Source organism: Tenrec ecaudatus, chromosome 16, assembly GCF_050624435.1.
Source record: "Tenrec ecaudatus isolate mTenEca1 chromosome 16, mTenEca1.hap1, whole genome shotgun sequence".
Classification (NCBI taxonomy): domain Eukaryota; kingdom Metazoa; phylum Chordata; class Mammalia; order Afrosoricida; family Tenrecidae; genus Tenrec; species Tenrec ecaudatus.
The window spans coordinates 103,866,394-104,009,643 of NC_134545.1; the positions used below are offsets into that span (position 1 = coordinate 103,866,394).

At 49.5% G+C, this 143,250-nt stretch overlaps 1 protein-coding gene across 2 annotated transcripts; it reads left to right on the top strand.

The window, feature by feature from the left end:
• Positions 1 to 22,844: 22,844 nt before the first annotated feature.
• On the top strand, positions 22,845 to 72,221 carry WDR11 (WD repeat domain 11). Of its 2 annotated transcripts, none has more exons than XM_075534932.1 (29): positions 22,845 to 23,026; positions 31,357 to 31,468; positions 34,909 to 35,062; positions 35,994 to 36,167; positions 39,042 to 39,228; positions 39,557 to 39,722; positions 40,063 to 40,177; positions 41,313 to 41,508; positions 41,722 to 41,825; positions 45,074 to 45,250; positions 47,480 to 47,564; positions 48,817 to 48,923; positions 50,473 to 50,548; positions 53,122 to 53,230; positions 55,109 to 55,233; positions 55,898 to 56,045; positions 57,386 to 57,492; positions 57,842 to 57,956; positions 58,231 to 58,402; positions 60,334 to 60,442; positions 61,760 to 61,822; positions 62,725 to 62,790; positions 65,935 to 66,091; positions 66,746 to 66,841; positions 67,357 to 67,522; positions 67,867 to 67,964; positions 69,037 to 69,182; positions 69,785 to 69,863; positions 71,310 to 72,221. In XM_075534932.1, the coding sequence occupies exons 1-29, from the start codon at positions 22,941 to 22,943 to the stop codon at positions 71,466 to 71,468; spliced, it is 3,654 nt and encodes a 1,217-aa protein (XP_075391047.1). In that variant the 5' UTR covers positions 22,845 to 22,940; the 3' UTR covers positions 71,469 to 72,221. The 2 variants fall into 2 exon arrangements, with proteins under 2 accessions (XP_075391047.1, XP_075391048.1); XM_075534933.1 differs by having other exon boundaries at positions 41,725 to 41,825.
• The last annotated feature ends 71,029 nt before the right edge of the window (positions 72,222 to 143,250 follow it).

The window sequence follows — 143,250 nt, forward strand, 5'->3', positions numbered from 1 at the left end:
AAAGCCTGGGGGGCAGGGAAGTGACAGGAGAGCATGGAGAGGGGCAGGATCCTGGCATTGACCTAGTGGCTCAATCTCTCAATACATTGTCTGGTCTATGGTACCCTTGTAGCCTGAGTACCACCCAAAAAGGAGGGAAGAGAACTCACCCATGAACAACACTGACTTTCTCACCACCGTGGTTGCAGGAGCTCTGAGAGGATACAATTTAATTAAGAAAAATAAAACCATGGTGGAAATTCTTACGTGCAGAGGGGTGAGCAGTCCTGATATCCACTACACATTCATTGATTCGACCAAGATTTGCCTCTCCTACGCTCAGAAGGTGAGCTCCAACAGGTTAACATGCCCTGGTCCAGCCGACCACTCAGCTTCCCTTCCTCCTAAGGGCCAGGCTTCCCATAACTCCCCACAGAACTCAATGCAGTAGAAGTCTGCAGTACGACAGCTGGAACTTGGGGTGTGGGGTGGTGTGGTGTGAGGTAATGAAAAAGAGGCCAATGGAGCCCAGAAGGGAAAGAGAGAGGAGGACGAACAACGATTGACAAAGCATCCCTCTGGAGTCCTCCAGGCCTCTCTAGCATGCTGGGAGGACCCCTGAACTCCATGGTCTGTGTTTCTGCCCCAGTGATTTGTGACTTCTCCCAAGTCACAGACCTGGACACCTATAGATTGGGTTACAACCCACAGCTTACTCCACTGTCAGATGTGCCAGCTGCAAACAGAACGGGGAGAGAGAGCCTGGGATGTGTGGCAAGGAAAAATGGAAGGCAGCGGAGGGGAAACTCCATTACCCACTCTCAGAGGACCCAGCCCATCCATCTTCCTCTCCTGGCTGCCAGGGCTCCTGCCAGGGCTCCTCTGGGCTGCAGCTGCCACCATCCTGCACCCAAGGAAGGTTCCAGGAGGGCGTGGGGATGGGGGTGGGGTGTCACACACAGGCCTCCTTCCCACTTTTAACGGCATTGTTAGAACGTTGGTGATAATACCCTTCATCAACTTCACACCAATTGCTTTATATTATTAGTATCATGCCCTCTAGACTCAAACAAACAAACTAAAAAACCCTCATGTACTTGCCTACTTTGCACACATTACCAGGCGAGACCAGTCCCTGTACAAGGACATCATGCAAGGAGGGACAGCAAAAAGATGAAGGCTATGGGCAAGATGGATTGACACACCACCCGTAGCAATCAGCTCAAACCTAAGAACAATTGTGAGGACAGCACAGAGTCAGGCAGTGTTCTGTTCAGCCACAGGGTCACTCTGAGTCAGAACCAACTCAACAGCACCTAACAAAAGCCACCTCCAGACCAGCGGGACCATGGGAGCCCACTACTTTTCCCACCGCTTCACCCAGTTGTATGCTCCTTGTCTTTCCTGAGTCCATCTTCCCATGAAGAACCCCTGGCAGTCCTGAGGTTAAGCATGCTGCTACTGCTAATCTCAAGGTCAGCTATTCGAACCCACCAGCATCTCCACAGGAGAAATGTATGCCACTCTTTCTGCTTCCATCAAGATTACAGTGTTGGAAACCCTGTGGGCAGGTATAGGCTTATATAGGACCATCAGGATTCCATGATGACTCTCAACACAGCCACACACTTTCAAGCTCTCTGATGCTCTGGTGGTTTCCTGGAAGAGTTCTCACCTTCCAGGTGGGAATCCCAGGCTCCGTGTCCAGCCAGGGTAGCTCCTACATAGCTTGCAGAGTTGGCCGCCATCCGTCTGTCAGTGGAGGCTTGCATGTTGCTGCGATGCTGAAAAGGCTTCAGGGGAGCTTCCACATTAAGAGGGTCTAGGAAGAAAAGCCTGGCTGTCTACTTTTGACAATGAGCCAATGAAACGCTGCCGATCATGACCATCTGTGCCCCAACCTGTCATGGGGATGGCTTAGGACCCATGAGTGTGTCATTCCATTGAGCAAGGGCTCTCCATGGATCCAGTTTCCCATTGAGGGCAGCTAACCACCCCCCTAACACCGCCCCCCCCCCAAGAACCAGCCATTTTAACTGGAGGGTTTGGCTCTGAGTTTGAAACCACCCCAGTGGCCTATGGAGGGTCTCAGAAGATGGTGAGGTGGGTCACAGGCAATTACCACTACTAATTAAAGTCTCTGAATAAATCTCTTTTCTAATAGAGCATGTTCAAGGTTATCCTTAAAACAAAATTGCTTTCACTCATTTAAATTCGACATACTCCCTGGAGTGACTTGGAAAGGGGGTGGCGTGTAGCTAGCACATCCACCATGATCCCTGAGCCCTGTACTCGTCCCGGGCTCAGGACTCAGCTCTTCCAGTGCCCAGTTCACCATGACAGTGGTGAGGCATGGCTGTGTTCTCCCAGAGTCACGTGATGGCAAGTCAGGCAGGAGTGGGAAAGAGGGGTCCGGGAGGCCCTGAAAGGTACTAGGTTTATTCTATTCCCAACGCCCAGAGGCGGCACACCGTGACACAGGGCCACACAGGGGTGACACGGGGCACAAGGTAACAGGCTGGGACTGCAGGCGAGCGTCTCTGGGAGGTTGTACTAGCTTTCTAGGGACCGAATCCTTCGAATAGTTCGGCAGGCTGGAGGGGCCTAGGTCTGGTTGTCGGGCCCCTGTCCCTCAAGAAAATATGGCTGTGTAATGGCCCGGGAGACTTTGATGAGGGGCATGAATGGACGGTGGACTTAACCAGCTGCTAAAGCATCTCAAGAAACCCTGGTGGTGTAGTGGTTGCACATTGGATCACAAACCCCAAGGTCAGCAGTTTGAAACCACCAGCTGCTCCTCAGGAGAGAGATTAGGCTTTCTAGTCCCATCAAGAGTTACAGTCTCAGAAACTGACTGGGCCAGTTCAACCCAGTCCTATAGGGTTGCTATGAGTCAGCGTTGACTCGGTGGCAGTGAGTTTGGTGTTTTGGTAAAGAGTCTCAAAACTGTGCCCAGCATTTGAGAACCATTATGTTTCGAGTTGCAACCAAAATATCTATCAGGCTTCCCTTGAAATCCGGTATGTTTGGCGTGTGACACCGTGTGCGACACAGGGCAACGTGTCCTGTGACAGAGTCACAGAAACCAGAAACCCAGATTTCTGCCCTACCAACGCCCCTCTGCTGCCCGGAGGCAGCAGCTTCTTGGTGGGTCATTGGCCACAGCTGCAAAATGACTCTTACCCATGGCCTCACTCAGGACGTTGGCAGAGATAAGACAAAGCGTAGAGGAGCCTGTGCTTGCTGAAGTTCAAATTGTGGACTTTGAACAATGGGAACCAACTGTCGGCAGAGAAGAAAGAAAAAGTTTCAGTTCTACTGGATACCAACAGAGGGCACTCTCTGTCATTGTGCAGAGAACAGAGCCCCTCCACCCGCCTCATCCCCAAATCCCCCTGTAGGCATGTACCTGGTTTATTTTCCCAGGATGCTTTCTGTCAGGTACCCCCCCCCCCTGCCTTGCAAAACTAGAAAGTATTGTTCTTTATTTTCTTATTTTACACAACGTGTTTAATCATTGCCACCAACAGCCGTCATCCCTAAAAAATGAATTCTGTGCAGACACTGCCGCCTGCCACGCCTCCAAGTCCCAAGTCTGTTCTTTGTGATCGAGGACATGACGACATCAGAGGGGGCCTGCTCACATCCAACTGAGGCGTCTTCCAAGAGGCAGTCCAGAAGATCCAGCGAGAACCGGCTGAACGTGGAGCGACCTTCTCGCTGCAATGCGAGGTTGTTGTGAGGTGCCGTCGGGTTGGTTCCGACTCACAGCATGGACGACAGAAGGACACACTGCCCGGTGCTGTGCCATCCTCACAATTATGTTGGAGCCTGTCATCGCAGCGCCCGTGTCAATCTTACTGAATGCTGGACCCCGTCACCGGCAACACATACTAGAGTCATCCGCTTCACAGTTTGAGAAGCAGCATCGTAACATCAGACTTCCGGACCATGCAGCACTCCTGACCCCACCATAGAGAGGAGAAGAGTGGGCAGGGCTCACGGATTAGGCAAAGGTACGAAACAAGCAAGGAGACTGGACCACAGGCTGCCCAGTGCACCTTGCAGTATCTCCAAAGGGGCAAAGGGGCGTGTCTTCCTCCTTGGAGGTGGGAGACACTCTCTCTCTCTAGACTCACTCCCTGGGAGACATTGCAGCTGACAAGACACATGGAGCTACGCTGGTGCCCTGAGCTGGAGGAGCCACATGGAGCACCCCTGTCAGCACTGAGATGCTTATACCACTACCGGATCCACACAACTTCCCACCTACTGGTCTATGATCTTCCTGCATTCGGCATCATTGCATGTGTTTTGTGAGTCTGAAAAGAACTTTATAGATTGGTATCGGACCTATGGGCTAAAATTGGATTTATAGACTTGATCTGGACTGGGCTGGGATGTTTTCTCAATATTCAATTACTCTTGTGTATAAACCTCTTTCTTTATACACACATGAGTCTCCGTGAATTTGTTTCTCTATCCCACCTGGACTAACACGGGGGGGGGGGGTACAGACAATCTGTGATGGGCGCTTCCAGCCATCGACTTGCTTTTGCGTTTCTCAGCCCACACTGTCCACTGTCTGCCTCCAGCAACCTCTCTATCCATTCTCGAATGCCCCTCTTGGAGTAACTACTTACTCAGGGGCGAATGGACAGATAAGGTTTCTGTCTCAAGTTGGCTTGAACAGAAAGTGAGTCTGTCCACTCACCCAGCATGCCATGCAATCTCAGATAGATCATTAGTTCATGCACCACTAAGGGGAAATGTTGCTAATTAAATCTGTCGAGCTGTAGATTATATGCTACACTCCATGTGGTTTCGGACTGCTGACTTTGCAGCCAGCATGCCAACATGTAATCACTACACCGTCAGAGCTCCTGATGTCTGTACTCAAGAGCAATGAAAATATACGCGCACACAAAAGCTTACTCAAGTATGCTTATACTGTTTGTGGTGATGAGTGTACAGCTCTTCTCGATGTGAACGGACTGTTGGCTTGTATGCCATGTGAATCAGATGCCAATAAAACTGTCGAAGGTTTTTAAAATTAAAAACAAAGCTTGCGTAATGCATTAAAACAAATTTTAAAAATGAAAAAATAAAGCGTCTTTAATTGACTATTTCTATATAAAAATGTTTATAGCAGCCTTACTCCTAGTAGTCAAAAAGGAACCCCTCAGATGTCCACCAACTCATGGTACACAAATGTGCTATGTCAACAGAACATGGTCTGAACGGGGAGAGAGATGAAGAGTCTTGAGCAGCATAAACGAGGCCTGGAGACACTGCAGTAAATGAAACACAATCATGAAACTGTAGGTGAACTTGGAGGGCACCGTGCTCAGCAAGTTTGTCAGTCTCATAAAGGCAAATACTATGTGACGCCATTATTACAAATAAAAAAAAACCTAATACAATGGCTTTCACACCAAAAGAAGCAGACTTTAAAGCAGCGGTTCTCAACCTGTGGGTCGTGACCCCTTTGGGGATTGAAGACCCTTTCACAGGGGTCACCCAATTCAAAACAGTAGCAAAATGACAGTGACAAAGTAGCAACGAAAATAATGTTATGGTCGGGGGTCACCACACATGAGGAACTGTATTAGAGGGTGGCGGCATGAGGAAGATTGAGAACCGCTGTTTTAAAGGCTATGTAAGGCAGGGGAAGGGGCCAGTGGGAGGGAGGTTAAACAAGAAGACAGGATGGGTGGGGGCACTGGGATCCTAGCACTGGTCCATGCCACTGTGTGTTGTGTTGTTGTCCCTGTGTCCTCTACAGGCACATAGAAACACAGAAGGGGTATCACAGCCTTGGAGGCCCTCCAGGTTACCTCCTCGTCAGATGTAAACACTGGTGTGAGTGGTCACAAAAGCAGGAAGGGAAAAAAACCAACACTGAAACTGACTTCAATGGTTTCGTAGCACATGTTAGTTTCAAACAATTTTAAATGGACGGATGGATGGATGGATGGATGGAGTTAGATGCAAAAGGCCACACGGTGTGACTCCATTTCCATGAGATATTCAAAGCACAGAAGCACCCCATGTAGAGTAATGGTTGCAATGGGCTGATAGGAAATGCAAATGAGAGAGCTGTGGTAGTTACATAATCTCATGTCAACTTGAGGGTATTAAGAGTGAAGGGATGGAGTCTAGACTATCAATCAGGTCACAGCCTGGTGATGCCTCCTTGTGGGCGTGACCTTCTCATGAGGATTCTAAAATTCTCTCTTTTGCTCCCTCCCTTCATCTTCCTATGGACAAGTCATGTGGAGCTCTGCTGAGACCTGAGAGAGCCATGTGGCTGAGACCTGCAGAGACAGCCCTGTGATGTTTCCACTGCCATTGGATCCACATGAGTTTTCACCACAGGCCTGTGATCTTCCTGCATTGACATCATTGCATATCACACGTGAGTCTGAAAAGGAATTTATAGATTAGTATTGGACATAGGGGTTAATACTGGCTTGTGGACTTGATCTGGACTGGACTGGACTAGACTGGGGTGTTTTCTCAGTATACAATTGCTCTTTGATCTAAAGCTCTCTATTACACACATATGAGCATCTCTGGATTTGTTTCTCTTGTCCACCTAGGCTAACACAAGAGCCTTCTAATGGGTATGAGTTTTCTGGTTTGTTTGTTTAGGGGGGTGGGCATGAATTAATGGCACTGTCCTGACACTAGGAAATAGTGTGGTTGGACAAAGGAGCCCTGTGCTGACAACCAGAAGGTCAGTACTTCACACTCACTAGACTAGCTGCTCCCCAGGAAAACGACAAGGCCTCCAGCTTCCATAATTACAGTCGTAGAAACCCAATGGGGGCAATGCAGTCCTGTCCTATAGAGTTGCTATAAGTTGGAATCAACTCAATGCTGACATGTTTTGGCTTTGGGCTGGTTGCACAAAGGGCCCCTGGTGGTGTAGTGGATCAGCAAGCACGTTGCTGCTTACTGACTGAAAGATGGGTGGTTTGATCCCACTAGCCATTCAATGGGGTAAGATGTTCGCCTGCTTTCCTAACACTTGGACACTGTTTTAGATTAGGTTCTCTAAAGAAGCAAAATCAGGAAAGCTGATTTATGTTTATGTAGAGGGATTTATCTCAAGGCAGTTGTTCCCCCAGCTGTGGAAGCTGGCAAGTACCAAGTCTGTGGGTCGGATAGCAGGCTCCTCCCGTCTGCTGTAGCTTCAGGGGTGGACAAACCCAAGACCGGCAGGTCAGACTGCCTGTGGAGGCTGGAGGAGTTAAGCTCAGCAGGCAAAGGCAGGCCTCTGGCTCAAGTGCAAAGCACCAGTGGTCAGTAGACAAGCCAGATGCAGAGAGAGCAAGCAGCCAGAAAGTCTGCATACAGATTCCCTGCCATCCAGTCAATCCTGCCTCCGAGCGATGCCACAGGACGGACGAGAACTGCTCCTGTGGGTGTCTGAGACTCTGGCTCTTCATGGGAGTTGAAAGCCTCATCTTTAGCCCACAGACCGACTGGTGGCCTCAACGTCTTCTGATCCTTTGGTGGGGAAACCACTTTTCTGTGTTTTCCCTTATGACGATGATGTCATTGAAGATGACTTTGTGACTAACTGTACTACACATACTATTCGCCAGTTTTGTCCATGTCGTGTGGTGGCTGACAGAGTTGTTTTTTAATTGATGTATAATATTCCACTCTATGGATGTACCAGAGTTTGTTTATCCATTCCTCTCTAATGGAGTTTTTTTGTTTCCATCTTTTTTGCTATTATGGAAATTCCTGCAAAAACATAGGTGTGAATATGTCTGTTTATGTTGATCTCTTTATTTCTTTAGGGTAAAGCCCAGTAGAGGGCTGGCAGGTTCATAAAGTAATCGTATTTGCATCCGTTTAAGGACACGCCACATTGATTTCCATTGTGGAAGTACAATTCTACAGCCCTACCTATGATGTATGAGCTTTCCAATCTCTCTGAGTCCTTTCCAGCATTTATACTTTTCTGTTTTGCTTGTTGTTCTTAAGAGTATCAGTGTGAGGTAATATCTCATTGTTGTTTTAATTTGTTTTTCTCTTATTGCTAATGAACATTAACATTTCTTCATGTAGTTGTTGGCTGCCCAGATGTCATCTTTAGTAAACTGTATATTCAGATGTTGTGCCCAGTTTTGATTGGGTTGTTTTTATTAAGGTGTTGTAGGTTTAATAAGGTGTTTTCTTTGCTGGGTGCTTGTACTAGAGAAGAGTGAGCAGGGCTTTGGGTCTGAACATATCGCCTTGCTGATTGCTATAAATAAATGGCCCCATTAAACCCAGGCAAAGTTTTCTGCTCCCCTAGACAACCAACTGCAAACATAGAAGCTGAATTTCACACCTGTAGCCCAAATCCACCCTTATAGTACCATTCCTCCCAACACTTCCAATGGTTTTGCAGAACAAGTAGCTACGATGTGAGGATAAGATACCTTTGCCCTGAGGGAGGGGCAGTAGGGATGAGGGATTTCACTGGCTTTGTCAGTGTGACCACAGGGTGGCTTATGAATGAGACTGGCATCTCTGGAGCCTACAAAGGCAACAAATGCATATTTTGATATAATTTGGAAGACATAGACAGCCAGGATAACTCATTGCTTTAATACTGATGTGTTTGCCATTCAATGACAGAAATCTGAAATAAGGAAAGAAAAGAAAGCCTAGGCCAACCTGCTATTAAGAGGGAAAAATATTCATCCTGACCTTCTGAACCACAGTCCCAGCAATGTCAGGGGGTCAAAGGGAAGGAGAAAGTGCTTCTCAGCAGATGCTGGGGGTCAAGCAGATGTTGGGGGTCACGGATGCTGGTGGGCTGTAGTTACTCGTGCAGCCAAAGTGGAGGCCCAGGTGTGCACCCTCTGCCTGGGCCCAAGTCTGTGGGAAAGGGAAGCGGGAAAGGAAATGGGGACCCGGGAACCAGTTGCTGTGATGTCGATTTCCAGTCCTGGGTGGGACAGAGTCCAGCCAGCTCTCCCAGGGCCTTCCTCTTTTCCGCTGCCCCTCGACTTTACTAAGCATGCCGTCTTTGCCCGAAGTAGGTGAGACCAGGTCTTGCCGTCCTGGTCTCTAAGGCACATGCTGGCTGTCCTTCCCAGAAAGACTTGTGGGTTCACTAGGCAGTCCTTGTGCTTGGCGAATGTCATGGCTGCGACGAGGGGCTCAGACATAGGAACAACTGTGAGCATGGTGTAGGGCTGGGGCGTTTCATTCGGTTGTACAAGAGGTCGCTGTGAGTTAGAAATGATCGGACGGCACTTGACGGCAACAACAATATGTCAGAGTAGGACTGGGTTCCTTCAGGTGGTCTTATGTTTTTATTCCCCCAGAGCAGCAAGTTTTTCATTGTAAATAGTTTTATTGGCCTATAAGTAACATATCATACAATTTAATTTAAAAAACCCTGCCATCGAGTTGATGCCTATTCAGAGTGATCCTGTAGGATGGAGTCGAACTGTCTCTCTGGGTTTATGAGCAGTCGACTGCCACTCTTGATGGGCATAGTAAACCTGCCTTTCTCTCAGACAGTCTAGGAGTTGAGTCACATGACGAAGAGCTGTGCACTCATTACCACCAATTTAAGAACATAGTCTTCTTTCTTGTCCTCATTATTGTCAGCTCCCGTTTCCCCACAACCTCCCCTGCCAGGCTCCTGGATAATGATTCATCAAGCTACCAGCTCTATAGAGTTTCTGGTCCCAGTGTGGAGCTGTCATGAGGGGGCTCTGATCCACTAGGTGGGCAGTTGGAAACTGCCAGAAGCTCCACAGGGTGCTCCACTCCCGTGAACAGTCACAGTCTTGGAAATGCACAGGACAGTTCCACCCTGTCCCACACGGCGGTCACTGTGGGTCGGCCTCAACTCGATGGCAGTGAGTGTTTGAGTTGGATTTCATATATAGAAAACTCACACCAAGCAGAAACAAGAAACAAGCAACCACCACAGAACAGAGAAAAACCTCACTCAGTAGATGGACACTGGGCCTCTACTCAAGTTCTTAATGCAAGTACACTTTGTTCTATTAAAGTGGCATTCCATGATACTCACCTTCCAGACACGATCACTGAAGACAAAGTGGGTGCATAAGCAAATGTGAAGAAAGCTGATGGTGCCTGGTTATCAAAAGACATAGCATCTAGGGTCTTAGAGGCTTGAAAATAAACAAGTGGCCATCTAGCTGAGAAGCAACAAAGTTCACATGGAAGAAGCACACCAGCCTGTGTGATCATGAGGTGTTGAAGGAATCACATATCAGCCATAAAAGAACAAAAAAAATTATATCATCGTGAATGAGGGGGAGTACGGAGTGGAGACCCAAAACCCATCTGTAGGCAACTGGACATCCCCCTACAGAAGGATCACGGGGAGGAGATGAGCCAGTCAGGGTGCAATATAGCACTGACTAAACATACAATTTTCCTCTAGTTCTTTAATGGTTCCTGCCCCCCATTATCATGATCCCAATTATACTTACAAATCAGGCTAGACCAGAGGATGTACACTGGTACAGATATGAACAGGAAATACAGGGAATCCAGGACAGATAAACTTCTCAGGACCAACAATGAGAGTGGCAATACCATGAGGATAAGGGGAAAGTAGGGGAGAAAGGGAGAACTGATCACAAGGATCTACATATCACCCCCTCCCTGGGGGACAGACAACAGAAAAGTGGGTGAAGGGGGACATCAGACAGTGTAAGACATGACAAAATAATAATAATTTATAAATTATCAAGGGTTCATGAGGAAAGGAGGGTGGGGGAGGGAGGGGGAAAATGAGCTGATACCAAGGGCTCAAGTAGCAAGAAAATGTTTTGAAAATGACTATGGCAACAAATGTACAAATGTGCTTGACACAATGGATATATGTATGGATTGTGATAAGAGTTGTATGAACCCCCAATAAAATAAAAAAAGATAAAGCAGAAACTTGAAACTGGGTCAAAGAGAGATGGAAGGCTAAGGTGTTTCATTTTCACCTAACCACCTCTGCCATAATCAGTGTTGCCATGCTCCCTGCCTTCCACAGGGGTTTTAATGACTGAATATTTGGAAGTCTGTGAACCAAAGAAGGGGCCCTGGTGGCTTAGTGGTTACTCATTGGACCACCGTTCAAACCACCAGCTGTTCCTAAAGGGGCTTTCTACTGCTCCCACAAAGAGTTACAGTCTCAGAAACTCAGAGGACAGTCCCACCTTGTCCTATAGGGCTACTAGGAGTTGCCATTAACTCTGGGGCAGTGAGTTTGTTGAGTTTCTCCCTCTGGGTAAACTTGAACTTCTGGCCTCCCATTAGCAGACAAGTGTTAACCACACGCACCCCAAGGCTTCTGAAGGAGGTTGGGAAGCTGTTGTCCATCGATCAGTGCACCCCAGGGGCAAATTTAGAACTGTGGTAGGCAGGGGCAGCAGAAAGGATCCACTGGAGGTCCTGCTGGTTCTCAACCAATGCCCATCTCACCACTCCTCAGTCACACACAATACACACACACACCTTGGAGAAGGTCTCAACCCTGCCTCCTGCCAGCAAAACCTTACACAAATTGCTTGGCTTGACTGAGCCTCGGTTTCCTCTGTAAAAGAAGCCTCTGGGTCCCTAGTCTGTTGTGAGGATGCAATAAGGTGGCCCCAGTGACAGACTGCACAAGCACGGTCCCCTACCTCCTCCTCTTCACTGGGGTAGAAACTTCACACTCCCAGGGGGAAGCAATGTGCCTCCATGAGGGCTGGGACACTGTGTCCATGCCGCCCCAGCAGTGACCGGAGACCCTCACTCGGGCTTTGCGGTGGTCAGCTGTTGCTTTGAAGGCTGCAGCCAAAACAGAGCTGGTGGGACTTTGGGGGAGCAGAGGGCACCCTTTTCCTGAGCCAGGTGGACAGTCATGTGGGCAGAAGAAAAAGGCAACAGGGACTTTCAGTTCTGACATCTGCATTTGGACAAGACTGTGCAGGGTTACCGAAGTAACTTGAAGCACCCAATCCCACGTGTTGCTCAAAACAAGAAGAGTCTTATTTCCCAGGCAACAGATTCCTGAAGTGTGTCTTCTGGCTGGCTCCCCACAAATTCATCGTGGATGTAGATGAAAGCACTAAGCACTTCTCCAGGTAAGCAGCTGCTGCCCAGCCCTTGCCTAGAGGAGACAGCAGCACCGAACTGCAGAGTGGAAGGAAATAGGAGCAACTCAATAGAGCAACTCTAGGCTAAATGCCCAGATACTACCCGGATGGTTGTGGTGCTGCCCAAGAGGCTCCGCCAAGTTCAAAAGCAGCGGGAGGCTGTGCTACCCGCTGGAGCCTAGCGCAGAACTAAAACCAAATTCACTACCACTGAGCCGATGCCATCCACTGATAAAAAGATAAATAGCTCAATTAAAATCGGACAAAGGTTTGGAATAGCCAGCTCTCCCAGGAAAATACACACATGGTCAACAGGCACATCAAGAGAGGGATCACATCATGAATTGTTCCCACTAGTCAAAGCCGACTCACAGTGACCCCATAGAACAGGGTGGGACTGCCACCTCATGGGGGATCGAAGTTCGTTTCTGAGACCATCTAATCTTCCCAGGAGTTGAAAGCCCCATCTTCTCCCGAGGAGAGGATGGCGGTTTCAAACTTCCCAACAGGAAGTCTAGGCAGTGCGACATGCTTTCCGTGTCAAAGCATCTCCATTTGGCTGCATGTAAGTGAGAAACCACCCAAGCTGGTGTGAAGCATGCAGGGAGGCCCTGCTCACAGAAGGGCAAGGCCAACGAGAGGCAGGGCTTTGGGTTGGTGGAGTCATCCAAACAGGTTCCAAGGAGGCACTTCTGACTCAAGGTGACTCTGTGGTGTCAGGCTAGAGCGGTGCTCTGAGCTGTCGAGGACCAATCTTGCGGAAGGAGAATGCCAGACCTTTCTCCCGAAGTGCCCGGGGGGAGATGAGAACCCCCAACTCAGCTCAGTTAGCAGTTGAGCGTATGGAGTGAGACGTGCTCCTTCAATTCTTTCTTTCCTAGTTAGTTGCTTTTTGAGATTTGGAAAAAACACACTTTTTGAGGGGTGATAGTATTATTATTTTTTTCTTTTTTGTTGCTTTTTTTTTTTCAGAGTAGCTGTCCATTTCATTTAGCCTTTTCAGTTTATGATATCCAAGCGTGTGTGGGCCTCTGCTGCATTTGTTTCCATTATTCTAATTCCTTCTCCTTTTAATTTTGTGTTTTGCTTTCCTCCCACCCGATGTGCCAAAGGCTGATTCCCATACTATTGCTGTTTCCTTCTTCCAAAAACGGAGTTACTTGATTTAGTAATTGCATTCTTTCCCCCGTCAAATCCATTCATCTTCGCCTTTATTATTTTCCTCCCCAGGGCAGGCGGGTGGGGAGAGTGGGAGTGAACATTTATGTTTTCTTTCTTAAATGAGTCCTGGGGGCATAAGGGCACAAGGCCAGCAGTTCAAACACACCAGCTTCTTTGGGACAAAAATTGGGTTTTCTTACTCCCGTCAAAGTTACAGCCTTGGAAACCCACAGGGCAGTTGTTCCCTGTCCTGTAGGGTCGCTGGGAGTCACAATCCACTCGATGGAAGCGAGTGAGTCTGCAGGTCTAAGTAAGAAGCCCACGTGGCCTGTTTTCCTTTCTCTTTTGCAACAATAGAAAGATTTCAAAGAACTCATTGGATCCAGTTCAACAGCACATATTGATGGCCTACTATGTGACAGGGATAGAGCCAGGCAAGTCGGAGAACAAGATGAATGAGCCAGGAAGATGTATCTATCTGTAAGAGTTCTCTTGGCAGGGACAGATATATTAAAAGATAACTTTTAAAATAGGGTAAATATAATAGCTCTCTTTAGTTTGAGACTAAAAATGATTTTTTCTTTTTAATACGTTTCCTGAAATTAAACATTTTTGAATTGGGTAGGGGTTATGCATTTCAAATAATCGACTTTGTGTACACTAGTTTACACTAACCAAGTTTACCACTCGTTTACACTGCTCCCCTCGGTCTAAATTTCTCTTCTCCTTCTGGATTACTGCCTTCCCCTTTCCCGAAGTATATATCCATCACCCCTCTAGCCTATTGCCTCCTCATCACCTGCCTTGTCCTCCCTCCTTGGGAAAATTTCCAAAGTCTTTGTCTTGGTTTCTGTTTTATTTTTTCTTCTTTAAACAGTGGCCTCATTCAATGTCTCCTTTTGTGAACAGCCCAGTTTGCTCAGCATAATGTTCTTCAGGTCCATCTGTGTCATGAAGAGCTTCATGGCTTCTTTGTTGTATCGTGTTTCACTGCATATATGTAACAAAGTCTCTTCATCCATGGCCATTTTGACATTGACCTCTGCTCCAACAATACATTTAAAATTGTTGACTGACTTCATTCATGAACACATGCTTCTTAGATAATCTGAGGACTCAGAGGAAAGAGCAAAGTCAGAAGCGGTGGTCTGTAGGCTTGCATCTGGGGATTCTAAGAATCGGCCCAAGGAAAATGACCACAGATCAGTTTTAGTGGGCCAGGAGAAGCCGGTCAAAAACAAGTGACGTGGGATGTCAAGGTAGAGGAGGTGTAGGGCCAGATGCAGCAGTGAGGAGTGAGGCAGGTCTCACAAGCCTGGCTCCAGGTTTGCTGGCGTCCCTGCTGTGCCCCCTGATCCCAAAGGTGATGGTGGCGGGCCTACAGCTGGTCTGCAGCTAGATTCATCTTGAACTCCTTCCTGGATCCTTGTGGACAAGGAAGGGTGGACAAGGCAGAGGCAGGAGGAGGAGGGCAGTGTGCAGCAGAGTGGAGAGGACATGGCCCCTGAGTCAAGATTCAATTCAGGCAGTCACTGGGAGTTCCTAGTCAGAGAAAGAGTGAGAGTGAGAGAGAGAGGAAGAATAATAATAAGAAGAATAAGGAGGAGGAGGAGGAGAGGAGAGGAGTTCGTTTGACTGTCCCTAGGACTCTGTTGTAGAAGGGGTGGGCAGTTTCTCCACAGTGTAATAATCAGGTACATTGTGACCACCTTGTGAATCACTGAACTTCCTAGGAAGGCACCCCCTGCCTCCAGGTTCAGATTCACCGGCCCTCCTGGTACTGATCCTGCAGAACCAATCAAAGCTCCGAGGTGCAGGTGTCAGCAAGTCAGGACTGTACTTCGGGGCCAAACAGAGCAGGGAAGCAGGTGATTCCCCACGCAGAGATTCAAGAATTGCTTCAGGTCTTGGTTGCACCATGGACTCGATCTGTTCTGCTTCCCAGCAGGGAGTCAGCTTCCCCACCCCAAAGCCCCCAGAAGGCAGGCAATAAAAGGCAAAAGTTTTAATGTCACTGCCGTTTAATTGGATGGCAAGCTATGATAGGAACTATCACAGTTCACATACACATACTCATATATGGATGGGATCCCTGGTGGTACTGTGGGTTAAGTGTTGGGCTGCTAACAGAAAGGTCAGCAGCTCAAGTTCACTAGCAGCTCTGTGGTAGAAAGATGAGACAGTGTGCTCTCCATAAAGATTTATATGTGTGTGCATGCATACATACACACACATATATACAACCCTTTCTATGAAGTTTACATATATGTATATATGCATATAAACGCATGTATTCATGGTTAGGCACCATCAAGTCGGTTCCAACTCTTAATGACCCAAAGATAACAGAATGAAATGCTGCCCAGTCTTATGTCATCCTCACGATTGTCCTTATGTTTGAGCCCATTGTTGCAGTCCCTGTGTCGATCCCTCTTCTCAAGAACCCTCCTCTTTTACGCTGTCCCTCACTTTACTAACCATGATGTCCTTCTCTGGGAACTTGTCTCTACTGATAACTTGTCCAAAGCACATGAGTCAAGAGCCTCGCCGCCTTTGCCTCTAAGGAGCTTTCTGCTGTACTTTTTCCAAGACAGATTTGTTTGTTCTTTTGCCCGATATATACCCTCTATATAAATGTAGATGGAGGTCTATGCCTATACCTACATGAATATATAGTTCCTTCCATCTCTCTCTCTCTCTCTCTCTCTCTCTCTCTCTCTCTCTCTCTCTCTCTCTCTCTCTCTCTCTCTCACACACACACACACACACACAGATGGAAATTTCCATTGTCACACTGCCTCTCAATAATCAGCATTGAGCTCATGGGGTTTTATGAAATGTCACTTTCTATGACTATGCAGGAAACCTAGTGGTTTGCCTTTTAAAAATACTTTAAGTGAAATCAAGCCTGATTCCAACTGAGAATTAATTTTATAACCACTCCATTCTGCCATGAGGAAAATTAACTGCTGATTTCTCTTTCTTCTTTCCACTGACACCCTCTGTGCAAAGAGCCAAGTGCGGGAAAACTGGGCAGGGAGCAACGTCAGGTGCTGGGGACCCCTGGTCTTCCCAATTCCCCTCAAAAGAGCATCCTTCAGTGGCAGGTGCCCAGCTCACTCAGTCTGCGGCTTGTTTGCTGATCTCTCCACTGGGCCTGTTGTGAGGTGGGTGAGTGGGTTTGCAGGTGTCTCTGCTGCCTGTCCCAGTCTCCCAGATGTTGAGTTAAATGAGTCTTAAGGTACCCAGAGCCCTGGTGATGCAGTGGTGGCACAGTGCTTAAGCACTCAACTGCTAACCAAAAGGTCAGCAGTTCAAACCCACATGTCAAAGAGGTGGCAGTCTGCTGCTGTAAAGAGGGCAGCCTTGGAAACCAAGTGGCTTAGTGTTTATGTCACCATCCATAGGCAGGGAGACTGTTGGGGTTTCATGTTTTGTTTTTTGAAAATCATAAAATCACACCTGGATTTGGGTTCTTAGGATTTCTCCTTGCTTGGATTCACAATCAGCACTCATGGAAGCAGCAGCCAAGAGATCAAGTGAGCATTGCCTTGGGTATATGTGCTGCACAAGACGTCTTGAATGTGTTGCAAAGTACAGAGTTTAGTTTGAGGACTAAGGTACCCCTGACTCAAGCCACAGTATTTTCAATCGCCTCATGTGCATGTGAAATATGGACACTGGATAAAGTAGATGAAATCAATGCATTTGAGTTACAGTGCTGGTGAGGAACATTGAAATCACAGTGAATTTCAAAAATGACCAACAAATCTGTATTGGAAGAAGTACAGCCAGAAGGCTCCTCAGAGGCAAGAATGGCATAACTTCATCTCATGTAATTTGGATACACTATCAGGAGAAGGACATCATGCTTGGGAAAGTAGAGGGGCAATGTTCATGCACCCATAGGTGGGTTGCGAAGATTGGATGAGATGGTGCATGTAAAAAACCAAGCTCTTGACTCCATCGTCTTCAATCTCAGCATCTCTATGTAGGCTCACATCCATGTGCCCATTAACTAGTGGCACTGGAAAGATTCTTTACACATTCACGTGAGTTACTCGGTCATCTGTACGTATTTCCTCTGTCCTATCCCTGAATTTGGCCTTCCTTCTTTCCCCAAACCATCAGAACAGGAACCAGAAATGCCACATTCTCTTCTCTCTACCAACTTTAAAAGAAGGGAGAAAAAGTGTGTCCTTATATCGGGATGCAAATGATGCTGCCGTGGCAGATGCTCCGAGCCCACACCGCCAGGCTGGTTGCAGGTGATGTCCTCAGGCCTGGGGTGAAATAGAAATGTTTCCAGGCATAAAGAGCATGAGTTCTCTCCTCTTGGAGAGGCATTTGTATGCCTAATACGCCGCCTCCCATACTGGCCAAGACAGATGCTTCAGAGAAGTCCATAAAACCCATTAACATACTTAATTGCACACTCTTGCACCATGGGAGACATATTATTGTCCCAATCCCAGCTGGCTTATCCCTTCTTGCCCCGAATATTCAACATTCTGGTCCCTGAAGAATTAAACTAATTAATCCTCCTCCGTTAAGAGGCTGTTTCTTACCCCAGGGGGGAGGGTGGGGGGAGGAGGCCTGCTTACCTGCTGTTCGCCTTCATCTGTAAGCACTTGCATTGAATCCTTGTTGTCACCTTGTTCCTGGTTGGCCTGATGTTTAATTTATAGTTCCTGCACTCCTGTACCATCAATCATTTCTTGAACACCAACATCATGCCAAGAAGGGTGCTAAACAAAAAGACTAGAATTTGGTTCCTTTCTGTGAAGAGTTCTAAGTCTACTAAGCATAAAACTCACTGTCGGTGAAGGAATTCTGACCCACCACGACCCTGCAGTACAGAGTAGAACTGCCCCACAGCATCCTGCCCTCCTGCAGAAGCTGGTGGTTTCCAATGGTGAACTGTCCTGTGAGCAGCCCAGTGCTTTAACCAGTATGACCCCAGGACTTCTACATCTATTACCATTGTCATCATCGAGTTGACTCAACTCATAGCAACCCTATGTACAACAGAATGAAAATGCCCTGGCCCTGCACCGTCCTCACAACTGTTCTTATGCCTGAGCCCATTATGGCAGCCACTGGGCCCATCCATCTTGTCAAGGGCCTTCCTCTTTTCCCTGGCCCCTCTACTTTACCAAGCGTGATGTCCTTTTCTAGCCATAGTCTCTCCTGGCAATATGTTCGAAGTACGTGAGATCAAGTCCCATTATCCTTACCTCTAAGGAGCATTCTTACTGTACTTCTTCCAAGACAGATGCATTTGTCCTTTTGGCAGTCCAGGGTACTTTTCAATATTCTTCCCCAACACCATAATGCAAATGCACTGATTTGGTCTTCTTTATTCAATGTCCAACATTCACACGCATATGAGGCAATTAGAAATCCCATAGCGCTCATATCTTAGTCAGGTCAGGCATGCGTTTGTCCTCAAACTAACATCCTTGCTTTTCAACACTCTAAAGAGGTCTTGTGTGGCAGATTTACTCAACGTGATGTCTTTTGATCTTTTGACTGCTGCTTCCATGTGCACCAGTGGTGGAGGTAAGCAAGCCACAATCCTTGGCCACTTTATTCTTTTCTCTGTTTATCAGGATGCTGACCTGTTGGTCCAGTCGGGAGGATTGTGGTTTTTTTACACTGAGTGGACATCCATACTGAAGGCTGCAATCCTTGATCTTCATAAGCAAGTGTGTCAAGCCCTGTCAGTTTCATCAAGCAAGGTTATATCATCTGCATGTCAGCACGGGTGGTTAATAAGCCTTCCTCTAATCCCTTTGCCACATTCTTCTTCAAAAGGACCCAGTCTCCCCGGTTATTTGCTCAGAACACAGATTGAATAAGTCTGATGAGAGGATGGAACCTTGATGCACACCTTTCCTGATTTTAAACTACGCAGCATGTCCTTGTTCTGTCTGTACAACTATCTCTTGATTCAAGTTCAGGTTCTGCATGAGCACAACTAGGTTTTCTGGAACTCCCATTCTTCTCAAGGTTATCCATAGTTTGTTATGAGCCAGACAGTTTACAAGGGGGTATTTATTGCCCTACATTATGGTTCCCCTCTATACTTATCTATCTGTAGAAAACCAGAAGGTCTGGGGTAAATATTGAAAAGCCCAGTAAAGAGGAAAGACGTTCCAGAGGTCAAAACACACGAACATCCATTGGTATTGCATTGGCCAGAATGTAGTCTCATGGGTGGACCTAGTTTTAAGGGAAGTTGGGCAATGTAGGTTTATAATTGAGCAAACAATGTTTCTATGTGGAACTAGGGAGAAATTACTACAAATTTACAACAGTGAAGAAAATCAATATTATTTTGCATAGAGAAGGAGAGGTGGGAATTGTACCCACACACTGTCAAAGCTTTGTCTGTCGGAGTTCAAAGAGCAATATAAAACCAATGGGGTATATACAAAATTCAGTGGGGCTTTGATGCCTTCCATGGATAAGCTAATTGCTAATAATTACTTTTTTTTAACAATTTATTGGGGCTCATACAATTCTTTTCACAGTTCATACATATACATACATCAATTGTATAAAGCACCTCTGTACAGTCTTTGCCCTAATCATTTTTTTCTCTTTTCTTCTTTTACATTTTATTAGGGACTCATATAACTCTTACCACAATCCATACATATACATACATCAATTGTCTAAGGCACATCCATACATTCCCTGCCCCAATCATTCTCAAGGCACTTGCTCTCCACTTAAGCCCCTTGCATCAGGTCCTCTTTTTTTTTCCCCCTCCCTCCCTATTCCCCCCTCCCTCCCTATTCCCCCCTCCCTCGTATGCCCTTGGTAATTTATACATCGTTGTTTTGTCATATCTTGCCCTATCCGGAGTCTCCCTTCCCCCCTTCTCTGCTGTCCCTCTCCCAGGGAAGAGGTCACATGTGGATCCTTGTAATCAGTTCCCCCTTTCCAACCCACTCACCCTCCACTCTCCCAGCATCGTCCCTCACACCCTTGGTCCTGAAGGTATCATCCACCCTGGATTCCCTGTACCTCCAACCCTCATATGCATCAGTGTACAGCCTCTGTCCTATCCAGGCCTGCAAGGTAGAATTCGGATTATGGTAGTTGGGGGGAGGAAGCATCCAGGATCTGGGGGAAAGCTGTGTTCTTCATCGATACTACCTCACACCCTAATTAACCCATCTCCTCTCCTAAACCCCTCTATGAGGGGATCTCCATTGGTCGACACTTGGGCCTTGGGTCTCCACTCTGCACTTCCCCCTTCATTTAATATGATATATATATACATACATATACATACATATATACATATACACATATATACACATACATACACACACTTATATCTTTTTTTTTTGCATGATGCCTTATACCTGGTCCCTTGGGCACCTCGTGATCGCACTGGCCGGTGTGCTTCTTCCATGTGGGCTTATTTGCTTCTGAGCTAGATGGCCGCTTGTTCACCTTCAAGCCTTTAAGACCCCAGACACTATCTCTTTTGATAGCCGGGCACCATCAGCTTTCTTCACCACATTTGCTTATGCACCCATTTGTCTTCAGCGATCCTATCATGGAGGTGTGCAGTCAATGATATGATTTTTTGTTCTTAGATGTCTGGTAACTGATCCCTTTGGGACCACTCGATCACACAGGCTGGTGTGTTCTTCCATGTGGACTTGGTTGCTTCCGAGCTAGATGGCCGCGCTAATAATTACTTTTATAGACACTACTGATACAAGGTTTATGATAACGACAGTCAATAGGCTTTAAAAAAATTATTGGTTCAATAGGTAGGAATTGGGAGGACAAAAAAAGAAAGAAAGAAAACTGCTCCGTCTAGTTAGGAGGAAGATGTCCAGAGGCCAAGCTCCCTAAGTCTTGTGTATGTCTGTTCTAAATGACCTGTTTGTCTTTCCCACAGGCAAACCACCTCTTCTGCCTTCCCACGTTTAGCTGGGGGATTCACCAGGGCTATTCTGCTTCTCCCGGTCTCTTCAGTAGTTGTTTTGGTTCTCTTTGCAGCTCAGTGGTCAGAAATATGTGTGTAAAATACTCAAGATGGCTTTTGGACTGTCTCAAAGCATAAGATGGAACTGGGGTTCTGTGTGCAGGCGCCAGACCTCTGAGGTACAAATGCCTTCTGGTTGTAGGCACTAACACACAATGATACTATTCCTATGAAATAATGTACAGAGAATAAATGTTAGGAGACTATTATTGATGTCTATCTGGGAAGCATTCAAGGTTTTTAATTAACTCAAAATGCATTTCTGTCTAATCAATTCCAACTCAGCCCAATCTTGTGGGCCAGAAAAGAGTAGGGCTGTAACTTAACCCAGGAGACTGTCTCATCTTTCTCCCACTCAGCAGCTGGTGGTTTCAAACAGAGGACCTCTAGTCAGCCATCATTTGCCTAACCACTGTGCCACCAGGACAACAGGGGAATGATATACTTAGATTGTGGCTATGGGCATGTCTGATGAAACCTAAGGCATCATTAGGAAAGGGCACGGGTAAGAAGTAGGACCAGAGGGTGAGCTGCAAGAGGACGTGAGCCAAAATGGGTTCATTAATTAGACAGCTAGGAGAATGTTGAAGGTGATCTTTGAGAAAGCTGTTTTTCGAAAGTTATTGATGAAATTACCAACATCTTGTTCCTTTTGTGGATCAAGGAGCTAATAGTCTGTACAGGAGAGAAAGAACCAAACTCAATGCCATCCAGTGGATTCTGATTCACAGGGACCCTATAGAACAAAGAACTGCCCCCTGTGGATTTCCTGGACTACAACTCTTTATGGAAGTAGAAATCCCTCTCTTTCTCCCAGAGAAGCTGGTGGTTTGGAACTGCTGGCCCTATAGTTAGCAGCCCAATACACAACTCCTAGCCACCAGGGATCCTAAGAGACCTGCAAAAATCATAGCAATGTTTAAATGAACTACTGAGGAGGGTGAGATTAATCTGATTTGAAGAAGATGTGAAAGAGGAGAAAGTGAAAGCCACTTCAACAAAAGGGGGGTTGCCTGGTGGCCTCTGGGTTCAAGCTGTTTTCATAAAATCCTAGGGAGTGTTTCCAAGACCTCAGGCCTCCACTTTAAAAATTATTTACCTTCAGATCATTCATTTAATTCGCCCTCTCCATTTCATCCAGTGAATTCCCATTTCTTGATTATTTTGTAAACTCCATGGAAAAGAGGTCTTGTTCTAAACCCTTTTTGCCCACAACGGTGCCTGGCAATGATGGGTAGGTGTCTATCATTGGGTAGGTTAACTGATCAGGGGCAGAAGTATCAGGGCGTTTGCTGCCTTCGCTTGACCATTTCCAGCAGAGTACAGAGGCCCAGGCAGTCCAATCTGATGAGGAGAGCCGCGTCTGGAGGCCGAACCTCTTTACCCCCCAGTAACTGCCCAGATTCGCGCGCTGTGGCGCAATCCCTGCACTGTAAAACCCAGGCGGCACCCCAAGGGGTCGCAGCGGAACCTGAAACGGGGGGAGTGGAATCCGGCGCCGGAAACGGAAGCGACGGAGGCTGTGGGGGACGGATCGTTACTTCCGGCGGAACCTGTCAGCGGGGCGCGCCGTGCCACCCGGACGCAGCTGTGGGCGGAAACGCGGAGTCCGCTGCTTCCTAGTTGCCAGCTGGCGCCAAGGGCCAGGCTCAGCTCCCGCGATGCTGCCCTACACCGTGAATTTCAAGGTGTCGGCCCGCACCCTCACCGGGGCCCTCAACGCCCACAACAAGGCGGCGGTGGACTGGTGAGGGCGACTGGCCCCAGGCCGCCCAGGCTCGGCCAGAAGTTGGGGAGGGGAGCGGAGGGGAGGGAGTGTGGCCCGGCCAAGGCAGGATGCCGCCCCCACTCCGTGCAGATTTCAGTGCTGCAGCTGTTGTGCTCAAAGTAATCCATGCCCCCGCGTGGAACGTTTCCTTGTGCAGATCTGGCCCCTTTGGCCCACCTCTCTCTCTGGGAGTCCTGGAGGCGTCGTGGTTACGCTTTCGGCTGCTAACTGCAAGGTCAGCGGTTCGAAACCACCAGCCTTTCCCAGGGAGCATGACGGGGCTTTCCATTCCCTCAAAGTTACCAGTAGCGGAAACTCGCAGGGGTAGGTTTACCTTGCCCTATAAGGTCGTGATGAGTAGGCTTTGTTGCTCTCGGCAGTTCTCGTGACCCCTCCTTGCCACCCATCCCGCCTCCTCTCTAAACCTGCAACCAGTAGGCTTCTCTCCACCCGCCACCCCGAGCCTCACAGCCTCCCCCATTCTGTCTCACCCTTTCTCACTCTGACTCGGATGTGCCAGGTCCTGTGCCCACCTGCCACTCACCTTCCTTTCACCGATGTCTTCCTGCCCTCTCTGATCCCCCCTGGGATGTGCCCACCCTCAGCAGTTCGTGTCTGTTAAGTTTTATCTTTTCACTGTAAAAATCACATTACAACTCTGACATTTTAATAATTAAAAAAAAACAAACCACTGCCATCGAATCGATGCTGACTCATCGTGACCCTACAGGACAGGGTAGAAGTACCTCTGAGTTTCTGAGTCTGTTAACTCTTTACAGGAGAGAAAGTCCTGTCTTTCTCCTGAGGAGCAGCTGGTGTCTCCGACCTTGTGGGTCACAGCCCAACACACCACCTGGGTGCCTTACAGTAGCCCTATAGGACAGAGTAAGACTTGACTTTCTGAGACTGTGACTCTTTACAGGAGTAGAAGGCCTGGCCTTTCGTCCTGGGAAGCGGCTGGTGCTTTGAAACGGGCTGACCTTGTAGTTCACAGCTCAGTGCATAAGCACCCTGCCTCCAGGGCTCCTGTTTTAATAGACACAATAATATTGTGGCATTTGATAATATTGCCAAGAGGATTGAAACCCCTTTGGGTGTGGTCCCATACTTGTCTTTTTGATCTAGTGGAAACGTTTGCAAATGGCAACAGGTACTTTACCCAATGTTTTATCAGATACTTTGTGTATGTTTCAGGGGTCAGAGGAGTCCTGATGGTGCAGTGGGTTAAGTACTGGCTGGCTCACTGAAATTATGGTCATTAGAACACAGCAGCTGCTTCACTGGAAGGAAATGAGAGAGTGATGAGGCGGTCAGCTTCCCCATTTGTAGTCTCAGAAACCCAATGCAGCAGTTCTGCTCTGTCCTCTAGGGTCCCTATGAATCAGAATCCGCTAGGTGATTGTGGGTTTGGCTTGGTAAGGCATCACAGTTGAATAAGTCGATGCCCGTACCCTCAAAGGCAAGTACACAGTTCCGTTCTTTGTTTGTAGTTGGCTCGTGGCTAGATACGTACATTTCTTAAAACCCTTCTAATGGAATGAAAAATGAATGTCAATAAAAGGTTATGAGTGTAGACCTTTTTATTTATATGAGGTTGTGGAAAATGCTGCTGGGCTTAAGATAATTTTATGAATGGTAGGTTTTAATCTGATTTCTCGGTTATCTAGGATGCCTATTTAAGAGAAGTTAGGGGTTGCTTTTCTGAGATGGGGATGGGGATATTTGAGATAGTTTATTGTGCCAGCCTGGCTGATAAACAAGTGGGATTAATTGAAGGGCGGAGAGTTAAATGGCTTGGCGAGCCTCACCTTGTCTCTTGCTCTTTAATCATCGGACCAGTGTGCGGCTGCCTTGCTTGTTCTGTGCCTCAGTTTGCAAGCTAAACTACCTGTGGGACACCTAACCTGTGGACCGTGTCGCTGTAATTTGAGGTCCCTTTAAGACCTGCCTCGCCACACAATTGGAATTTACATCTCTTGAGCTGGGGACTATTGGTGACCTGGCTGACTGTTGGTGACCTGCCTTGCTGTTTGCTGCCTGTGCTGGGATAGCCTGAATCTCTCTACAGAGGACTACCTGGCGGCCCTTAAGACTTGAAGGACTGCTAGTGTCTCACAACTCTCTTATGGGAGTGAGTTTTACTGAGCCATTTGTACTGCTTTATAATTTTAACTGTTCATTTCTTGTTTTATATATCTATCTTATATAATTTAACTGTTCATTTCTTGTGATGTGTATATATATATATGTATGTATATATGTATGTATATATATAATTGCTAGCAATCAGGTTTTATCTCTCTAGAGAACCCTGTCTAACACATTTTGGTGCCAGGGGTGCTTCTAGAGAAACAAAATCATAAATATAGGTTTCTTAAATTGGCTCTCCAGCCTGATTAGTCTTAACACTAGTAATGCTACTTCAACACCCCAAAGCATGGATAAGTCTGCTACTCTTACTAATCCCTGGTGAGAAATAGCAAAGATAATACCTACAGAACCACCACCGATAGATGAGGTGCTGGTTAAAGGGGAGGCTCTGAGTCATCATATGTTTGATATTTTCCAGGAGTTTTGTAAGGATGACAAGTATAGGGAACTGATTGGCTGGTCCTCCTTACAATGGAAAGTGTGATTAAAGAGAGGGATGGTCTCAGAGCCTCGGAAGTGCGCCTCAGGGGCAGACTAACGGATTTTAAAACTTCCATCTGTGCTACAAAGGAGAGCCTTCTCCTCTAGTAAGAGCTGACGTTGCTGAGAATCAGGTCCAGAGTCTCATTATGCGAGTGGCTGAATTACAACGGCAGCTGAATTGCATATCTAGACAGTGTCTGAAACCAAAGTAAGGGCATTGATTTGGAAAAGTTGGGACCCTGAAACATGGGATGGGAACATATGGGCTGATGATCTAGAAGAGGAGGATATTGAGCCCTTAGAAACAATTGACTCACCCCAGTCAATAGATCCACCCATCCCAGCTGAAAGTATTAATTCACAATCCACACCTGAGCAGATTAGTCAAACTATTCAAGTTGGTATGCCAGGTGGGGCTGCATCAGCAGCATTGCCTGAGGGAGATGCGTTATAAGATATTGCTGAGAGCACCCAGGAAACACCCTCACCACCCACTGTTTCAGCTAGACCTGTCACTAAAGTTAAGTCTCAAAAAGCTGAGGCTGAGATGATTACCCAAGAAGAAATGCGCTATACTCAAAGATCTGCTCGAGTTTTCAAATATCCCTGGGAATGGTTACTAAGGGTGTGGGATACTGGTGCGCACAATGTAATATTAGACCAGTCTGAGTTTCTGGATATGGGACCCCTAAGCACAGACTCTTCTTTCAGTATCTCTGTGAGAGAGGCTAAGAGAGGATCTAATTCTTTATTTGGTTGGTTCAGTGAAGCATGGACTGCCAGATGGCCTAGATTAGACTAACCTGAAGTACTGACCTACCTTGGTACACTATAGAAGAAGGCATCCAAAAGCTTAGAGAAATTGGTATGTTAGAATGGATCTATCAAGATATTCCCATAGACCCAAAAAGGGGGTGTCCTGAGGACATACTCTTTACCACAACCATAAGGAACAAGTTTGTGAAGTGGGCCCCAGCATCTCTTAAGACTCCTGTAATTGCTATTTTATGTGCACCAGGATTAACAGTGGGCACTGACCTAAGCAAACTCCGACATTTGCCCACAATGGGGCTGATTGGTCCCCGTGATGGTAGAGGGCAGGTGTCAGCACTGAATCAACAGAGACAGGGTGGGCGTGGTTATAATAGACAACAAGGTTTCAGTAGTAATCAAAGCAACCTGTCTCGTGTGGAATTATGGCGTTGGCTACTTAGCCACAGTATCCCTAGGAATGAAATGGATGGGAAACCTACTGAATATTTACATGATCTATACAGGCAGAAGAATGGTAGATCAGGTGAACAGCAGAATAGACAGTCACGATCGCTCAATCAATTCCCAGACCTGAGCCAGTTTACAGACTCACAACCTCTTGAATGAGGGGGAGGCTGGGTCCCTTTGAAGGAGGACCCTGCTACATCACTGAAGGTCTATACTGTTAGTCTTTCTTCTACCCTTCCCCAAAGGGAACTGTGGCCTTTCACAGGAGTGACTGTTCATTGGGGGAAAGGAAATAATCAAATTTTGGGGGGATTACTGGACACTGGCTTGGAACTGACACTAATTGCAAGAGACCCAAGGTGTTTTGAAGACCCACAAATCAGAGTGGGGGCTTATGGAGGTCAAGTTATCAATGGAGTTTTAGCTCAGGTACACCTCACTATGGGTCCAGTGGACCCTGGACCCATCCTGTGGTTATTTCCCCAGTTCCAGAATGCATCATTGGAATAGACATACTTAGTAACTGGAAGAACCCCCATATTGGATCCCTGAAATGTGGAATAAGGTCTATCATGGTAGGAAAGGCCAAGTGGACACCATTAGAACTGCCATTACCTAGGAAAATAGTAAACCAAAAGCAGTACCGCATTCCTGGAGGGATTGCAGAGATCAGTGCCACCATCAAAGACGAAAGATGCAGGGGTGGTGATTCCTGCTACATTCCCATTTAACTCACCTATTTGACCTGTAAAGAAGACAGATGGATCCTGGAGAATGACAGTGGATTATTGTAAACTTACCCAGGTGGTGACTCCAATTGCAGCTGCTGTCCCAGATGTGATTTCATTGCTTGAGCAAATTAATACTTCTCTTGGTACTTGGTGTGCAGCTATTGATCTGGCTAATGCTTTCTTCTCAATACCAGTCTCGAAGGACCACTAAAAGCAGTTTGCCTTCACCTGGCAGGTCCAACAATATACTTTCACAACTCTCCCCCAGGGGTACATCAACTCTTCTGCCCTGTGCCATAATTTAGTCCGAAGGGACCTTGACCACCTGTCTATTCCACAAAATGTCACACTGGTCCATTATATTGATGACATTATGCTGATTGGACCCACTAAGGAAGATCTATCAAAGACTCTAGATTCATTGGTACCATATCTGCGTAAAAGAGGTTGGGAAATTAACCCATCGAAGATTCAGGCACCCTCCACATCAGTAAAATTTCTAGGGGTCCATGTTGAGATATTCCTACCAAAGTGAAGGATAAACTATTGCATTTGGCGCTCCCAATGACTGAAAAAGAGGCACAATGTCTAGTGGGCCTCTTCGGATTTTGGAGCCACCATATCCCTCACTTGGGTGTTCTTCGACCTATTTATCAAGTGACATGAAAAGCCTCCATTTCTGAGTGGGGCCCAGAACAAGAAAAGGCTTTTCAACAGGTTCAGGCTGCTGTGCAAGCTGCTTTGCCACTGGGACCATATGATCCACCTGACCCAATGGTGCTAGAGGTGTCAGTTGTAGATAAAGATGCAGTGTGGAGTCTTTGGCAGGCCCCTGTTGGTGAATCACAGCGTAGACCCTTGAGATATTGGAGTAAAGTCCTGCCATTCTCTGCAGACAACTACTTCCCTTTTGAAAAACAGCTGTTGGCCTGTTACTGGGGCTTGGGGCTTGGTGGAGACTGAACGCCTCACCATGGGCCACCAAGTCACCATGAGGCCTGAATTACCTATCATGACCTGGGTACTATCTGGCCCATGAATCATAAAGTTGGACGTGCGCAGAAATACTCCATTGTTAAATGGAAGTGGTATACACAAGACTGGGCCAAAGCAGGACCTAAAGGGACAAGTAAGCTGCATGAAGAAGTGGCCCAAATGCCCACAGTCTCCACTCCTGTCACATTACCTTCTTTCTCCCAGTCTGCACCTATGGCCTCTTGGGGAGTTCCTTACCATATTTTAACTGAAGACCAAAAAAGTCATGCTTGGCTTACGGATGGCTCTGCACGACATGCAGGTGCCACTCGTAAGTGGACAGCAGCAGCACTACAGCCCCTTTCTGGGATCTCCCTAAAGGTCAGTGGTGAAGGGAAATCTTCCCAATGGGCAGAACTTTGAGCAGTGCACCTGGCTGTTCAGTTTGCATATAAGGAAAAATGGCCAGATGTGAGACTATATTCTGATTCATGGGCTGTGGCTGATGGCTTGGCTGGATGGTCAGGGAATTGGAAGGACCATGATTGGAAAATTGGTGACAAGGAGGTGTGGGGAAGAGGTATGTGGATGGACCTCTCTGAATGAGCCAAGAAAGTAAAGGTAATTGTATCTCACGTGAACGCTCACCACCAAAGGATTACCTCTGAAGAGGAGGACTTTAATAATCAAGTGGATAAGATGACACGCGATGTGGAGACTGGTCCTCCTCTTTCCTCTGCCACCCCTGTTATCGCCCAATGGGCACATGAACAAAGTGGACATGGTGGCAGGGATGGAGGTTACACCTGGGCACAGCAACATGGACTTCCGCTCACCAAGGCTGACTTGGCCACTGCCACTGCTGAGTGCCCCATTTGGCAGCAGCAGAAACCAACATTCAGTCCAAGATATGGGACAATTCCTCGGGGAGATCAACTAGCAACTTGGTGGCAGGTTGATTACATAGGACCACTTCCATCATGGAGGGGACAGTGTTTTATTCTTACTGGAATAGACACCTACTCTGGATATGGATTTGCCTTCCCTGCACGCGATGCTTCTGCCAAAACTATTTGTGGGCTTACAGAATGCCTCTTCTACCGGCATGGCATCCCACATAGCTTTGTTTCAGATCAAGGAATTCACTTCACAGCAAATGCAGTGCGGCAATGGGCCCATTCCCATGGAATCCACTGGTCGTATCATGTTCCTCATCATCCTGAAGCTGCTGACTTGATAGAACGGTGGAATGGGCTTCTTAAGACACAATTACGGCTCCTACTAGGTGGCAACAACTTGTGGGGCTGGGGCAATGTTCTCCAGGAAGCTGTATACACTCTAAACCAGCGGCCAGTATGTGGTGCTGTGTCTCCAATAGCCAGAATCCATGGGTACAGAAACCAAGGGTGTAAGCTGGAGTGGCACCACTCACTATTACTCCTAGTGATCCACTTGCAGCATTTTTGCTTCCTGTCCCAGCAACCCTGTGTTCCTCAGGCCTGGCGGTCCTGGTCCTGAAGGAAGGAACTCTCCCACCTGGAAACACAGCACGGATTCCACTAAACTGGCAGCTGAGAATGCCCCCTGGGCACTTTGGACTTCTCATGCGTTTGGATCAACAGGTCAGGAAGGGTGTCACTGTACTAAGTGGTTGATTGATCCTGATTACCAAGGAGAAATTGGATTGGTGTTACATAATGGAGGTGAAAAAGAATTTGTCTGGAATCCAGGAGATCCCATAGGCCGACTCTTAGTGTTACCATGCCCTGTTATTAAAGTACATGGTAAGTTGCAGCAACCCAATCCTAACAGGACTTATAATGACCCAGACCCCTCAGGAATGAAGGTCTGGGTCACCCCGCCAGGCCAAAAACCACAGCCAGCTGAGGTGCTTGCTGAGGGCAAAGGTAATACAGAATGGGTAGTAGAAGAAGGTAGTTTATGACCACGTGATCAATTGCAAAAGCGAGGTTTGTAATTGTCAATGTATTTTCTTTTTATGTGCTTATTTCATACTTTCCTTTGTTCAGGTATGATATATCAGATATAATTGGACTCAGTGTGTTTTCATTTATATGTATGATAGATGATTGATGATAAGTGTAAGTGTGATTTCATCAATGTCCGGAAATTGTATAAGTATATATGGCTAAAGAATTGTGTACAGGTGCAAGGTTGGCAAGGGGTGGATTGACATAGTTTATTGTGCTAGCCTGGTCAATAAACACATGTGATTAATTGAAGGATGGAGAGATAAATGGCTTGGTGAGCCTTGCCTTTCTTGTCTCTCATTCTTTGTTCATCGGAATAGTGTGTGGCTGCCTTGTTCTGTGCCTCAGTTTGCAAGCTAAACTACCTGTGGGACACCTAACCTGTGGACTGTGTCGCTGTAATTTGAGGTCCCTTTAAGACCTGCCTCGCCACACAATTGGAATTTACATCTCTTGAGCTGGGGACTATTGGTGACCTGGCTGACTGTTGGTGACCTGCCTTGCTGTTTGCTGCCTGTGCCGGCATAGCCTGAATCTCTACAGAGGACAATCTGGCGGCCCTTAAGACTTGAAGGACTGCTAGTGTCTCACAACTCTCTTATGGGAGTGAGTTTTACTGAGCCATTTGTACTGCTTTATAATTTTAACCGTTCATTTCTTGTGTTATATATCTGTGTTTGTATATATATAATTGTTAGCAATCTGGTTTTATCTCTCTAGAGAACCCTGTGTTAACTCAGTATTCCTCTTTTGTTAGGGGCTGGCAAGGTTTAATTGCTTATGGATGTCATTCGCTTGTAGTCGTGATTGATTCAAATACTGCCCAGACTCTTCAAGTCTTGGAGAAGCATAAAGCTGATGTTGTCAAGGTAAGTGAAAACCCACTTACAGTCTTAGTACTGGAGCCTTTTTATTCTCCAGTTTTAAATACCACTTGAGTTTCATTAAGTTGCGTGTATATAAAATACAGGAAAGCTGTCAGACATGGTCATCTTGGGGCAGGCTAGCATTTCCTGGACACAGTGTGAATCAGGGCTGACTATAAAATGGTACTTCTTGGGCCATTTTTTAAGCTGAGAAACCCAAACTAAACCCATTGCCCTTGAGTCAATTTCAACTCCTCGCAACCCAACAGAGGACAGAGTAGAACTGCTCCGTAGGGTTTCTGAGGTGGTGAATCTTTGAGGGCAGATAGCTTCATGTTCCTCCTAGAGAGGGGCCGATAGGTTTGAACTACAAACCCTGTGTCTAGCAGCCCAGTGCTTAGCCTGAAGTGCTGCGCCAGAAAGGATTAATCGTCCATTGACTGTGCCACACTCGGTCATCCACTGGGTTGAGTACACAGAAGAAAAGCCTCATGTGACTTGTGTGGTGAGCAAGCCCACCAAGCAAACGCGCCAGTGCATGCAGATAGCGAGACGTGGGAAAGCAGGCACAACTTGACACCTGCTGCGGGCCTTGGGTCACACAAGGACTCAAGGAGAGTGATCGCACCATTGACGGCCCAGACTGATGAGACGCCGGGACAGAACTGGGATACTGGTGCAAGATGATATGGGAACTGGCCTGTGGGGCGAGAGAGCCAGTAATCTCGGGGCAGGAGGGTCGCTGGCAGAGCAAGATTCCTCTGGGTATTGTGGGGAGGCGAACGAGCTTTGTAACACTTGTGTGAGGAGTGCAGTGGCCAGGCTGGCCCGAGGGTCAGAAGTCAAGGAACTTGGAGTACGAAGCTGAAAGACAAGGGGTGCTGGAAGCAGAGCTGCAGGGCCAGGCTGTTGGATGGGAAGGGCCTCAGACTTCACAGTCAGCTTCATCACCTCTGAAGAAAATTAAAAAGCTTATGAGAGCCAGAATACAACCTTGATATATACCACCTGAATTTCGAGAACAGTCCAAGAATAGATTTGACTCATGAACATTAATGACCCATGGGATGGGATCCAGAATATCATACATGAAGAAAGCAAAACAGGAAAGAAAAGATTCAAGTTGATGTCAAAGGAGACTCTGAGACTTGCTCTTAATCAGAGAGTAGCTAAGGCAAGTGGAAGAAATGATGAAATAAAAGAGCCGAATAGAAGATTTCAAAGAGCAGCTCAAGAAGACAAAATAGGGGTATTCTAATGCAATAGATGAACACACAGCATATCTTAAACTAAAACTAAAGAGGAAATTCATGCCTTGAGCTGCAGGGTCAAAGGATTCTGTTTGCAAAATATGGAATGATGCAGGAAGCATCAAAAGCAGGTGGGAAGACTATAGAGTCCCCTGTACCAAAAATGAGCCTACATTTCAAGAGGGAACATATGATCGAGAATCAGTGGTACTGAAGGAAAATGGTCAAGCTGCACTGAAGGCGTTCATCTAAAGGCACCAGGAATTGGTGGAATACAAATCGAAATGCTTCAGCAAGCTGATGAAGCACTGGAATCAAGTACTTGTAAGACAAGTACCTGAACAACCTATTGGAAAAGATCCTCATCTCCACCCACTCCAAAGAAAGGTGATCCAACAGATACTGTTGACAAATTATCAACAGTATCAATAAAATATGCAAGGAAAATGTTTATGAAAGTCATTCAGCAATGGTTTCAAGAGAACATTGCCCAGGAGCCGCCAGGGAGTCAAGAGACTTCCAAGGACATGGTAGCTAACAAAGGATGTCATTGCTGATGCCAGACGGCTCGTGGCTGCTGACAGAGTACCAGACAAATGTTTGCTTATGGTTTTTCACTGTTCAGAGACATTTGCTAGGATGTAAATCATGCTGTGGATAGCGTTGAGAAGAATGGAAATCCATTATGTTTGATTGTGCTCATGTAGAACCTATCCGTAGGCCAAGAGGCCGATCAAGGGACTAAATGGCAGGTGGTTTTACAGAACAAGGGGGTACAGCATGGCTTAACATCAGGGAAGGTGCGTTCTCTCACCGTCCTCATTCATCTCGCGTGCCGAGCAACTCAGCAGAAGCTGGGCTATGTTAAGAAGAGCGCGGCGTCAGGATCGGAGGAAGACTTGTCAACAACCTGCAAAGTGCACACGAAAAACCTTGCTGAAAGTGAAGAGGACTTGGGCACTTGCAGAGAACTGAAGCATTTGCCAATCAAGATCAAAGATTGCAGCCTTCAGTGTGGATAACAGCTGAACGTAAACCGAAACGCTCACCACGGGACCAACAGGTAACATGATAAACAGAGACAAGCTCGAAGTTGTCAAGGATTTCATTTTCTTTTATGCACAATCAATGCTCATGGAAGCAGCAGTAGGAGATGAAAGGTTAAATTACATTGGGTAAATCTGTGCAAAACCTCTTTAAAGTACCGAAGAGCAAAGGGGTTAATTTGAGTAATGGGGCCTAGCCAAAGCCATGGTATTTTCAATTTCTTGGAATTCTGGTGAAAATTGGACATTAAGGAAGATCTGAGAAGAATGGATGCATTTAAATCATGATGCTGGTAAAGAATATTGAAAATACCATGGGCTGCCAAAAGAACAAACACATCTGTCCCGGAAGAAGTACAGCCAGAATGCTCCTTAGAAGCCAGGATGGGGAGACTTCACCTCCCATACTTTGGACATGTTGTCAGGAGAGAGCAGTCCTGGAGAAGGACGTCCTGCTTGGTCAAGTGGAGCCGCGGCGTGGCCGCAGCAATGGGCTCAAACATAACTGAGGATGGGGCAGGACCTGGCAGTATTTCGTTCGATTGTACATTGGTTCACTAGTAGTCAGAACTGACTTGAGGCCACCTAGCAACAACCAGGGTGTAATGGAAGCCCTGGCAGAGCGATAGGTGACTCATTGGGTTGCCAACCACAAGGTCACTAGTTTGAACTCACCAACGATCCTAGAAGGAGATGAGACTTTCTGCTCCTAGGAAGCGTTTCAGCCTCAGAAACCCCAAAGTAAGGATTTACAGCCCAGCTAAGCTGTGGAGCAGTTCTGCTTATTACTAGGGTTGATAGAAGCTTTCATTTGACTCCATAGCAGTGGGCTTGCTTTGGATATAATAAATACATTATAGGAAAAGAATTTCCATAGAGTTGTGTGATTTTAACTTGCATTTCTTAAATTATTGAAGTTAGCTACCACTCTCATTGATGTTTTAAAACATTTCAACCCTTACTTTAATTATATACCATAAATAATAAAAATGTCTGACTTTTTCCAATGGGAAACCATTTTCTGTTCATTCTTATTAATTCTCTTATAATGCAAATGTAGTTCTTATGGTCTCATTGTTTTGTGAAAATTATGTTTACTTTTATCTGGTGCAAGTATTTACTTGACCCAATTCCTTCTTGCTGCCAGGTGAAGTGGGCCAGGGAGAATTACCACCATAACATTGGCTCACCCTATTCCTTGCGCTTAGCTTCCGCTGATGTCAACGGGAAGATCATCGTGTGGGATGTGGCGTCGGGAGTGGCTCAGTGTGAGATCCAAGAGCACGTGAAGCCTGTCCAGGGTGAGGGAAGTCTGCTCTGCCCGGCACTTTTGCTGGGCCTCTGACCCTGGGAGCCTCTCACCTTTCCCCCACTTAGCTTCCTGACAGTTGTTGGTGATGGTGTTGGGCCCGTTCTCCTGACCCGAGTCTCTCCGCTTTTTTCTCTTGCCCAGCACATGCGTGGTCCGAGTCCCTCAGCTCTCCGTTCATGGACCCTTTGACAGTGTGCACTGATACAGCCACAGCTGTGGTGACTTGTGTCATGAGTAGAATGAAGCCCAGCTGTAGTCACTACAGCTGGCCGAGCTGCTCATTTGAATGGACCCTGGGTGCTTACTCCCACTGCTATGAGCGGGATTGTGTTCTCGTTTTTATAGAGATGTTATAGAGATTGAGTGTTTGCCTGCTTGTTTGTATATGGTGCCCCCCCTAAAACCAGTACCATCTTTTTTCCCCCAAAAAAAGTTTTATTGGCATGCAGTTCACATAACTTACAATTCAGCAGTTCAGTCACATCAAGAAGAGTTGTCCAATCATTACCACAATCAGTTTCCGTATTTTTCGACTCAAGGGTTTGACCAAGTGCCTTTTCCTCGGTCATGGAGAAAATCTTTTTTGAGTACTTAATGAGCACTGGGTACTAAACTAGCCCTCTGTCGTGCACTCCAGAAAGCTCATGAAATAGCTGTAAAGTCCCGGTCACTAGTGCACGGAAGCATTGCTTAACTGAAGGCAAAGTGCTTTTAAAATGTTATTTAAAGTCATGTTTCGGATTGCCAGAGCATTGAGTTTATTCTTCTGTATTGCAGTCGACACATAGCACACACTCACTGCATTTGGGGAGAGGAAGATGTGGAGGCTCTTCCTTAAAGACCTGGCCATGAAGGCTGAGTTAGGCTGGCGCTCTTGGCCGTCACTTCTGAGCGTTACCTGCATCACTTGGTCTTTGCAGACCTGCAGTGGCTGTGGAATCAAGATGCCTCCCGGGATTTACTGCTCGCCATCCACCCGCCAAACTACATGGTGCTCTGGAACGCAGCCACGGCCACCAAGCTGTGGAAGAAGAGCTATGCAGACAGCATCCTCTCATTTTCCTTTGACCCCTTTGACCCCTCACACCTAACACGTGAGTAGTACCTGCTGGTGTGGAATAAGAGGGGCGGTTAGAATATCCTTACTGGGGCGCACTGAAGGTAGATGTAGATGCGCGTTACGTACCTGTCGCATTAGAGTGACTGAGAAAAGTGGAGAAGTCCCTCAGGCCTGTAGATCTTAGCTCCTGATAAGCGAAAAACTAAACTGTGCATTGAGTCGATGCTGACTCCATTGGAAACCCACTGGCCACGCCGAGGGAGCAGAGTGAGGCTTTCCACTCTTGTGAAGACGTACGGACTCGGAAACCCGCACAGGCAGTTCCGCTATGTCCTCTGATGTCACCCTGAGTTGCTCATGATAGATACTGACTCAGAGACTCATGCCATCTGTCTTGTGGTAGCTAGACTTTCAGTCAGCAAGCCTCTCCGTCACGCGGGTGAACTTGTCAGTAGGCTTTGACTTGTCCCCCTTGGAGCCCGTAACGAACTTGAGTCAGGCGTTTTATTGAGTTAGGTCCAAGGGAAGGTCTCCCTTTGTAGAAAGTTAATCTCATGTACCCCGTGCACTAAGGGCAACATCTGATGCATGTGGGGAGCAGAGCAAGACGAAGGAGTTTTTCTTGAGGTGGTTTTTCGTCTTTTATGAGCTCCTGATTAACAAGTTAGAGTTGTTTTAGAAAGTTATTTTGTGGCAAAATTGTGTGGAAGCTACTCAGTCCTCCAGCAGCGAGTTCTCGCGCCCTTACCAGGCACCAGGCCTTGCTCACGGCCCTGGCACCTATGAGTGCTCCAAGATGGGGGTCCCTGCCTCTGTGGGGTTTGTGTGACAAAGGGGTGGCACGCGGAGCTGTCTGGGGGGTGGCGCTGCCTCCCTGCATATTTTGGTTACGAGAGGTTATATTTTGGTTAGAACTCAACAAGTATTGCTACACAGTCATAGAAACCCGTCCTAGATAAACAAAAATGTCTAAAGGTGAAGCTCTTGTTTGTGACATGTCCTCCGCCTCGGTCTCCACTTGTGAGGACGATGCGTTCGTCCCCAAAGAACTCTGGGTGCTTCCCTTGCCGTCACGTCATGAGCATCACCGTTGGCATCCTTGAGGGCCTGCAGTCTGTTCCTTGCCAATGTTCTGTGAATTTCGGGGACAGACCGGATCCAGAAGGGGCGAGGGCAGGGCTCTAGGGTGCGTGGGGCAAGATTTCCCAGGCAGCGTCTTGTAGGAGAGCCCTTGCTCCCTCAGAGAATGAGCCGGGCTGCGCTGTCAGGAGAGGAAATTCCAGTGCACCTTGGCTGGCCTTGTGCTCAGCTGTGCAGTTTTCCATTCCCTTTTTTTGTCTTTTTCCCTGATAAGCTCCCGTGAGCATCCAGTGTCTGAGGCAATCTTTCCAAGATGACCTCTTCAAAATCTCTCAAAAACAGTTGCCATCATCCCCTGAGCCAACCTCTCTGCCCCGAACCTTACTGACCCAGCCGGTCCCCTCTGCTTGGACCTTGTTCTCAGGCTTATACTGGTAAACCCATTCATCCCCGGCTGCAGTTCATCCCACACTTCATACCCATTAGCTTCTGTCTTGCTTCAAAGGCTAGTGGGAAGGTCAGCTGTTTGCGCTAGCTGAACTTAGCCTTGACCCCTGTGAGCTGCAAGCTTGCCAAGGCCAAGGTGTTCCCCAAACGGACATGTGAAGCCATCTGAGGGCCCGACTCCAGGAGCTAGCCTATCAGTGGTAATTGTAAGGTCTTCGCCCACCAGTCTCTGGACTTCAGCCAAAACACCTGCGTTCATCGAGGTTGACAGTCTTCCCTTCCTCGACTTACCTTTGTAGTCTTCCCAACTCACCCTAAACGCTTGCTCCAACTGAAGACTCCTGTGAGGTGTGGCCAGCACGCCAGCAGACTTGTTGCGAAGCTCAGTGACTTGGGACAACGCCCACTTAGGCTTTGTAACACTGACATGAGGGCAGTTCGTTTGCCTCGGCCCAGAAAGTGTCGTTGCTTTGTTCTAAGTGCCCTGCCGTGTCTGAGACACGTGTATTGCTGGGAGACCTTCCACGGGTGACGAGAGACATGATGAGCGTGTTTTCTGTGGATGAGACACGTGACGGAAGGAATTGGAACCATCGCAGCGATTCCTTGGGACTTGTCCTCACAGTCACTCAGCCAGTATTGCCCGTCAGCGCACCCACTGATTAGGAATGGAGAAGCTTACTCTTGACACACTGTAGGATTTAATGATGTGAAGAAGGGACGGGAAATGTCTGTAGACTTAGGAGCTCATAATAATTATAGAAAATGAGGCTCATACGTCAACTATTTGAACTCTGCTAACCTGTATGCTGAGCCTTTTCTCTCTAGGCCTTTTTTTATTGTGAAAAGTCATTGAGATGGGAAGTTACAGATGCAACAAGAAGAGGTTTTTAATGAAAGTTTGTGCCTGGAATTTATGTGGAAGAACAAACATTGTTCATTCTGTTAGGAACATTCAGGTACAGCGGTTCTCAACCTGTCTGTTGCAACCCCTTTGGGGGTCAAACGACCCTTTCACATGGGTTGCCCGTTTCCTAACAGTAGCAAAATTGCAGTTAGGAAGTAACAAAAATAATTTCATGGGTGGGGGTCCCCACCGCATGAGGAACTGTATGAAAGGGTCGCAGCGTGAGGAAGGCTGGGAACCACTGTTCTGGTGTCTTCTTAATGAAAACAGTCCCTGGCAATGGCTAGCTTGGAGCCCTTGGACGAGTTGTCGGGAACCGCCTGCGTCTGTCTGTCTAGCCCAGAGTGCATTCCTCCAGGCTTGGGCAGTACCACGCTGCCCGTTCCACTACCTTGCTCTCTCAGTCGTGTTGGAGTACAAGTTGTTGCTAAACTTGGTTAAGCTTTAACCCGAGCCTCGTTTCCTTCAAGCCAGTGCTTACCAGCGAGGGGATTATATTCATTTCCGACTTCTCTCCATCCAAGCCGCCCTCCGGGCCTGGGAAGAAAGTGTACATATCCAGCCCGCATTCGAGCCCGGCACATGCCAAGCTGGCCGCAGCCACCGGTGCCAAGAAGGCACTGAACAAAGTGAAAATTTTAATCACTCAAGAGAAGCCCAGGTATGTTAGTTCTTAGTGCGATGCACATGCTCACGCTTGCTACTTAGCATTTCACACCACAGACAGACTCCTTACTTGCTCTCCTGGGAACTGTTCAGAAATGGAGAACACTGAAGTGGGTACTCCAGACAGGCAGTGGTTTGCCATCATTGGGATTTAGGCAGGGCGATGCTAGCCCGCACTGGCCATTTCAGAAAGAAGTTGTACCTTCTCGCCGACAGTTTGTTTCTGTGGAAGGTACAAAACCACATGCTTGGTTAGGCCTTTCTCGGGGGCCACTGCCCTGGGCTCAATTCACGAGGCCTCCGTGCGTGTCTGCTTTCTCCAGTCCTGAGTTCGTCGCCCTCAACGATTGCCTCCAGCTGGCCTACCTGCCGTCCAAGAGGAACCACATGTTGTTACTCTACCCCCGAGAGGTTTTAATCCTGGACCTGGAGGTCAATCAGACGGTGGGCGTCATCGCCATTGAACGGACAGGAGTTCCATTTCTTCAGGTACCTACGCGGATAGGGGTCAGTCCCAGGCGCTGGGCATTAAAGATAAAACCAGAGTCTTTCAGAATCCCCCAGCTCTGTGCTCTGCTCTACATCTGCTTTTCAGTCCTCATTTTTCTGTGCTTATCACTTTGACGTGCCCGGAAGTTTTTTCTGACCCACCTGGAGCTGCTTCAGTGACGTCAATAAAGACAGCATTTGGGGGAATCACACAGATTTTTAAAGAAATGTTTGTGTATCGTTTTCCCCAGTGTTGCCCCGTGATGCGTCTGCTATTGGAGCGTGTGCAGTGCATCAAGGTAACATGTTTGTGGAAGTAAGCCTGTCGTCTGTCTTGCAGGTGATGCCCTGCTTTCAGCGTGACGGCGTGTTTTGCCTGCATGAAAACGGCTGCGTCACCTTACGTGTTCGCCGATCCCATAACAGCATTCACAGCACGTCCAGTGAGGGGCCGGGTGAGACACAGCGCTCCCCATTCCACCTGCTGGCTGCATGTGGTGGACACATGCCAGTCCATCCGCAGGTTAAAGGGTTACCCTTGCCTCGAGAAAGTGCGAGCAATGTTTCGGTAAAGACATGAAAGATGTATAAGGCCAGGTCCTGATTTCTCGGTCTTTTAACAACGCCACTCCCCTATATAACAAGGAGCACTGGGGGTGGGGGGTGGGGGCGGGGTAATGGCCTCCATGCTTGAGTTGCTAAACCTCAAGGTGGGGAATGTGAAACCACCAGCCGCTGCGAGGAAGAACAGTGAGGCTTTCTGTTCCTGTAAAGATGGGTGTCCTCAGAAACCCACAGTTCTACCCAATCCTCTGTGTGTGGCCACTGAATCGGAATTGACCCAGTGACGTCATGGCCGTGAATTTGGTCTGCAGAACAAAAACACCTGTGGGGTTCCGAGCCTGTCCACCTTTATGGGAATAGAAGATTGCATGGCTGCCCTTTGGGTTACCCACCGGGTAAATAACGCACTGTGTCACCAGGGCTTCACCTGTATTGCAAAGAATGCAGTATTTGTCAGCTGCTTGAGTGCGGGGCGGGCAGCAGATGACTCCAGCACGAGACCAACCTAGTCTATATTGAAATGCCACCTGAGCTTTAGAGGCTTCTGCTCGGAGTGACGGCTGAGGGAGCCCCCGGGGCCTCTCTCGGGAGCACAGGAATGCTGTCTGTGATGGCGTTCTCTTTAAGGGCAGAGTGGCTCCCTCGCCTTCGGTGAGGGCTGGTCCTGTGTTGGGGTCCACGGACCGCTCGGGGGCTGGCAGCCTTGTCCTGCTGCTCCTCACGTCACCGTCTGCCACCTGGGTCCTTTCTCTGCCCCGATCTTCACTTGAGAAGCAGCTAAGCAAGCTCCTGATCAGAGCTGTTCCCTGGGATCTTGAAGGTGGGGTGCACAGTCAACCGGTGAACTCTCTTGGCCCTGAGAGTCTGAAGAGTTTAGTAATCGTCGTACAAAGTCCAGCCTCGCCTGACAGATGGTGCTGTCATGGAAGTGACACAGTGATTCTTGTTTTTATAAGCCGTGGGTCTCTTAAAATGGCAGCAGAAAGGTGTGTGGTGTTGATATTAAAAGAAACCACTTACATTAAGATCCAGATCCCGTCCAGGAGCTGACCTATGACCTCCGTAGCCAGTGTGATGCCATCAGGGTGACCAAAGCCGTCCGCCCGTTCAGCATGGTGTGCTGTCCGGTCAACGAGAACGCGGCCGCCCTCGTCGTGAGCGACGGCAGGGTCATGATCTGGGAGCTGAAGTCGGCCGTTTGTAGCCGGGGCCTCCGCAGCGGGTGAGTGAGCCTTTCGTAGCCCAGGGACTCGTTCCCGTAAAAGTATTGTCCTTCCCGTCGTGACTACGGCTTTCGGTGATTGGAGAATTGACTGGAAGCTATTCTCCCTTGGGGTGAGGTTCACCGGGACTGTCTGGGTAGATAGGCTGCCAAACTCGGGGTCTGCCTTGACTGCAGCGTGCGAGTCTGTACACCCTTCATTTGTCTCTGCAGCAGCTCTGGCGTGTCCCCCCTGTACTCCCCCGTGTCTTTCTGTGGGATTCCTGTAGGCGCGCAGCAGAACAAACTCCCAGACCTTTCCCTGGAGGACATGATTGGTAAGCACGCTTTCTTTTTCCTCTGGCTCTCACGTCGGATCTGCTCCGTGTGGCTAGCAGCCCCGCAGAGGACCCGCTCCGCCTCTGGGGCTCCTTGGCTGTGCTGTTGGAAGGGGAGGAATGAGGGGGGAGCACAGACTTCCTGTTAGAAGAAAACCAGAGAGTGCAAACCCGCAGCTGTGGAGCCCGATGCTCACTCACAGCGCCCCTCTGTGTTCCAATGCTGTCAGTCTGCAGGGAAGCCGACGCCTGTCTCCCCCCCCTCCCCCGGGAGCAGCTGGTGGGTGGGTGTGTGCTGCTGTTCTGGTGTTTCACCTACTGCGCCCCAGCGCACCTCATGTTTACAGAGTATTCAGAGGAAAGTGAAATGTGGAATCATTCTCGGAAGCAAATCGGAGGAGTATCAACTAGCTGAAAGTGCCTGGGGCAGCGTGGACTGGTGTTGTAGTTGTTGGAGGGGCACAATGTCCAGGGATGAGCGTGGCGGCAGGACATAACAAAAGAGCAGAAGTTGGGCTTCAGGGACCTGGCACTGCATCCTTCTGAGTGCAGCACGCCACCCCTGGGCCCCGACTCCTGCTGCCCCTCAGCCCAGAATTCAGTGCCCTGGGCTTCTCTCCTCCCCTCCTTCCCTCTGCTGCCGTAATTCAGAATGCAGCTCCCATGGTCCTCTGGTCTCCTAAGCCCGACTGAGCTTCCTCCTTGGTCTCTAATAGTTACCAGCTGTTTTGTAACCGAGGGGCCCTGGTGGTGTAGTGGTTTACATGTTGGGCTGCTAACTGCAAGGTTGGCAGTTGGAAACCGCCACCTGCTCCACACGAGGCCGGTGAGGCTTCCTGCTCCGGCAAAGAGTTACGGTCTCACACATGCACACAGGCAGTTTCCCTGTCCTGAAGGGCCGCCACAAGTTAGCAGTGACTCATGGGCACTGTGCAGTCCTTGTGCACACAGGCAGGGTTGGTGTTGTATTCAACTTTGGGCCCCTCAGCACGAAGCACTAGTTCTGGCACAGTGTCGCTGCTCAATATTTGTGAAAGGGAGAAAGTAACTGAGCAATATGAAAAAAGCAATTTTGACCCTTTTGCATATACATTCCTTATTGTCCTATTTCAGTCAATGTTTATTTGCTAGTATTGTGTCAAAGTCATTTTATTACGATGGCCAGAATAAGGATGTGTGATTTCAAATGTTATACAAGTTGAAATTAGTCAATATGCTGAGTAATTTTCCTGCGTAATGCTCTCTTCAAATTGTAAGTTACTGTTAAAACCATGGTTTGTAAGAGGTGTAATTGACAGTGGATACTCTTCTGAAGACTTTGTTCTATAGACACATACCAGAAAGGACATGGCTCTACTTACTGTCTACATCCACGTTGACATTTGTTGAGTGTTTCCTAGTGTAAGTACTAGTCAAGCCTCACCACAGTCCAGCAAGGCAGGTGATATTATTGTCTCCATTTTATAATGTGGAAACTGAGGTCCAGAGATTAAATAACTTTCACCTGATCACACAGCCCATCCGTGGAAGAGCCAAACTGGGAAGTCCGCCACCCTGCCTGGAGCCTGGGCTCTTTAACCGGGTTGTGACTGCCGGTCCAGCTGGTCCACTGCTGTCCTGGGAAAGACTGGCCTCCCCAGCCTCAGTTTACTTATGATTCCTGCCTGCTCTGGAACCCTTTTACTCTGTGAGGTGTACTCGTAACTTAGAATTTGCTTGCATCTCACCACCCTCCAGATGGAAATTCACCCTAGGAAGCGTAGACTCAGCCTTGTTTTGCATAATTTATTCTGTCGATAACCCAATTTTCTGAGTTAATTGACCTTGTCTATGCTGAATATAGAAGACTAAAGTGAAAAGAATTATAAAGGCACATGCAGAACTAATCAGTAATAGGAAGCCTGTAAGAAGTGGTTTGGGTGTCTAAGTGACATAAATGGCATTCTTAGGAGACAAAGAGGCATAGACTGGGTAGCAGTTCTTGACAAGGTAGTCCATTTAAAAGTATTAAATAAATAGAGCGTTGTTACATGCCAACACTTTAATTGAACTTTCAATTTGAAATTCATTCTGTGGGTAGTGATAATTGAAAGCCAAGTGGTTAAATTGAGAGCCCCAGGTTTTGTTCATGGGGTACAGGCTACCGCATAGTAATGCCTCCGGGCCCCCCTCTGTGAGTTGTCTCCTCTGGAAGATGCTCAAAGAACAATATGACCCTCTCCAGAAGTCGCCTCCAAGCCAATGGCACTGATACACACGTACTTACCTAAGCTAACATCCTGCTCTTGGTATTAAAGTCAAGCTGAAAGATTGATGTCAACTATATGACTCTCAACTCAATTGCCATTGAGTTTATTCCAACTCATCACGATCCTCGGGTCACTATGACCTCATGGACTACGTTGTCTCATCCAATCAGCTGCCCTTTAGAATTTTCATCTGACTCTTCATAGCATAGATGTTATGTGTGTGTATGTTTAAGGAGCTTCAAAAGTTCTTGGAATTAAAATTACCTTCTAATTTCATTTTTCATGAAGCTTCGAAGCTCTCTCTTTTATACATGCTCACACATGTTGTCGTGGGATTTTGAAAAATTCACCGCAGTGATCAATTATGGTTTGTCGGAAGACAGTTGGCATGCTTTTTTGGTTAACAAGTCCTAAGCTTGCTGTGCTCTGTTTTCATATTGTGTTACGGTGCTTTTTACTGCATGGTTTTAGACTGGGGCCTGATGACCAGTGTATTTGAAACTCACGCCGCTGATTGATCTGTGGTGACAGTACGTTTCCCGTTTTATATATAAAGTATTTACTTACAAGGCTTAAATGTTGCCACGTTAGCAAGATCCTTTCACAGCCCCTCAGCTAGCACAGTGTCCCCTTGGAAAGGCACTAAGACAGGAGGGCAGGGCAGCCTCCGCTCCACAGAAACGTCTCTTGTCCCAGCCCTCTTGCTTGGTTTGAAGCCTGTGCGGTGTCCTGCCACCAGGAGCTGTGGTTGAACTACTCTTACCTGGAAGCCAGAATAGGCCCTGAAGCCCAGAGAGCCCCTCTCTGGGTGAGCCATCTGCAGGGTGTTGAGGATGTGGCTGCAGTCCCATTGCCAGGCCCAGAGCCAACGCGACGCTAGCAGCTGTAGCCCTCACCCATCAGTGCGGCGCCCGAGGAGCATCTCCCCGGAACGCTCTTTCAAGGTTTAGGGTCAGCGCGGGCTGTCACTGCTATACTGTGTTTGTTCTTGCAAACCAGGACAGAGCGCCATTGCGGGAGAAGACCCTCCCAAAGGCTCCGCCCCCCAGGAAGTGCACCTCCGATTCCTGCTCACAGGCCTGCTGTCTGCGCTACCTTCCCCACCGCTTGCTGTCCGTATGTGCCCGCCTCTGACCACGAAGAATATCAAGATGTACCAGCCCCTGCTCGCCGTGGGTGAGTGTCCCACCTGCCCTCGTCTCCATCCTGCAGGTCACGAGTTGTTAGGCTGCCTGCTTCCTAGGACATTGGGCAGTCCCAGGGAAGAGAGGTCGGCAGTGTGTTTGTTTCCTTAAGGAAAACCGCACGGCACGCGTTTCCTTGCTGTCACTTAGGCTGGTGCTGGTGTGACTCAGAATCAACCCCGTGGGCATGGTTGGGTTTGTGTGTGTTTATTTTAGAGTTCCTGGAAAATCTTTTATTCCCTTTGAGAATACTTGAAGAGGAGAAGGGTTACGTCTAAAGTACTATTCTTTAAATAGCGTGTGTGTGTGTGTGTGTGTGTGTGTCCCCGTGTGTCCCCGTGTGTCCCCTGTCCTCTAAATCCAGCTCCTTACTGGTTACTCTCAATCAGGATGATCACTTGTCCACGTGAGGCTGGAGGAAGGTGTCCCAGACACCATCTCTGTGTCTGCAGTGTCAGCAGGATGGCCCTGTAGGTGGCTGAGCCCTAGACCTGGCCTTGGCCGGGACCACCCAGCCACTCCTGTGCCCGTCAGTGGGCACAGGGTCTCTGAACAAATGATGTCCTCACAGTTAAGGACCCTGCAGGAGCACTGTTCTTCCTCCTGGAAGAATTGTGTCTTCAACATGGTTCCAAGTGGCGATAGTCTCTGTAAGCTAAGACACTGGTTTATTTGTCATACTGTAGATAGAAAAATTAGTCTCGATTTCAACTTGCTACCACATTAATTTCATAGTGAAGTCAAAGCGCAGATTAAAACACATTCTCCAGCATTCTGAAGAACAGTCTATTTCCTATGACTTAGGTCTTTTCTCTCTGGCTCACTCTCGCTCCCTCTCTGGAGGAAAAATGGAAGGCCAGCCACGTTTATTTCGTGGCGACCTAGCTCTGTTGGTGTGCTGGCTGCCCACTGAGCACTGTGGGCTCCTTGGGGGTTAGGAGGCTCTGCTCTTTGTTCCCCTGCCGCCCCCTTTTGGAAACGATCTGCATTTCAAGGCTCAGTGGCTCCCGGGCCCACGTTCATGCAATACATCTGCAGGTTCTTCTTGAGCCACGGTGGCCTCAGGTTGAACTTCTTAGGTTATCAGTTAAGATTTATCAACAGCCGTTTTCTTGGGGAAGCGAGTGAGTGTTGTCAGGTTCGCAGATGCCACTGTGGAATCAGCCCTCTGTTGTTGCTCCATGTCCTCAGTTTGAGTTGGACTCGGCAGCACCATGGACAGCAGAACTGCCCCCAGGGCATGCTCAGCTAGCGCCTTTCTGGGAACCGGTCACCAGGCCTTCCTCCCGGGAGCCCCTGAGTCAGTTTGAACCACCAACCTTCCTGTTAGCAGCCAAGGGTTTAACCACGGCATCACAGGACATGCGGTAGCTGGGGAACATCCTGCTGCGTCTTGAAGTTAGAGAGTTGCACCCGCGGTGAGTGGTGGGTGGGAGACAGGCTTTGCGCGTACGCTTGCAGAGGCATTAGGGGAGAGCAGCAGAGTCCAGCTCGGACATCACATGTCCGTGGTGTGACCCTTGGGGATTTGGGCCTGGTCTCACCGTCACAAAGTCGTTCGCAGTGCACCATCCGGCTGCTGGATTGTGAGACGAAATTCAGCCATGGTGGGGACGCCTCCAGGAGTGTGCTCAGAGAGAGATTTGCCTGGGACTTGCTTCCAGTCTACCATGCTGCCCGAGTCCATTCATCATTTTCCATACGTGCAATGAGGAAGTACCGCACAAAAGCGTTTCACTTAACTCTCTCCACTTCTAAGGACACCTCGAAGGATTGAGGCGTTATCTTTTCAAGTATGCCCGTGGCCCTTTTAATTAAAGGTTAGGCAGGTGGCCCAAGACCCTTAGCCGTGAGAATGCCTGTTGGAAGCCTGCACCTGCATTTTGGGCGCTGCCCTGAGAGCAACATCATTGTCTTGCAATTTACCCTCGAGAACAGGGCCAAGCCAGGGCTGGACGCAGGCTTCTCCACTCTGAAATCTACAATCCTACCCTACTCTCCTTCATCCTCGTGGTTTGCTCAGTGCCTAAGAGAGAGCCAGACTCGTGGCCTCTGTAGAGAAAAGGGGGCCATCTGGAGAGCTGCTCCATTACCACGGCCTCAGATTAGGCCTTTGATAAAGGATACATGTAGCTGGCAGCTCAGATCTGGCGGGGCGGCAGTGGTGGAAAGCTCTTGACCCGCCGCCGGCTGATGCTCTCCCGTTGCATTGTCTCTGCAGGCACTGGCAACGGCTCTGTGCTGGTGTACCACCTGACCAGCGGACTGCTGCACAAGGAGCTCAGTGTCCACTCGTGTGAAGTCCGGTGAGTGCCTTCTCTTGCCTTCAGCTGAGAGGGCAGACGCAGCAAGTGCCGACTCGCTCCCATGCCACGCAGTTTGTCACAGTGCATCACTGGAATTCACAATGTTTTGTCTAGTACAAGCCGGCGAGCAGAGGGTTGGACTTGCCGCCCAGCCTGCCCCTGTTATCCTGTGAACAAAGCACCCTCCTCATGGTTTTGATGTGTTCACAGTGGTGTCCCCTGTGGTGATCCACTTTCTGCTTTCTATTTTCTGCAAGCTGTGCTGGGACGGGCTCTCCAGGTTGGTTGGTGGGGAGAGGTGGAGCCCCTAAAGGGACAGTCTCTCACTGCCATCGAGTCCACGCTGACTTGAATGACCCTGCAGGACAGGGTAGGACTGCCCCTGGGGGCTTGTAAGGCTTGCGGTCACTCAGGAACAGACAGCTTCGCCTGTCTTTGCCGAAGGGCTGGTGGTTTCCGGCTTCTAACCGTTTGGCTAGCCGTCCAACAGTAATCACTGTCGCCAGGGCTCCTTTCCCCAAGGTCAGCCCCACAGACCGAAGACTCCCTGGGCGTCGGGGTGAAGATTGCTGCCTGTCATGTGTGTCTGTCTTAAGTGTTTCATTTGTGTGTTTCTCCCGTTGAAAGACCAGTGATGATGTCATCTTATTTCCAAATCTAACAGCACACACTCTTGATTTCTGCTTTCTAATCAATCAAGTAGAAAGTTTTTGAAAATGCACCCAGCTTTAAGCAGCTTTCTCAGAATAGTTCTACATGACTTGGTTTTGTGAAGTGGTCACAATTCTTGGAAAATACCACACCCCTCTCCCTGGGCAGAATATACTAGTTATTGTAATGCTGTCGTGAACCCTGAGAGCGAGACTCCTGTTCCTATGTTTGGAGGTAAGCATGCTCATTGAAGTAACTGCACATCGGTAGGGTCTTGACCCTGCTGTGGCCCCTGGTGTTGCAGTGTGCACAGCGGCTAACTGACAGCCATCCGACCCCGCAGGAGAAAGGACCTGGCGGTCTGCTCCTGCCCAGGTGTCCGCCTGGGAATCCGAGAGATGGGGCAGCTCTGGTCTGTCCTCCAGGCTGCAGGGCGCCGACTCCAAGCGACAGCCAGCACCTTAGTGAGAGAGCACGCCAATGTTACTTCTTCATTGCCTTTCTGTCATTGAAATGTAGGTCTTAGAAAACAAATGGTTTTACAAGTAGCATTTCAGACGGAAGTAGATGAGAGTAATCCTTTTTAAATTTCTTGCTACAGAGGAATCGAATGGACAAGCTTGACTGGCTTTCTTTCTTTTGCTACCTCAACACCGAACAACCTGGGGCTCGTGAGAAATGAACTTCAGCTGGTTGATCTCCCAACAGGTCTGTATTCTTCGCCTGTGCAAAGATTGATTAGTTAGTTTCTCTGATTGATGGAGTCCTGCTGGTGCAGTGGGTGCATGTTGGGCTGCTAACTGCAAGGTCAGTAGTTCGAAAGCAGCAGCCGCTCTCTGGGAGAAAGGCGGGGCTTTCTACTGGTGTAAGGAGGTACTGTCTGGGAAACCCACAGGGACAGTTCTACTCTGTCTGTAGGTTGGCCTGGAGTCAGCATGCCTCGAGCGCACTAAGTTTGGTTTTTTGGTTTCTGCTTTGTCTTACTGATCAGAGATGCTGCTACTCTTTATAAAACATGTCCTGAAGCACTTTCTTCCATTGTGAGTTTGGTTTTTGGCTTTTATACCTACTATATTCATCTTATTCTCTAATATTTGTCCTAATAAAAAGTATTGTCCCTGTTTGTGTGGAACCTTTGTTCACACAAGTACATGACAAAATGAAATAATAGCCTTCGCCTAAGCGAAGTGACCTGCCTGGTGACACTGACTTGCAGCCCCCTGGCTTGCTACAAGCTGGCACTGGCTCACTCTCTGGTGACGTAGTGCTCCAGGGATGTGGTGCCATTCTGTCAGGTGTCATCCACTAACAACAGGAACCAAAGGCCTGCGTGTTTTTCCCGGTCAGCTTATATCTGGGGATGCTAGACCAGTTAACGCCTGTCTCTAGCAGCTTGCTCTTTGTAGGACAGAGTTCTCGATCTGTCACTGACTTCTCTCCAAGGAGCATTTGAGTCTGTGGGCACAGACACATGGCCTTGCTTTCCGAGGCAGGAAGCTGACGCGGCGTTGGGAAGGGCTAGCAGCTGCTGGTAGGAAGGACTGGGGGCGTGGCAGGCCGCAGCCTCGGGGCCAGGGAGCAGGGAGCCTTCAAGCCCGAGTCATGTTTGAAGACAGTGTATTCTCTCTAAAGGGCCTAAAGGAACACAGTCTGGTAATGGTTCAGAAATAAGGCAGATCTTCCCTTTTGCTTTTTAAATTTACAGAAAACCATTTTGATGTGTTCGTAACAAACTCAAGTTCTTTTACAGCCTTCTTGAGCACTGTGGTCACAGTCTCCAGTTTTAAGTCATAAATACTTTTTTGAAGGATAGTTTCCCTCACTGGTTAGTATTTGTAAGCATGGGAATGTTCTTATTACTTTAAAACAAGGGGTTTTACAAGAGACAGTTGCTTTCCCATGGTTTACAGTGCTCTACTTGATACTCGTGGGCTGCAGCTGAATTATGTGAGAGAAACCACAGAATGAATACCGGAAACTCTTGATAGATAAAAATGCCCTTTTAAAAATACGTAAGTAAGCCCCAGATAAAATGATTTCAAAAGTACTCAAGTATAAGTATATTGTTTGCTGGTCACTAACTTGTAATACTTTTTGGAGCACTCTTGAATTGTTATCCCTAGAAACCGCTAAGAAGCAAAGAGCGAGCAAATGGGAGACGAGAGGGCTCAGCTGTTGGTCAAGTTACAGTGGTGTCACTTCTTGTTTTCTAAATATCTGATGTGCATTTCCCCTTCCTTGATGTTTACGATTAAAGGTCGGAGCACTGCGTTTCGCGGTGACCGAGGAAACGATGAGCCACCCATCGAAATGATTAAAGTGTCTCATTTGAAGTAAGTGTCGGCCTGAAAGACTCTCTCGGGTTCATTACCTCAAAGTGGGATGTGCTGTGATGCCTGCGAGTCTCTCATCCAAGCGGGTGGGAGCCATGTCAAAGGAACTGTTTGACCCAAAGCTAAGTTGCTCCCACTTCCAGTGCTGCGCTACTGAAGAAACGGCGCAACTTTTGCATGAATGAACCGGAGCATCTCCTGTTTTTAAAAATAATTTTATTGGGAGTTGTTAGAGATATTACAACAGCTAGATCAGGCGTAATTGTACGATGGCCACATCATCAGTTTAACCCAGTGACCCAGTTTGACCCCCTAGGGCTGAGCTAGCATAAAAGCTTATCACCCCAATGAAAGTATCATTTACCATCTGACGAAACAGCAGGGGTTTATCGAAAGAACTAATTTTCTTAAATTATAATTTAGAATAATTTACTTCTAGTAATGTTTCTAGCGTTTGTGGTCCAATGGAAAATACATGGAAAGCAGAATTACTAAGAATAAAAACTAAATGTAAGTCACTACCTCCCAAAAGTTTTCAAAGTTGTTTTGGTTTCTCTAGGCTCTTTGCCCCCCCCCCTCCCCCCATATAAATGTTAGAATTGGTTCGTTTTCATCTGAAACAAGCTTCCTGTGAGGGCATTGACCCCATAGATGACTGGAGAAAGAATTAATTCATAAGCAATATTGAGCCTTGCCGTTCATGAACATGGGTACATCTCTTCGCTTCATTGGATCTTCAGTGTCTAAGCAGTACGTCATCATTTTCAGTGTTTGAGTCGTAGGCATCTTTTGTCTTCACATTTTACTTTCCAGCTATTTGTTTCTTAGCTGTTGAAATACAATTGTTTTTAAATATTGATTTGTATCTTGTGACCTTTGGTCCTTACAGCTTTTGTATTTATTTTTTATTCTTTGGTGTTGGGATTTTCTATGTTGATGACCACGTTGTCTGCAAATAAGGGGCATTTTCCCAATGGGTATGCTTGTGTTCTTCCCTTGCTACATACACTGCCAGGCCCTCCAGGATGGAGTGGGCTTGGTGAGAGCTGGCGTCTATCCTTGCATCTTAGGGAGAAAACCCTCCGTCCTTCAGTGATGTCAGCTGTAGGTTTTTATTGATGCCTTTTATGAGATCAAGGACATTGTCTTCTATCGACAGCGTACTGAGAATTTGTCTCACGAGTAGGCATTAACCTTTGTCAGATGGTTTTCCTGTGATTATAGAAATATGTTTGGGTTTTTTTCCTTTCTGTTCTGAAGTTTGATAATATGGTACATCTCATAGATTTTTAAATATTGGAAATCAACTTTACATTTCTAGAAGAAACTGGCTTGATCGAGTTATATTGTTCTTTTGATGTTTCGCTGGATTTGATTTGCCAATATTTTATTAAGGGTTTCTGCGTCTCTACATAAGAGAGATAAGTGTTGAACTACTTCCCGTGTCCTTGCCAGGTCTGCGTCTAGTGTTGAGTAACGCTGCTCGTGCAGGATGCAGGATGCCCTCTTCTCTTGGTCCATCTGCGTAGAATTGATCTTACTTCTCTGTGTGAAGAATTGACCAACAAAACCATCTGGGCGTAGAATTAGTAGACAGTTTTAACATGGAATCGTCTTTCGTGTGTGAGACTCTTCAGGATTGTCTGTGCTTTGGGTTGGTTTGCTTTGTGTTTTGCTGTGAGCTTTAGTGGTTATCTTTCAAGGAGCTTGTCCACTGTATTAAAATTGTTAGATCCATTGGTGTAAGTTCATATTTTCTCTTACTACCATTCTAATGCCTGTATAATCTCTAGTGATGTCTCTTTGATTCCTGATATCAATCAATCCTGCTGGTCAATTTTATTAATCTTTTGAAAGAGACTGCTTATTTATTTATTTTAGAGGTTTTCTGTTTTCTAATTCACTAACAGCTATTTTTTTTCCCTTCTGCTCCCTTTTATTTATTTTGTTTAATGAACTCTGTTCTAGTTCCTTAAAGTTGACACTTACAAATATATTTTGATAATGTGTTTTCACTTTAATTCAACTTCATTTTGTAGTTAACTATTCCCTGGGATATTTGTAGGTTTAATTTCAAAATATCTGAGAGATTTTGGTAAATCTTTTTTGAAGATGCTCCTGTTCTGTCATACGTCTTTCCTGCCAGGAATATTTATGGAGGATTTCTGCGTTTTCCACAGTGGTTGTGTGTAACGTAGGTCCAGTTGAGGGTTGTTGAATTGTATTCCCAGACTCCTCCCCTCAGGAGTTCCTGCTGGCGTGACAGGGCGTGCACACAGTGATTTGATTCTGCCACGAGCTTCATCTCAGCTCGCTGAAATAAGTGGTGTCCCTCTCGTGTCACATGAGAGAGGACTGTGGTGCCAGCATTTGAGCGTAGGCCCATCCTGCCCTTCTGATGGGGCGCCCCTGCTCACGTCCGGTGTGCGTGCCCTGTGGCCGCCACTCTTGGCTTTGGGAGCGCGCTGGTAGCCCACGTGGCTTTCGGTGAGAGTGCATGGCAGGTTCGCAGAGATGTTGCCCGGGCGGAAGTTTGCAGGATGGCCTCAGTTTCCTTCTTTTGTTCACTGTAGGCAGTATTTGGCAGTTGTCTTCAAAGATAAACCCCTGGAGCTATGGGATGTTCGCACGTGTACCCTCCTCAGAGAAATGTCCAAAAACTTCCCTGCAATAACCGCGCTGGTAAGTTCCTATTTAAGAGCCCGCTTTGGTGTGTCTGAGGGTCGTGTGAGTTCACAGAGAAATTCCCTGAGACACCGTGGCCTTCCTCCTCATCTGTGGTACATGCTTTTCTTGGGTTTGACTTGAAAGCATTACTGCCGTGTGTTTTCCTGGTAAATTATGTAGATACATGCTGCTCTGTCTTTTTCCCTCGGGTGAGCTGACCTAAGATTTAATCTGTGCACCCACCACCCGGATTTCATTTGTCTTCCCCTGCTGTTCATGTCATTGGGATGTTTCGTTGACTGTGAAAAATGTTCACTGAGTAGCTTTGTCAGCCTTTAAGGGGGAGAAATAGAAGCGGGGGGGCTGAGGTCCACCCTACCAGATAATAGTACGTATCACAGAAGCAGAGTTACAAAGTCAGTGTTGGATTGCCATGCAGGCTTAGCTGGGCGAACACGATAAAGAGCTCAGACCCTGCCCCATGAGTACCTGGGAGCTTCCCAGCTGACAACGTGATACTCAGCTCACCGGGGAGGACAGAGTGCTGCCCAGACATTTCTGGAAAACAGTGCAGTGGTTACTGGTTGGGCTTCCATCCGAAAGGCCAGTAGTTAGAAACCAGCCCCTCTGAGGGAAAGTTGGGACTCTGTACTCTTGTAAAGTTACAGTCTCTCAGACACTCGCAGCGGCAGTTCCACCCTGTCGTCCAGGGGTCTCCATAGAGCAGCGTCGACCGGATGCCCGTGAGATCGGGAGAAAGTGCTGGCTTCCTCTTTAATACCTGTGCACAGAGGTTACCTCCAAGGTTACCCACCTGCATGGGAGAATGTGAAACCGCACAATTATCAGGATAAAATAGGGAGAATGTTTTGTGACCTGGCAGGACATCAGCAATCCAAATCAAAAGGGAGTTGGGGGGAATTTGATCACCTCCCAATGAATGCTTTCAACTGTCTAAGTGCCTAGAAGACTTTGTTCTTACACCAGCAGCCAAGCTGAGGGGATCTGTATGAAGGGAACGCCTACAAACCAGTCATGAAGAGATGGGGACCCAGAAGGGAAACCGCAAGGGCAGTGAGCACTTGAGAGCGGTTTGGACTCTTGGTTTTAGGTGTGTGCCAGGGGCAATGTGCAGGAGACACCTGTGAGGCGGACACTGGAAAGCCCACCGGTGCTGATGGCAGGTTGGCAGAATCCTGGTGCGCTGCTGGAAAGCATGCCAGCCAGTGCAGACCTACTGGGAGCAAACAGCCGTGCGTGGGCAGACACAGGCTTACTCTGTGCCCCAGTCGTTCAGCTCCTGCTCCTCAGGGACACTGACAAGGACATCGTCAGTGGCATTACCTTGTCAAAAGGGAACTAAAAGCCAGAAAGCCACGGCCATCGAGTGCAGTAATTTCACATGAAAAAAGAACATGTATATATGAGAAGATACTGGATTAAATGTGTTACAATTAATAGTAGTGTAAGGGAGTCGGTAATGCTAGAGGGGTTATTTTGTGGACCCCAGTGCATGATAATGAACCCAATTTGGAGCGCATGATTGTCTAACCCTGAATCCCAAGGGGAGGCAGAGATGTGGGGAGGCTTACCCAGAGGGGACCCAATCGGACATAGTATAATTAAGTTTATGAATTTCATTTTGTGCATAAGCATCAAAAGGCTAGACGTTTCCCAAGTTTGCCATTCACCTTGTATAGGATTAAACTCTGCTGCCTGGAGCTCTGAGGTGGAGTAGTTGAGCCCACCTGTAAGTAGAGCTGTTCTGAAGGAGACACTGGCCTCCTGCGTGGTGGTGGCGGCGAGCACCACCAGGCAGCGTGAGCAGGTGCAGTCTCTCTGGAGGGAGGCTGGGGAGATCTCGCTGCTGCCTCGACCTTGTCTTCCACACAGGAGTGGTCACCGTCTCACAACCTGAAGAGCCTGAGAAAGAAGCAGCTGGCCACCCGAGAGGCCATGGCCCGCCAGACCGTGGTCACGGATGCCGAGCTGAGCATCGTGGAGTTGTCTGTGATCAGGTCTGGCATGCTGTCCCCACCCTGGCGTTTGTTACTGTTGGCGGCTTGACAGGTGCCATCCGCTGGCGTCAGCTTTTGAACTTCCTGTGCTGTGTGGTTGGGTATCTATCCAGATGACCCAGAAGCTGCTTCTCTTGCTGGGTGGCGGACAAGATGCCCAGGGGAGCGTGTGCAGGCCTGTCCGCGTTGTCAGCACTCGGTAGGTAGGAGGACACCTGTCCGTGGCGAAGCATCAGCCTCTTCACTGCACACAAAGGGAATGGAAACACATGGACCATCGGACCCTTTGTTGGCACCAAAGAAAATGGACAACTGAAGCCCCATCCCCACCAGTTAGTTCTCCAAGGGACAAGCATCTAAGAGGAAGGTGGGGAGGTGCCAGGCGGGTCTGCCACAGGGCCTCTCCCTGGAGTTCACTATACCCCTCAACCTGGGTTAGGTGTATCATCCTATAGCCTCTGACTGTTTGGGGAAGGATTTGTGTTTTCCCACTACTGGACATAGATCCAGTTCAGCCGATTAATTTATTTATTTGTGTATTTATTTATTTATTTATATTTATGTTAATGGTCTAGGGCCACCTATGAATTGATTGTGTCAATTCAATGTAGGTGTCATTTCAAAGACGAGAAGTGCCTGTACCTTTCTCTTCCCTGTCCCAAAGCTTGTTGCAGGAAGCGGAGAGCAAGGCCGAGCTCAGTCAGCACATCTCAGCCCGGGAGCATTTTGTGTTCACGGACAGCGACGGGCAGGTCTACCACCTCACCGTGGAGGGCAACTTGGTGAAGGACAGCGCCCGGATCCCACCAGATGTGAGTGCAGCCCTCCATACCCAGGGAGCCGGAGTGTGGGTTGGGAAGCTCTTTTGGAAAACCTCAGTGTCAGTAAGCTGCCCTCCTTGGGAGAGGTCACTTCCAAAGATTATGCATAGACCACAGGGACCAAGAACAGCTGTCTCACGGCTTTTTTAGTTTGCTCTTCATTTTCATCCCCACAGCCAGCCCTCAGGGATGGTCTCTGTTCCCCCCCCCCCCGCACCCCCCACCCTAAACTGAAGGTCCCCTGGTCCGGTCACATGGTAGAACCCTTTCTGTCTGGCTGCATCTGAAGCGTGTGACTTACCATCTAGTATTTTGGGTCACAGTGGTCAAGTCTGTAAGTGCAGTGGTGTCCATGTCTACCAGCGTCTCGTCTGTTTCTCATGGCCCAGGGAGTCCTTGAGCTCGGGGTCTTGAGTTGTTTGTGTCAGCAGGCAGCTCCCATGCGGTTTTGATGAACAGCTTTTATTGACGAAGTGCAAACTGGCTGAATGTCAGCTTGAGGTGATGGAATTAAGTTATACATTAATGACATAATCTTAATTTAAAGTTGTCTACAGACGGCTGCTCCCAGGGGAGTGGCAGCTGCTTATTTTATGAGGTCCCAGTCATCACGCCAGCAGGCTGCAGGTACTTGCAGTTAAGCGGGCCAGAAGGATCCCCTTCCGAGGTGGCTCCTGCACACGGTTGGTAGATGAATGGCACTGCCACACTGGGGCCTTTCCGTCCAGGGCCCGTGTCCCAGTGGGAGCGGGAAGGAAGCAGCAGGGTCTGCAGGCCGGGCCTGCACAGCGCCCTCCTCACTGTGGTGGCAGCTGATGGCTGGGCAAGTGCCCCGAATGGCAGACCCCATGGGGCCGCATCTGGTTCTGCTCATGCACAGCCGTGGAACTGATGGCACACCCCCCAGACACCCTGCAATGTCCGTTTTAGACTTTCTTCCCATTGCCTGAGGCAAGTGATAGGAGGGGACTTGAGAAAGGGGCACCACCTGCAAACGGTGGGTGCTCTGCTTTTGCTCCCCTCGCGTGGGAGACGGGGATGTTGGAATAGCTCATCAGTCTGCCTTCTCATTTTTGAGGCCCCAGTGTTTGAAAAGGCAGCCAAGTTAAAAGTGTGTGCACTGTAGCAGCCTCTGACGTCCCGGCTCTAGCTGGTCAGGATACGTCCATCTCGGTGTGGCCTGCCGGGACAGAAACAAGGCCACCACTGTTGTGTCGGTGCGGCTCCTTGAGCCCTGACCTGAGAGAGTGGAGCCGCCACACTGGGCGGCCGGTTCCCCGGTCAGTGCGGCTCACAGGAGTGACGCATGTGTGTGCTGTGTCGTTTTCCAGGGCAGCATGGGCAGCATCACCTGCATCGCTTGGAAAGGGGACACGTTAGTGCTTGGCGACATGGATGGAAATTTAAATTTCTGGGATTTAAAAGGCAGAGTATCCAGGTACGAGCCACGGTGGCACTTTGTTATGGGCTTAGAAGGAGAAGGAGGAAAGCAAACACTCTGTCTGTGACTGACTGGCCCAGTCAATCGGGTGTCCAAGTATAGCTGGGCCTCTCGGGCCCCTTGTCGCCTGGCCTTGCGAGGAAGGGCCTTGAGCCAAGCCCCGGGCAGTCTTAAGAGACGGAGCTGCAGGCACCCCAGAGCTGGGACAGAATGAAGAACTGACCGGGACTGCTGAAGGACAGCGCTTTCTATCGGATGCTCCTGCCCCAGAATGTGCTGTGGTTCCCGAGTCAGGCCTGCAAAGAGCAGAGGTGAGGGCTCCATCTGCCTTCTGCTCTCTCCTCAGAGGGATCCCCACCCACCGGAGCTGGGTGAGGAAGATCCGCTTCGCCCCAGGGAAAGGAAACCAGAAGCTAATCACCATGTACAATGATGGCGTGGAAGTGTGGGACACTCAGGAGGTAGGCTCCGAGAGTGAGGTGGCTGGGGCACTGCCCACCTGGGCTGCAGCTACCAAGTCCTCCTGGCTCAGAAGTGAAGACTCTCGTGGGTTTGCTAAGTCTCTGATGACAAGTTTTTGTTCCCGTGGTGTTCCCGTAGTACAGGGCACCTAGCACCCAGCTTGTTTCTCTGGGCTTCCTATCGTGGGGACCTTTGATTCAGGTGGCCTTGTGTTCAGAGTGACAACCAATGTCCTCTTCTCGGCGACTCTGACCTCGAGATCAACTCTTGCAGGTCCAGATGGTGAGCAGCTTACGAAGTGGCAGGAATGTGACCTTCCGGATCCTGGACGTGGATTGGTGCACGTCGGACAAAGTGATCCTGGCATCGGACGATGGGTGCGTCCGAGTCCTGGAGATGTCCCTCAAGCCCACAAGCTACCGGATGGACGAGCAGGACTGGATCGGTAGGGAGCCCCAGCTTCCCTTTCCCGTCAGCCGCGGCTGCTGACCCTTGAGTTCAAGAAACTTGCGTCTCCTGAGGTGGGAGTGTTGTTCTCACTGACACCCACGACCCTGTCCTAGTGGTGACTGGGGGTGCCAGGCATTCTCCGGCTTGCTAAGCGCCCCTGTCCTGGTGGTGGACCGCTCACAATGCTTGGCTGCTAACCAGAAGGTGCCCAGCTGGACCTCCCAGCTGTTCCCCAGAAGAAAGATGGGGCAGTCTGCTTCTGTAGATCCAGCCTGCTCCGTCGTGCGGGGGCGCTGTCAGTCCGTGAAGTCTTTGACCCTCCCCTGGGAGGGTTGTCAGTGTGCGGGGCAGTGTGGGGAAGGGGGACAGCGCGCTCACTGGAGGCCGTGGTGCTGGGCCGGGAGAGCTGCTGGTCTTCGATGGTGCTCTGCGCGTCTTTCCCACCATCGATCCTTTGAAGTCACCCCAGGCCATGTCCCGAGTGTGAGAGTTGTGCAGCCGATCTTCCGGCTCGTGCGTGGCCAGTGTACACAGCTCCCAGTGGCTCCAATGTCTTGGGTCTTGGGACTGTGACACCCACCCTCCCCAGGGCCTAGTGCTCATTGGCTCTCACTCTTTCCACATGTGCTTCCCCAGTAGCCTGAGTGTGAGGACTACAAATCCCACTGGGTTGTTAGAGCTAAATTACTAAGATAAAGTCCAGAGAAAATGCTTTCCACAGCAAAATGCATCACCAGCAACGTCATATACAAGTGGTAAACTGGGCATCTCTAGGGAAAATGCACAGTCACCCTTCAATGTCATCTGACAAGGTGCTTAGCTTTATTTGTGGTTAGGAAAATAAAAAATTCAGTTGTGTCGGCAGCTGAGAGGAAATGGACTGCCCTCCTTTGCTCTGGGGACAGCCTGGAAGAAGGCATTTACTACATTGACCCAAACTGCAGAGCACTTTGTTTTGAACCCAACGGGCTCACCTGGGATTCCTCATTCCTGTGACCAGCATGTGCTCAAGATGTCAGCACCAGCCAGCGGCGATGGTTCAGCACATGCATGGTGCGGATGAGGAGGAGAGAGCGCCCTGTGCAGTCCTAAGTGGAACATGTTCAGTAGTCCTCGTGCATCAGCGTGTGGTAGGAAGACACACTAACACGTCAGCCATGTGAAAATGTGTGTGTTTATTTTACCAAAACAACACACCAGAATAGTCCAGAAACTAGTCAGTTGTTATTTATAGGAAATGGATAGGAAGGAACTTCTCTGAGCTTGGTATTTTTAATTATAAGTATTCAAAAATATAAATACAAGGAACAATGCAATCTAATTGTATAACAAATTTGTAGCACAGCCCCCACACACAGGTCATTCAAGCTCACGCCAAGCTCACTGCCATTGAGTCGACATTTCAGGGCAGAGGCGAACTGCTCCTGGGCCCTCGAGATCTTAGTGGGAGCAGAAAGCCGCCGCCTTGTCAGCGTGACTGGTGGTTTTGAACTGCTGACCTTGTTCAAGCCCAATCAAGCTCACTGGGCCACTAGGGCCCCGGATACAGAAGTGATTCAAGTTAACTCTTAAATATAGAACCCTGAGTCTTCTGAGGCTAATGTTCTGAGGACAAAAGAGTCTTGACGTTTCTCTGTGAGTAGTTGACAGTGCTACCAGGAATCCTGGGGTCATTAATAAATAGATCCCAGTTGGGGGCACTGGGGGTCCCCTCCAGGAGAGAGCAGTACAGAAAGGGAGGGGTTGCAGAAGAACTCTCAAGCTCAGGTGGGAAGCAGAGGGGGAGGCCCTGTCAGGTGGAACGCTGTGGGGACCTGGGGGCTCTCCGCAGCCTGATCCCTCGTGCAGTGTCTGCACTGTCCCCTGCCGGCTCGTCCGGGATCGGCCCGAGGCCTTGTTTAGGGAGGTCAACCCTTTGTCTCGTAGAGCCCGTGTGGTGCCCGTATCTCCTGGTCCCCAGGGCCTCCCTGGCCTTGAAAACCTTCTTACTGCACCAGCCTTGGAATGGACAGTGTTCTCTGGACATTTTTCAAGTGTAAGTAGTTTCTACCCATTCTTCTTTTTTGTTCACAATCTCGTGGGGGGTTGAAAGACATTGCGAAAGTCAGTGGTGACCTTGGCCCCAACATCATGCTGACTGGTAAGGCCGGGCCTCCTGTAGGCCTCTCCATTCCATCTCTTGGTGGCGTGGGTGTGAAGAAGTGGTGGTGGGCGGCGTCTGCTGCTCTTGGTGGCTGTGTCTGTCCCATGGTCTTGAGTGGGAGCTTGTCGACGCTAGGAGAAGGATGAGTGGGCAGGGCAGATGGAGGCCCAGTGCTGCATGGGCACCACCCCTGGCTCTGCATGAAGTGGCTTCAGAGGGCCTGCCTTAGATCTGACTTGGCGCCTGTGCTCACAGAAGTCACCCTTTTCATGGGCCCCCACCGTCCAGTGGATTCCGACTCGCAGTGACCCTACAGGGCTGTCAGTGCCCATGGGAGCAGAAAGCAGCCTCTTTCTGCCGTGGAACAATGCTAAACTTCCAGATGTGGACCAAGCTGGCCCCAGTGTTGTGCATGGCAGACATGGGCCAGGCAGAGCGGCGAGTGCAGGGGGCGTGGATTCCACAGAAGAGGGGTAGAGTCGTCCATTGTGGCTCAGCTCCTCCTCTGTTGTTTGGGGTCCAGTTCATAGCAGCCCCTGGTGACAGGAGAACTGGATGTCAGTCTTGACAGGAGCATGTGGTCAGGGCTTTCTCCCCTGGAGCCCTCGGAGGGGTTCCGATCGGACAGCCAGCCCTTAGCCCTTACATCACCAGGGTGCCTGCACCCCTACTTGGACCAAACCCACACCAGGCTCATGCCATCGAGTAGATTCTGACTAACACTCACAGTGACCCTATAGAACAGAGCAGGGTTGCTGTAGTCGGTTTCTGAGACTGTAACTCTTTAAGGTGGTAGAAAGCCTCATTTTTCTCCCAAGGGGTACCTAGCTGGTGGCTTTGAACAGCTGCCCTTGGGGTTAGTAGCCCACACGCATAACCCACTATGCCACCAGTGCTTCAGGCCCTAATTTAAATGAACATCGATCCTGTAGTTTTCCAAGCCTGCTAATCCGTTCTCCCGTGTCTTGAAGAGCAGGGACTTTCTTTACCCGTTGTGTTGTCTTGACTTGGTGAGGTAAGAGCAGGCCTTCAGACTGATTAGCAGGTTCCTTAGTAGAATGTTACTATTTTGATCAAAAGCCTGGTGTTTAGCCAGGGACTCTGGACAGACTGCTTCTGGGTTAACATGACCCATGACTGTTTCTGGAGGTGGAATAAATGGTTTTCAATAAAGAGTTCATGAACTCACTCAAATTTTTCTGTCTGCAGTGATTACCCTGAAAACGAAGAAATAAAGACTCTCATTCAAGAGCAGTTGAATTCACTGTCCAAGTAAGCGCTCAGTCTGCTTTCTTTGAAGATGGAGGCCTGAGAGAGGAAAGTGCCTTCGCAGAGCTGTTTTATGGTTAAGATGAGTTGCATTGGGGAAATCGTGGCAGCCGCCAAGAGCACGTTCTGTTCAGAGCGGCTAATTTCCATCTACTAGATTTTCTGGACAGTGCATCTGTGGGTAATAGCAGAGCAAGGGCTGTCATTGTCCCGGGAGCTGTGTGTGTGACCCCTCCCTGCCTCTGATCGATACCTCTGTCGGGTCTGGCGTGAGCAGTGTGCACAGAAATGAGTGTGTGCCCTGGAGCCTGGAACAGGAGTGAGACTGCAGCCCCACTGGAAAAACCTGGGTCTGAGGGAGCTTGGTGAACACAGCCAACGGCCACCATCTAGATAGTCTCTCACATGTGGTGCTGATAGCGAATGAATTAACCGCAAGGCAATGTTTTATTGGTCACTGAGTCAAAAGAATTAAAAAACAACATGAGCCTTTGAGTTGTTTCAGAAAGAAATTTGCAATCCCACCTTCTCTGATGTATGCCCTGTTCCTGATGGCTTAGCGAACAATTGTCCATAATGGCGCCCTTGTTCCTCCCAGGGGTTTGCTTCACAAGTTCATGGGAAGCTTCTGTCCTCAATGCCATTTCCCATGAGCTCTTTGAGGGCCCGTGCATGCCTAGGGGGCACACCAACAGTCTGTCTAGGTAACAGGACTGAACTGTACAGGGACATCAGCCCAGCCCAGCACCAGGCCCCTCAGGTAGAGATTAGCGACACTCCTTCCCCAGTTCTGAGGTTCAGGCTTAATCTCAGGGTCACGGCAAGTAGCTATCCTTTTATTTGAGTGGAATCTTCCCATTCCAAAGTGCATTCGTTGACCTTGCATTCTTGATCCCTTCCTGCAGTGACATCAAGAAGCTCTTGCTGGACCCAGGATTCACCCTCGTGCAGAGGTGCCTGCTCGTCTCAAGGTAACCTTCGGGAGGCGTCCTTACCAGACACAGACTTCCTAGTTTGCTCACACCTCTTAGGGGCTGTAGTTGAGGCCCAACTATGAGGTTTCAGAAAAAGCTATCCCTTTTTACTTAGTTAATTTTGTATATAGGGCAGAGTGAGTTACAAGTTGGGCTGCTAACCTCAAGGTCAGCAGTTCGAAGCCACCAGCTGCTCTGTGAAAGAAAGAGGAGGCTTTCTACTCGAACAGACTGACAGCCCTAGAAAGCCTCAGGGCCAGCTGTCCTTTGTACTGTGGAGTCGCTGTGGGTCAGAATCAGCATGAGGCAGGGAGGTTGAGTTTATGCAAACAGGAGAAAAAAATACAGATGGTGGATGTGAGATCCAAGCCTGAAGCCAATCTTTAATGAAGGGGCACCCTCCCACCCGCTTTCTGAAATTGGCATTTTAACCAGCAGCAGGAAAGGCCCTGGGTTCACTTGGACCCGAGCTCCGCTGCAGAGCAGGAGCCCCTGCAGCCCAGACCCGCCACACACTGACGCCCGAGAGAAGCCCTTCCTGCTGCTGCTCCCCAGGGAGCAGGTCTCCGTCTGCTGTCAGATGGCAGGTCAGGTCGAGCATCGCCCAGATACAGATGGGCTAGTCTTACCGTTTTTTCAACCCAATTGTATGTCACAAAAGAATCCGAGTCTGTTTCAATTTCCTTGTACATCCAGTGTTTGCATCGATGGGTCAGGAATCTAGAGGGTCTTTAAGGCGCGCTTTCAAGTTAACTTTTTGTATTTATGTGCTTTTATTTACATATGTGTTTGCACCCTTTTGTTTGTGGAATATGATACAAAGAAAACATGTTCTATGTAGTTGTATAGCCCTCTCATCAAATCAGTGACAGTATCCCATTAACCCCCTTCACAATGTGGTACCCCATTCTTTCTCCCCCTCGTGGTAGTCTTTAAAGTCTTATCCTTTAGAATGAAAACAAATTTATTTTTGTCTCCCTTTATAATGTGCCACAGAATATTTATCTCTGGGAGCTTGACTAATTTTGCTGAGCATAGGGTTCTCTGATTTTGTTCTGTGCCTTAAGGCCTTTGACACACTCATCCCTGTTGTGCAAGGATGCGTCCATTCCATTGTGTGATGTGCCGAAGTTTGTTTGACCAGCCCTCTGTAGTCAGGGCTTTTGCTACAGTAAACAGAGGTGTGCAGGTGTCTGTTTGTGCTTTGTGCTTTATTTCTTGAGTAGGCAAGCAGAGAGGTGCAGGATCATGAGGTATAGGAAGTGCAATGCTGATATCCACGGTGGTTGTACAATATTACAATATCACCAGCAAAGGTTGAGCGTTTTCATCCAATCGTTCCACATCCTCTTCAGCATTTATTATTGTATTTTTTTTTAAATTTTGCTGAGTGTCAGTGTGAGGTGGTACCTCCTTGTTTTAATGTACGTTTCTTCTATGGTGAAGGAACGTGAACATTTCATGATTATTAGCTGCCTGAATATCATCTTTAGTAAATTATCTGTCCATGTCTTGTGCCCATTTTTTGATTGGGTTATTTTTATTGTATACGGTGTTATACTTTTCTGTAGATTCTTAAAATTAGCCCTTTGTCCGATACATCATTCTAAATATTTTTCCTCCGTCTGTTCTTTGTGACTGTTGAAGAAGTCTTTGGTGTGCTAAACAGATATTTAGAAGGCCCCGGTCCTTACTTTGTCTATTCTGTAGCGTGTTTATTTTTTACTATATTTGGCATTGTCTTTATGCTTTGGATTAGGGCCCTTATGTTTGTGGTCTTTAGGTTTTTGTGTTACGGTCTTTGTGGTTCTTGTGCTAACATTTAGGTCTTTGGTCATCTTGAGTTTGTTTCGCGCGTGGTGTGTGGGAGCTGTTTCATTCTTCCGCACATTGAAAAGCCCGTCTCTTCCCTGTGTAGTGGGTTTCTAGTCCTTTAGCCAAGGTCAGGTGTCTCGAGGGACTTGGTTCCAGTGCTGAGTTAGTTCTCTGTTGTAACCACTGATCTTCCAGGGCTAGATCTTAACACCTGGGAGCGAGAGATCTCTTACTTGCTTTTGTTTGTTAACAGTGGGTTGTTTAGTGTGGGTCTCTTCCCTTTCCTTATAAAGGTGGTGATTAGTTTGTCCATTTATCTGAAGAATTGGGCTGGGATCGAGATCAGCGGTGCATTGAATACGGTGTGTTTGGTAATGTTGACGTTTACTCTACTTATCCAGGAGCGTGTTGGAGCATTCTCCCATTTGTCTAATTCTTTGTTTCTTGTAGAAGTATCTTATAGTTTCCTTTGTTTCTCTGGTAAGCTGTATTCTTAGATAGTTTAACGTTTGAATAGTTACTGTAAGTGGTATTCTCTTAACTTCCTTTTCGGAGTTATCTTTAATGGATGAGATAATCCAACTGATTTCTGTATGTTGATTTTATAGCCTACTACATTGCCAGATTTTTTAATTAATTGTAGCAATTTTTAATTGAGTCTTTGGGCTTTTCTGTATATAAGCTTGTATCCTCTGCAAATAGTCGGGTTCTTCTGGGCCAGTGGGGATACCTGTAATATCCTTTTGGTGGCTTGGAGCTCTGGCCCTGACTTCCAGGACTGTAAAATCAGAGTGGAGCCAACCCTGTTGAAGGAGGAATGTGTTCAACTTCTCTTCCTGAAGTGGGTGCTTGCTGCTGGTTTTGCATCTATGACCTTTATTACGTTGAGGAATCTTCCTTCACTTTATAATTTGTTGAGTGTTTTTATCAAGAACGGATGTTGAATTTTATCAAATGCATCTTCTGCATCAATTGACATCGTTGTATGGTGCTTTACAATGCCTGGTGTTTGTTGGATTCTGTTGGCTAGAATTCTGTTGAAAATTTGGGCACCTTATAGAAATGAGTCAGTTTTCACACAAACCGTGTAAGACTCGTTGTCCTGAGACGGCAGTGTTGAACTGAACCAGGGCAGGGAGCTTTGAAGCCTGGGACACTGGGCAGCCAGGCCTGGTGCTCTTGGAAACCTGGGGACAGGGCTGCCAGCCTGCCTGCTCACAGCCGGGCCCTGAGCCAGGACCCAGGTGGTCTCTGGCCACAGGCTCTCCTGGGAAGCCTGTCCAGGCCCTGTGCTGTGGGAGCCTGTCCTGAGAGCCCTCTTTCCAGGCTTTATGGTGACGAGTCGGAGCTGCACTTCTGGACGGTGGCCGCCCACTACCTGCACAGCTTCTCGCAGGACCAGCAAGAGGCTGCTCCTCGGGACAAAGTCAACAATCCCCTGGATATCTGCTACGACGTCCTCTGTGAAAGCGCCTATTTTCAGGTAGAGCAGCTTCTGGGTGCAGGGCTCGCAGAGCGCCAGCTGTGTCTCCTCAACGAATCTGGGGAACTTTCTGACTAAGCTGAGGGCCCTGCGGTGGAAATTAGCCCCTTGGCACAAAGACCTGACTTGAACGTTCATCAGCGAGAGTTGGTTCTGTGCATTTGAATTTGCCATTGTGGATTTATGAAGGGAACCTCATGCGTGCTGTGATCTCAGAGCCCTGGCGGCCTGGTGGCTCAGCACTGGGCAGCTGCTGAAATGTCAGCGGGTCACACCCATCCGCAGTGCCGAGGGAGGAAGAAGAGGCTGTCGGCCCGCATCGCGCTCACAGCCTTGAGACCCTGCGAGGCGGTTCTGCTCGGGCCTGCAGGGCCTCTCTGTGTTGGAGTCAATCAGCAGGGATAAGTTGGGTGACTGCTCGAGAACTTCACTACACTTAGGATTTGTTTGGGGCTTTTCTTCTGATCCAGCTCTCCTGAGGGACCAGTTTCCAGAAGCAGGCAAACACGGCTCTTATTAACTTTTTTAATTGTATTCAGCTGTTGGATTTCTATTGTCTTGGTTCTTTGGCAAGTTCAAGTAAAATGTTTTTATAAGTCATTCAGAATCTTATAGTCCAGCTGTCTTCTTTTGTTTTTCTTTCTTCCTTTCTAGAAATTCCAGCTGGAGAGGGTGAACCTCCAGGAAGTCAAACGGTCAACCTACGACCACACCAGGAAGTGCACAGACCAGCTCCTCCTCCTGGGCCAGGTGCGTCTCCCGGAGCGGGGCTGCAGGCAGGCCCACATGACTCCTTCCCTGGAAGTGCAAAGGTAGCCCTTCTCCCTGGGCCTATAAGAAAGCAAAGGCAGAGGCCACGGGGAATCTGCTGGTCTCGCTGGCCCTCCCATGTACTTGATTGCGGTTTGTGTGTCTCACTGTCCCCCTACCCTCCTGGAATTGCTACTCTCATTATTGGTCCTGAGGGTTTTATCTTCCCTGGATTCTGTGTGTTGAGAGCTCTTACTTGTATCAGTATACATGTTCTGGTCTAACCAGATCTGTACGATAGAACTGGGGTCTTGATAGTGATTAACGAACTAGAGGAATGTGATGTGTTTCATCGGTGCTATACTCCACCCTGTCTGCCTCGTTCCTTCCTTGTCGAGGGTCCTTCTTGAGAATAGACTTTTCCATGAACTGTAGGCTCCAGCCTTCTCTGCTGGGGGCTAGAACGGTGGCGCTGAGGGTGTCCTTGACTCTAGAGAAAGCTTCTCCCTCCTCAGACAGACCGGGCGGTGCAGCTGCTGCTGGAGACCAGCTCTGACAACCTGCACTACTACTGCGACTCCCTGAAAGCCTGTCTGGTCACCACCGTCACCTCCTCGGGGCCCTCACAGAGCACCATCAAGCTGGTGGCAACCAACATGATCGCCAACGGCAAGCTGGCAGGTGAGGCCTGTCCCTCGGTGGGGGTGTCCACAGAACCCGGGAAGCAGACCCATCCCCAGGGCCTTGAGGGCAATTTTCTTCTCTGTTTACACGTGCAGAGGAAAATCAAAATGTTCTTGTTAGCTCTTTGCCAGGCCACTTTCTCACCCCTGCTTCTTTACGAGTGAACGGGCCAGTCGGTCACACCACCCTGGGAAAAGCTGGGTGCCCGGCCCAGAGCTGCGGCTGTGCTCGCTGGGCCCTGTTGACATGGTGATGGCAGAGAGCTCCATTTGACCTGTGGGCCAGAGCAGCTCTAGTTTGACTTCTCGGTGACGTCACCCCACTGCTGTCTTCTCTCCCAGAGGGTGTGCAGCTGCTCTGCTTGATCGACAAGGCTGCAGACGCCTGCCGCTACCTGCAGACCTACGGCGAGTGGAACCGGGCAGCCTGGCTCGCAAAAGTAGGTCCTTTGCACCGGCGGGTAGAAACGTTCAGCTGGACTAGGCTCGAGTGGAAGTGGCATTTGGCCTGTAACTGTCACCCACTCCTGTTCTTCATGAGTGACAGTTACATTTCTGTGTGTGTGTGTGTGTGTGTGTGTGTAGTGAATTGAGGAAGGATAAGGAGCCCTGGTGGCATAGTGGTTACATATTAGGCTAATAACTTCAAGTCCAGCAGTTTGAAACCATCAGACGCTCCTTGGAAGAAAGATGAGGTTTTCTACACCCGTCACAGATTACAGTCTTGGAAACTCACAGGGCCAGTTCTACCCTGACCTGTAGGGCCACTTGAATTGGCATCGACTCAATGGTAGTGGGGTTTTGTGTTTGTGGTTGTTGGAAGGATCCCTGGTGGCACAGTGGGGATGCACTGGGCTGCTAACGACGTCAGAAGTTCAAACCCAGCAGCTGCTCTGCAGAGAAACAATGTTGTCTGCTCCAGTAAAGATTTGTAACTTTGGAAACCCGGGGTGGGGGTGTGGTGGGCAGTGCTCTCCTGTCCCATGGGACAGTGATTTTGCTGTTATTCTTTTGGACTCTGGGCGGCGTAGCCGAGCAGGTCTGTCTCCTATTGCTCAGTTTCTCCGTACTTTGTTTCCATCCTGGATTGCACTTCATTCCTTCTCAGCTTCCTCCCTGTGTTTCCCGTTTCTGTTCCTTCTTAACAATTGTGTCCTTGCTTGGGCAAATTCTCAGCCTAAGGTAGGCACACCTCCCTAGGTCACTGTTCTCCTTCGACACCCTACTTTTGGGCTAAAAATGGAGCCGCGGGGGCGAGTTCAGACCGAGACAAGGGCCTGCAATGGTAGGGGTGAAGTGAGAACAGATCCTCCTCTCTGCGCAGTGGGACAAGCCCCGTAGCATCTGAGGCGCCTGGGAGCCCCTGGTCCAGAGTCCCGGGCCAGTGTTACCACCATGAGCAGCAGCTGAGCTGCATGGCAGGACCCAGCATCCCTTGCCGCCGAGTCAATACCATTGGGTTTGAATGGGCTTTTTCTTCACGTTGTGGGGATGTCTTCCTTACCATCTCAGGTCCGTTTGAACTCTGAAGAGTGTGCCGATGTCCTGAAGCGCTGGACTGACCACCTCTGCTCGCCACAAGTCAACCAGAAGTCAAAGGCCCTCCTGGTCCTGCTCTCCCTGGGCTGCTTCTCCAGCGTGGCCGAGACGCTCCACAGGTATTTGCCGAGGGCCCCGTGGCTGCGCAGACAAGCTGAGCTGACGCCAGGCTCTGCCAGTGACTGGCTGTGGTCTGTGGCCCGAGGAAGTGAGCCCCATGCTGTTCCTTCCTCGTGGTCTAGGAGCGGCAGTATTTCCCACCAATGTGCTCATTAAACCTAACCACCTATTAGACCTAACCACCTATTACAAAAGAATTGTCTTTAAGGTCGCCAGGGCATTGAGGCGATTCAGCTTCTAGTAGAGGAACCAGGATGGGTGGCAGAGAGCAGCGTGTGGCAGGGTGGGGATAAGCCCATCCTTGCTGGATGGGACCTTTGAGTTGCTGAAAACGAATCGAGGGAGGCCAGGCAAGGGTGGAACATTATGAAGTATTAAGCGTTTGAAATATGTAGGTTTTTGTGTGCCCTGCTCCCTGAGTATCAGCAAAGCCAGGGGAAGAGTGGTCTTGGCGCTGGGAGGGAGACCGATGGGCGCAGGCACTCCCAGTTTCCTTGCCGTGGGTGCAGAGGTGCAGGTTCCGGGGAGGAGTGCCCAAGTCTCCCTGTAGAAGTGGGCTGTCAGTCAGGAAGGCTGATCCCCACTTGGCTTTGCTTGGCAGCATGAGGTACTTTGACAGAGCGGCCTTGTTCGTGGAAGCTTGTCTGCAGTACGGTACCCTGGACGTCAATGAGGAGACCCATATCCTTCGCAGGGGCGAGTCCTCCCAGGAAGAAGGCCCCCAGCGGGGGTGAGGTTCCCTCTTCCTTGCTCGGCAAAGGCAGGGGCCACACTGTGCTGAGGCAGGCCCCTAGGGTGACTCCCCACAGCCAGGAGGGAGGAAAGGGAGACTGAGGGGGAGGCCGCTGGAGCCTCACTGGCGTCTGAAGGAAGGAAGGGTGCAGGTGAGCTCCCCGCTGTCTGTCGTGTGGGCTGGAGCACTGATAATGACAGAGGGCTTCGTTAGGAGCCCTGGGGGCGCTGGGCTGCTTACCACAAGGTCCGCAGTTCAAAATTCCCAGCCACTCCTCAGGAGAAAGATGAGACTTTCTCCTCCCATGAAGGGTCACGGTCTCCGGAGCCCACATGGTTATGTTCTGTGCAGTGGCCCAAGGCCCAGCTTTTCCTGGAAAGGTGTGATCGTGCGGCCCCTGGCTGCTCCGGTTGGCCTTGCCCATATCTTCCCGATGCCCACCCCCTGGCATTGCCCCCTTGTAGGGGAGCCCGCTGACCAAGGGTTATGCACTGGCCTGCCCGCAGGGAACAGTGTGAAACCTCTAGCTGCCAGATGAGCCTTCCTGCTCTGCTGAAGATGGGAGGTCACACAAACGCCCTGCGGCAGTTCTGCCCTGTCCTGGGTACATCGCTAGGAGATGGTCTCAGCAGGCCACAGGGCCTTGGTTCCACCGTGGCCTCATTTGTGCACATTCAGGCATTTGGTCTATTTACAGAAGAATGAATTCAAAACTCAAATGTGCCCAAGGTCTGGATTCCGACCCCCAGGGCCCTTGGCCGTAAGTCATCCCGGGAGCAGGAAGCCTCGTCTTCCTCTGGAAGTTCCAGCTCATCCCTGCCAGTCAGGACACAAAGGGGCGGGCTGTGGGACAGCTCAGCACCCCGCTGGGCCGTCCTGGCTGTGTCAGGAATGGGTCCAAGCACGGGCAGAGGAAGGCCGTGGGGAGGCTGACCTCTGACGGGCAGATGCTGTGCCGGGCTTTGCACCCTGACACCCTGCACCTGACGTCTTTCAGCAGGCTCCCCGGCACCTTGTGCATTGCGGGCACAGGATCTCTAGGAATCGGCTGGAATCTTGTGAGAAGGTGGGGGACAGGCAGATTCTTAGCAGGGGTGGCATACCACCACCCCATGGAAACCCTCTGTTAGAGCCTCGCTCCCCTAAAGAGCACTTGTCAGGACAGCCTCCCCGGGCCCCTCCTGAGGAGCCAGGCAGAGCTGCCCACCTTCCCGAGAGGAGCTGGCCTTTAACTTAAGGGACCAGACGTCCCGATTCTTGGAAAGAGTACACGACAAGCTAGGGTAGACGGTTTGGGGCTGCCGTGTGGCTATTTCATCAGGATATGAGTTTTGTCACTGGTGTCCCACTTTGCCAATGTTAAAATCTGTCGCCTTACCTTAACTGAGGTTCACAGAAGCTCATCTCCGCCATCTACGTAGACTACGCCCGGAGTCTGAGGAGCCTGGGCTTCCGGCAGGGGGCTGTTCTTTTTGCCTCCAAAGCTGGAGCCGCAGGCAGAGCTTTGCTGGGTGAGCTGGAGAGCCACAAGGAAGAGCTGATGGAGGAGTGAAGGTCCAGTCTGGCCAGGAGCACCTGATGTGGGAGCCACTCGGGCGAGGCCGGCCTGACTGTGGGCATCATCTCAGCCTTGTGGAGGAAGAGGAGGAGACCGGGTGACCCTTCAGTGCATCTGCTCCTCAGCGGGCCGTTTGTCCAAATCCGTGCACAGCAGACCACGAGCCTGTCGGGCGAGATGCTAGCCCTGCAGAGGACACGCCAGCGTGGAAGACTGCACACGTGCAACTTCCATACATGGTAGAAGGGGGCACTATGAGTCCCTGGAAATTCCTCCTTTTTTTTCCTTTCAATTAGAGTTCAGGAGACTGACCTGCCTTCTCGGGGCCACCTGAAGTCCCCTGGGAGAGGCTGTGGTGAGATCGGCTTATGGCTTGTTCTTTACCACTCCAGAAAGTCCGAGGAGAGTGCAATGGAAAGATGGTAGGTTTGTTCTTGTGTCTGAGCGCTGGAGGTTGGACAAAGCGTTGAGCCTCTGGTGCCCTGGGTTTGGGTGTCGTCTCAGGCTCCTGGGCTCGGGAGCATGTCTTCAGCTTCCTGTTCTGTCCCAGGGGTGCTGTGGGGACCTCACAGATTTGGGGTTGCCACCCCTCGTGCGACATTCAGTGTCCTGGCTTCTCCAGTCTCTCTGTGCTCACAGTTTGTCCTTCCCACAGCTGAAATAAATACATGAGCCTTGATTTAGAAATCACGCTAAGAATGTAAACGTCCAGAATGTACAAGGTGAAAATAAAAAGGTTCCCTGCAAGCTAGAGTGCTACTTTGTGTCTGTGCTGCGGGTCGGGGAGGTAGACCTACTGTGGCAGGACTGAACTCGGGACCAGCCCCGGGCTTGTGTGGCATCCTGAGAAAACCAAGAGACGCCAAGGAGGGCTAGACAAAACAGGACCCTGAAGCATCCTCTGAGAGTGACCAGGCACAGCACGCAGCAGAGGCGCGGAGAAGCCCTCCCAGCAGGCTGTGTGTCAGCTGATGGTCACCCGACCTGGGGGACCTGATGCCATCAAGTTGGCATCCGTCATGGACTATCCCCCTCCCCCTTTTATCTCCTTGCGGAGTCAGCTTTCCGACATCCCCCAACGTCTCTTCTCACTCCCAATGCTGTTCATTGATGTGCCTGGTGACAGAGACTCAGGGACTTGCTGGGCCTGGGAAGCTGTTCTAAGGGGACAGCAGTGACACCACTCTCAGCACCTGCCATCACAGGGCTTGGGTGACCAGAGGTCTGAGCTACTTAAGTAGCTCCTTTGCAGAGCATGGTGCAGGGCCATCTGAACTGTTGGGGCGGTGGGGGACCCAGAAGGATTAATGCCTATTACTTGCATAGGCGTGGGACTTAGCAACCAAGTGTTTCCAGGCCCAGAAACTTCAAACAAGGAGTGCTTTCCAGATTTCTGAATCCTGGATAGAACAGGAAACAAGTATAGAATAAAGCTCACATTCTTGAGGGCAGCCTAACCGGACCAGTGGAGACCAGACACTAAACCTTAATCACAAACTACTATCCCCCAAGATCACCTTTTAGTGAAACACAGAACACAGGCTAGTACCCGGGAGTGGAACGCTGTCTCTATGAGATCAAATGTCACTGTTTACTTGGGGCCATTCAGCCAGGTGCCATGGAACAGTGGACGCTGTGAAGGACATCGCTGATGCTCACGTCGCCCAACCATTGGTGTAGGAATTGCCCAGTGGGACCCTAACTCTGTAAACTGTCCCCTCAAACATGCTGAAATGTTTGGGATAAACAAGGCAGGTTTGGGGAGAGCCGTGTGACCAACTCTCTTGGGAGTGCCTTAGGATAGGGGCTTCCCTGGGACCTAGGGCCTTCAGTATACATAGAAAGAATTCAGCAAGAGTAATAAGAGAGTCCACCGACTGGTAAATCTTTAGCAATGACATATCAGACAAAGGCCTTATTACTACAATCTACAATACTTTGCAAGCTTGCAATAAGAAAAAAAAACTAATTGCCCACTGAGGAGGTGGGCAAAGGACCTGAACAGAAGTTTCACAGAATCTGAAATCCGAATGGCCAATAAACATGAGAAAATGTTCCCGATCATTAGCCATAAGAGAAATGCAAATCAAAACATCTATGAGATACCACCCAACACCCTCAAAGATAGCCCAATTCAAAAAATCAGAACACAACAAGTGTTGGAGGGGCTGTGGGGAGATGGGAACTCTCCTCCACTGCTGGTGGACCTGTAGGTATGTACAGGCACTATGGAAATTGATGTGGCAATTGAGTTACCATACAACCCAGCAATCCCCCTGCTGGTTATATTCCCAGAAGAGGCAGGAAACAAACCACAGCCAGACATCTGTGCTCCAGTGTTCATTACGGCACAGTTCACAATCGCAAAGAGTTGTAAACAACCCAAATTTCCATCAACAGATGAATGGATTAAAAAACTGGTACCTACATACAATGGAGTACTATGCATCATTAAAAAGCAGTGATGAACGCATGAAGTCTATCGCCGCATGGGAAGAACTGGAGGAAATTATGATAAGTGAAGTAAGCCAAGCACAAAAGGACAAGTATAACTTGAGTCCACTGAGTTAAGATATATATATAAAGAACAGAAAAGTAAATGTAAAGGACCACAGGAAAAAAAGCTACTATATACAAACACTCCAGGGATGAAGTCCAGGTGGTATGGCAGGGGCCAGACCAAATCCAGGAGTACATATGGTAGCCAACTGAAAAGGGTGGAGGGAGGAAGGGGGAAAGAAATTAAAAGATGTGTGATGAGGGAATAGGGCGCTGACCCACCCAAGGGGAGGGTATTGTTTGTGTCTCCACAGTTAGGTAAGAGGGACCAGATATAAAGCACTGCCAGAAGAATGCAGTGTGCCGGAAAGAAGTGGGGATCCAGTGGAGGGGCCTGAGGGCTCGGCCCCCATACTAGCAGCTACGTGGACAACTGCCCCTCCCCCCAGAAGAATTTACTTGAGAGGACAGCACTGAAGCTGCAGCTAGGGGAGAGGGACATGTCTGATCAGAGCAAATGGGAGCAAATGAAGGGGGAGGAAGGGAGAGTGGAACACATTCTGGCCCATCAGGCCTGGAGGACGATATCCCCGCTCTGAACAGCCAATAGAGTGGACAATATGGCTGATCCCACTATGAGACACGTTGTCCCTTGATGGCCCAGGGCCCTAAGGGGGACAACATTGGAGGCTCAGTGTCGGGACTGGCCCAGACTGACCCTGCGACACCGAGGCAAACCACTAAAAGTGTGTGGCAGAGCATCCGTGGGAACATAGCAGAGAGCCCCCGAGGGAGTACAAAGGACAGACACTGCGGCCAAAGCATGGTACCCCATCGGACCTGACTGAAGGACATGCCTCGAGATAAAAAAATCAGACCTTGATCTATTTACAGGTTTTTCTTTCTTTTAAACATTTTTAAAATTTTGATTAATTTATTTTTGTATGGGTAATTGGTTTCCTTTATGTTCTCATTGCTGTGTTCTCACTCATCGCCTATCTTGCTATGGCTTGATTTTTGGTGCATATTATTATCTCAACAGAGCTATCTAGATAAGATAGATTGGATGAATAGTCTGGAGGAGAAAACAACGGGACCAGTGGTTCCTGGGGGACATGGGAGAGGGGGAGGAGGAGGTAAGGAGGTGGTGCTGACCAACCCAGGGACGGGAGCAACAAGTGATCCAAAATAAGTGGCAAGGAGGGTGTGAGAGGCCTGGTAGGGATTCAGCAAGGGCAATGTAACCGAGATAAATTACTGAACCCCAAATGAAGGATGAGCATGATAGTGGGACAAGAGGAAAATAAAAGGAAATAGAGGAAAAAGCTATGTGACAAAGGGCATTTATAGAGGTCTAAAGACTGGAATGTACATATGTAAATATATATGAGTCTGGGGAAACATCTATGTGCATATATTTATAGGTTTAATATTAAGGCAGCAGATGGATATTGGGCCTCCACTCAGGCACTTACTCAATGCAGAAATACATTGTTCTATTAAATTGGCATTCCAGGATGCACATCTTCCCAACCTGATTGCTGAAAAATTGTGCATATGCAAATGTGGTGAAGAAAGCTGACGGTGCTCGTCTGTCAAAAGATATAGCGTCTGGGGTCTTAAAGGCTTGAAGGTAAACAAGTGGCCAGCTAGCTCAGAAGCAACAAAGCCCACATGGAAGAAACACACCAGCCGGTCTGACCACAAGGTGTAGAAGGGTCCAGTTATCAGACATCAAAGAACTCAAAATAATATCAATGGGTGCCCACCTTCCTGATATGATCAATGAAGACAAATGTGTGCATAAGCAAATGTGGTGAAGAAAGCTGATGTTGCCTGGCTATCAAAAGATATATCATCTGGGGTCTTAAAGGCTCAAAGATAAGCAAATGGCCATCTAGTTCAGAAGCAACAAAGCCCACATGGAAGAAACACACCAGCCTGTGTGACCATGAGCTGTCAAAGGGATCAGGTGTCAAGCATCAAGGCACAACAAATCATATCATTGTAAATGTAGGTGAGTGCAGAGTGGAGACCCAAAGCCCATTCATTGGTAGCCAACCAGATACCCCCTTACTGAAGGGTTATAGGGAGATGAGCCAGTCAGGGTGCAGGGTAGCAACGATGAAACATATAACTCCTCTAGTTCTTAAATGCTTCCTCCCTCCCCCCCCCCACCATGATCCCAATTCAACCTCACAAATCTGGCTAGACCAAAGGATGTATATTGGTACAGATAGCAAATGGAAACACAGGGAATCCAGGAGAGATGACTCCTTCAGGACCAGTGGTGAGAATGGCGATACCTGGAGGGTGGAGGGAATGTGGGATAAAAGGGGGTACTGATTATAAGAATCTACGTATAGCCTCCTCCCTAGGGGATGGACAGTAGAGAAGAGGGCACGGGGAGACATCGGACAGTTTAACATATGAAAAAATAATTTATGAATTATGAAGGGTTCATGAGGTAGGGAGCAGTGGGGAGGGAGGGGGAAATAAGCACCCGATATTAAGGACTCAAGTAGAAGGCAAATGTTTTGAGAATGATGGTGGCTACAAATGTACATACATGCTTGACACAATGGATGGATGGATGGATTGTGATAAGAATCGTACGATTCCCCAATAAAATGATTTTTTAAAAGTCCTTATTGACAAGCGCACTTTTTTCTTTGCTAATAAGGAAAGTGTTTTTTTGAGGAATGAAAAAATTTTAAAAACTTGGTAGAGAAAACTGGAGGTACCAGAGAGGGCTTGTTTCTGCTTACTGCAGGCAGCCAAGTCAGATTGACACTGGCAGTGGTGGGTTGGAATTCTGTGGCCACCAGAAATCCTGTCTACCTTCAGTTCAAAACTGAAATGTTGCCCTTGTTGGGACTGGTGTATTCCTGTATCACCTTTAATTTTAGAAAAACGGCTTCTATTGCCTTCCAAATCCCAAGTCAGATGAAAACTCCTGTTCCATCTCAGCTTTCAGTTATCACTTGTACATCAGGGAGAGCTATCTGGCCACTTAAAGGAGAAGGTAAGACCACCACCCCCCCTTAGCCCTGCTTCCCCTGCAGACCACGGCACTGCCGAGCACAGCACCCTCTTCCTAGTTCAGCAGAAAGCCCGTCCTCTAAGGACCAAAGCGACAGGCCGGGGGAACAGAAAACTCGGGGACGGCCTCGTGTTGAGGTTGACCACTTATTTTGCCCCTCCCACTCCCCAGGTGTATTTGTGCTTGTCCTCGGTTTACATGCACAAATTCAACCTTGTGTTTTGGACTGGGTGAGGTGTTCCTGCTTCCAGGGATGGGATGAGATGTGGATACACTTCTGCTCTTTCACAAAGGGCAGGGCCACTCGATGTCAGCACGTTTTGGGCTCAGATGGATCAGACCCTCATTTCAATGGTTAACTGATAGCTGGGCACCTGCCCGGGGAAGGGGGCAGGAGAGAACGGCCCGCAGGGCAGCTGTGGTTGCCTTCACTCAGTGGCAACAAGTGTGGGGTTGGGGTACCATCCAAGCCACACCCAGGCTCCTCCTGGACTAGTGGTCCAGAAGTGCCCGGCTTCTTCCCGGTCACCTGGAGTGCAGGTGTGAGGTAAGAGAAAGAAACCACTCTGTGACCCAGTTCAGTTGGAGTATGGAGGGTTGGCATCCGGGCATCTGAGGTTTTCATAATGGCCCCAAGTAATTCCATCACACGGCTAAGCACGTCACTGAAAGGCAGGGCCACGCCCCTCTCAGAACGATGGAGACCACGCGAGGATGGGCCCATGGAGGCTTTCCTACCCACAGCGGGCCTCGGCTGAGAAAGGACCAACGCCACCCCAGGGGGCATCGATATTGCCCCTCTCTGGATGCCCTCAGGGAACCTGAAGAGCCGGGCCGGCACCCAGGACATGCCAGCTGCCAACTGGACGGGGAACTTGCTTCTCTTTCAAGATCCTGTTCACACTTTTAGCAAGCTGGCCGTGTTGACCCCGACGGGGATGAACTGGCGACCGCTGTACGCAGCTGCTAGGAGTGGCCGGACCCCTGGAGACCCCACGCTTGGCAGAAAGAACTGCAGGGCTTGTGCGGGTACAGAGCTCTGAAGTTCAGCAACAACCTGTGGGTCCCCATCCTCAACCCTGCCCACTGCCCCCTCTGCCAGCACCCCTGTGCTGCTTGTTTCCGCTAGTCATGGCACTGGGCAGCTTCCCCCCTCTGCCTCACTGTCCCCAACCCTGTACAAGGTCGTATGTCCCCAGATGCTGGGTTTGATTGTGCCCAAGGTGCTGGTCTTCAGGTCTAGCCTTAGCCCCTGAAGACCGCAGAGGAGAGTGGACAGGGGACACTTCACCTCGGCCCCTCTCCCAGAAGGAAACCTGCTCCTGTCTGTCTCCCGAGCCGCCTCTTCCAGCTCTGCCCAGGCAGCCTATCCCAGGGCTGAGCTCCCAGACTCCAACCGCATGCTCTCTGGGGACATCATCATCGCTGTAAGTAGGGAATGAGCCCTAGAACACCGCCACTACTTCTGACACCAGCCGGGTTTCCAGTTAGAGAAACCCCTGTGAGTGATCCTACAACTCGTTCCCACGAGCTGCTTCTGTCTACTTCCCTTGGCAGGCGGGGGGGGGGGGGGGGGGGAGGCTCGGGTGGCCAGCAGTGGGGGAACGAACGGGATAGGACATGGTCAAGGAAAATGAGGACTGGATACGCTCACCCCTCCCTCCTCAGCTGACTTTCCTGTCTGACTAATCACCTGGGCCATACAGGCCTCAAAGGCACCGCTCTCCCATACAGAATCTCCCTCAGGAGGCCAAAGAGAGCGTGTCACTCAATCCCCAGGCTTCCAGCACCCCTGTGGCTTAGGGGTGAGGCTCCTTGGCCATTGATGAGCTGGCCTCGGCCCACTAGCACCACAGAGGAACCAGACGCCTGGACCTGCTCTGGGCAGCGCAGGGTTGCAGCTCTTCCACAGGGAAATGTGGCAATTCGTAGAAGGGGGGCTACACTAGGAGATGTGGTGTGTTAGTTACCCGCTGGGCTGCTAACCACCAGGCCAGGAGTTTGAAACCACCAGCCGGTCCTCAGAAGATGAGGATCTGACTCCCCTAAAGTGTTACAGTCTTGGAAACTCAGGGGCAGTTCGACCCCGCTCTACAGGGTCTCTGTGAGCCAGCATCCACTGGACAGTGAGCGTAGGGTCGACTCGATGGCAGTTGAGTGTGGTTGGGGAACACTCTTTAATGTGTGTCTACCTTCGGCTAAGGAATTCCACCGCGACATTTCGTTGAGGAAACAAGAATGAGCGCAGCCCTCCCCTCGTAGAGAAGTGCACACGTTTCTGCCATTCCAGATGGAACATGACAGCAGAGTCATCAAACCTACATTTGCGTCAAGTCTTACACTGACTTGAGAGACACCTACTGTGATACCAAAGTCCATTTCCCTGCTGGGCCTCTAATTACCCCCCCCCCAAAAAAAAGAGTCAAAGAGAACTAAAAATAAACTCACTTCCATCAAGTTGATTCCAACTGACAGTGGCCTACAGGATGCCGTGCGGGATTCGGAGGCTGTAAATATGTGCAGAGAATGCTCAGCTTGCTACCAGAGAGTGGCTGGTGGCCTAGAAAGGACCTCACAGTTCACAGCCCAACGCGTGCTCAGAGCGCTGGTAAACCAGACAGAGATGGTTACAGCGCTGGCTTGTCCCAGCCCCACTCCTAACCCACTGTACCACCAAGGCTCCCGGAAAATAGGACCCAAACCCCCAATACTGCCACTTAGTCAATGTCGACTCCTAGCGACCCTACTGGACATGGCAGATCTGCCTTTGTGGGTTTCCAACACCTTATGGGAGTAGAAAAACCTGTCTCCCACCGAGAGACTGGTGGTTTCAAACTGGTACCTTGCAGATCGAAGCCCATCACATACCCAAAATGCCACCAGGGCACCTTGTAAAACACGAGCGATCCCTAAATTGCTGGCTTTCAAACTGGGCTGTGCACCAGAACCACCCATAGGCTAATCACAGACCCAACTCAGGCCCACGTGCATGAGTGAGTCAGACAATGTGGCCAGAGAAGGTGCTGCCTTATAGGTTTGCAGAGGATGGACATGGCTCATGGGGAGGCAGGGGCTCCACTCAGTGTCTGCAGGCCTGGCGGAAACCATTGTCCATTCTGAGCCCTACGTTCCCAGCAGGTAAAAAGAATATGGCTCTTGAGTAGTGGGCCATACGTGACAATACCAGGAGGTGGCCAGCAGAGGGAAGTCGAGACCGGGAGATGAAGCTCAGCTGCTGGAACCTGGCCCCTTCTGCTGAACCACACCTATTGGTGACTCCGATTTGCAAGCAACAGACCAGTCCCAGTCCACCCCCAAGTTCTTAAAAAAAAAAAAAAAACCCAAAACACTCAAAAAACCAAACCCACTGTCATCGAGTCCACGCCCAACCCAGAACAACTCAGTCTGGGTGGAGCTGCCCCCATGGGGTATAGGGGGCTGCAATCTCTACAGAAGCAGACGGCAGCCAATGCTTAACCCTCTGTACCACCAGCCCCTGGACCAGGGAAACTTAGGCCAGCAGCAGTGGAAAGCAGCAGCCAGTGGTGGCTTGTCATGACCCATGGTGGCCCGTACGTGGCAGGTCTGTCCCACTAGCCACTAGCATGGGTGCTCCTGCCTGGCAGTAGCTCAGCCCTGGGTACAGGGGACTGGAGGCCTGGTAGAGGTGGGCGTCTCAGGGCTACGGGAAGGGCAGGAGCAGCTTCCAGAGTTTCCACCCTTAAGTTTAGAGCTCCGTGTGCAGCTGTAAAATGGGTCTCCCCACAACTATGTCACCCCAAGGCGGCAGACTGTGTCTTCGTAGCCAGTCTGCAAACAGCCACACCTCCAAGCCTCTCAGGTTTCTGCCAGTGGGTGAGAGCGACTGAGGGCCCACAGCACCCTTCTGGGCCTCCCCTTCGCCCCTCATCACATCAGGTGGGAATCTTTCCCCACCCCTGCCCCCAGAGAAGGATGGCTGGGGAGACAGGAAGGGGGTCTCAACAGACGCGAGAAACCATCTGGGGGCTGTGTCAGGACCTAGGACCACCCGAATTGTCTCTGGGCGTCCTTGTTTGGAGATCCAGCTCCTCTAACAAAGATGAAACAATACGAAACGATTCTCCGGCAAAGATGCAACTGGCGCTGACCCCCAAAGGAGGCGGCAGCCAGGCCCCATGGGCAGTCCGTCCATCTCATTCCTCTTCTTGTCAACAGGCTAGTTCTTGGCTGGTACCCACCCTGACCTCATCCCCCAAACCAGTCACCCCCAAGTGCCTGCCTCTGCAGAGCTGCAACTGAAGTGAGGAAGGCGCCCACCCGCGGGTGCAGGGACACCCAGTTGGAGTCCCTGGGCGGCCCCCATGGGTAAGCATTGAAGAACTAGCCCCCAGGCCGATGACTCAAGTCCACTCAGAGGTGGGTGCACCGGAAGACCGTCCTGGGGGTTGAGACCTTCAGAAGGTCACAGCAGAAACCCTTAGCTGTAGTTCCACTCTGAAACACATGGGGTCGCCCTGAACCAGGACGTACTGGACAGCCCGTGGGTTTTCTCGTTTTTATTTATTTCCCAGGACAAAACACCCTTGTCCTGGATCTCAGCACCACCGAGTCACTTCTGACTCAAAGCGCACACATCAGCTTTGATGCCAGGGCTGGTTCCAGCCAAGTGCAAATCACAAAGTACAGAAGGGGGAGGGGGGGAGCTGCCTCTGTGGGTTTCCACGACTGTCTCCACGGGAGTAGAAAGCTCTGTCTTTCTCCTGACCCTCAGAAAAAGTAAAGGCTCTCAGGACACAGGTGATGGCTCAGAGAATAAGGCTGCTCTGGAAGCCCCTGCTCAGAGGGCCAGTTCAGGCCCCTGCACCCGGAGCTGCTAAGGCTCGGAGGGAACTGTAGGGCCGACAGTGATGCCTCGCTGGAGCATCCGCGAAAGAGGACAGTACTGGGGACACTCGCCGGGGAGTTAGTCTGGTCTGAATGCCCCACGGCAGGGCGAACCAAGAAAGGAACATAACAGATCAGCGACGGGAGCAAAGCCAAGCCACAACCCCCGAGGAGCCCCCAAAATAGACTTCAGGATAGGACTGCAGTTCCCAGAGTCCCCCAGGACCAGTGGGGAGACATTCATAAAGGTCAGCAGACAGACCTGGAATTATGTATGCTTTTCTGTTTTTTTAAATAGTTGTTATTGTTATTTCTCTTTTTATTAAAAGTCAAACAAACAAAAAACTGCCTCCAGGCTCTGTTGCACTCCCTGGTGGCCAATTCCTTCCGCCCTTGCTAAATGAGGGCACCCAGCCCAAAGCCAGGGAGTTCAGCGCAAAAGATTCCAACTCAGAGCAAGTCTGCATAGGGCTTCTGAGGCTGTAAGTCTTTACCGGAGCATACAGCCTCATCATTCTCCCTTGGAGCAGCTGGTGCCTTTGAACTGGTGACCCTGAGGTGAGTCACCTTACCCCACAGCACCATCCGGGCACCTTCCTTCAGTAGTGGAGAGATTTAACCTCAAATGCCAATGTTTTCATCCCATCCTGGACTTCCTGTGCTCCCAACTCTCAACCACGCCCCTCTCCATCCCATCCCTCCCGATAGCACCGCCAGGCGGGTTGTCTGATCTCCAGAGAGCACCTCCATCCAAGTCCATCCTGAAGCTGTACTCAGTCACTGCCTGCTGACCTACCAGGCTTCCCGGTCAAGGGCACCCTGCAGAAAGACTGGGGTTCCCGAAGTTGGATGAAGAACAACTGGCAGCCCTCTTTCCACTCACCTCTATTTTGAGTTTCATTTATGTGTTCGCCCCCGAGGGGCAGCCCTGGTGGTATAGTTGGGCTGCTCACCATTAAGTCAGCAGTTTGAAACCACCTACCGGGTCTACAGACAGAAAGATGGGGCTTTCTACTCCCCCAGAGAGTCACAGTCTCAGAAACCCACAGGGGCAGTTCTGCCTTGCCCTATAGGGTCGCCACCAGTCAGCATGGACTCCATGGCAGTGCGTGGGGTTTGGCTTTGGTCCGTGATACACTCGGATCCTTGATGTGGTGCACCTGTGGCAAACGGGTCTGTTAGCTCACCACTTCACACTGTGCCCCGGAGCGCTGGGGGTGTCGTGGTGAGCACGGAGCTTGCACCAAGCCGGCCTGCACATTTGTGACCGCAGCCACCGGGGCTCCCGTGCCCTGAGCTGGAGACTCGGGTTTTTCAAGCGAGCACAGCGGTCAGCTCTCCCAGATCCTTTCCCAGGCTGTGCTGACTGGGATCCACCCTGATTGGGGGTCCGGGGAGGTTTGGCACCAGCGCTTCTCACGATAGCCACGCGATGGTGCTGTGGGCACGTCCTCTGAGCTCCTGACTCCAGGCCCAAGGTCCTGGGATTCCAGGCCCAAGGTCCTGGGTTCCTCTGCAGCCTCTGGTTCACCCTCAGTTAGCTAGCCCGAGGCAGGTTCAAGTCGTCCTGGGGTGAGACCCCTAACTGAGGAGCCCCAGTCAGGTACTGGTTACTTGGGCTACATCTGCAGGCTTGCACCAGCCCCCGAGGGAGAAACACCTTCTCGGTTTTTGCAAGGTGGGGAACGTGGCCCCTCCCAGTTGTTAAGTGATCTGAGCTCAGAGAACCCTGCAAGACAGCCCGGCCCCACCGGGGATGCTCTGGGAATGAGGCTCGCAGTCCCTGTTCACAAAGCATCCTGCTCAGCGTGCTGCTTAGGACGGTTGTGCGTGCCATGCCCTGGCTCAGCACCGTGTCTGACACGCGGTCCATAAAGCAAAACCAACAAAGCAAAGAACAACCCTCCGCTCCTGGAGACCCTGCTCCTGGAGACCCCGGGGGAGGGGACTCACAGAGTGGAAATGGCCCGTGGGGTCCTCTTGGCTGTCATCTCCTGGAAGCGCATGGCCACGCCTTTCTGACTGTGCCGCTCAGTGAGTCTGAACTGCCAATTACTCCAGATGCTCGCACCAACCCCCCGGGACCTCACGTAGCAAATGGCCCGTGCACTTTGATCCTCACTGTCCTGGCGCTGTCATACGCGTGGTCTGTACAGATTAAGGCACCCAGCCCCAAGGCACCCTTGGGCATTGTCACCTCTTTCCAGGGGGCAGCTCAGGCAGCACTGAGAAATGGGAAACTCCCCTGGTGGGGAGCCTTCCTCTGAGTCTTTTTAAAAATGTGTGTGTGTGTGTGTGTGTGTGTGTGTGTGTGTGTGTGTGTGTGTGTGTGTGTAGGAGAGATGAGAGAGGAGGGGAGAGGGGAGAGGGGAGGGAGAGAAGGAGAGAGAAAGAGAGAAAGGGTTTCTCATCTCCTAAGGAGCTGCTTAGCAAAGCACAGAGGCTCAGCTGCAACCCTGCCCAGAACAGGAGGGAGGCTGTCCCCCGCCTGTCCCCTGTGTGCACAGTCACTGGGCCGTGCAGGCTCTCTTGGGCTTCTCTGAGTCAGCTAAGGGCCCGGGTGTGGATAATTAAGAGACACACGTCAAGTATGGAAATGCCTGTGGTCCCCAGGCCTGGGTGTGTTCCTCAGGCCTCAGGACAATCGCTGGGGTGTGAAAGAGGCAGTGTTACCCTGTAAAGTGTTATCAGTTTAACGAACCGCTTATGAAGTGCTAAACCAGGGCAGGCGCAAACCCAGCATCTGGGCGCATTTTATTTGTCGACTTCAAACCCACGGGCTTGGTGTTTTGAAAAATGCCAATTAAGGGTGTAGAAACCAGAATGTCTAACAGGGGAGGGAAAACATACGTTTGTGATTGTCCTCAATGTCAAGACATAGACTACACACACACACACACACACACACACACACACACACACGGTGCAAACATGTAACAAATACATTTTTTCAATTAAAGAAGTAGGAATGTGCTATCCCAGTCTGACTTCTTTCATGATCTGATCTCTTTCCGCTGGGGAAAGGACGAATGTTAGAACCAGGGGCCCTGTGGCCCACACTCCCCCAAAGATGGTCTAGGGAAGTTGCGTTTTCTCCCCCCATGGCGTCCAGGTGGTCGGACACTGTCCAGCCGCGGGAATGTCGACTGGGCTCTTTCAACGGAAGCCTTTGTAAGCTCGCGCTTGAAGCCATCGAGCTGGCGTGGGGCGAGTGGAAAAGTTGCGAAATGGCTCGTTTTCTTCCAGAATTGGTATTTTTCTTTCTTATTTCCTGTGAAATCACTGCCACTCATGAACAACCATATTTCTGCCTTCTGTGCTCAGCAGAATTCTCCCTGAGCGCCTGTCTTCCAAAGACAACACACCACTTTCCGGGAATAGTCCAAGGACAGGTCTCAGGCAGGCAGAAGGTAAATGAACGGGAGGAAGCGTGCGCACACGCACACACACACACACCCATCTCCTCCTCTCTTGATCAGTTGTTGCTCTTGATCCGCTGCACACGGTGGCGGGGGGGGGTGCTTATGGCTGGGACTGAAGGAGACTGACTGCCCCTTGGGCTGCTATCACAAGGTCAGCAGTTTGAAACTCCCCAGCGGCTCCGAGGGATAAAGAGGTGGCTTTGGTTTCCCGTAATTCCTGAGAGCATGGGAAACCCTCAGGGGCAGTTCCTCCTTGTCCTGTAGGGTGTGCTGTGAGTCCCTCGACGGCAGCTAGTTTGGTTTTCAGGGGTTGGCTTGGTGGCTGAAGTCCAGAGAGGGACAGGCAGCCGTGCACACAAGACCTTCATGCCGCTGGTGGTCAGCCCTGCGTCAAGATTCACCCCGCAGAGGGGTCTGTGTGGAGCGGTCCTGCTTAGGACTGATCTTGGCCAGAGTGCGAGGTGGAAACAAAGCAGCAATGAACTCACTGCCATCGTGTCGACTCTGACTCACAACGATCCACTAGGACAGGGTAGGACGGCTCCGTCAGGTTTTCTGAAATTACCACTCTGTACGGCAGGGGTCCTCAAACTGCGGCCCGCCGAAGACATTTATCCAGCCCACTGGGTGGTTTTGCCCCGTTTGTTTTTTTACTTCAAAATAAGAAATGTGCAGTGTGCATAGGAATTTAGTCATAGATTTTTTTAAAACTATAGTCCGGCCCTCCAACGGTCTGAGGGACAGTGAAATGGCCCCCTGTTTAAAAAGTTCGAGGACCCCTGCTTTATGGGAGTAGAAAATCTTATCTTTCTCCCTAGGAGCTGCTGGTGGTTTTGAACTGCTGACCTTGTGGTTAGCAGTCCAACAGGTCACCCACTGAAATCCAAAAGGAATCAAACTCGCGGGCCTTGAGTCAATCCTGGCTCACAGCAACCCAGTAGTGCAGAGACCTGCCCGAGGGCTTCGGAGGCTGTCAATCTTCACGGGAGAAGAAACCTCCTCTTTCTCCCGCGGAGCAGCTGGTGGTTTCAAACAGCTCACCTAGTGGTGAACAGCCCAGCATGTAACCACTACCCCAGCAGGACTCCAGCAGAAGACATAGCTAAATGCATGGGTTTGCTTTCAGACCAACAGCAAGGAGAACCCTTCATGAGAAATGGTGACCCCCCACGACTCTCCTTTCTGGGTGGCCCAGAAGAAAAGCCCAACCTCTTGCTCCACTCTGTTCTAGGTCTGAGTCCTCATCCCCAAACACGTGCCAGGGCGAGGGGGGAAAGTGGAGAGAGCCTTCCCCAGGGAGCCTTCAACTTGACTGTGCTCGTGGGACACCAGCGTAGGCTGCTGAGGCCAAGATAGGATCAAGACTAGATCCACGGTGGCTGAGAATGCTCCTTTTAAGCAAATGCTGGTAGCTTGGCCCAGCCTAGAAATATTTTTAAAATCAAGAATATCGTGTTGTTGGGTTTTGGCGGGGGGGGGGGGGCAGGCAGGAGATGGGGGGGGGAAGGCATTATAAAACTACAGTAGCCAAATCAAAAGCATCAACAGATGGATCGATAGAACAGAATGTCTTAAATACAGACCCTAATGAAGATGAAATATTAGTACGTAGCCAAGATCCAAGAGGAGAGGAGATTAGTCAATAAATGATGCTAGGACAGGCCATGTGGAAAAAATGAGAGATGATTCCCAGCTTTCCCCAGATACCAAAATAAATTCCACATGCACTTAAGGGTTATGCAAAGTAATGTAAAAATGAAAGATAGCAGTCAAAATGCCGATTTTAAGAGTAGGATTTCACAGCTATACATCCTTGGCTGTAAGATAAAACATCAGAGATGGCTGGAGATGAGTGCAGACGGGTTAACAATTAAGCGGGGAAGGTAGGGTGACGACCATCACAGAGAATAAATCTTATTTTTATGGGAAAGGCAGGCTACTGCAAAGAGAATGATAATCGTGTTAACATGGCCGAAGAAAAGCGAAGAACTCAACAAATAACAAAGCTACAGATGTGAAACAATCACGTAAAAGAGTCAAATCTATTCACCAGCCACACACACAAAGCCAAGTATGAAAACGCATTTCCCCCACGAAGCTGTTGTGTCCATTGTTTGGAAGGACACACACTCTTCCACTCAGCCGGTGAGAATGCTCCGGGGAAACAATTCAATAAAGTTCATCAAGAGCCTTAAAAATGGTCACATCTGTCTTCACGCTGTGTTCGCTCTACAAAGGGCTTCCCAGCTCACTGCCGTGGAGTTGACTGAGTCACAGTGACCCGATGTGGGTTTCTAAGACTGTCATTCTTTACAGGAGTAGAAAGCCTCATTTTTCTCCTGTGGAGCGGCTGGTGCTTTCGAACTGCTGGCCTTGAGTTTAGCAGCCCAATATATACCCCACGGCCCCACCAGTGCTCCTCACAAAAGCCTAGCAGTCCCATAGACAGAAGACACATCTTGAAGACGGAATTGGCACCCTACAAACAGTGGCACATTGGCCGTCCTTCACCCCCCCCCCCTTCATTCTTTCTTCAAAAAGAAGGGGAAAGGAAGCATGGAAGGGTCTGGGGACTGTGACCTGGGGGTCATGCTCAGTGGAAGACTTCAGATACAAACCTTAATTCCAGAGCCTGGGAGAAAAAGATCCCAGAAGGCTTCCACTGGGTCTCTGGGCTAATGGGGCTTGAGTCTATTTAATACCCCCTCCATCCCCACCGCCAATTTCTATGTTTGCTTTTTCCGACCATAAAAAAATGGCTTTATGGTAGAAAACAAGTTGCTGGTGCTGCCACGTGGGAAGACATTTTCCCAGGTAGTAGGAGCTGAGAGTGTGTTCTCTGTGGAAATGCAGCCTCGACCCTACAAGGCCAGTCCGGCGCTCCCCCAGCTTCCTGTCTAGCATTTGTCCTGCATGTTGCAGGCCCCGTAAGGAAGACCTTTCTAGCCTGCTTAGGAAGGCCAGAGGAGCCCTGCTGGTGTAGTGGTTACACACAGGGCTGCCAATCACAAGGTCAGCCATTCAAAACCACCAGTCTCTCCCCAGCAGAAAGCAGAGGCTGTCTACGCCCTTCAAGAGCTACAGTCTCAGGAACCCAGAGGCAATTCTACTCTGTCCCACGGAGTACCGGGAGTTAGAAGCACCCCAATGGCAGTGAGCTTGCTTTGTTTTTTGGGGGGGAGGGAGGCAGGGTCTTCAGAACCCTAAGAGCTATGGGCTCACTTGTCCCTCCTCCTCTCAGGAAGGTAGGGCTCCCCCTGCAGCTTTCTGTACCAGTTCTGTCTTCCTAAAGACACTGTCATGTCAAGGGATGCTTGGGGGCGGGGGGGGGGGGGGGGAGGGCTCGCAATCCTGTTACTCCCCAGGAAGCCAGAGATAAAGCTCAGCATGGATTTGCCCCACAAAACCGGTGCTCCCTGGCCCTGGGGCCTCTGACATGAAATGGAGACTGGCCTTAAAGGCCACTCCACCTGCCCTTCCGAGTCAACTTCTCTTAGGCCATGCTCTGGGCTGCACACAGGAGCCCTGGTCAGGCAAGGGTTAACCCTCAGTTGGCTGCTAACTGAACAGTCAGCAGTTTTAAACCCCAGAGCTGTGGGCTGTATAAACAAACACTGATAGCGTGAGGGCCCTATAGCGCCTGCTCTCCTGTCCTGTAGGGTCTCTGAGTCAGAACCAACGCGATAGCAACGAGGCTTGAGGTTCTGTGGTTGTGCCCGTTCACACAGCTCGGGCGGAGGAGGCGCCTCTGTGTCTTCATTTGGTCAACAGCGGGGTCAGTGCTGCTGAGGAAGCACTGGTCGGCCAACTGCAAGGTCAGCAGTCCATGTCAAACACTAGAGTGGATAGCACAAAACTGGTGCCCGATTTTTGAATCAGCAGGTCAAGTGGACGCAGCGGCCCCACAGCGTGTGTTGGCCAGTGGAATCCCTGGAGGTTGGAAGGATTGGGATGGAAGAGCAAAGCTGGGAAAAGAAGAACCTGTCGTTGGGAAGCTGTCCTTGGGGACAGACATTGCCCTGGAGATTGTGTGACAGAATTTTGCAAGGCCAAGAATGGGCATCGCTTTTTTCAAGCACCTATACCAGGACTTTACACTAGATGCCTGAAAGGCTGGGCAATGAATAAGGAAGATGGAAGAATGGATACCTATGAATTGAATTATGGTCCTGATGAAGAATATTGAGTCTCCACAGGCTGCCAGAACGACCGACGCATCTGTCTTAGAAGAACAACCAGCAGGATCCGACTTAGTCTCCCATGCTTTAGACAGGGCGTCAGGAAGGCCCCGTCCCTGAAGCCAGACGCCATGCTTGGTAAAGAGGAGGGGCAGCGGGCCAGAGATGGACGGTCTCAGTGGCGGCAGCAACAACTGCACAGCAGTGACAGGAAGGAGGTTGGTGCGGGACCTGCAGGGTTTAGTTCGGTTAGAACCGGTCAGCAGCACCCAGCAGCGAGAGCAAGCTAGCGCTTCTCCGAGTGTGGCCCTGGAACCCTTGGAGCCACGAGACTCTTCAAAAGGGCTATTTTCATCTTGGTACTGATTTGCCTCTTTGGCTTGTTCGCCGCCGACCCACCCCCCCACCACCACAAGAGTATATGGAATTTTCCAGAGGCATCACAGTATGTAGAACCGTAAGTGAGCGAGCGCAGCAGCAACGACAAGAATCCATCTGTCACCTATGAAACCAGATGTGAATGAGACCGAAAGCGTGGAAAACGGTGTGGGGAAAATATAGCTGTTTTCCATAAAAAGCTGTCCTTTGCCTTAACCTGAAGTGGGTTCATTAAGCTATTTGAAACAAATTCATGAAACATTTTTAGAAACCTTTCAAAGTTGTTGTTCATAATACAGCAACTATCAGAGAAATATAACCTAAATACACACACACACGTTGGTGGAAAAATGAAATGAAAAGCTCGTGGAATATTTTTTTCCCTCATGAACTTTTTGAAGCCTCCTCGTTCGGAAGCCCCCTCATCTCTGGAAGGTTGAATTGCGCGTGAATTCCACTTCACTTCTGTACTCTAACAAATCATTTTCTGAGTTTATGTATCATGAGAGGGTGACCTTGACCACTAGAAACGGCTAAGCTTTGTGACGAACCTTGTGGGGATGCGTGCTGTCTGTGAGGCTGGGTGCGGTCGCTCATGAAATGTCACCGCCGCCGACGGCAATGCTTACTACGCTTGTCCATGCGTACAACTGAGAAGACGCACGGAGCCAGTCTCAGGACCTGTCGCCTGCAGAGACCTGGGACAGCTTCAGGCCTCAGGGTGACTGGTCCCCAGGCTGGGCCTCTGGGGCCAGCTCCCCTGTGCATGCTTCTGCCACCCTGAGCCACAACCCGAAATGAGGGCCCAGACTCTGGCTGACACCCCATTTCTCAGAAAAGTGCTGAGCCTGGCGTCCTCCCGGCCAGGCCTGCATTCCTGGGGCTTGGCCACAAGAACCAGGCTAGCGGATTCGGGCAGGATTTCTGTCTGTCTCTGTTTCTGTTTATGGAAGAATTCACCGTGGCCTCACAGGGTCAGTCCCAGGATTACCTGGGTTCCTTCCTCGCAGGGGCTGCTGCTGCCTGGTGTGGAACCGGGCTGGAGAGCCCAGTTCGGGGGGGTGGGGGGGGGAAGCATGGGCTCTGCCTCGCTGGATGCTGAGGATGCAGCCTGTGTCTGTGTGGGGTGGCAATGAACTTGGCAGATGCAAGCTCCCATTGGCCTGAGAGCTTCTCCTGACACTTTGTGTCTAGGAACCTCACCGGATCCCCAACCTGGATTTCCTAACAGTCGACAAATGGAGAAATGACCTAGGTGTCAGGCAGGTTCCAGTCTCTTCTGCCTGCCCCAGGCCCCATCCCTGCCCCACGCCCCTCTGTGCTCTAACTCTTTCATTTTACTCCACTGCTAGGTGCTGGTGGTGTAGTGAGTGATCCGCATGAATTGCAAGTTGAGCAGTTCGCAACCACCAGCCACTCCACTAGTGAAACATGAGGCTGTCTGCTCCCGTAAAGATGGGCGGCCTCAGGAGCCCACAGGGCAGTTCTGCTCTGTCCTGTAGGGTCTCTATGAGTCAGGACTGGCTCAGTGGCAGTGAGAGAGGTGCTATTGAGAGAAAGATGAGGCATTCTGCTCCCCTAATGAATTGCAGTCTCAGAAGCCCACAGGGGCAGCTCTGTCCTGCCCTATAGGATGGCTGAGTCAGACTTGAGCTTGGAAACTAGGTGTGAACCTGCAGGTGAAAGGCTCAAATCCACCCAGGTGCTCCAAGAGAGAAGAAAGGTCCAGTGGTCGGCCGCCATTGGGATCACAACCCAGAATCCCCCACGGGACAGTGGTACCCCGTCTGTCACACACACACAGCTGAGCCCGAGTCACAATGGACTTTCCGGCCACCAACAAGCACCGTTTAGAAACAGCTGAAGTTCAACAGCTCCCAAGTCCGAGGAATCGGGGCACCGCCCCAGCCCCAACTTCAAGTAAATCACCAAGCTTTCCTGGCCCTCAGTTTTCCCATCTGAAAACTTAGTCTAATCATTCGGTCCTTAACTTTTGATTTGTTGACTGTTAGTGAAACACAGGTGGAGGGTGGGGGCGGGGCTAGTGATGCAGGTCAATCCCAGAGAGGGGGCCCTGCAGCTGTGGAGGGAGCTGGTGCGGGCATTTCTGTGCTAAGCAGAGGTGGGAGGCCAGAGCTAGTGCATGCTCTGCCAGGGAGGCATTTCTGTAGCAAGAGTGGGGGACGTCTTGCAAAATCACATGCATGGAACCCCCTGCCCACCGGAGGATACGCCTGAGCCCCAGGATGGCGGATCGGAGCCACCTGTGCAGAGAGGCAGGATGACACAGGTTTCTGGTTCTTTTGAGGGGATCAGGTCAGCGAGAATGTGGTCAAGGTGGGGATCGTTGGCATCCCTGGCTCCGCACTGCTATTCCAGAGCACCCAGGGCCAGGCCGAGATCGGACGGCTTCACACTTCCCAGCAGAGCTGCCTGGGAATGCACATGCCCTCATCCCCACCCCCACACTCCTGGAACCCAGGCTAGGATGAGGCCCAGGGGGACAGGGCAGGGCCTGGGCCCCTGTCACCTGCCTCTGTCTGAGCCGCTTGTCTGGGCCCGTCCAGAGGGGAGGCACTTGAGGAATGTGGAGAGGTGGGGGCAAAACACACCTGCTAGGCTGGGTCAGGAGGCTGTGGGCTGCAGGTGTCTTTCCAGGGGCAGCTGACAGGGCTGGCAGTGGTGGAACCAGAGGCTGAAGGGAGTGCATCCGGAGGGCAGCAAGGGACCAGGGCTGGGAGGGCCCAGCCATGAGCCACCTGGCAGGTGGCAGTACCCACCAAGCACGAGCCTGGGCCCCTGGAGGGCTTGGGTTCACACCAACTCAAAGTGAAGACTCCAACAGGCCCATGGGCAGGGTTTTGTGACCACCCTGGGTCAAGCAAGTCTCCTGGCGCCATCTTTCAAACAGCCTTCTCCCTTTGAAGGAGCCCCGGTGGAGAAGTGGGCTCTGAACTGAACTGCTCACTGCAAAGTCAGCCGTTCGAACCCACCAGGTTCTCTGTGGGAGAAAGAGGAGGCTGTCTGCTCCCCTGACGCGTTGTAGCCCCAGAAACCCACAGGGGCAGTTCTACTCTGCCATTGGGGCCACTAGGCGACAGAATGGACTCCGTGACAATGAGTGTGAGTGTGTGTGTAAGTGAGTGTGAGTGTGTGTGCTTGTGTGTGTGTGAGTGTGTGCGAGTGTGTGTGTGAGTGTGTGTGTGCGAGTGTGTGTGTGCGTGAGTGTGAGTGGGTGTGTGTGAGAGTGAGTGTGTGTGAGTGTGAGTGTGTGTGAGTGTGTGTGATTGTGAGTGTGTGCGTGTGTGAGTGTGTGCGTATGTGTGAGTGTGAGTGTGGGTGTGTGTGAGTGAGTGTGTGTATATGTGAGTGTATGTGTGAGTGTGAGTGTGTGTGAGCGTGATTGTGAGTGTGTGCGTGTGTGTGTGTATGTGTGAGTGTGGGTGTATGTGAGTGAGTGTGTGTATATGTGAGTGTATGTGTGAGTGTGAGCGTGTGTGTGAGCGTGTGTGTGAGCGTGTGTGTGAGCGTGTGTGTGAGCGTGTGTGTGAGCGTGTGTGTGAGCGTGTGTGTGAGCGTGTGTGTGAGCGTGTGTGTGGTCGTGTGTGAGCGTGTGTGTGAGCGTGTGTGTGAGCGTGTGTGTGAGCGTGTGTGTGAGCGTGTGTGGTCGTGTGTGTGAGCGTGTGTGTGAGCGTGTGTGTGAGCGTGTGTGTGAGCGTGTGTGTGAGCGTGTGTGGTCGTGTGTGTGAGCGTGTGTGTGAGCGTGTGTGTGAGCGTGTGTGTGAGCGTGTGTGGTCGTGTGTGTGGTCGTGTGTGTGAGCGTGTGTGGTCGTGTGTGTGAGCGTGTGTGTGAGCGTGTGTGTGAGCGTGTGTGTGGTCGTGTGTGTGAGCGTGTGTGTGAGCGTGTGTGGTCGTGTGTGAGTGTGTGTGAGTGTGTGTGTGAGCGTGTGTGTGAGCGTGTGTGTGAGCGTGTGTGGTCGTGTGTGTGAGTGTGTGTGTGAGCGTGTGTGTGAGCGTGTGTGGTCGTGTGTGGTGCTTCCTTCATGTCACGGTGTCACATTTTGGTCATTCTTAGAATATTTCCAAAAATGTTCTCCATCATTCTAGGGATCCCTGGTACTGTAGCGTTGACACAAAGGATCCTCAAGTTTTTTAAACAGGGGCTCAGTTCATGGTTCCTCAGGCCCATTGGAGGGCCAGACTATAGTTTTAAAAAGAAAACTATAAACAAATTCCTACGCACACTGCACAAAGCAGGGCAAAAACACCCGGTGGGCCGGATAAATGTCCTTGCAGGCCGCATTTGGCCCACTGGCTGTAGTTTGAGGACCCCTGGTTTACACAGAGGGCTGCTAACCACAAGGTCAGCAGTTCAAACCTGCCAACTGCTCCACGGGAGAAAGATTCAGTTTTCTACTCCTGCAGAGAGTTAGTCTCGGAAACCCACAGGGCAGTTAGCTCTACCCTGTCCTATGGTGTCCCTGGGAGTCAGAACTGACTCCATGGTGGTGAAGGGTTTTTTTTTGTTTTTTTTTTTGAGAGGGCATGCTTACCAGACTTCAGCAGTATCAGCATGCCCTTGATGTGCCCCGGGGAACCCCAGAGTCCACGTGACTCGCTTTACAGTGACAGCGAAAGGTGAGAAGTTCAAACCCGCTCAGAGGGGGCTCAGTAGAAAGGCCTGATGATCTGCTTGCTAAAATAACAATTAATAATAATCAGCCATGGAAAGCCCTAAGCAGCACAGCTCTCTGCTGACACATGTGGGGCTGCCCTGAGTCCATCATTTCTAGGGAGCTGCAGAGGGAAGACGGGGCTCTCTACATCCGTGAAGCATGGCGGTCTCAGAAACCCACAGGGACAGTTCTACCCTGTCCTGCAGGGTCGCTGTGAGCCAGCATCAACACGAGGGCAGGGAGTTGGTTCTAGCGAGGGGAGAGGACTGGGCCGTGTTCTGTTCTGCTGTACGCAGGGTCCCAATGGGTCGGACCCATGGCATCTGACAACACCTTCCAGGGTCACCTCTGGGTGGCAGATGGAAGATGGAAGGGAGAAGAAGTCTGTCCCCACCCCCATCCTACCCCACCTGATGGCATTTTAGCAACACCCTCACCCCTCTCTACCCACAGCCATGAATGGCTCTCAGTGTGCTGCCCCTCATCCTTCATCTGTCCAGAGAGCAGGAGAGGCCTGCTTTGAAGGGTCCCTCCTTGTCTGAATCTGGAGCCAGCATCACTGAGAAGCCCCAGGCCTTGCTGTGCAGGCAGTTGCATCAGCAGCACCAGGATCATGGCCAAGGGGGGCTCCTGGGATACTCAGGCACCCAGCACCCTCCCCAGATCGATTCCCCACCAAGACGGCCAGAGGGCTCCTGGAACAAGGTGGCGGCTGCCCCGGGGCACAGCCTCCCTCCCTGGACCAAGCAGGGACGAAGCCTGGCCTCCGCCCAGCCCCTCACCCCCTAGCCTGTCGCATGGGCGTTTCCATCTTGCAGGCAGGCGGGCAGTGCGCCAGGTGGGCTAGTGCAGAAACAAAGCCCCCAGGAATGCAGGTGGGCCGGCGGTAGGACTTCCTGCTGCAACATGCAGTGTGTTTTTTCTCAGAAGACGCTGTCCCTGACTTCCCCGACCCCCCACCCCATCCCAACACACCTCCCCCCGGGCCTGCCAGCACCCACATGACCCACAGTGAGCTGGCTTTTCATCGTCGGGCCACCTGGAGCTAGCGCCCCTCGACCACCCAGTGCAAGGTGCCCGCAGTGCCCCCACTGTGGGCACACGCAGGGCATCCCTGGGCTCAGCAGCGCCTTGCCCAGCTGTGGTCGCTGCCAGAAAGCCCCTCCTCTTGGGTGGGGCTGTAAGCACTTGAACATCATAAAAAGGAAAAGTTTTGAATTAAAATTTACAGTTCAGCCTGCCTGTCTGCAAGGAACTGGCTTAGTGGGCACGGCTGACGCCAGCCGGGCTGTGGGGCCGCCGAAATCAGATACCATCGCCCCCCTCGAGGGGAGGCCTCTCCCCGAGACCCAGGGCCCAGCTCTGGCTGTCCCTGGGAGGGTCTGTGGGGAGTGTTTAAGGCAGGCTGGGGCTTAGGCCCTACCCAGAACAGAACCAGGTGTGTGTGCGTGTGTGTGTGTGTGTGTGTGTGTGCTGGGGAGCATTGGGGGTGGGGACAGGGAAGCATTCTCGACAATCTTCTTCCAGCTCTGTAACCATCCAGGTCCCATTGCATGTCTTGGACTTCTGGCAGTCCCGTGCAACTGAGCTTCATGAAGTTGTTCATGGAGGTCCCCTTTTGGAAGTGATCACCAGGCATTTCTTCTGAGGCCCCTTTGTGTGGGCTCGGGTCATGGACCTTTCGGTGAGGAGCTCGGGCTTTAACTGAGTGCCTCCTAGGGACTGCCATCTGATGCTGTCGAGTGGACACTGCCTCCCAGTGCATCTACAGGACAGCGAAGGCATGCCCATGCCATCTCCGAGGTTGCCCTCTGGACACAGCAGACTGCCACACTACCAAGGAGCTACTGGTGGGTTCGGACCACTGATGTCTGGTTCGTGGCTGAGCAGCCAGCCACAGCACAGCAGGGCTCCTGCCCAGGGACTTTAAACACAAAAGAGACTCACTGCCACCCAGTCGATGCTGGCTCACAGCGACCCTATAGGATAGGGTAGAACTGCCCCTGTGTATTTCTAAGAGTGTAACTCCTTAAGGGAGTAAAAGGCCCCACCTTGCTCTGGAGGAGCGGTTGGTGGTTTTGAAATGGCCCTTAACAGCCCAACTTGTAGCCACTAGGGCTCCAATCACCCTCGCCAGGGCTTCTGATGAATGGATATCCATAAAAACCAAAGTCATTGCCATCGGTTTCATTCTGATTCAGGGCGACCCTGCGGAACAGACTAGAACTAGCCCATAGTGTTTCCAAGGCTGTACATCTTCAGGGAAAGCGGCAGCTACACGCTTTCCCTGTGGAGCGGTGGATGGGTTTGAACCACAGAACCTTTGGTTAGCAGTACAACGCTCCCCCAGCCGGGGTCCCGGGATGAGGAAAGTCAGAGCGGCTGAGGACCTTCTCCACTATGGCAAGGCTTCAGCCGCTCTCCTGGCAAGTCAATAGGAGTTGGGGGGTCTTGTTGCTGCAGATTCTCACACCCAGCTCTCCTTCCTTCTCAGCAGAAGTCCAGGCCGCAGCTCTGACTCTACCCCAGCGAGCAGTCTCCCTTTGAGAAAAGCCCGTACTCGACTTCTCTTGGCCTCACATCTCTACAGCAGAGAACTCAGGATGGGGACAGCTCCTCCCAGCAGCACTGTACGCAGTGCCTCTCCACACGCGTCTGCAGTTGGATGCTGGAGCTCTGTTTGGGGTGCGTTCTCTTGGCCCCGGGCCTGGTGATCCCAGGCAAAGCAGCCTCTCACTTTAAGGCCAACAGTTTTGCCTTCTTGGGCCAATTGCTTTCTCTCCCCAAGACTCCGTTTCTCCTCCATGAAAGGACAAGTGACCCGCGGTGTTGGGTTTGAGGAAGACCCCCACCGAGATGGGGGGCGACACAGTGGCTGTGACAATATGCTCCCATGGCAGGAATGTTAGGAATGGTTCAGAACTAGGCAGTATTTTACTCGATTGTGCCCAGGGTACTTGTGAGTCAGAACCCGCTCCGTAGCACTGAAGAACATGAGACAAAGAAGCCCCCGGCACAGGTCAACTCATGGCTGTTGGTCCCTTCCTGCCCCCTTACCCTCCAGGAGCTCTTGGAGGTTCTGAACACTCCCCTCGCCCCTCCTTCCTGCTGCTCTGGACCTGAGCTCCAGGCGGCCTGTCGTGGGAATGGATATGGTTGGTCTGAGGGTGTTCTTAGAGGACAATGGTTCTTTCCTCCCCTCCAGGCCCAGGGACAAAGGCACTGATGGGAGGGGGACCACATGCACGGAGGCCACAGTGCTTCCTCCCTCCCCAAAGACATGCTGCTCAGTGCTTCCCCTACACCTGCTCCCAGACTCATCGCCCAAGCTCCCGCAAACATCACAGCACCTCCCTGTTCCAGGAATGTGTAGGTTCCTCAGCCCATTTCCTCTCCTGGCCTTAAAAACCACCATTTCCCTCCAAGAGTCTTTGGGAAAGAGAGACACATTCATTTCTCTTGACTGCTTTTTTCTCCTCACCGGTGGCTCAGATTTAAGATCAAATAGCACAGCCCAGACTGAGTCTGGGCCCAGGGTGGGTATGCACTGGACCCAGCACTGCTGGTTGCTGCGGCTGACCTGAGCTGATGGGTAGGGGAAGCCTGCCTACTTCCTCCGCTGTCCCCCCTACAAGAGGCGAATGGGGAGCACCTTCAAGTGCTAAGAACCTTAAGAACCCACCACCAGTGGGGTGCTGCTTTTCCATGGTAGACCCCATTTCCCTCCAGGTCGGGGGTGGTGGTGGGGGGGCTGAGGTTATCTACAGAAGGTTAGGAATGCAACCAGGAGACCAGAACTTATTGACACAGCCCTTGAGTTCCGGGCCTTGAAAGGGCCCCCCCAAAGGCATAAGAGATTCTCAGAACAACCCCAGCCCCAGTCAATATTTGCCATCAGGGGCTTCAGGTCTGGTGACTCCAGGGGCTGTTTGAACTCCACTTAAACTTCTGTGTGTGGCTTGTCCATGGGAGACCTGGTCCCTGCCCACCCCCCTTGCTTCATGGTACCAACCAATCAGGAATACACTTGACTTTCAAAGTCTCAGGTGGTGCCATTGGAAGGAAAAGCGTCCACCTTGTTTTGGAAGCCCTTGCTGGCTCCCCCGCAGTCTGAGTAAACAGGACTGGAGGGCCGGAGCTGCTTAAGCATCAATCACATGTCAAGGAGCAGGTGGCAAAGGGACAAAGGTGCCGCAGCACACAAAGACAGAGGTTTAACTTCTCCTGCTGGGCCCTTCAGAAAGACTCCGGAGCTCCTGGGACTACAGGGTCACTGAGAGGGCCTGTGAAGGCAGGAGGGCACTTGGGGATGGAGTATGTGGCCCTGGAGGTGACCCTGGCAGGTGGTTGCTTCCTTGAAAGGTGGGATACCTCTGCCTTCCAAGACAAGCCCTTGTCCATCATCCTCCACCTGCTCTCCTTCTTCCTTCCTTCCTCTGCTTCTACCTATCACCGGGGTGGGGGTGTGTGCTGCTGGTGGTGGTAGTGGGTGTGTGTAAAACAATGACCTTTATAGCAGTGTTCCCTGGCATGGGCAATTATCCATGGGACCTGCAAAAGCAGATACTGGCCCTTTATCCTGGATTCTGGCCTAAAATACAAATGTTTTTCATTGACAAGGGGAGCTGAGTGATTTTTTTTGTTTCTGAAAGGGGGACAATGGGCCAAAGATGGTAGAGAATCTCTGGACTGCTCCCCAGTTGTCATCAGGTCAATCGGTTCATGGCACCTGCACGGGTTGGGTCAAGGTAGAACTGTGTGTCCTGGGGAGATTGCCAGGCCTTTCTTCCCAGGCACACCAGGATAGGATGGACTTTCACCTCCTATCTTTTGGTTCGCAGCCCAGCATGTGAGACTGTACCATCCAGGTAATCCTGCTCCCTCCTCAGGCTCCCATTTGGGGTTCTGAGATGCAGCAGCCCACCTGCATTGGCCCACCTGGGGAGTTTGGTAAATGTGCAAACTCTTTAAAAAAACCAAAAATCCTCACTGCCATAGTGTCACTTCAGATTGTAGTGACCCTATAGGACAGAGCAGAACTGCCCCTCTGGATTCCCAAGGCCCCAAACCTTTGTGGGAGTATCACACCTTTTCTTTCTCCCTCACAGCACCTGGTGAGTTTGAACCACTGGCCTTGCGGTTAGCAGCTCAATGTGTAACCTACTATGCCATCAAGTCTCCTGTCAAGCGTGCAGAGTCCCTGAACTCTACTTCACTGGACTCTGGGAAGGGCTAGGGGACCCGAAAGCTTCTCAGGGAACTCTTCTGCCCAAAAATATTGAGACCCATCCCTGTCACTAGCTCTAACTCACTGCCTGCCATCAAGAAAGTCGATGGTGACTCCTACTGTCTTGTGACTTCAACCCGGTGCTCCAAGATGTGAATGCAACATGCCAGCATGGAGTAGGGAACCAGTGGAGAGATCTGAAGGGCCGGTCCCAATCCCAACTACATGGACAGCTGCCCCTCCTCCCAGAAGAATTTATTTCAGAGAACAGCACTGAAGCTGTAGTTCAGGGAGAGTGACATGTCTGATCAGAGCACATGGGAGAAAATGAAGGGGGAGGAAGAGAGATTGGCCCTGGCCCACCAAGCCTTGAGGATGAGATTCCCGCTCAGAGCAGCCAATCCACAGAGAGGACCATATGGCCGGCCCCACTAAGACACATGACATCCCTCACTGACCCATAGCCCTACAGGGGACAACACTGGAGACAGAGTGGGGAATTACGCACTATCTGATCCCACCACACGGAGGCAAAACACTAAGGGTGTGCAACAGAACAGCAAGGGAACAGAGCAACGGAGTCCCCAGGGAATAGCAAAACTAGACTTTAGGGCCAGGCCTTGGCTCCCCATCAGACTTGACCAGAAAACACTCCTAAAGGCCAACAAACAGTCCTTGAACTAACTACAAGTTTTTCTCTTTTTTTATTGTGGTTTTTTTTGTCATTGGCTTTCTGTTGTTATTTTGCTTTCTTTTATTGCTTGCCTTTGCTCTATCTTGTTTTTGTGCATGTTATTCTCTCGCAGGTCTGTCTAAGTAAGATAGGCTGGGTGAACAATGGAGGAGAAAACAACGGGGCTGACAGTTCCAGGGGGACATGGGAGAGGAGGTGGGGGGAAAGGAAGTGGTGTTAACAAACCCAGGGACAAGGGAACAACAAGTGATCCAAATCAGTGGTGAGGAGGGTGTAGGAGGCCTTGTAGGGCATGATCAAGGGCAATGTAACCGAGAGGAATTACTGAGACCCAAATGAAGGTTGAACATGATAGTGGGACAAAAGGAACGTAAAAGGATATAGAGGAAAGAGCTAGAGGTCTAAAGACAGGCATGTGCACATGTAAATATATTTATATATAAGGATGGGGAAATAGATCTATGTGCATATGTTTATAGGTTTTGTATTAAGGTGGCAGATGGACATTGGGCCTCCACTCAAGTACTCCCTCAATGCAAGCATACTTTGTTCTATTAAACTGGCATTCCATGATGCTCACCTTCCCAACACAATTGCAGAAGACAAAGTGGGTGCATAAGCAAATGTGGTGAAGAAAGCTGATGGAGCCTGACTGTCCAAAGATATAGCATCTGGGGTCTTAAAGACTTAAAGGTAAACAAGCGGCCATCTAGCTGAGAAGCAACAAAGCCCACATGGAAGAACCATACCAGTCTGTGTGATCACATGGTGTTGAAGGAACCAGGTATCAGGCATCAAAGAACAAAATATCATATCATCGTATGCTCACCTCCCCGATATGATCGCTGAAGACAAATGGGTGCATAAATAAATGTGGTGAAGAACGCTAATGGTACCCGGTTATCAAAAGATATAGCACCTGGGGTCTTAAAGGCTTGAAGGTAAACAAGCGGCCATCTAGTTCAGAAGCAACAAAGTCCACATGGAAGAAGCACACCAGCCTGTGTGATCACGAGGCATTGAAGGGATGAGGTATCAGGCATCAAAGAACAAAAAAAATCATATTATTGTGAGTGAGGGGGAGTATGGAGTGGGGACCCAAAGCCCATCTATAGGCAACTGGACACCCCCTTATGGAAGGGTTGCGGGGAGAAGAGCCAGTCACAGTGCAAGGTACTAATAATGACACATACAACTTTCCTCTGGTTCCTAAATGCTTCCTCCCCACCCACTATCATGATCCCAGTTCTACCTTATAAATCTGGCTAGACCACAGGATGTACACTGGTACAGATAGGAACTGGAAACACAGGGAACCCAGTACAGATGATCCCTTCAGGACCAGTGGTGAGAGTGGCGATACCAGGAGGGTGGAGGATGGATGGGGTAGTAAGGGAGAACCAATTACAAGGATCTACATATAACCTCCTCCCTGGGGGATGGCCAACGAAAAGTGGGTGAAGGGAGACATCAGACAGTGTAAGATATGATAAAATATTTATAAATTATCAAGGGTTCATGAGGGAGGGGGAGGGGGAAGAGAGGGGGAAAATGAGGAGCTGATGCCAAGGGCTTAAATGGAGAGCAAATGTTTTGAGAACGATGAGGGCAATGAATGCACAAATGTGCTTTACACAATTGATGTATGCATAGATTGTGATATGAGTTGTTTGAGCCCCCAATAAAATGATTAAAACAAACAAACAACAATAAAAAAACTGTGCCTGTGAGTTTCTGAGCCTATGACACTTCATGGGAGCCAAAAGTCCCTTATTTCTCCCATGGAGTGACTGGTAGTTTTGAACTTCAGACCTTAAGGATCACAGCCCAATATGTAACCACTACACCACTGGGGCTGCACATCCACAGTCTATGGAACAAGAACAACACGCGCAGGGTTCCATGCTTTCTCAAAGACCCCCTTGTGCTGGGCATGTTTGGGACTGGGGTTGTGGTGTGAACAAGAGACACCCCACTGCTTTCCAGTCCACTGCCTCCGACTCACAGCGTCCGGCCCTGCAAGACGGGGTGGAGCGGCCGCACTGGGCCCCTAAGCAGATTGCCTCAGCTTTCCCCCATGGAGCAGCTGAGAGGTTGGAACGACTGAGCCTTTGGTTTGCAGCCAGGTGCTTTAACCACTGCACCAGCAGGGCTGACCTGTCTGCCCTGCTACAAACGTTCATGCTCTATCGTGGAAATGTTGACAACACTGTTATCGCATATAGTCCTCAAATACCTTTAGCGTACAGGGGCTAGGGCTACAGTGTGAACACAACTCTCAGGGGCTCAGGGGTCAGTTGGGGAGACAGACATGAACCTGTGCTCCCAGCTGTCAAGTGTTGTGTGTTTAGGGCAATTACTCTGGAACCACAGACCCAAGGTTAGGAGAGGTTCCTAGTATGTCCAGCATCAGCCTAGATTATTTTGCCTGGAACAGATGGGGCCAGCCCTCCTTCCAGCACCCCGAACCCCCTGCTGTCTTCTTGCGTGTCCCATCAAACACCTGCAAAGGACTCCCTTCTCTTCCCAAACAGGCCTACAACCTCCTACTTCTGAACCTTTTCCTCCATTCTGCTTTCTCCCTGGGTTCTCCTGGCTTCTTAGCGCCACATATTGAAATTCTGCGGAGCCTTCGAGAATCATACACCATCACCTCCTCCCCGAGACCTTCCTGGTGTCTTAATTATCTCTAGCTCCTGTTATTACAGTATCACAAGGGGGTGGCATTAACAAACAAAGGCTTATTCTCTCACCGTTTAGGAAGCTACAAGTCCACATTCTGGACACCGGCTCTAGCAGAGGCGCTCTCTCTGTTGGCTCTGGGGGAAAGGTCCGTGTCTCCTTTCAACATCTGTGGCTGGTCCTGGCTCCCCTTGGCGATCTCCATGGGTCCTGGCACCAGTCTTCTCAAGTGCAGGAGCTTCAGAGCATAGGGACTTCAGGTCCGAAGGACGCTCTGCTCCTGGCTCTTTCTGGGTGATGCAGGCCTCTCTGATCTCTGCTGATTTATTTAACCTCTTTTATATGACAACAGAGACGCACCTGAGATACAGCTGAAGCCTGCCGAGCTGATCCTGCCTCATTAGCACAGCTGCCACTGATCCTGCCTCCTCAACACCATAGGGGTGACCGTTTGTAACACGAAGGATATTAGATCAGACAGGAAACAAAGGGGTGGGGGGAGAGAATTAGGAGATGGGGAGAATCAAGGCCTATGTGTGTTGGCAGGTATTTGGGGGAACAGGAGGACCCACACAATCAATCCATGACCCCAGGTCTCAGGGTCCACACCCAACTTCCTCACTAGTCTGGCATACATGCTCCTGTAGCAATCTAGCCAGTGGAGGAGGCAGGGACCACACACACCTCTGCCAGAGCCCCCAAACCACTTCCCGATGGCTTCACGGTTGGTGAAGATGTGTTTGGGGTGGGGCTCAACTCCACTGAAACCAGGATGACCCCACATGGAAGAGCCCCACTGCCCTACCTCCTGCTGGTGACATTGCTGGCCCTCAGCTCCTCCCTCCCTCATCCCCTATAAGCCAAAAGCGAACCCCAATTCATGTCTGTGTCCCCGAGGCCCTGCAGACACGTAGCAGGTCCGACATCTCTCCTGTCACTTAACCATGTGTATGGGTGTTTACTACTAACTGAGAGGTGGGCTGTTCAAAATCACCCAGAGGTGCCTCAGAAGAAAGGCCTGGAGATCCTATTCCGAAAGGTGCCAGCCTGGGGAGCTCTCGGGGGTGACCCCACCCTGCAGGCATGGGGCCAGTGGCACGTGGTCAGGCTTGGCGTATCCAGGTGTGAGGCCGCACCAAAGCCTCTGCAAGGGTCTTCTGGGGTTTTTCTAGCACCCCTGCTCTCCCAGAGGAGCCCCCGTGGCGATTTTGGCTGTTAACTGCAAGGTCAGCTGTTCAAACCCACCTCCTACTCTGTGGGAGAAAGATGGGGCATGCCTCCCAGGGGCACTTCTACCCTGTCCTATAGGGGGTCGCTGTGAGTTGCCATCAACTCCAGGCAGTGAGTTTGGTTTGCTTCTCTCTCTCTCTCTCTCTCTCTCTCTCTCTCTCTCTCTCTCTCTCTCTCTCTCTCTCTCTCTCTCTGTCTCTCTCTGTCTCTGTCTCTGTCTCTCTCTCTCCCGACCTTCTCCATCCCCCTTTCCCTGGTTCTTAATCCTCTAGCAAACCTCTCTCCCAGGTCCCACAAGCCAGCAGGCTAACCCTTGTGCCCTTCCCGCCCACTTCTCCAGGCCCCTCACCTTGACACTGGGAGCCCCTGGGTCCCGCTGCTATCTTGATGGGCATTTTTATTTTACGGGGTGAGGCAGCCAGACTGCGAGGTGAGTGCGTAGATGATGGTGGCATTTTATTCTGTGTGATGACACGCAGGGAGACGCAAGCCGAATACGGTCCAGTCACGGCTCGAGAGAGCTGTAGTTCAAAGTGGCACCAGAGCCTTGTTCTGCCACGGCGTCTCGCCCGCTTCGCCCTGCCAAAAACACAAACTCAAATGAAAATAAAAATACCAGGCCGGCTCTATCTAGCCAGTGAGGCGACTTGGGTAAGTGACTTTAAAAAATATATATATATAAATTTAATATATATAAATGAAAGTTCACAAATGCAAACATTCCAAGATTTATTTTCCCCGCTTAAATTTTTTTTTCTCTCTTTCCACTGGTGGGCTGTTTATTTCTAATAATTTTGGGAGGAAAGAAAAACATTCGCTCATACCAGCGGAGGTCTTCAATGCCAAGCTGCAAACCAGAACACATTTTACTGCGGAATAAAACCCCTGGAAAACAGGCTTGGGGGGCAGGGGGTAGGGAGGGCAAGTTTACAAGCGGAGTACAATTGACGCCATTATAATTAGTTCCTACCTCCCTCCCCTCCCCTCCCCACCCCGAAGTCCTATTTTCTGGGCCCCCCAAGATCTGGATCTTTGTGCGCGTGAATATGCGGAGTCTGAGATGCGGGGGAGGCGCAGGCCAGCCTCGGGCTTTAAAGACGAGCTCGGAGCCTATAAATCTCGCCCACATTCTTTCAGGGGGAATGACAGACTTTTATGAAAACCGCGGGTTGTAAATCAGAAACCTAAATAGCTTACTTTGCAGCAGATAAACACAGATTTATTTACAGCCCGGGGCCCCACCTTAACCCTTTCATGGCGCCACCGGGGACTGGCGTGGGGGAGGCTGGTTGGTGGCGATGGTCTCTGGGTGGCACAAAGGACTGGCGCTCAGTCCCTCCCCCAGAATTTGCTGGTTCAATCCCCAGCCCGTCTCCAGTAGTATGGTGAAAGAACCATCTGGCTGCCTACGTGTGATATGATTCCAGCCAAGAAAACCCTCAGGGGCGCGCCGATTTAGCATGGAGGAGAGGGTGACCGGGGTGGGGGAGTGGGGTGGGGTCTGTTGCTGCTGCTGTTGGTGGTTGGGATTGCTTACTCCCGGCACTGGCGTTTCTCCTGGAAAGCTGGAGCGTGGAGGGAATGGACCATGGCCCGAGCTGTCTTCGGCTGACCCATGTCAGAGGGCCACGACGTACATGGAGTGGGTGGCCCCTGGCTCCTCTCAGCATGGGAGGTGGCGCCCGGGTATTCGAAAGGACAATGCCCAACAGCCGGGGCTGACTTAGAAGAGGTTTCTGCGTGGACACTTGTGTGTGAGTTGGGGGCAGCTTGGGCGTGCGGTCCCGAGATACGGCAAACCTCCAGTCGGCACTCCACCCTGCCTTCTCCTCTGAGAAGTGGTACCTCCCGGTTCTGTCCAGTGCTGGGCAGCTGCCCTCTGCTCCCCATTACTTGCAGAAACTACTGCCAGGGTGGTCCAGGCTTCCCAGACATTCACAGGGGCCTCTGCAGCCTCGTTCCTATGTGGACTCTGAGCCCACTACTACTCTGTGGTCCTACTAAGCTCCAGGTGATGCCAAGGTGCAATTTGCTGGCCCACCCGCCTTCTCTTCACCCTCCTCCGAGTGGACAGGTCAGGGGGCTCTCGTCATCACTCACTTGAATCTTGGCAGAGCTCTGGGGTACACGGGGTCCCCAAACCCTGATGGCCCCAAGCGTGCCACCATACTCCCGGGTGGGAGCCTGCGGGTCCTGGGTTGTGGCCCAGGTGCACTGTCTGCCCCTCACAGCCCCTAGCCCCTCTGGCCACCTCCCCTTATCGCCTCAAGGCTGAGCACGGTCCATACAGCCCCCACAGGCCTCCAGCCTCTGTTTAAACAAGGCGTGCCCTGAGTTGCCAGCTCAAACTTGAAAGGAGAAAGGACCAACGGGGAGGGGAGGAGAGGGGAGGGGATGGCATCTATCATTTTTATATGGCACTTCAAAGGAGGAGGCTCCTACAGGGCCTCCGAGACAAAGGCCCGCTCTCGGGTTAATGGAGAGCCAGGTTTAATCATTAACTCGGATTACTAAAGCTGCTTGAGAAGGCCCCGAGGCAGGGGAGAGAGTGGCCCATGCCCTGCTCGCGGGTGGGTGACGGGGTTCATGGGGCCAGATGGCATCAGACCCTGGTGGAGTCGGGCTGTATTGGGTCCTGGGCCCATCCAGGCTGAGGGGTCTTCCTAATGCAGCAGAGGGTGGGTGTCCTTCCAACTGGGAGAGGTGTGTGGGGGCGGGGGCACAGTTACAGGGAACTACGAGTGCTGGGTCGGGGCATGCATCCTTCCCGTGCCCTGGGCAGGTAGGAGCATGGGCTCCACGCTCGGGGTCAGACCTGGTCTGAGTAAGCAGTCCAAAGCCTTGCTCACCTGCCCTACAGTGGCCTGGGGGTGGGGGCAGCTCTCATGTTCTCCCCCCTCTGTGTCTCCTTTGGAGATCCCATCCCCATAATCTTCCTCTGCCCCCATCCTCCAATGCCCACCCTGACTTGGGCAGGCCTTCCCAGCTTCCCACTCACTTGCCCAGCCTCCCCCCCACTTCCCACGTCCTACCACTCAGCGACCCCCCCGCTTGCCACCCTCATCTCATTGTAACCCTTTGTTAGGGGCCAAGAGTGAGACGCCTGCTTCAAAGTGCCCACATGTGATTGGCAAGGTCTAGCATCACAGAGCAGAGATCGTGTTCATCCCGGCTTTGGGGCACACAGGCCGGTGCAGACCTCCGAGCCCCTGAGCACACGGTCCGCATCCCTCAGAGGAGGAGCAGCCCTGGGTCCGGAGCCGGCAGCTGGCCGGCTGGGCGCGTGTGGGACGAAGCACCCGGGGGCTGTTGCTGCTTTTTGTCACTTATTTTAAAGTATATTTTGGGGTTGACATTTAGCACCATCAACGGTGTCAAACCGTTGGTAGCTGTGAGTCCATTCTGGTTGGCAAGGATTCCGTGTGTCTCAGAACAGGGCTGCTCACCAGGCCTTTCCTCCGAGATACCTCCGAGTAGACTTGAACCACCAGCCTTCTGATTAGTAACTGGACGGACGTCCAACCATTTGTGCCAACCAGGCCCTCCAAACCAGAAGCTGGTGAATGATCACCACTGAATTCCCTACGAAACCAGCTCGAGGATCAAGGCACAGAATGACTGCCTGAGCCCTGATCAGACCAAGCAACTCCCTGCCATTGAGTTGATTCTGACTCAGACGACCCTGCAGGACAAGTTAGAACTGCCCCCAGGCCTTTCCAAGGCTGTACATCTTTTTTTTTAAAAAAAATCGTTTTAATGGGGGCTTGTGTTAGTCTAGGTACATTAGAGAAACAAATCCACAGAAACTCATGTACAAGAGAGTTTTATATAAAGGGTAAGCGCACATCAAGAAAACATCCCAACCCGGTGCTGCCCAAGCCCACAAGTCCAGCATTAACCCATATGTCTGACACCAATCCATAAAGTCCTCCTCAATCTCACAAAACACACAATGATGCCAACTGCAGGAGGAAAGCTGAGTCAGTGAATGTATAAGCTTCTCAGCGCTGGCAGGGGTCTCCACATGGCTGCTGCAGCACCCAGGACTGCATCGGGGTAGGTCCATGTGGTTTCTCTTTGGGAACATCGTTCAGGAAGTGAGCCTTGCCAACTGAAGCAGAGAACTGACTAAGGCAGCTGCACCCTGGCCCAACCATCAGAGAGCAAGAGACCTCAGAACTAGAAAGGCGAGTCTCACCGAGCTATGTATCCCTCTGCCCTTCAATTAACCCCGTATGTGTTTATCAGCCAGGTTGACACAATAAACCAACTACCTCAGGGCTCTTACATCTCTTATAACAATCCATATATCAGTTGTGTCAAGCATATGTACATCTGTTGTCATCACCATCTTCAAAAACATTTTCTTTCTCCTTGAGCCCTTGGTATCAGTTCCTCTTTACTCCCTCCCTCCCTCTCCCACCATCCCACCCTTGCAAACTCTTGATAAATTATATATTATTATTGTCATATCTCACACCATCTGGTCTCCCCACATTTCTGTTATTGGTCCCCCTAGGGGGGTGGTGATTATACATCAATCATTACAATCAGTCCCCCCTTTCTCCTCCCCCCACCCCCACCAATTTCCCCCTACCTTCATGGTATTGTTACTCCCATTATTGTTCCTGAGGGATTTATCTTTCCTGGATTCCTTGTGTCAAGAGCTCTTATCTGTATCAATGCACATACTCCAGTCTAGCTGCAATTGTAAGGTAGAACTGGGGTCCTGCTAGTGTAAGGTAGAACTGGGGTCCTGCTAGAACTGGGGTCCTGCTAGTGTAAGGTAGAACTGGGGTCCTGCTAGAACTGGGGTCCTGCTAGTGTAAGGTAGAACTGGGGTCCTGCTAGTGTAAGGTAGAACTGGGGTCCTGCTAGTGTAAGGTAGAACTGGGGTCCTGCTAGTGAAAGGTAGAACTGGGGTCCTGCTAGTGAAAGGTAGAACTGGGGTCCTGCTAGTGAAAGGTAGAACTGGGGTCCTGCTAGTGAAAGGTAGAACTGGGGTCCTGCTAGTGTAAGGTAGAACTGGGGTCCTGCTAGTGAAAGGTAGAACTGGGGTCCTGCTAGTGAAAGGTAGAACTGGGGTCCTGCTAGTGTAAGGTAGAACTGGGGTCCTGCTAGTGTAAGGTAGAACTGGGGTCCTGCTAGTGAAAGGTAGAACTGGGGTCCTACTAGAACTGGGGTCCTGCTAGTGAAAGGTAGAACTGGGGTCCTGCTAGAACTGGGGTCCTGCTGGTGGGAGGAGGGACCCAAAGAAGTAGAGGAATGGTGTGTGTTTCGTCAGTGCTGTGCTGCATCCTGGCCGACTCGCCCCTTCCTTCCGACCCTTCTGTGAGGGGATGTCCAATTGTCTGCAGATGGGCTTTGGGTCTCCACTCTGACCCCATCATTCGCCTCTATATAATGATTTGTTTTGGATCTTCTGATACTTGACACCTGATCCTGTCGACACCTCGTGATCACTCAGGCTGGTGTGCTTCTTCTTTGTGGGCTTTGTTGCTTCCCTGCTAGATGGCTACTTGTTTAACTCCAAGTCTTTAAGACCCCAGATGTTATATCTTTTAATAGTCAGGCACCATCAGCTTTATTCTTCACATTTGCTTATGCACCCATTTTGCCTTTAGTGATTGTGTCGGGAAGATGAGTATCACAGTGCCAGGTTATTAGATGCCATGGGCATCTATGAGACTCCTCTGCTGGAAATCCTGTGATGGGCATTGGCTTGCTGTGGACCAGCCTGGTTGCACTGTTCACAGGAACCCCAAGGGGGCAGTAGTGAGTCAGGGCACCCGCATAAAAGCAAGAGACTTGCTCAATACTTAGCAGGCAGTCATGGATCTCATGAGGTTATATATCAGGCATTTGTCATGGCCAGCCTGCGGAGCCCCCCGATGGTGCCAGCCTCTGAACTGAGCTCATCACACACTACAACAGAGCCAAACACCTTTGCCCTCAGCCTCACCTGGGCCCAGGGCCACTCCTTGGATGTGATGATTGGGTGTCTCCTGGGTTGGGGGGCATCGGTATTTTCCTTGTCCTGAAATGGTGCTTTGAAGGTTTTCAGTGACTGCTTCTTCTGAAGTGGGCGGGCGATTCCTTCTGCGTTGTCTGCTCTTAGCCTGGACGCTCCACGGAAGGAACGCTGGTCACGTTGGGTGACCCTAATGACATTTGAAACGCCAGTGACATAGCTTCCAGCCTCAAGGCAACACATGAGCCACCGCAGCGTGGCAAACTGGCAGATGTGAGGGATTGGCACAGCGGCTGCAGCAATTCCGAGGATGGCACAGGATCGGGCAGCGTTTCGTTCTGCTGTTACAGGGCTTTCATGGGTCAGAAGCCATTCGATCGCACCTAGCAGCGACAATACTTTGTTGCTTGTTTGTCTATCCAAGGTATTTTAAGGGGAAGGAGGAGGAGGAAGAGGAGGAGCGGGAGAAGAAGGAGAAAAAGTCGTTGAATTCTTCAAGTCCAAGGGCTGACGGGTACGGTAAGACCATTCCATTGGTTTAAGCACTTCCGTTCAAGGTGTGGGAGATTTTCTACATCTTGCAGTCAGGGTGTTGTTTCTGACCAGCGCCTGGTCCCGTCCACCAAATAATTTTCCCTTTGGGGACTTGCTGGGTGCAGGCTTACCCATGTTTCTCGCCAGAGGGACAATCCTGTGGGTTTCCCGATACATTCCTCCTCAATATTCCATTCCCCAGACAGCTCCATTCAGTGGATCAAAAAGGCGATGGTATAAAGACGCCTGAGATCCTGGGGATAGAGAGATGGATTCTATTTAAGGTATTCTCATTTTGTAAATCCAGCAAGAAAGAAACCAACCACTTTGGTGATGACGTCGCTATAATTTCCTGCCTGGGGATAAAAGACACCAAACTCGCCGGAGCCTGAGCCTGTGGATTTGGAAAATGGGGGATGGGTGGGATAACCCTAGTGTTTTCATATAATACATAAACGAAGTCTATTTATATAAGAAAACCCCCCAGAACTTTCAGCTCCCTGAACTTTCCACTTTGCCCTTCATCTCATGACTACCCGATTCCCACCCCTGAAAAGAAAGGCGGGACCCACGCCTGTGGCCTCTAACAGCCTAGGCTAGGCTGCCTGGTTTGGGGCGTACCGGTCATACACGTGGCATCTCCTGCATGGGGCTGTTGGCGCAAGCTTCAGGAGATCCATCCGTGGTCCTGGCTGTGGCTATGTGCCCTTTGGCGGAGGAGTACTCCTTGCTCGTTTTTCATGGTGAAGGATCCCCGAGGGTGTGGTTGGTACATGTTGGGCTGGTTTTTTTCTTTTTTTTTAAAAAAAAAGTTTTATTAGGGGCTCATACAACTCTTATCACAGTCCATATATACATCAATTGTGTAAAGCACATTGGTACATTCATTGCTCTCACCATTCTCAAAGTCTTTGCTCTCCACTAAGGCCCTAGCATCAGGTTCTCATTTTTCCCTGTCCCTTCCCGCTCCCCCCTCCATCATGAATCCTTGATAATTTATAAATGATTATTTTGTCATATCTTGCTCTGTTCGACATATCCCTTCACCCACTTTTCTGTTGTCCGTCCCCAAGGGAGGAGATCACATGTAGATCCTTATAATTGGTTCCCCCTTTCCAACCCACTCTCCCTCTATCCTCCCAGCATCACCACTCACACCACTGGTCCTGAAAGGATCATCCACCCTAGATTCCCTGTGTTTCCAGTTCCTATCTGTACCAGTGTACATCCTCTGGTCTAGCCAGACTTGCAAGGTAGAATTCAGATCATGATAGTGGGGGTAGGGGGTGGGGGGAGGAAGCATTTAGGAACTAGAGGAAAGTTTTATTTTTCATTGTTGCTACATCACACCCTGACTGGCTCATCTACTCTCTGAGCCCCTTCTGTAAGGGGATGTTCAGTGACCTACAAATGGGCTTTGAGTCTTCACGCTGCACTCCCCTCCTCATTCACTAGGGTAAGATATTTTTTTCTGATGATGCCTGATACCTGATCCCTTCGACACCTCATGATTGCACAGGCTGGTGTTCTTCTTCCATGTGGGCTTCATTGTTCTGAGATAGATGGCTGCGTGTTTACCTTCAAACCTTTAAGACCCCAGACGCTATATCTTGATAGCCGGCACCATCAGCTTTCTTCGCCACATTTGCTTATGCACCCATTTGTCTTCAACGACCGTATCATGGAAGTGAGCACACAATGATATGATATTTTGTTCTTTGATGCCTGATAAATGATCCCTTTGGCACCTCGTGATCACACAGGCTGGTGTGCTTCTTCCACATTCGACATTTGTTGCTTCTGAGCTAGATGGCCGCTTGTTTACCTTCAAGCCTTTAAGACTCTAGACGCTATATCTTTTGATAGCCGGGTTCCATCAGCTTTCTTCACCATATTTGTTTATGCACCCGCTTTGTCTTCAGCAGGTTGCGTTGAGAAGGTGCGCATCATAGAATGCCAATTTAATAGAAGAAAGTATTCTTGCATTGAGGGAATACTTGAGTGGAGGCCCAATGTCCTTCTGCTACCTTAATACTAAACCTATAAATATATGCACATAGATCTATTTCCCCACCCTCCTATATAAATATATTTGTATATGTACATGTCTTTATCTAGACCTCTATAAATGCCCTTTGCCTCCCAGCTCTTTCCTCTATTTACCTTGACTTTCCTCCTGTCCCACTATAATGTTCAGTCCCCACCAGGGTTTCAGCAATTCCTCTTGGTTACATTACCCTTGATCATGCCCTACCAGGCCTCCCAAACCCTTCTCACCACTGATTTGGATCACTTCTTGTTCCCTTGTCCCTGGGTTTGTTAACACCACTACCTTTACCCCACCTCCCCCTCTCCCATGTGCCCCCAGAACTGTCGCTTCCATTGTTTTCTTCTCCAGATTGTTTATCCAGTCTATTTTATTTAGACAGACCTGCGGAAATAATAACATGCATAAAAACAAGACAGAGAAAAACCAAGCAATAATATACAACAAAACAACAACAAACCAATGACAAAAAAACAAACAAACAACAAAACACAAGAAATAAAAGCTTGTAGTTAGTTCAAGGATTGTTTGTTGGCCTTTAGGAGTGTTTTCCTGTCCAGTCTGTTGGGGCACCACACCCTGGCCCCAAAGTCCACCTTCAGCATTCCCTGGGGACCTCACTGCTCCATTCCCTTGTTGTTCTGTTGCACCCCCTTAGTGTTTTGCCTCAGTGTGGTGGGATCAGATCAGGTGCAATTCCCACACTGTGTCTCCGGTGTTGTCCCCTGTAGGGCTATAGGTCAGTGAGGGACATCATGTCTCATAGTGGGGCCAGCCATGTGGTCCTCTCTGTGGACTGGCTGCTCTAATCAGGAACATCATCCTCACGGCCTGGTGGGCCAGGATGTGCTCCACTCTCTCCTCTTCCCCCTTCATCTGCTCCTGTGTGCTCCGATCAGATATGTCCCTCTCCTGGAGCTGCGGATTCTATGCTGTCCTTTGAAATAAAGTCTTCTGGGGGGAAGGGCAAGTGTCTGCTTAGTAGTTGGAATTGGGGCTTACCCTCTAACGTTGGGCTGTTAACCTCCAGGTCAGCCACTCGATACCATTAGCTGCTCCCTGAGGGAAAGACAGGGCTTTCTATGCCCGTCAGGAGGGCAGTTCTACCCTGTCCTATACAGTCGCTGTGAGTTGGCATTGGCTTGATCGATGCCAGTGAGTTTGGTTTTGGTCTTAGTTTCTATAACTAGTTTCCCATTTGCCTCTGTGACATCCCTACTCTTTAGAATGATTAAGGACAACAATAAAGTGGCAGATTTAAGCCACAGCCCAAGTGGAATAAGAGCACTCATGGAACACAGGCAGGGAAAGGAGACAGTGGCAGCATGTTATACCTAGTGAAGGGTTGCCAGGCCCAGGTTGAGCCAGTTTTATCTACCAACCAACCAGCCAGCCAGCTAGCTAATCAACTAACCAACCCAATAGCCTGCCAGCCAGCCAGCCAGTCAACCAACCAATCTACTCCAGAGTCAATTCTAGCTCACAGGGATTCTCTATAGCAGTGGTTCTCAACCTTCCTAATGCCGTGACCCTTTAATTACAGTTCATCATGTTATGGTGACCCCTCCAACCCTACAAGTATTTCGTTGCTACTTCATCACTATAATATTGCTACTGTTTTGAATCGGGAGACCCCTGTGAAAGAGTCATTCGACCCCCAACGTGATTGAGATCTACAGGTTGAGAATCGCTGCTATATAGGATTTCCAAGACGGACAATCTTTATGGGAGCAGACAGTTTCCTCTTTCTCCCCAGAAGCGGCTGGTGGGTTTGAACAGCCAACCTTGTGGTGAGTAGCCCAACGCTTCCCCAACAGTGGCCAGTTTTAGAGCTTGTCTAATGGAGCTTTGCTAAACCTCCCCGGGCACCTGTTCTCCAGGTCTCTTATAGGCCAGGCTCTCAGGTGATGGTCCTGCTCAAAAGAACTTAGGGACCCAGCAAACAAGCCCATGGGGGCTTGGAACCTCTCCCAAGTCCCCTCTGCAGCAGAAAGTGGTGAGTCTGCCCCAGGGCCCCCAGCTCACACCAATGACCTTTCCCACCTCCCAGTGGGAAAATTCCTCAGGAGGAGATGCCTCTTGGTCATTAGGGCCTTGTAAGGGTCCCTGGGAGATGGGAAATTGTTTATCTAGTGTGAGCTGAGTGCCCCCCCAGGGCTCTCTCCATCTGGAGGTTCAACCAGTCTGCCCTGGCCTCACTGAAGGTCCCAGCTCACCTCCCTGCTGAGGGGAAGACCCTGCTGGAAATAGCAGCAGGCTGGACCCCCAGGGCGCTGGAGACAAAGGACGCCAGGAGAAACTAGAGCCCCTGCCTGCTGTTGAATTGGGTGTAGAGTTCCCCTCTGCTCCCAAGAGGGGAAAGCAATTCACAAAGCCCAGTGATAGGTGATACTGCCTTGTTTACCGTCAGTAGAGCTTTGAAAGTCTTGTTGACTCTTAATCTGGAGGATCTGATCGCAGCCAGCGGTTGGTGGCCCACACTTAGAGGTGCTGATTAAAAATAACCAAAAACAAAGAAACCCAGCAACCTCCCTTTCTCCTGGAAAACCCAGATTTGAATCCAGGAGTCCAGTCTCTTTATAGACCTGAGACATCACCCAGATCAACTTCCATTCCCTGGTCTGTGGTCGCAAGAAGTCCTAGGTCCCTCCCAGGTCGTTTGCTCAGCTCGGTGGCAGGCTGGGAAGGGCTCAGGGCCTGGTGCTGATCTCTGTCTTGCGGAGAGGAAGGATGCAAAGGGAAGGATAACCTGGAACCCGGTTGCTTGGCTTGGGACTCCCTCCCCGGGCGTTCTTGGTTCAAATTCATGTTTGTTCTTTTCCCCCTTTGAACAGAAGAGAGAGGTGAAAGAAAGAGGCCAGTCATGCTAAGGGTGAGTCTGGTTGGATTAAATCTCAGCTGCACACACAGTGAGGCCATCCAGAATGGTTTACTTCCAACCCAGAGGGCGCCCCCCGCCCCGCAGGTCATCCATCGGTTCTCACTCAGCTGTTATTGGAAGATTAACAGTCAAGCCCGCCCCAGGCCTGCTTTGGAAGCAGAACCTAGCCATCGCTTCTAAAAGAGCACTCAGGAAAATTAAAAACTCACTGCCATCCAGTTGATTCAGGCTCATTCATGACCCCGTAGGACAGGGTAGAACTGCCCCAGTGGGTTTCTGGGACGGTAACTCTTTACGGGGAGTAGAGCACCTCTTCTTTTCTGCCTTTTCCGCAAGGAAAGGCTGGTTGTTTTGAACTGCTGACCTTGAGGTTAGCAGCCTACCAAGTAACCATTATACCACCAGGGTTCCTCAGTTCTATTCTGAGACATGAGGTCTCCATGAGTCGAAATGGACTGGATGCAATGAGATTGTTTTTAGCCTCCGGGAGAAGCTGGAGTGGGTCGTAAGGGCTGTCTCAGCACCCTGTGCAAAGACCCCGTCCAGGATCCCCACATGACCTCTACATGGTCATGCTCTGTGGCTGACTCCTCTGCAGACCCTCATCCTTGGGCCTGGGCCAGTCTGTGCCTTACCCTCAGTCTTACAGAAGAACACCGGCTTCTTTCACTGAGCATTCCATGTACGATTCCTTCCCTCTTATTGCTAAGTAGCATTTCATTGTCACGGATGCTCCACAATTGGGCACACAGGCTTGTCAACCAGTGGAAAGACATTACTTGTTTCTAGTGTTTGGACAATTGTGAATAAAACAGCTATGGCTATACCCAGGAATGTTCTGGGTTGAATTGTGTCCTCCAGAACTAAGTGTTGGCTTGACTGGTCCGTGATTCTTGGTATTTTGCGATTACTCTCCATTTTGTGATATGATGTAATTATCCTGTGTGAATCCTCACCCCTAAGATGTTAATGAGGCAGGCTCAGAGGCAGTTAAGCTAATAAGGGAGGATTGAATCTGTAGGCTTAGGTTGTATTTTGTGCCAATCTTTTGAGATATAAAAGATATTGAACAAGCAAGCAGAGATTGGGAGCTGACTACCATGAAAAATAGAGAGCCAGGAGTAGAGTGTGCTCTTTGGACCTGGGGACGCTGAAAACCTCCTAGACCCAGAAGAAGAATGAGGACGGAGACCTTCCTCTAAAACTGTGAGTCAACAGAGAGAGAGCCTACCCCTGGAGCTGGCCCTCTGAATTTGAACTTCCAGCCTCCTAAACTTGGGGGATGCACTGTGGGAGGACATCGGGAACATCATTCATGAAGAAAGCAAAAGGGCATTCAAGAGAGGAGAGAAAGAAAAGATCAAAGTGGGTATTAGAAGAGATGCCGAAACTTGCTCTTACTTGTAGTTAAGGTAAATGGAAGCAATGATGAAGTCAAAGATCTGAACAAAAAATTTCAAAGGGCAGCTCTAGAAAACAAAATCAAATATTATAATGAAATGTGCAAAGACCTAGAATTTTTTAAAAATTGGAAAAGAAGAATGCACTCTATCACATATATATATTTCATGTCAGGCATGCGCCTTTATTGACAAAAGGACTACTTGAGGGGATGAGACCAGGAGTGCGTGGCTCTGATGCCAAGCCCACCATGCATGGCATGGCAGGCAGGTAGATGATGGAGAACTGGCTGAGGTAGTGGCCGAACGTCTCAGGCTTGATCTCCACCTGGCTGAAATTCTTTCCGTTGTCTATGCCCACCATGCTGTCCACCATCTCGGGCAGGATGATCACGTCCCACACATGTGTCTTTACCAACTCTGGCCTCTCCATGGGCGGGGCCTCCTTGGCTTTGCGCAGCTGTTCCTGTTGGTTTAGCAGGCACTGTTGCCCTGCCAGGCAGGGCGCTGTACAACTGCATCAGCTGCTTGTAGGACATGCCCAGCCTCTGGTTGAGGTCCATGCCATGGTAAGTGAACTTCTGGAAGGTCCACTTCTTCATCTCCACTCCTGCCACCTTGCCTGTGCTTCTGAGAGGTCACACAGCAGATCTTAAACAGAAAGAACTCAAGAGAAAATTCAAGCCTCCAGTTGCAGTATTGAAAGATTCTATGGGCTAAATATTGAACGAGGCAGGAAGCATCAGAAGGTGGAAAGAATACAGAGTCACTGTACCAAAAAGAACTAGTCAGCATTCAAGCACTGCAGGAAGTTGCTATGAGCAAGGACCAGTGATGCTGAAGGAAGACATTCAAGCTACACTGAACGCATTATCAGTGATGCTGAAGGAAGACATTCAAGCTACACTGAATGCATTATCTGAAAACAAGGAATTGATGGAATACCAATTGCAGCATTTCAACAAGCTGCTGAAGCATTGGAAGCACTCACTTGTCTATGCTAGAAAAGTTGGAAGATAGCTACTTGGCCAACTGACTGGAAGAGACCCATATTTGCACCAATTCTAAAGAAAGGTCACCCCGAAGAATGCTCAAATTATAGAACAAGACCATGAATATCACATGCATGTAAATTTTTGCTTAAGATCATCCAACAACGGTTGCAGCAGTGCATTGACAGAAAACTGCCAAAGGTTCAGGCTGGATTCAGAAGACGATGTGGAATAAGGGATATCATTGTTGGTGTCAGATAGATCTTGGCGGAAAGCAGAAATCACCACAAAGATGTTTACTTGTGTTTTATTGACTATGCAAAGATATCTGACTGCTGGGATCATAACAAACTATGGATAGCCTTGAGAAGAATGGGAATTCCAGAGTCTTCCTTGGTGTTCATGTAAAACCTGTACATGGATCAAGAGGCAGCTGTGGGAACAGAATAGGGGAATCTTCAAAAACAAAAACTCGCAGCCATTGAGTCAATGCTGACTTATAGCTGCCTCTTGTGGGTTTCCAAGACTGCAACTGTTTACAGGAGTAGAAAGCCCAGTCTTTCTCCATCAGATCTCCTGGTGGTTTCAAACTCTACCATGTGGATCACAGCCTGAGGCAGCCTAATCACTACTGCCTGGTTTAAAATCAGGAAAGACGTGTTTCAGAGTTGCCTCCTCCCACCATACTAATTCAATCTGTGGGCTGAGCAAATTATCAGAGAAGCTGGAGTATATGAAAGAGACTGTGGCATCAGAATTGGAAGAAGAGTTATTAACAACTTTCAATATGCAGATGACACAACCTTGCTTGCCAAAGGTGAGGAGGACTGGCGGAGCACCTGCTGACAAAGATGGAGGATTGCAACCTTCAGTGTGGATGACAACTCAATGTCAAGAAGACCCAATCCTCACAGCTGGGCCAGTAGGTCACATAATAGATGGAGACGTGATTGAAGTTATCGAGGATTTTGTCTTGCTTGGACCCTCAATCAATGCTCATGGAAACAGCAGTCAAGAGACCATGCGATGCGTTGCATTGGGTAGATCTGCGGGACAAGACCTCTTTCGAGTGTTGAAAAGCAAGGATGTTACTCTGAGCACTAAGGTGTGCCTGATCCAAGTCATGGTACTTTCGAAGGCCTCACAGGCATGTGAAGGTTGGATCTTGTTTAAGGAAGACCAAAGAAGAGTGGGTGTGTACGAATTATAATACTTGTAAAAACTACCAGAAGAACAGACATTCTTCTCGCTAAAGCCATCAATGCAAGGTATTTCTGCTCCTGTAGCACCAGGAAACGAAGAGCAGGGGTGTGTGTGAACGTGCGTTTCTGTTTCATGCGAGTGAACAAGTAGGAGTGGAACTTCGGGGTCCAACGGCAGGTGCACTCAGCTTTATGGGGACCAGGGAACGTTCCCAAAGGGGCAGGGCCAGTTTGCATTCCCACCAGAAATGGACGAGCGTTCCATTGGCTCCTTATTCTATGTCAGCTTCCTTCTTTCCTTTCTTCCATCCTTCTTTCTTCTTTCTTCCTTCCCTCCCTCCCTCCCCTTTCTATCGACATTCTGATTGGCATGCATGGCTCAGCAGTTAGAGATTCGTGTGGTGTAGATACATTCATCTCAAGCACACAGAATAGGAACACAACTGAGCCAGGCTCTAAGTAGGGACAGGGGAGAACATCCCCTAAGTCCAGGGGGCTGGAGGTGGGACCCACCACCTTGGGACTGTCCCTCCATGGAGTCATAGAAGGGCAAAGTCCAGGCTGTAGACTTGGCCTCCGGCCTTGGTTCCAACTCTGCTGTTTCCACGAGTGAATCCCCTCTTCTCTAAGCCACACTTACATCATCCACAACGGGGGGAATTGGAACTCCCTCCACGTCCGGTGGTGAGTGCTTAATAGCACAATTCCCTGAAGCAGTTCCACCAACTGAGATGTTTGAGCACTGACGATTTCCTTTCCCTTTGCCTCGCTCAGTTGTGCATCTCTTGCACTGAGCTGTGGACAACATGTTGGCCTGTTCCCTCCCCCGAGGATGTGCGTGAAGGTCGAAGAACTTAGTCGGTGCGTAGATGTCAGCAGTTGGATCTAGAGACATTTGGTACAATGGCCAATCGGTGGCTCCAATGTGCTTGTTCACAATTAGAAGACTGCCAAGTGATGTGGGAAGTGGTTACTGTGATATTTTCCAACAATTTGTGCTGTCTCCACCATTCTGTCTCTTTCCACAGGTGACCCCAGCTCACTCCCTCCAATTATATTCTCAAGGTAACGTGGATGTGGCCCATTGAACAAGGCCAACTCTACTCTGGAGGAGTCAGCATGGGCCAGAGGAGACAAGATGGGTAGTGAAAGAAGTGAGAAGAAGGGGGGGTTTGTCTTTTCATCACGGAGTAAGACAAGGCAGGCCGTGAGTGGTCTTAGAGGAGGGAGACCTTACAACCGAGCAGACTGCCTTTGAGTCTCTAGCCTGGGGGCATATGTAAGGCGTGGAAGCAACTGGGCAAAGGTGGGAGATGGAGACAAGAAGGGCATTCACGGAGAACCGCTGTGGAGATACGCTTGGCTGGCTCATGGCAGGGCGGATGCAGTGGGGAGGAAGGCTGAGAAGGCAGCTATGGGTGGCCTTGGAAGCTGAAACATCTGGACATGCTTTCTTAGGCAATGGCGAGCCAAAACCAGGCTTCCCGTGGAGCATTTTCTGGTCTTAAGGAAAGGTTTGGGAGGTAACTCCAGCATCTAGGAGATGGGACCCAAGGGGAGTTGTTTCAGGCAGATGGTCCAGGTAGGAGGTGAGGCTGGTGGTTGAGAAGGGAGGGAGGGAGGGAGGGAGGGAGGGAGGGAGGGGAATTCAGCTAGGGTGGTGAGGATGCAGTGGCACGGACCCCAGGAAGTGAACCTGGCACATCTAGGAGCTGATACCCCTGGCAAGGGCACGAGTGTGGGCAGAGGAGGCTTCTCGAGGGTCCTTTGTGGCTGATCGCTGTAGTCGTCTTCTGGAGCTGTGATGACAACAGACCACAGATGTGGTTGCTTAAAGGAAGACATATTTATGACCTGGCAGCTCCACAGGCCAGAAATGCAACCAGGCAGGTCTTACTTGGCCAAGGTCAAGGTGCCAGCAGGGTGGTGTTTCTCCGGGAGTACAGGGAGCTTCTGTGCCTCTGCCAGTTCCAGCTTCCCGAGACTGCCCACATTCCTGGACACACTGCCTTCTTTCCTCCATCCTTACTGCCAGCTTCCCCCATCCCTTCTTCTGTACTCAGTCTCCCTCTGCCGGCAGCCAGGAATGCCCCTCTGATTTTAGGGAACTGTGTGTTTACATTCATGGCAACCCTCTAAGGCAGAGTAGAACTACCTCACAAGTTTCTGAGACTGTAACGGTTTACAAGAGTAGAAAGCCCCATCTTTCTCCCTCAGAGAGGTTGGTGGTTTCAAACTACTGACCTTGGGAATAGAAGCCCGATGCAAAACCACTACACCACCAGGGCTCTTATGAGTTGGCATCCAGTCGTGAGAGTAAGTTGGATTTAGGAGTGTTTATATTTGACACACTGGGAGAATCCTCTCCCTAGCTCAAGGTCCTCAGCCTGGCGGCATCTGCAAGCCCCCCTTAAGTGGTCTCTGTGGTCACATGTCACAGGGATGAAGACAGGGACATCTCTGGGGGACCATTATTCTGCCCATCAATCCCCTTGAGCCACAGTGAGTGAGAACTCCTCTCCAAGTGCAGCTGAAACCTGCTTGGGGCGGGGGGGGGGGGGAGGTGACTGTCCCCTCCACGCTTTACACACGAAACTTCCTGATTGGTCTTTACTCCCCTCAGGCCTCCAGTGCCGCCTCCTCATCTCTAACTCGATTCCTTGGCTCAGTTCCCTTCTCTTGGGCTTCCTCTGTCGCCACCAGTTTGCCGCACTCTAGCCTGACCACTGCTATGATGTTGAACAAGTTTTAGAGCTTCCAGACAAAGCTGGACAAGGAAGAAAGGCCTGGCCACCTGCCTCTGAAAACCAGGCAGTGAAAACCTTCTGGATCACAACCTGCAGCCCGTCCTGGGGATGGTGCAGGGCCAGGCAGGGTTTGTTCTCATGCATGAGGTCACCATGAGTCAGGCACCGACACGGCCACCAGCATGGCTGGCAGCTGGCCACCGGCCTCCCTGTTCTGTCCTCTGTCAGCCAGGTTCCTGCCACCAGCAGTTTGGGACGTAGCAGGGGTGTTCATCGGGAGCCCTGGAGAGGAAATCAACATCCCTCAAGTTCAATTCCCAGCTGTGGAGCAAGAGCTGAGAGATGGCCAGGGAATCAGATGGGGTTCGTCCTCAGACTGTGCATGGGCGCTTCCCTTGTCTGGTTCATACCTGGGGGTGGCTAGGGTCACATTCTGGGATCAGGTAGGCAGCCCAGGCAGAAGGGCAAAACCCATACATAGCTGACTCTGCCTCCGGGTCTCTGACGCTGAAGAAATGGGGAGAGTTCCTGCAGCCACAGCATTCCAGGCTCCAGGCTCTGGGATAGGGACAAACCACCTCTCCGGAGCTGCCTGCCACTCACTTCTGTGGGACCCTCCAGCCAGCCAAGCCAGGCACCTGTCACCACCCAAAGCCTTGCCTTGTCCTACTTATTGGCTTGACTTCCCCCTGGGCAGAGCTCCACAGACCCCCCAAACTTTCCCGGTCGTCTGGAGCCCTGAGCCAGGCAGTGGGGATCTGAAGGCAATACAGCCCCCGGAACAGCATGCAGACTCTGGGTGCAGGGGGAGGGGCTGACTAGAGAGGGGCAGAGGACACTGCAGAGTGGGCAGTCAGGGAGACTGGGGGAGGAGCAGGCAGCGGACAAGCCCAGGGAACCGAGGGCAAGGTAGGCAGACGGCAGCAAGTTCGTTAGTTTTCAGGTTCCCGTGTGTGTCCCCCGCCCCACCCAGGAGCCCTGATGGTATAGTGGTCATGCACTGGTTACAAACCTTGAAGTCAGGTGTTGGAAACCACCAGCTGCCCCCAGGCAAAAAGAAGAGGCTTTCTGTTCCTATAAAGATTTACAGCCTTGGAAATCCAAAATGCTACTCCTTCCTACAGGGCTGATGAGTCAGAATCCACTTGATGGCCGTGAACTTAGATTTGGTTTAGAGTGAGTGACCTCTCCAAGAAAGAGACTGTGTGTATGTGTGAGTGTGTGCTTGTGTATGAGTGTGTTTCTGTGTATGTGAGGATGTGTTTGTGTGTGTGTGCGTGTAAGTGTGTGTGTGTCTTTGTATATGAGTGTATTTGTGTGTGTGAGGGCGTGTTTGTGTGTCAGTGTATGCTTATGTGTGTGTCTTTGTGTATGAGTGTGTGTGTTTGTGTGTGTGTGTGTGTGTGTGTGTTGGTGGGGTACAGAGGCCTGTCCTACCTGAGCTGCATCCTGCTGTCTCTAGTCCATGTGATGATACCTCCAAGACAAGGGCTGGAAAGGAATGAGGGTGAGGAGGACCCCTTCCCTGCCCACCTCCCCGAGTCTTAGAAAGGAGCATAGGGGCCCAGGCTGGCTCCATTTGGATCTCCAAGGTCACTGCCTGGCTGAGGTGCCTGGTCTCCTGGGGACATGTCCCCTCCCGGCTACTGGCAGCTGTGTCCCAGCCTGAAGTGATGGAAGTCTCTGCCGGTTCCAAGTGAAATGCCAGCAAGCTGGGTCCTGAACAAGTGGCCCTTGTCCTCTTGGCCATGGCCCTGCGGGAATTCTTCCTGCTGCTCCCCAGGCACATCAGTGGCCTGTCTGCTGGCCACCAGCTCTGGAAAGGGGTCCCTTCCTCAGCTCGCTCCTCCCCCTCTGGGCAGTGCTGGCCCGTCTATCATGGGGTGGCTCCCAGGCAAGATGCCACCACCACGGGGCCCTCTGGACTGTGCAGTAGCCGCGGCCACAGGGACGGTGGCTCTCGAGGGGCCAGGCCATGCTGAGCCTGGGGCTCTGTCCTGGGGATAAATGGGGAGTTGCTAGATGCCCACTCTGACCTGTCGTCGGCATCAACATCGACTTTTTTTTCCCTTTCTGTTCTATGACTATTAAAGTGCTTTTCTATATTTGCGAAGGCCCCCTGGGGTGGCATCGCTGTGTCGTGTCGGGCTGCTAACTGCCATGTCAGCCGTTCCAAACCACCAGCCGTTCCGCAGGAGAAAGGCAGGGCTTTCTATGCTTGTAGAGAGTTAGTCCCAGAGAGTCACAGGGGGTCCTATCCGGTCCTCCAGGCTTGCTATGAGTCGGCATCCACTCCATGGGGTGAGTTTGGCCCCCCCCTGCTCGCTCTCCAGGCATTTGGTGTGGGGGTGGTCGGCCAAGAAGCTCCTTATCAATGGTCCCTACTCTCCTCCCTGCATCCCGCCCCAACCTGAGCCATCGTCCAGTGTACGTTGTCCTTAGGTGTCTCCGTTCAACTGAAGGAGTCCCCGCCGGCTCCGGCACCATCCTCACAATTACTGTTCTGTTTGAGGTCACTGTTGCCGTCCTTGTGTCCATCCATCTCGCTGAGGCTCTTCCTCTTTTCGATGACCCTCTACTTACCAGGGACTGGCCCCTTCTGATACCAGGTCCAACGTCTCTCCAGCCGCACCTGCAGGGAGCCCCATCTCTTCTGAGACAGCCTGCCTACTCTGCTGGCCACCCGGTCACCGGGAGCGCTCTTCACCCACAGCGCCAGCCGCACCGCCGCTCTGCTTGGCCTTCCTGCTTCCCCGTGCGGCCCTCACGTGTGCAGGAGCCGATGGAAAATACCATGGCCCGGACCAGGCTTCAGGCTTCAGAGTGACATCTTGGCTTTGTGACGCCTTAAAGAGCTCTTTCATAGCAACGTTTCCCAGTGTGATTTCTTGACACCGTGGCACTGGCTCATAAGGGAACACGGGACTTGAGACCAGGACGGACCTGGAGACTGACAGTTGGGACGTCTCCAGCTGGGCCTGGTGCAGTTCCAGACGTTGCCACCTGACCTGATGTGACTCTGGGAGGAGCCTGCTGCCACATCCACCTCTGCCCAGCCAGGGCACTGCGCCCTGCACCCTCCTCCCATCACTTTTCTGCCCTCCTCCTCTCTTCCCATCACCGTCTTCCTCTAGTACTCCTGCCCTCTTCCCATGACCATCTCCCCCCCATTACCTCTCTACCCTCTTCTCCAGCCTCCTTGCTTAGCACAGCTGGGCACCTCCTTTCTGGTTGATTCTCTCCATACACCCAGCTTTCCCTGCAGCCTGTCTAGAGCTCAGGCCCCAGGCTCTGTGGCCCAGAGGCTCCTCCCACAGGGAGCCCCAGGCACAGGTGTCCAGGCCTCCGTGCCATGTTTCCAGAGCCTGCTGCAGAGCCTGTCCCATCCCAGAGGCTTGGAGCCCATAAAAATCCTCCTGGGCCCAGGAACTTGCACCTTAACCAGCTTATCCAGGTGACTCTGAACTGGTAGCCTGGGCTGCACTTCAAGAAGCTTCAAGTGACCCCAAGTGTGTGCGTGGGAATATGCTGTGGTAGTTACATAATCTGGTGTCAACTTGTGTGTGGGGGTCCAGTCTGTCAATCAGGTCACAGCTAGATGACTTCATTTGGGGGCGCTAAGGAGATAAATAGCTCACTAGAGGCAGGACACACATTCACTCCCTGCAAGACATTGCTGTTGACAAGCCACATGGAGCTATGCTGATGGCAGCCAGAGCTTTGGAGCTGGAGGAGCCATGTGGAGACCCAGGCCAGCGCTAAGATGCTTCCACCCCCACTGGATCCACAAGACTTTCCACCCACTGGCCTGTGATCTTCCTGCATTCAGGGTCTTTGTATGAGTCTGAAGAGGAATTTATAGATTGGTGTCAGACATATGGGCTAATATCAGACTTATGGACTTGAGCTGGACTGGGCTGGGATGTGTTCTTAATGTACAATAGCTCTTTATAGAAAGCTCTTTCTTATATACATATGAGGGTCTATGCATTTGTTTCTCTAGTCCACCCAGACTAACATAAATGCCAACTATCCAAATGGTTAGACCTTGAGGTTAACAGTCCAATACAGGACACACTGCATCAGCAGGAGCCAGAAAAGCACCCCAAGCTACTGTGGGCACTGGGTGTGCATGGGTGATGGCCGCTGACATTTATTAAGCACTACTGAGGGTTCGGTCAGTGGTTCAAACCTACCAGCCACTCTTCGGGAGACAGATGAGGCTGCCTACTCCCATCAGGATTGATAGTCTGGGAATCTATATAGGGTCTCTGTGAGTCTGACTTGGCTCAATGACACTGGGTTGGATTTGGTTCGAAATGTTCAGTCATTCACTGAAAAAACTAGCACCTAAGAAGAAAGGCCTGGCGATCTATGTTGGAAACATCGGCAAACCCCACGGAGCACGTTTTCCTCTGACACACGCCGGTCACCACGACCCAGGATATGCCAGACGGCTTCAGGTGGGGATTGATTAGGGCTGGGCTGTTTGTCATGTCTTAGTGTCTTCGGGCCCTACAGCAGTCCTGCCAGACAAATCTATTCGCTCTTTTCACAGAGGCGAAACTGAAGCTTAGGGAGGTAGAGCGGACAGCAAAGACTGACCATTTGAAGCCATGTCTGGCTGACTCCAGAAGTCACTGCGTTCACTCACACAGCAGGCTCTTCCTGCCCGAGGCCCTGACACCTGCCGCTTCCACCAACTTCCGAGTTAGTCAATATCCAGAGGAAGAAAAGCAGCCTCCGCTGGTTAAAGCGATCTCTTAAAGGGAGCGTTACAGCGATGTGCACAGAGGCTCATGTTGCAGTAGGTATTGTGATGGGACACACCTTGCTTGCTGAAAGTGGGAGGACTCAAAGCATTTCCCGAGGAAGGTCAAGGACCGCAGCCTGCCGTGTGGACGGCAACTCCACGTAAAGAAGACCCACATCCTCACAACTGGACCAATGGGTAGCACCATGGTAACCGGAGACAAGGCTGACATGGTCAAGCATTTGATTTTCTTGTATCCACAATCAGTGCTCACGGAAGTAGCAGTCAAATGATCAAATAACACATTACCTTGGGTCAGTCTGCTGCACAAGACCTCTTGAAAGCATTGGAAAGCCAGGGTGCTACTTTGAGGACTGAAATGCCAATCCATGGCATTTTCAATCATCTCCTAGGCATGAGAAAGTTAGACACTGAATCTGGAAGACCGAGGAAGAATCAACGCATTTGGATTGTGGTGCTGGTGAAGAATGTTGAAGGAACTATGGACTACAAAGAAAACAAATCTGTCCTGAAAGAAGTACAACCAGAATGCTCCTCAGAGGCGAGCATGGGGAGACTGTGTCTCACATGCTGTGGATATGTGGCAGGAGAGCTGGTCCCGGGAAAGGGACATCATGTTTAGGAAAGTAAAACTCCCGGCCAAGGTGTCAACTCTGACTCTCGGCGAGGCTGCCGGGCAGGGTTGAACTGGCTACCCTGTGGGTTTCTGAGTCCCTCATCTTTCTCCCTCGGAGCATCTGCGGTTCCCAACGGCTGTCCTGTAGTTAGCAGCCCCCTCCCTAAGCACTGTGCCACCTGGTGACGTAAAGGACCATGAAAAGGAGGAGGCGCCCGGACGAGGGCAATCGGCCCAGCGGCTGCAGCAGTGGGCCGAAGCACCACAGTGGGGAGGCTGCCACAGCACCAGGCAGGGCTGCGTTCTGCTGTCGAGGGCCGTTGGGAGTTGGAACCCACTCCTTGTCACCTAACAAGAACAGGCATTATGACTGGTTTAACGATGACTTAAAACATACAAGACAGAGTGTGTAGCTTACTTGCAAATACCACGCCATTTTATCTTATTGGGCTGGGTAACTTTTTGTTTTCATTCCACGTTAATCATGAAGGTCTTTAAAAAAAAAACAAAATACTTTTTCTTGGCACATAATCTACATATCATTCAATGCAATAGTCCGATCACATTGAGCAGAGTTGTGCCATCGCCACCGCAGTGAATTGTAGAGCCTTTCCCTCTTTCTTGTGCTCACTGTTATTAGCTCCCCATCTCCTCAACCTCCCCCGCCATGCCCCAAGAGGCCGTTAATCCAGTTACTTTCTTTAAAGATTACCTATCCTGGGATTCATATACAGGAAGCACCAAACAACTAACAAAAAGAATAAAGAAAAGCAGAGGAAAAACCTCATTTGAAAACAAAGCAGAAAATATTAACACCTTGAACAAAAAGGAGATCAGATGACACGATGCTAAATTTTAACCTGGTGCCATATCCACTCTCCAATGCAGTCTGCATGGTAGCACGCACTCCACTATCTGCTCTCAGGAACGTGAGCATCTGTAGATTTCGGTAGCTGTGGGATTCTGAACCAATTCCCTGTGGATATTGAAGGCCTTACACAGCCTCGGCTTGGTTCTGCCAATAAGGGGGCAGGTACCAGAGCCCTGCATGCAGCCTTAGAGTCAGTACCCCAAGTATACCTGGTAGATGAGCAAAGAGAGTGAATGAGTGCATGAACGAATGACCGAGTACATGAGAGAACAAGGCTGCTTTGAGGTTCTGGCAGCCAGCTCAGGATGCTCTCTCTCTGACCTCATGCTCCAGCGTCTAACCACAGCTTCTCGAATCTGAAAGCTGACCCAGCCAAGCCTGCCCAGTCGATAAGCTTGTGCGACTCACCTGCACCTGCTCTCGGCAACCCGAACCCAAACGGGAAGCAGGCCGAGATAAGAACGAGGAAGGAAATGCCTGGGAGAGTGAATAGACCGGAATTGGTGGTCGAGTTGAATGCCCCAGAGACGCACGGGGCATCTATGATGTGCCAAGCTCCATGCGAGACCTGGAGTGGCATAGGGGCAGACAGACAGTCCACAAGGAGAGGCACAAAGCCAGGTAATCACGACCCACCTCTTGGGGAGAGCCTGTAAGATGGGAATCAGAGGAGACACCCAGGGGTCCCTGTGTGCTGGAAAGAACCTGCCTCTCCCATACAGTGACCAATCCTGGGCACAAAGGGCTTTCATGTCTGCTTTTCCTGTTCCTGCTCTATGTATTTCCTTGAGCCATCTCCCTCCTGAACCGAGCATCTAGGTCCCTGAGCCCGAACTTCACCTTCTCTCTGCTCCTGCTCCAAGGAAATGAAGGCTCATCCCTGCACTCTTCACCCAGGGCACCCGAGGGCCTCCCCACAGGCTCCTTTAGCTAGTGAGCAAACTCGAAACCCGCTCACTCTGGCTTCATTGGCAGGTGGCAGGTGCTCAGGCCTATTTGTGACTATGGAGCAGTTTTGACTCATGTGTCCCCAGCCCCACCACCCCATGGAATTGTGCTCCTCTGGGTTTTCAATGGCTGGATTATTTGTGATTGCCAGATGTGTTAGTCTGGGTAGACTAGAGCAACATTCATAGACAATCATGTGTAGAGGAAAGAGCTTTATATACAAGAGCAATTGAACATTGAGAACACATCCCAGCCCAGTCCAGACCAAGTCCATAGGTCTGATATTAGCTCATACGTCCGATACCAGTCTATCATTTCCTCTTCAGACTCACACAACCATGCAATGACTGAATGCAGGAAGGTCACAGGCCAATGGGTGGAAAGTCTTTTGGATCCAGTGGCAGTGGAAGCATCTCAGCACAGACATGGGTCTCCATGTGACTCCTGCAGTTCCAGTGTTCTGGCTCCATCAGTGTGGTTCCATGTGGCTTGTCAACAGGAATGTCTCAAAGGGAGGGTCTGTATCCCACTCTCAGAGAGGAAGACTGGAGTTCCCAGCATCCTCTGGAGAAGGCCATGCCCACATAGAGGCCTCAATGGCTATGACCTGATTGGCAGGCTAGACTCCAATCCTTTGCTCAGGTTGACAGATTATGTAACTGCCACAATGGGTCTCTCTTCTGCTCCAGCACTGAGTTGAACTTGGACTTCCGGCGGCCTTGGGGTTAGTCACCCAGCATGTTAACTGTTGGCACTCCCTAGGGACTCCTTCAAGGACCCTGTGGGTTGCAGACCAGGCATCAGTAGGCCCTCTGGGATCTTACCTACAATCTTAACATCATCTCTGGGGTGTGTGTTGGGGTGGGGGTTCTCAGATTAAACTATTGCCTTGCATGCTGTAAGAAAACTGAGGCCATCTGTGGGTATGGAGAGACCGCCCATGGGCTTCTACACCACACCCACCTCTTTTTCACATACCTTACATGCAAGCTCAAGACGTGAACCAGGTGTGGCAACGAAGGGCTCCATCTGAGGCCGAGGGGTCCGTTGTCCGTACCCCTTGCCTGGTATAAACCCCTCCATCTGTACTAGCGTCTTCTGAGGACCAACTGGATGGCTGCCTTTGGTTGGAGGACAGTGTGTCCACTACCTGAGGTTGATTAGGACCCAGAAGGCATCTTCGGTTGAAGGCCTTCATGTTACCATCACCGTGGTGGTAGGTGAATGGGGGCACACCCCAAGACCTTGCCTATGTTCCTTTCCATGGATCAGACAAGGCAACTGAAAGCCAAGGTCTCAAAATTCTCTTGCAGGAGAAGAAAATCCCTCCAGGCAAAACTTTTGAGATTTTCACTCTCCTGAAAGCTAAGTTTGACTTTTCCCCACCCCCTGGCAGGATTAAAAAAAAAATCCTTTTATTTGTGCCAAGCAGGAATTTATTTCTTCTCCAAAACTATTTTCTAGATTATGTGCTATTTTCTACTTCCCTTTTCATCCTTGTAGCAATTATCTTCCTGTATGAAGATGTCTGCACAGTACAGAGTGGGCATGTTTGGGCTGATGAGCTGAGGGCACAGTTGTTTCTGTAACCGTCTCGATCCCCGGCCCCACGTGGTCGAAGCTCTGGAGAACGCTGCATTCAAAGAACCCCAGTCTCCCAGCCAAAATCACAGATTAGAAAGGAAGTCCCGGTCTACCTGGGCTTCCCACACTTGTGCAGGAGCTCAGGCTCCAGAGTCTGTGGTGACAATTTCTTCTGGTGGTTCTTGTCTCACCAAGATCTCCGTCATTCTTGATATTGTCTGACTTCAAAGAATACAGCTAGATTAGTCAAGCAGATGTACTCTGCTGCATTACTTTCCCGGTGTCCAGTAGCCCTGGAGGCGTTGAGGGGTAGGACCTGGACTGCTATCTGCAAGGTTGGCAGTGCAAACCCACCAGCCACTCTGTGGGAGAAAGACGAGGCTGCCTGCTTCCGTGAAGATGGATAGCCGTGGAAAGGCAGCAGAGGGTCACGAAGAGTTGGAGTCGACTCAGTGGCAGTGGTTTCTAGTGCTGTTGATAGGTGCCATCAGGTTTGTTCTGAATCACAGTGACCCAATGTTGAACAGACCCAAACACCACCGGCCCCTCTGTCACCCTCCCCACGGTTGCAATGCTCAATCCTTTGTTGAAGCAACATCCATTTTCTCAAGCCATCTCCTTCATGGTCTTCCTCCTTTTCTCTGCCCTTCTGCTTGACTGAGCCTGATGTCCTCTTCCAGGCACGGGTCTTCCTGACAACATGTCCAATGTACTTGAGACGAAGTCTCCCCATCCTTGCTTCTAAGGAACATACTGGCTGTATCTCTTCTAAGACCGATTTGCTTGTTCTGGAAGTCCCTGGCGCTTTCAATAGTCATTGCCAATATCGTAATTCAAAGGCATCCCTTCTTCTCCGGACTTCCTTCTTCATTATCCAGCTTTCACAGGTCTATGAGATGACCGAAAACATCGGGGCTTGCTTGGGTCAGGCACGCCTCAGAGAACAAAGCAGCATGCTTGCCTTTCAACACTTTCAAGGGGTCTTCTGTAGCAGAGTCATCCATGTGATTGCTTGATGGCTGCTTCCAGGAGCACATATTGGGGATCTAAGCAAAATGGAATTTTGAAAAGCCCCAGAAAAAAAAAAAAAGCTTCTCTAAGTTCCAACTGGGTCCCTGACTTTGACCTTCACTTCTCCTCTTTCAGAGTTTTTTGGGGAAACTGGCCTATGAGCCAGAAGATGGACAGTGCGCGCGCGCGCACACACACACACACACACACACACACACACACACACACCTCTCAGAACAAAGGCTTAGCAATCTGTTTCCAAATGGTCACACAGCCTTTAAAACCCCATCGAGATCTGTATGCCCAGAGGCTCACCAGCGGACAGAATCGACGACAAGCAACAACTGGGACGGCTCTTTAAAACAATCTTTCACTGGCACAGACGTCACATGTTAGACAACTTAATCATCCAATCAGAAGTCAGAGTAGTGCAATTGCCACCACAATCAATTTCAGAATATTCTCGTCTTCTATTAGTTGCGATGAGTTCTCCATTTCTCCCTTGCCATGCTTCTAGGCAGTGGTGGATTCAAACAATCTAACAACCAGTTTGGTTGTTGAATGACTGTTTTAAGTATAAAATAATGATATGCTGATAGGTAGTTTATCACTCCACACAGCTAATTAACACTTAAATGCAAACAATAAGAGAGGTATACAAAACTAGATTATGTTATAAGAACGAGTTTTAAGGCATTACTAAAAATATTTAAATATATGAAACTATTATTTAAGATATTTCCATATTGCTTCCTGATTTTTGTCCTCAGGTGCAATATTGTGCTCTTTTATTCGAGCATCATTGGCTGTGTGATTCATCCTCAACCATCTGTTCACTGTAGGAGCAGGGTCCCCTTCTTCAAGGGACCTATTAGATGATTGTCATCGCGTTTCATATATTAGAAAAAGGTGACTTCTCTTCTCTGAACAGATCATGCTCATCTGTGAAAAACAACCTCTCGGCTTCTGCTGAACTCACAGCAATTGCTCTGACAACACTTAGGTCTTTGAACACGTTCAGGAATTTCATAATTCACTCATAGCTCGTAGAAATGTAGGGTGTAACACAAAGCTGAAACGAGTGACAGCATGTCACCCTGTGGTTCCTTGGCATGCTTTCTCTTTACACATTATGTTTGTCCACTGAAGTAACAAATGCAAGGGACTTAAAATGCCGTGTTTACTCAAAAGTATAGTTAGTTTTATGAATTGAATAGATAAATATTACAAGCATAGTTTGGTCTAATTTCTTATCCCTATGGATGGAATGAACATTACTAGCATGTGGTAGTTATGTAATCTGGTGTCAACTCGAGACTATTAAGAGTGAAGGGGTGGGGTTTAGCCTGCCAATCAGGTCACAGCTTGATGACCTCATTTGGAGGTGCTATAGATAAAACAGCTCACTGGAGGCCAGACACACTCACTCTGCTTCTCTCCCTGAAAGACATTCGTGTTGACAAGCCACATGTAACTACAATGATGGAGCCAGAGCCCTGGAGCTGGAAGAGCCACATGGAGACCTACGCCAGCACTGAGGTGCTTTCACCACCACTGGATCCACAAGACTTTCTACCCACTGGCCTGCGATCTTCCTGCATTCAGTGTCATTGCGTGTGTTGCATGAGTTCGAAAAGGAAATTATAGATTGGTATTGGACATATGGGCTCATATTGGACTTATGGACTTGATCTGGACTGGGCTGGGATGTTTTCTTAATACACATTTACTCTTTGATGCAAAGTTCTCTATTCCATACATATGAATGCCTATGAATTTGTTTCTCTAGTCAATCCAGACAAACACATATGGACATTAGAATAAGTCGTTGCACAGATGAACATTAAAAAAGGGTAATGGATATAAATATATGATTTCCACATTGGGCAGCTGCCTAGCCTCCCACCCCAGAGGGCAACCTGATTACAGATACCATTTTAACAACTGGTTTGCTGAACTCCCAGAAATATAGGTATCAATTCGGCTGAACCGGTGTGAACTGACTGAACCCCACCACTGTCCCTAGGTAATTATTCATCCAGTTATTAATCTATTGTCTCTATTAGTAATTATTAATCTATTGTCTCTATAGATTGGCCCCTCCTGGATTTCATATGTGGAAAATCATAAAAAACACAAACAAGAAGCAAACAGACAAAAAGGAACAACCCAAACCCAACAATGACCAGATGAAACACAGAAAAACCTCAATCAGAGGAACCAGCCAATATTACAAACGGAAACAACTTTCAACTGGGTCCAAAGGGAGATCAGATGATAAGGCATTACATGTTAACCTAACCACATCTGCCGTCATCACTTTACAATGATCTCTGCCAAACAGCAAGGCTACGCACACCCCTGGACTATGTTCAGAGGAGACGCATCGGAAGATTAATCCGTGTGTGGACCCTGCACATGAATCTGGGCTTCGGCCGTCAGCCACAGCCTGTTGCCCACCGAGTGGTTGCCATTTAAGGTCTGACATCATTCCCTCCATTGGGTTTGCTTTTTTTTTTTTTTACACTTCCAACTCGTCCTTTCACAGGGAAGAAAGAGTTACGTTTCAGTGGGGTCCCTTACTTTGATCTCTGCCCTGCTTCTCTCCATCATACTCCTCTCTGGCCCCTTGGCACCGTCTGACCTCTCCTTCATTACAGCCTGGCTCAGGGTGTATCTTCCACAACAACGCGGCCATTGGGATGCTGGGTTAAAGGAGACGGCTTTCTTTCCCAAGAGGAATTCTATTGCTGATTTTACAGCTTAAAGACTAGCAATAGTTTCTTCTCCACTTACGAAAGTTAAGGTGGCGTATCTAAACGGGACGTCTCCTCATTTTATGAGCTCTCTCGTTCTGTCCATCGATGGAGTTTTCTAATTTCTCTAAGTAGCACATATCTTGGTGGTTATTTTATATAAATTGCTGTTCTTATGAATAGATTAAAAAATTTATCATATTTTCTAACTAACTCTTCTGAGCTCGAAAGAAAGTGGTTACTTTCATACTTTCCCTCCCAGGGGGCAGGAAGCTGTGTGTGTTTTCACTGTCTGATACCTTATTCTCTGGAGACTCCCTGATACATAATCGTTTTATCTGAAAAGAGTAAATATTTTTCCTTGCTTCTTTCAAATATGTACACCTCCTGCTTAGGTTTATTGCCTTCATTTAGCGAATGCTGTAGCGCGGCAATGATAATGACTTATCAATATTGCTGGATTCAGTTGCTGATATTTTGTTTAGGTTGATAAATGAAATGAGATCTGTGGTCTCCTGATTGGAGTATCTTTCAGAGATTTTATTACAGTGTGTGTTGCCTTTAAAAAAACAGTAAAAGAATTCAAAGGCAACTCTTCTCTTTTTGAGTACTGGAACAATTTAAATCATGCGTTTTGCTAGCTTTAGAATAACGTGTCATCTATTCGTATTAGGCTGGGTTCTCTAGAGAAGCAAAACCAATGAAGCTTATATATGTCTCTATAGAGAAACACGTAACTCACACCATTGTAGAGTGGACACGCTTCACGTGTGGGCGAGTACCAAGCCTATGGGTCGAATATGAGTCTGGAGCCTTTTCCTGCCTCATGGAGTTGCAGGGACTGATGAACTCAAGATTATCAAGAAGATGACAGGCTGGTGGCTGCATCCAAGGTTGGCAGGTCAGCTGGCAGGCTGCTGATGACTCCCGGGATCAGTGCACAATATGGCAGGCTATTATTTCAAGTCTAAAGAACCAGAGAGCCATACTCCAGATGCAGGATTCAGATCCCGCACAAAGCCACAAAACTTTCCTCTCATCCACTCATATTGGAAGCAGGCTACACCTGGAGGAAACATCATTTCAATTGATTGATTGGAACAGGTATGTGATTTGAATAAGATTCTGGTTGTACCTTTTCTAAGACACATTTGTTTGTTTTTCTGACAGTCTCTGGTTCTTTGAGCATTCCTCACTAACACTGTATTTCAAATGCATCAATTATCCTTTGGCCTTCTTTGCCCCTGTCCACATTTCACATGTCTATGAGGTGACTGAGAAATCACCATCATTCTTCAACCCAATCCCTAGATCATCTCACAACTGACTGGCTGCTCACAGCAGACCCCATTATGGAAGTGATTATGTTGTGATAGACCACATCATGGGACATTACTAGGTGTTCAGTGCCAAGCCACTTAGAATCCTAGCCTAGCTACATTGACATCAGAAGTATTTGAACCTTGACCGCCTTAGGAGTAACCTTCAGAACTGTCTCAAAGCTTATTTTAGATTTCCTACCTCTCCAAATTATTCCAAGTTTTCAAATTTATTTGCACAATTTTACAACACATTTATGATGGAGGGGAAGCAGGGAGGGAGGGGAAAAATGAGGACCTGATACCAGGGGCTTAAGTAGAGAGCAAATGCTTTGAGAATGATGAGGGAAATGAATGTACAAATGTGCTTTACACAATTGATGTATGTATGGATTGTGATAAGAGTTGTATGAGCACCTAATAAAACGATTAAAAACATTTAAAATTTTAGGACATGAGGATTTGTAGCATGAAATGGATTTTAAAGTATTTTTAAAATCAAATAATCTAACATATACATGTGTTTACAACACCACTGTCACAATTTGATGCTTTTCAATAAACACACTATAATGTGGGGGGAAAAAAAGAATGAGTCCTGGTGGCACAGCTATTAAGCATTTGGAAGGTCAGCACGTTGAATCTATCAGCCAGTCTGCAGGAAATAGATGAGACAGTCTGCTTCCATATAGATTACACTCTTGAAAACTTCAAGGGGCTGTTCGACTCTGTCCTGTGGGGTTGCTCTGAGTCAGGATTGACTAGACAGCAGGGTGGGGGGGGATTTTTATCAGACAATCGAATGGGTCTCAAGTGTGGTCCATGGATCAGCATTAGCACAACCTGAGAATTCCCTAGAAGTTCCAGTTCTTGGGCCCCAACCCAAACCTGTTGAATCAGAAACTCTAAGAGCAGCACCCCCACAGCTGTGTTTTTCAAAGCTCTCCAGGGGATTCAGATGAACACTAGCATTTGGTGGCCACTGGCCTCACACATGCATGAAGGTCTAATGTTTTCTCATTTGCCTTATGTAGTTAGGATTCTTTTTCCCCATGGGTTTGTGATGTCACCTTTCTAAGTTAATTCCACTTCTGAATGATTGGTTCTGCTACTATTAAGCTGCATTATATGGTTTTAATTTTTATAGTTAATAATCAACGATAAAAAATGAGAATTAAGTAACAAAATGTTCCTTTATATTTGTAAATATTTAAAAACTGCAACAATTCTCTGTTGACAAGAATACAATAAACCAGCAAATAAACCAACAAGCACCTCATGGTTTTCCCTCAGATTGGCCGGGTGAGTTTCAAATCTGCCAACCTTGCGGTTAGCAGTCCCATGCTTACCAGACAGCGTCACCAGGACTCATTGTAATGAACTAGATACCCTCATATTACTCGTGAATGTGTAAAGTGGTGCATTTTATTTTGGGGCAGCACATATGAAGTTTATAACTCTTTGTTTCAGTAATTTCCTTTCTAGGAAATCATCCTAATGAAATAATCAAGGCAAATGAAAAATGTATAGTTGGGACACAGGAGGGGGTGGTGGGGGAAAAGGAGGGGGTTGCCAACAAGCCCAGGAACAAAGGAAGAATAAGTGATCTAAAATTGATGGTGAGGAGAACATAGGATGCTTGGGGGGAGGGGGCGCTCAATCCAAGACAACGTAGCCAAGAGAATTACTGAAACCCAAATGAAGGCTGAATATGATAGTGGGACAGGAGGAAAGTAAAAGGAAATAGAGGAAAGAACTGGGAGGCAAAACACATTTACAGAGGTTTAAATACAGGCATGTATATTAGTAAATACATTATATATAATGATAGGGGAGTAGATCTATGTACATACATTTATTTATAAAGTATTAAGGTAGCAGATGGACACTGGGCCTCCACTCAAGCACCCCCTCAATGGAAGAACACTTTGTTTTACTAACATGGAACTCTGTGATGTTTACCTTCCCTGACAGGATCACTGAAGACAAATGGGTGCATAACCAAATATGGTGAAGAAAGCTGATGGTGCCCAGCTATCAAAAGATATAGCATCTGGGGTCTTAAAGGCTTGAAGATAAACAAGCAGCCATCTAACTGAGAAGCAACCAAACCCACATGGAAGAAGCACACCAGCCTGTATGATCATGAGGTTTCCATGGGATCAGGTATCAGGCATCAAATACCCCAAACAAAACAAAACAAACAAATCATATCAATGGGAATGAGGGGGAGGGCAGAGTGGAGACCCAAAGCCCATCATAGTCAATTGGACACCCCCCTGTCAGAAGGATCACAAGGAAGAGATGAGCCAATCACGCTGCAGGATAGCACCGGAGAAACTCACACCCTTCCTCTAGTTCTTCAATGTTTCCTCCTCACCCCACAATCATGACCCCAATTCTATCTTACAAATCTGGCTAGAGCAGAACGTGTATACTGGTACAGATAAGAGCTCACAACACAGGGAATCCAGAACAGATAAACCCCTCAGGACCAATAAGGGGAGCAACGATACCAGGAGGGTAAGGGAAGTTGGGGGCAGGGAGTAAGGGGGAACTGATTACAATAATCTACGTATGGCTCCCCTCCCAGGGGGACGGACAGCAGAAAAGTGGGTGAAAGGAGACAGCGGTTGATATAAGACATGAAAAAGCCAAAATAAGAATAGTATATAAATTATCAGGGGAACATGGGGGAGGAAGGGTGATGTGGAAGGAAAAAAATGAGGAGCTGCTACCAAGGGCTCAAGTGGATTGAAAATGTTTAGAAAAGATGATGACAACATATGTACAGAGGTGTTTGACACATGGATAAATGTGCAGATTGTGATAAGAGCTGTAAGAGCCCCCAATTAAAAAGAAAAACATAGTTACACGGCTATTTAAAATGGAAAAGAATCTAGACCACTTAAAAGTCCAAACACACGGACGTGTTTAAATAGAGTATGAAATACTATGCAGTCATTCATAATCAGGTTCTTGAAAACTATTTAATGACTTGGGGAATGTGTGTGATACATGGTTAATTTAAATATATACATGTACAAATTGCACTTGTAGGGCCATACATAGTTTGAAACGTAACTTATGCTCATAGTTAAAAAAAAACAAAACAAAAGACATCCCCCCTCCCAGGGGGAATGGACAACAGAAAAGTGGGTGAAGGAGACATCGGTCAGTATAAGATGTGAAAAAATTTTTATAAATTATCAAGGGTCCATGGGGGAGGGAGGTGAGGGAAGGGAGGGAAAAAATAAGAAGCTTATACCAAGGGCTCAAGTAAAAAGAAAATGTTTTGAGAATGATGATGGCAACAAATGTACAAATGTGCTTGATACAATGGATGGATGTGTGGATTGTGATAAGAGTTGTACGAGCCCCCAATAAAATGATATATATAAAAAAGACCCCAAAGTAGGGAGAAGATTGAAGAACAGCAAACTAAGGCAAGCTCATTGCCACCCAGTAGGACAGGGTGGGACTTCCCCTGTGGGTGTCTGAGTTGGCAAACTTTCATAGGAGCAGAACGCTTCCTCTTTCCTCCAGTGTAAAGTTGAAAAACATCCTAAGGAACCATTCTACTCTGTCTGCATGGGGTTGTAATGGGCTGCAATCCACTGCGTGGCATCAGGTCTGGTGTAGGGTTTGATTCATCATCTGCGGATCTGGTGGGGGCAGAGAGAAGGCCTCCCTGAGGTGACAGCTGGGCGGTGGGGAGTCTTCCTTTCCATCTGACCCAACGGCAATGTCTTGGGTCTCTCCTATGGTCTCCTCAAAAGGCGTAGAGCTGGTATACAAGACTCCTGCCAACTTGCTGGACACAGCTGGAGCGATTCACCCTTGATTCTATCTCCTTGGGCGAAGTCGAGGCCTTGTTTTCTTTATGGCTGTTATGAAACTGTATTATTCTTGGAAGAGTGACAAACCCTGACTCCTCTAATAGCATGGTCAGTCTCGTTGGGATTGGCCATGAAAACAGGTTGGATATTGAGCAGATACACCTGCCTCCCAGGCATCTCTCAGGTGCCAAAAGATAGGCTGATTGTGCCGACCTAGCTCTGGGAGGAAGGGATGGAACCAACCCCCTTGGGAAGTGAGGGCCTCAGGGAGTAGCGATCATATAAACTCCCTTCTGAGGAGGCTGCCTTTCCACGTGACAGTGAAATGGTGCAGTCTCCTTGGACTGTGGCTATGCGGAGACCTTAGCTTGATCTTAGTCAACACATGAAAAAGTAGATGATGCTGGCAGGGACCCATCAGGCAGAAGGCTCTAGCCCAGGCCATGTGCACCTTGTCAATGCTCACATAAAATGGATTTTCATGACCTTGGCCTTGTCTGTACTTTTTTCTTTTCTTTTCTTTTCTTTTTTAAAATCTCCCCGGCTGCCTGTTTTCTCCAATCCCTGGACGTGGAGTGGGTTGCAGGCTACTTGAAAAGAGATTTTTTTTTTTTTCAAAACAGAATCCTACCTCACTCTTACCAGTGTCATGTCTATACACTGCCAGTCATGGTGTCAACAGAACCATGATACAGGACCTGACGCTTCCCTTAGGTAGGTTCTCAAGGACCACATCGAATAGGAGAAAATCCAGGTCTTACCTTGGTAGGCAAATTGCCCAAGTCACACTCTCTGTTAGATGAAGCTGGAGTTTTGCTTTTAAAGCAACCAGCCAGAGCGAAATGAGCTGTGAACCCCATTGTGGTGTGACAACCCCAAGCAGGGTCTCTGTCCCCAAGGAGACCTTCCCTGTGCCCCTGGGACCGTGTGGCTGTGTCCCGAGAGCCACATCTCTGTGAGCCTTCCAGAGGAATGAAATTGAGTTTCCCTCCAAGGCAAGAAGAAGAAAGCCGCCTTCTGTAGGGAAGCCCTGCATTTAAATGGGTGGTAACTTCTGCCCTGAAAAATGCCATTCAAGTCTCCCTCCTAAGCGGCTGCACCCAGGACTTGGAGCTGGCACCTGCAAATATCGCCTCCAGGGCCAAACTCATAAAACCACCACTTACTGTGTGGCCTCTGGGCTCTGTCCCAGACTTCAGATGCTGGGCGCATGGTCAACCCCTCGGCCCCTCCGCAGCCCCGGGAGGGAGGGGTGAGCCAGGGATGGTGCCCTGTCACCTCACTGGGAACCCTTCAAACCCCTTAGAAGCTACTCACTGAAAAAGCAGTTCCCCAAAACTTCATGCACACCCTCTCCTGCTCTCTCCGCTCCAGAACTCTTCCTCGCTCGGCATTCCCCACCAAACTTCCGGAGCTGCAAGTCCCCACTCTAGCGCCAGCCAGCCCACCTGGCCTCACTGCCTTCTTGCTCCACCCTCGACAGCCACTTTATCCAATGTATGCTCATTCTTATGTAAATTATCCGATCATTGGATAACATTACTTATTTTGTTATTTATTATATTGATATTTTATTAATTTTATCAATTAAATGCATTGATCTGTTGTTCTTTGAAAAGTTACTTACATTATTATTTTTGTAATTTATCTAATTTAATTTACTTATATTGTATCTTATTCATTTATATCTTGTTTTCTTCAAATTACTTTTCTTCTAATTTATGTTATTTAAATTAATCTAATTATAGCTATAAATACATTTATTTATACTTATTTAATTTAAACTTTATTAAGTTCTTTTATGTTATTTAATATACTTTTATTTATATAATTTTATATCTTATTTTTAATTATTTTATTTTACCCTATTTCATTTTAGTTTATTTAGGTGACCTACTTATGAAATTTAATTTATTTATCTATTTCTTTTAAATTTATTTTATATAACTATAATTTATTTGTTATTAAAAACATTGTGATTTATGTATTGAGTTTAACAGCTAATTTATTTAATTTTATCTGTGACATATTTATTGTAGTTTTACTTGTTATTTAATTTAGTTTTGTTCATGTATTTATGTAATTTAAGTTAGTTGGCCTATTAAATAGAATTTAATTTGTTTAATTTAATATGCTTCATTTTATGTTTGTGTCATTTGTATCACTTAATTTTATTGTTATTTTGTTTTGAATAAACTAAAATTAATTATTTTATCTTATATTCTTTCATTTTAGTCCATGTTATTGTATTAATTTATTTAATTAATACAAGTTATTTTAATTTTATTTCTGCTATTTCAATTTTATTTGTTATTTCACATATTTTATTTAAATAAATAAATATTAATTTATTTATATTCTTTTATGCATTTTAAATTTTATTAATCTAACCCATTCACTATTTTTCATATATTTTTAATTTATGTAAATTTATATTATTTTACTAATTAACTTAATATATATAAATTTATTCCATTTATATGATAAAGTTAAGTTAATTGGATAGCTTAATTGTATTTATTCAAACTGCTGATTTAATAATTTAATATAAAATTTTTATTAAGTTAAATTTATAAAGCTTTAAATTATTTTATTCATTTTCTATTAGGAACTAATGTCATTTAGTTTTAATTTCTTAATGTAAATTAATTGAATTTTATTTTATTCACACGATTTTATCATTATTTGATCATATATGATTATTTTATCTTATACATATAATTTAATTCAGTTTTCTATTATTTTTTGCATTTTATCTAGAGATACCTGGTGACACTGTAGCACTGACTGCATGGGTGTTCTTTCAAACCACCCACATCCTGTTAGGGAAAGACATGGTAAGCTGTTCTTATAACCTTTGCTGCTTTAGAAACACGACCTAGGCCCACCATGAGTCAGAATCAGTTTGATGGCATTCGGTTTGGTTTTATATAACTCATTTTAAACTCATGAAGTTCAATTTTATAGTGTCATATTTTATTGCTCTACTTTGCTTATTTCCTGACTTAATTTTATATACACACTTTACTTTTATTTAGTTTGTGTTACTTATTTTATTAATTTAATTTCTTTTTAGTTATTTTTATTTTATGTTTTATTAATGCATTGTTTTACCAATTTAATAAATTGATTTTATTTTATGTAAATTGATTTGAGTTTTATTTAATCTCTACTCTTTTATTTATGTTAACCAGAAATAATTTTCTTTCAGTTTGTGGTACTGTGATTGCTAGGGCTTTGCTAGGGTGTTGGAATCTATTCTACTGGTATTTCAAATATCACCTGGGTCACCCCTGGTGATGTCAGCAAGTTCCAGACTAAGATCAAGTAGGAAGAAAGGCCTACTGATCCACAGTTCTTCGGAAGCCAGTGAAACTTCACAGCTAACA

Bases quoted from the DNA above. Each gene is read 5' to 3' on its own strand.
- WDR11 (XM_075534932.1), top strand. From the start codon at position 22,941: ATGCTGCCCTACACCGTGAATTTCAAGGTGTCGGCCCGCACCCTCACC. The intron at 47,565-48,816 runs GTGAGTGCCTTC...TTCTTGCTACAG, and splicing joins GTCCACTCGTGTGAAGTCCG to AGGAATCGAATGGACAAGCT. The intron at 55,234-55,897 runs GTCTGGCATGCT...CCTGTCCCAAAG, and splicing joins GTGGAGTTGTCTGTGATCAG to CTTGTTGCAGGAAGCGGAGA.